Source organism: Capricornis sumatraensis, chromosome 8 (genome assembly GCF_032405125.1).
Source record: "Capricornis sumatraensis isolate serow.1 chromosome 8, serow.2, whole genome shotgun sequence".
In the NCBI taxonomy this organism is placed as follows: Eukaryota; Metazoa; Chordata; class Mammalia; order Artiodactyla; family Bovidae; genus Capricornis; species Capricornis sumatraensis.
Genome location: NC_091076.1, coordinates 37879277 through 38023455, shown reverse-complemented (window position 1 = coordinate 38023455; position 144179 = coordinate 37879277). Strand labels below are relative to the sequence as shown.

The 144179-nt window shown below is 39.9% G+C and overlaps 4 protein-coding genes and 1 pseudogene across 9 annotated transcripts; 3 read left to right on the top strand and 2 right to left on the bottom strand.

The window, feature by feature from the left end:
* Nucleotides 1-8647: 8647 nt before the first annotated feature.
* CCDC90B (coiled-coil domain containing 90B) lies at nt 8648-32064 on the top strand. 3 transcript variants are annotated; one of them, XM_068977053.1, is made up of 9 exons: nt 8648-9111; nt 21237-21356; nt 23349-23452; nt 25097-25198; nt 26227-26268; nt 26361-26432; nt 26540-26586; nt 28465-28579; nt 31410-32064. In XM_068977053.1, exons 1-8 carry the CDS (start codon nt 9030-9032, stop codon nt 28529-28531), a joined length of 636 nt encoding a protein of 211 aa, XP_068833154.1. In that variant the 5' UTR covers nt 8648-9029; the 3' UTR covers nt 28532-28579; nt 31410-32064. The 3 variants fall into 3 exon arrangements, with proteins under 3 accessions (XP_068833154.1, XP_068833153.1, XP_068833155.1); XM_068977052.1 differs by having other exon boundaries at nt 26533-26586; nt 31410-32058; XM_068977054.1 differs by lacking the exon at nt 21237-21356 and having other exon boundaries at nt 26533-26586; nt 31410-32060.
* Nucleotides 32065-37096: 5032 nt separating this feature from the next.
* Nucleotides 37097-94521, bottom strand: ANKRD42 (ankyrin repeat domain 42). The gene is made up of 12 exons (XM_068978134.1): nt 94464-94521; nt 89765-89928; nt 79605-79712; nt 75976-76095; nt 75012-75147; nt 68092-68292; nt 64958-65083; nt 60036-60141; nt 55313-55488; nt 49902-50028; nt 42024-42168; nt 37097-37389 (listed from the first exon to the last, which is right to left on the bottom strand). Exons 1-12 carry the CDS (start codon nt 94519-94521, stop codon nt 37300-37302), a joined length of 1557 nt encoding a protein of 518 aa, XP_068834235.1. The 3' UTR covers nt 37097-37299.
* Nucleotides 72860-73270, top strand: LOC138084719 (transmembrane protein 203-like). Its single transcript, XM_068979091.1, has one exon. It carries the CDS (start codon nt 72860-72862, stop codon nt 73268-73270), a length of 411 nt encoding a protein of 136 aa, XP_068835192.1.
* Nucleotides 94522-101526: 7005 nt separating the features above from the next.
* On the bottom strand, nt 101527-125593 carry PCF11 (PCF11 cleavage and polyadenylation factor subunit). Of its 4 annotated transcripts, none has more exons than XM_068979151.1 (16): nt 125119-125593; nt 121335-121460; nt 119376-119564; nt 118823-119017; nt 116898-118012; nt 116296-116476; nt 115707-116190; nt 113615-115179; nt 111673-111772; nt 107229-107348; nt 106629-106734; nt 105168-105351; nt 104506-104661; nt 104044-104136; nt 103458-103493; nt 101527-102591 (listed from the first exon to the last, which is right to left on the bottom strand). In XM_068979151.1, the coding sequence occupies exons 1-16, from the start codon at nt 125308-125310 to the stop codon at nt 102376-102378; spliced, it is 5058 nt and encodes a 1685-aa protein (XP_068835252.1). In that variant the 5' UTR covers nt 125311-125593; the 3' UTR covers nt 101527-102375. The 4 variants fall into 4 exon arrangements, with proteins under 4 accessions (XP_068835252.1, XP_068835253.1, XP_068835254.1 ...); XM_068979152.1 differs by having other exon boundaries at nt 106629-106731; XM_068979153.1 differs by having other exon boundaries at nt 116100-116190.
* Nucleotides 125594-135781: 10188 nt separating this feature from the next.
* Nucleotides 135782-136434, top strand: LOC138084165 (high mobility group protein B2 pseudogene; annotated as a pseudogene).
* The last annotated feature ends 7745 nt before the right edge of the window (nt 136435-144179 follow it).

The window sequence follows — 144179 nt, the reverse complement described above, 5'->3', positions numbered from 1 at the left end:
ACATGTTTCTCTTCTGTGCTGTGCTGCTAAATTTAGGGGTGACCATGACAACTATCTGGACAGCTTAAACTGGAAGAGGACTAGACAGAGGATGAGATGGTTGGATGGCTTCACCAACTCAATGGACATGAATCTGAGCAAACTGCTGAAGGTAGTGAAGGACAGGGAGGCCTGGCTTGCTGCAGTCCGTGGGGTCGAAGAGAGTCGGACGTGACTGAGCGACTGGACAACAGCAACAAGGACTAGACCTTTAACATGTGCCCACGTACTTAAGAGGGCTTCCTGTATGGCTCAAGGGGTAAAGAATTCACATGCAGTGCAGGAGCACAGGAGATGTGGGTTTGATCCCCAGGTAGGGAAGATCCCCCTGGAGGAGGAAATGGCAACCCACTCCATTATTCTTGCCTGGAAAATCCCATGGGCAGAGGAGCCTGGCGGGCTACAGTCCAAAGGGTGACAAAGAGTGGGACATGACTGAGCCACTAACACACACACACACACACACACACACACACACACACACACACCACTTGTACTTAAGAGGCAGCTGTCTTGTCAAATGCCATACTGACATCTCAGCAACCATTTGACCAAGATGACAACATAAATAGTGTTTCTGTCAAGGCCTATATAGAAAAAAACCTATATTCAGATTGCATTTTTGTATCTGTAAGCTGCATAATTCATCTGCCCATTCTGGACATCAGAATCTTATCTGCATGATTCAAAGTTTGGAACCTTTTTATGGCTGGAAAAAAGTTGAGAATAAACAAGACTAACCTATGAAATAAACTACATACAAATTATTATGCAAATTATTTAAGCATAAACATACAACACTGTGGGATGGGAAGGTAACTTCAGGAATCGTGGAACCCTTTGATACTTAGCCAGGTATGTCCAAAGAACATTTCTGCCCTCTTTCCATCTGGAAGGTCTTCATTTGTCATCCTGATTCTTCATTATAATCCTTTTCTGAGTCCACAGGACACATGTCCCACACATATCTCTAATGGCCACCTGCTAGTTTTGAAATTTTGAGAATTCTCAGCCTCTCTGTTTCTCTTTTTAAAGATGTTTTCAATTGTTTTAATTGAAGTATAGTTGATGTACAATATTATATAAGTTACAGGTATACAATATAGTATTCACAATTTTTAAAGGTCATGCTCCATTTATATTTATGATAAAATATTGACTATTATCCATGTGTTGTACAATATATCCTGGTAACTTTTTTTTTTTTTAAGAATTTCCGATGTGGACCATTTTTAAAGTCTACTGAATTTGTTACAATACTGTTTTTCTTTTATTCTTTTGTTTTTTGGCTGCAAGGCCTGTGGGATCCCAGCTCCCTGACCAGCGACTGAACCTGCACCCCCTTCCTGCGGAGGTAAAGCCTTAATCCCGGACAGCCAGGAACCCCCTCTGCGGCTTACTTTATAGATGCCTCCCTTTATGCCCTAGATCCAAGTTCAGGCCGTAAGTGCGGACAGAATCACAAAGTCACTATTTTTATGGTTCTAGAGGCCATGATTCCTAACACATCAGTGCAAATATCTGCGAACTGCTCCACCTTACAGAGGTTCACAGTTCTGCTTGCCTTTCTACAGCTCCTGACAGCTGAGCAGTATGACACGTGTCGCTCGGCCTTTCAAGCGAAGAGCTCCACCTCCGGATGCAGTGCCGTCTTCAGAGTCTCCAGCCACGCGGAGGTCCTCTACCCCAGGCTGCCTCCCGTGTCTCCTGCCCACAGCCGTCCGGAGAGGTGCCAGTTCTCCATTCCACATTCTCCCATACCCAACCTGGACATATTCTGTTACTCTGTAGAGGATGCCTTTATCCTCAGGAAAACATCCACCCTTTTCATATATATATACGCCATCCATCCCTTTCATTCATATATGCCTGCCGTGTGTGCTACGCTCAGTAACTTCAGTTGTGTCTGACTCTTTGGGACCTAAGGACTGCAGCCCGCCAGGCTCCTCTGTCCATGGGATTCTCCAGGCTGGAATACTAGAGTGGGTTACCATGCCCTCCTCTACGGGATCTTCCCGACCCAGGGATCGAACCCAAGTCTCCTGCGTCTCCTGCTTTGCCGGTGAATTCTTTACCACTGCGCTACTAGGGAAGCACACACACACACACACACACACATATATCCAACCCAGGGATCGAACCCAGGTCTCCCGCATTGCAGGCAGACGCTTTAACCTCTGAGCCACCAGGGAAGCCCATATTTACACACACACACACACACACACACACACACACACACACATATATACCACAATTTATTTATCCATTCATTCTTTGTCAAATGTGTCATCCAGACACATTTGGACTGTTCTTTTGGCTAATATGACTAGTAGTGCTATGAATATGTGTATACATGTATTTGTTTGAGTATCTGCTTTAATTCTTTGAATAGACATCTAGGAATGGGATTGCAGGGTCATACAGTAATTCTGTGTTTAACCTTTTGAGGGAAGACCCACTTCTTTTTGAAGTGGATGGGGAATTCTTTGTGAAAGGGGGTGGACATTTTCCCATAGAAGACCCAGAGGTGATTGGATATCCTCTCCAGAAGGCAGGACTGTGTCTTATTTCTGCATTCTCATGGCTGAGCACAGTGCCTAGCACCATAAATACGGCTTAATAAGGATTAGTTGAAGGAATCAATGAAAAATCAATGAGAGACACTATCAAATATGATGTAACATAGCAAGGGAAATAACGTTTTAGCAGTTCTTTTTCTCTTTTCTTTCCATTATTCTTTCTTTAATTCATTGTAATCAGCAAACTTGTAACGGGGTGACATTGCCAGGCCCCTAGTACAATCAGGAAAAAATTTCTCCCCAGATGTGTGGGGGACAAGGATTGGTGGTCACTTTCAAGCCATGAAAAAATGTGATATTAACATAACACAAAGCTTTTGTGACAATGGGCTTCTCTGACTCAAGGATTACACAAAAACTGTAAAATGCATTGCAGAAATAGGGCAGAGGATTGTCTTCTGTTCAGTCCAAATCCGCCCTCTAGTGTCAAGAGCTCCAAGTAAGCTAAGCTAAGGAAGGAAATGGAGTCCACTGGGGATCACCAGTCTCAGCGCCTCATCCCCCTGCCTGAAAAATTACACTGGGCTTCCTTTACAACATCTATTCAAAGAGAGAAGCACTGACCGATGTCAGTGGCCCAGGCTGCCTCCACTCTTAAATTCACAAGCGCTGCATTCATAGAGCTGGAGGACCTCTGGCCATCTCATGCACTTAACGTGCTGGGTCCCCAGACTTCTAGGCATCAGAGGAGAGGGTACTGGAGTCAAGTGTCCAGGGAGTTCAGAATGCCTAAAGAAACTGTGCTGTCGCTGGAGATGAAACGGGAACCCGCCAAAGAAACTGGCATATACTTTTTACCTTCAGCTGGAATTTATCAACTCGGGTTTAGATTGTCACTGCTTATCTCCCATTTGCCAAACGGTAGCTACCTATGTCTGGAATTAATTGAAAATAGGAAAATAAGTAATGATTTTGTACATGTGGTGGGTAAAGAGTGCAAGGTACATTTTAAAGTGTTTAACATAATAAATGTGGCCCTTCACAGTGAAAAAATCAGGACCCTCTTCCTTGATAACCTATTGGCCTCCTAGGTACGGATTAACTAGGTTGCTTTCAAGATGGAGCATTTTCATGGCCAGACACCCTCATCAGACATTGGGGGCAGCAGTGATTCTTTAGCCTGCTCTAGTGAATGGCTCATGGTGCTTTCTAGAAAGTGCTCAAACTTTTATCCCTTTGGGCTCAGAAGCTTTTGAAATCTCCTGACAGTCTACTATGTAAAATCCAAATTCCTTGGTCCTTTTTTCTTTTTTTTTCCTCAGTTTTATCTGTCCCAGTTCCTCTCAGTCTTCCAAATGACTCCAGTGCCCTGATCTATCAAGTCTTCTCACCAAACTGTGACTATATTTTGAAGGTTTATTCATTCATTAAACACTTATTTCTCAAAGGCTCGTTATGGGCCAGGCATTATGGTAGGTGTTGGTGAAAACGATGACAGATGTGTCTCTGCCATCACAGAGGCTACGTAGAAGTGCCGTGACATGGGAAGGTTGGAAAGTCGCTCAGTCGTGTCCAACTTTTTGCGACCCCATGGACTATACAGTCCATGGAATTCTCCAGACCAGAATACTGGAGTGGATAGCCTTTCCCTTCTCCAGGGGATCTTTCCAACCCAGGGATCAAACTCAGGTCTCCCGCATTGCAGGCGGATTCTTTACCAGCTGAGCCACAAGGGAAGCCCAAGAATACTGGAGTGGGTAGCCTATCCCTTCTCCAGTGGATCTTCCTGACCCAGGAATCAAACCAGGGTCTCCTGCATTGCAGGCGGATTCTTTACCAACTGAGCTATCAGGGAAGCCCGGCAGGGGGTGGTATTATAGGAGTCCATAACCAATACACGAGGTCTGCGTGTAGAGAGAGCAGAGAATCCCCCCCACACACACACAAATAGGTGGGATTTAAACTAAGATCTGAAGGATAGGAAGGAATGAACCAGGTAAAGAGGAGGAGAAAGGGGTCCAACTTGAGAGAACACCACGGACAGATGCTCCAAAGTGGGAAGAAGCGCAGAGATTAATTAAATGTCCTTGCTTATTCCCGCACTCTCTCCCAGACCTCATCCCGACAATCTCTACCTACTAATACCTTTAAAAGCAGGGGTCAAATCTTATCTCCTCTTGCTAACCACGACCAAAAATTATCATCCTCAACTGAACTAAAGTATTATTTTTTTCTGTACCATTTAAATGGCTCTACTTCCCTTAGTGGTTCAGGCGGTCAAGAATCTGCTGCAATGCAGGAGACAGAGGTGGGTTCAATCCCTGGGTCAGGAAGATCCCCTGGAGAAGAGTATGACAACCCACTCCAATATTCTTGCCTGGAGAATTCCATGGACAGAGGGAGCCTGTTGGGTTACATACAGTCCATGGGGTTGCAAAGAGTGGGACACGACTGAGGAACTAACACTTTCACTTTTTCACAATCCATGACTGCCTTGTGTGCAAGGGATTAGCATGCTTGTTCTGTTCTCCTGGTTATAAGTTCTGGAAGAGCAGAAATCTTTGCATATAGTAGGAACTCAAATAGTTGTTGAACTGAGTTATGTTTCTTTACATTCCTCACAACAGCTAGACTTAAACTAAGGTGGGCAGATATCTTTGTGAGCAAAATCAAAAGAATGAAAAAGGTTTTATTGTTCAGTGAAGGGCAGTGATCGTCAGGAACTATGAAGGGTCCGAGATCTTACCTATCTGCAAGATAATGTTAGCCTGCCACAGTTGCCCGGATGCTGGCAGAAGACCTGAGGCTAACAAACCACTTGAACACCTGCATATTTGCCTCAGTTCGCCTTCCCGAGTCTCATGGCGTGATGCAGATGGGCCCCGGTGTGTGCCTGTGTGTGCAATGGATTGCATTACAGAGATGAACCGTGAGCTAGAAAAACCCAAATCTTTTATAATAGGCAGTAAACTTGAAGCCTTTCACTCCAGAGGGAGACACTGTACTTCCCAAGACTGTTCATTATACCGTCTTGCAAAGTTCTCTCGTCCTTAAAAAGAGAGCCCATAATAAAAGGCAGCCAGGCCTCTGTGGGCAAGCCATGCAGAGTCTTGACAAACCCGTGGAGAGTGGCCTCCCAACGTTGAGCAAAGTCAACAGGCGTTAGTACTAAAAATAGCTGCAACTCGTTGAGTATTTATATGTACCATATTCTGTGCTAAGTATTTTATCTGCATTAGCTCCTTTATTCCTCTTAACACAAGAAAAAATATTAACATGTTTATGGAAAAATATTTTTTATCAAATAAGATTTTCAGCAGACAAATAATAGGAGCAGTGGAGAGTCTGGGAACACAGAGCTTTAGGCAGGTCTCACATGCATGCACAGTCACTTCAGTTGTGTCCAGCTCTTTGAGACCCCATGTAGCCTACCAGGCTCCTCTGTCCATGGGAATCTCCAGGCAAGAACAGAGGAGTGAGTTGCCATGCCCTCCTCCAGGGGATCTTCCCAACCCAGGGATCAAACCACGGCTCTTACATCTCCTGCGTTGGCAGGTGAGTTCTTTACCATTAGTGCCACCTGGGCTGCCCAGGTCTCAGTTCAGTACAGTCGCTCAGGCGTGTCCGACTCTTTGTGACCCCGTGGACTGCAGCATGCCAGGCCTCCCTGTCCATCACCAAATCCCAGAGTTTACTCAAACTCATGTCCATCGAGTCAGTGATGCCATCCAACCATCTCATCCTCTGTCGTCCCCTTCTCCTCCTGCCCTCACTCTTTCCCAGCCTCAGGGTCTTTTCAAATGAGTCAGTTATTAGCATCAGGTGGCCAAAATATCAGAGTTTCAGCTTCAGCTGAAATATTCCACTGAATATGCAGGACTGATTTCCTTTAAGGTAGACTGCTTGGATCTCCTTGCTGTCCAAGGGACTCAGGAAGTGGCTAAATCTATTAACCGAATACCACCTGGACTCATTCCATCTGCTATCCCCGCTCCTGCCTCTGTACTTCTTTGGCAAAATGAGGGTGTGTGGGCTCCCAAATTCACTTGCTGTAGTTCCAGCAAACTTCAGAAGATGATTAAGAATCCCTGAATTCAATCGCTAATTCCACAAAAAGGAATATGATTGGCCCAACATCAATACTGTGTATGTACATTGGGGAGAGAATTTTATAGTAATACAAATAATAATATGTATTAATATTAAAGAGGTACACTTTTTCATAACCATTATTGAATTTAAGGTAAATAAAAATTTTGTGTTCTCACTTACTGGTCTGTATCTTCCAATATACTGAGAGCTCCTAAAGAGCAGCTGGAGTTATTTTTATTAATAATACCTTTTGACTTTACTTATATCATTTAACAGACTTAAAATCATATTGGGACTATATTTATATATGTACATAAATTAGACATTTTCTTCTCACTAAGATTTTTTAATACTTAATGATTGCATAATATTCCAATTAGGAATATTTCTGCAGGTTACTGAATCATTTTGAACATTTTGATTATTTCTGTGCTGTGCTTAGTTGCTCAGTCGTGTCCAACTCTTTGCCACCTCATGGACTGTAGCCCACCAAGCTCCTCTGTCCATGGGGATTCTCCAGGCAAGAATACTGGAGTGGATTGCCATGCCCTCCTCCAGGGGATCTTTCCAACCCAGGGATTGAACCCAGGTCTCCAGCATTCCAGGTAGATTCTTTACCATCTGAGTCACCAGATTATTTCTAATTTGTCATTATTGTATACAGCACTGCAAGAGCTAAATTTTTTTAAAAAATCTTAGCCTCAAGGACTTCCCTGGTGGCCCAGTGGCTATGATGCTGTGCTCCCAATGGAGGGGCCCCAAGTTCAATCCCTGGTCTGGGAAGTAGATCCCACATGCCACAATTAAAATATCCCTTGTGCAGCCAAATAAAAAAAAAAAAAAATCTTAGCTACAAGGTAATTTTTTTTAGAGTAAATCCTTAGAAGTGAAACTAGCTATTCAATTTTTAGTTTATATATATTATTACATTGTTTTCCAAATACCTTGTACTAACATAAACTCCTGCCAGTAGCTTGAGTGACAGTATCTGATGGTTTATTTGGTAGAATTGATCATTATTTTTTAGAAAATCTTTAACAGGTAATAATGGTATGTCCTTCTGTTCTATTTTATTTTTTTAAACTGTGAGATTAAACTCTTTTTGAGGAGGGGTTGTTCTTTGTTTTTCAATTTTTAAATAATCACTTATATTTCCTCTCCATACACTGTTAAAGCCCTGTCGGGAATTGTGTTTTCTTTTTTCCGGCCTACTTTAAACTGTTTATTTTGCATTGGGGTATAGCCGGTTAACAATGTCGTCGTAGTTTCAGTTGTACAGCGAAGGGACTCCTGTTCTTTTAATGTGTCTCAGTGCTTAGAACGGTGCTTGTCATGCGGCTGACACAAAGCTCTGAAAACAAATCTGATGATTGAGTGGTAACTTTACATTCTTGTAAGAATAATTAAGCCGCTAAAACCTGACGATTGTTTGCCACTTTGTTGTTGTGTTAGTCGCTCAGTGTGTCCAACTCTTCGCGACCCCATGGGCTGTAGCCCACCAGGCTCCTCTGTCCGTGGGATTCTCCAGGCAAGAGTACTGGAGTGGGTTGCCATGCCCTCCTCCAGGGGATCTTCCCCACCCAGGGACTGAACCCAGGTCTCCCGCATTGCGGGCAGATTCTTCACCGTTTAGAATACATCCCCGCATCTGAACCCCACAACTACTGCGTGCTGCTGTTTTCAACATTTTACCATGTGGGGAAAACTCTGGAGTAACTGAGGTCTGAGCGAGATAAAATGGTGATATATAAATCAGGTCGTCCCAAGAAACGAGAGAATTCAATCTCCCTCAAGACAGCAACTAAACCACATATGGTCTTCCCGTACACTAGAGGGCGAAGCGGCAAGCTTTGCAGCAGCAACAAATTAGAAACGAGAGCCTCGGGGGGACTACACTTCCCAGAAGCGCTCTGCGCAACTCCCGGCATGCTCAGCGGTCAAGGCCTGCACGTCCCAGGTTGCCGCGGGGTTGGACGTTACTCTGTCGTTCCGTAGCCCAAAGGTGATGGCCGCTGGCTCTCTGGCGGGAGTCGGCCGTTTAGCTGTACACCTCATTGCCAGGGAACGGGCGTCGGGAGGTTCTCAAACAAGATTCCACTTCTTAGGGCGGTAACGGCGTGCACGGGTTGGGGTGGGGCGGTGAGAGAAGCGGAGCCGCTGTAAACCATGCTGGTGAGCTACGGGTCCGTCTGTGGAGAGGCCCAACTTCGCGAGACTGTGCGCGGTGCGAGCCTGTTCTGGGAAGCGCGGTGGAGGTGCTACGGGCCGAAAACTACATTTCCCGGCATCCTTTTGGCTCCAGAACTACGTTGCCCGAAAGGCTGAGCGGGATTCGCTCCGTCTTCTCACCCGGCTGCCTCAGGCTGGAAAACCCGTGTAATGTGGGGCCGCTGGGTTCGGCCGGTCCTGCGTTCTGAGGTTTTGAGCCCCTGTGGGCGTTTTTCGCCGGCCCTGCGGAGAGGTGAGGAAAGGCACCGTGCCTGATGCCTGTGTTCGCTGTGGGGAGGTGGTGCCGGCTTGGGCGAGAGGAAGGCGAGGGTGCCGCCGCCTCTCTCCAGCCCGCTCCGGGGCCTGGCAACCCTGCTGCCGAGCCTCGCCCCGAGGGGTTGAGGCGGGAGGCGCGAGGGCCGAGAACGGGAGCGCGAGCCTCCGAAGGCCTGTCTTCCCGCCTGGCTCTTTCGCTCGAGCCCCGCCAGGTGTCCCTCTGAACCCTTCTCTGTCAAGGGAGGCTGGTCGTCCCCGCCCCCTCGCAGGCGCGTAGTTTGTGCCCGGAGAGGGCCGTCACCTTTCGCGGTTTGTTCAAACTTAGACTGTGTTACTCGGGTGCCTACCTCGAGCCCAGGTCATTTGGTAATCTACAGCGCCCGTTTCACTTCAGGTCCGCTTTATTTTCGCTGTAGTTTTCGGTTCGGTTCAGTTCAGTCGCTCAGTCGTGTCCGACTCTCTGCGACCCCATGAATCGCGGCACGCCAGGCCTCCCCGTCCATCCCCAACTCCCGGAGTTCACTCAGACTCACGTCCATCGAGTCGGTGATGCCATCCAGCCATCTCATCCTCTGTCGTCCCCTTCTCCTCCTGCCCCCAATCCCTCCCAGCATCAGAGTCTTTTCCAATGAGTCAACTCTTTGCATGAGGTGGCCAAACTACTGGAGTTTCAGCTTTAGCATCATTCCTTCCAAGGAACAACCCAGGGCTGATCTCCTCTAGAATGGACTGGTTGGATCTCCTTGCAGTCCAAGGGACTCTCAGGAGTCTTTTCCAGCACCACAGTTCAAAAGCATGAATTCTTCGGCGTTCAGCTTTCTTCACAGTCCAACTCTCACATCCATACATGACCACTGGAAAAACCATATTTTTCGGTACTCGGGAGCAAACTCCGAGAGACGGTGAAGGACAGGGAAGCCTGGCATGCTGCAGCCCGTAGGGTCGCAACGAGTCAGACTCGACTGAGCGACTGAACAACAAACGCTTTATTTACGCTGTGGTTTTCAGTACTTGGCAATCGCCTTTCAAGAAAAAGGAACGTGATCACGGGAAGCTACAGTGGTTGACGGGCAGGTGCGCCTGTCACCAGTGTGTGCTGGACAACTGAATTTATTGAGAGTCGTTTCCAGAATCTTTTCCCCACAATTTTTAAACCCTTTGAGGTTGTCTGCAGAGTAGTTACTTCGTACTAACCTCAGCGTTCTCTATTCACCTTAAATCTTAAGTGCAGGGGGAACTGAGATGTCCAGCACCACAACTTTGAGCTGTTTTGCTCGTTTCATTTTAGTCACACAGCAAGACTGCAGTTATTGACCGCCTCCCCGCCCCCCCCCCCCCATCTCTAAGACTGCTGTTCAGTGCCCAGGGTCCTTGGCACGGTATTTGTACTTACTTAGGATGAGCTGGTTGGATGGCATCACTGACACAATGGGCATAAGTCTGAGCAAGCTGCAGAGATGGTGAAGGACAGGGAAGTCTGGCCTGCTGCAGTCCACTGGACTGCAAAAAGTCGGACAGGACTGAGCGACTGAACAAAGGTATTTAGTTTGTGTGTGTATTTAGTCGCTCAGTCATGTCCAACTCTTTTGAGACCCCATGGAGTTTAGCATACATACACATTATGATGGACAAAACGGATGTTTTTTGAACCCTGGGAAATCACCCCAGTCTCAATTTTTTATAAACTTTCAGAGCTAATATAATTTGGGTCCCTCATTACTAAACAAATATTTATTGAATGTTTACTGTGTTCAAGTAGTTTAAGCTTGCCTCAAGTCAGTATTCAAGGAATTCAAAAACCTTGACCTCTGACTCAGGGAAGGATCTTAGTTTTCATCTAGTTGAATTACCGTTTTAAAGATAAAATAAGGCACAGGAAGATGTTGTGGAAGTTTTGTGACCACTGGTGCTGGTTTCCTAGTTCATTACTATTTCTCTTACTTAGCAGAACATCAAAAACACTGAGCTTCTAAAAAGAGATTTCTTGATTGTCCCTAAGAAGTCAGTCGCATAGATCTTGTGTTGGTTTATTATTTAATATATTAATCCTGATCATCTTGATGGGACTAGAAAAGCATATGTCATCAGACCAGCATGTAAAAATATATATTAATAATCAGCTATGTCACTGAAGTGTTGCAACTCTAAAGTTAGTAACATTTTTTAATTTTTAAATTTAATTCAAGTATAGTTGATTTACAAGGTTGTGTTAGTTTCCAGTGTGGTGTTATATATATACACATCTATACTATATGTTCTTTTTCAGATTCTTTCCCATTATACTTTATTTCTGTTTTGAAAATTCTTATTGAAACCTAGTTGATTTGATTTTATACATAGCAATTTGTATCTGCTGATGCCAAACCCTTAATTCATCCCTTCTCACACTCATTCCCCGTAAGTTTCTATTCCATGTCTGTGAGCCTGTTTCTGTTTTGTAAGTAAGTTTGTCTGTATCATTTATTAGATGCTGCATGTGGGTGATAGCATATGATAGTTGTCTTTCTCTGGCTTACTTCATTTAGTATGATAGTCTCTAGGTCCATCCACGTTGCTGCAGATGGCATTATTTCACACTTTTTATGGCTGAGTAATATTCCGTTTTGTATATAATGTCTTTTTGTTTAAAAATTCTTTTTACATTTTTATTAGAATATAGTTGATTTACAGTGCTGTGTCAGTTTCTGCTGTATAGCATAGTGGATTAGTTACACATGTGCGTGTGTGCTGTCTCTTCAGTTGTGTCTGACTCTTTGTGATCCCGTGAACTGTAGCCCCACCAGGCTCCTGTGTCCATTGGATTCTCTAGGCAAGAATACTGGAGTGAGCTGCCATGCACTCTTCCAGGGGATCTTCCTAAGCCAGGGGTCAAACCTGAGTCTCTCGAGTTTCCTGCATTGGCAGGTGGGTTCTTTACCATTAGCACCACCTGGGAAGCCCCTATAGCTATACATATATCCAGTCTTTCTTAGATTCTGTAGGTCATTATGGAGTATTGAGTTCCTGTGCTATACAGTAGGTTCTTAATAGTATCTGTTTTATATATAGTAGTATGTATATGTCAGTCCCAATCTCCTGATTTATCCTTCCCCTCTCCCTCTCCCCCCTGGTAACCACAAGTTTGTTTTCTGCACCTATTTCTGTTTTATAAATAAGTTCATTTGCTCCATTTTCTCAAATTCCACATATAAGCGATATCATACAGTATTTGTCTGTGTGTGTCTTCACTTGGTATGACATTTTCTAGGTAATGCATGTTGTTGCAAATGGCATTTTGTCCCTTTTTTCTGACTGAGTAGTATTCTGTTCGTGTGTGTGTCTGCGCCTCATCTAGTTTATCCACTCCTCTGCTGATGGACATTTATGTTGCTTCCACATCCCGGCTATTGTAAACAGTGCTGCAGAGAATACTGGGGTGCACGTATCTTTTCGAATTCTGATTTTCTCTGGGTATATGCCCAGGAGTGGGATTGCTGGGTCATATGGTAACTCTGTTTTTAGCTTTTTAAGGAACCTGCATACTGTTCTCCACAGTGGCTATACCAGTTTACACTTCTACCAACTTATAGGAGGGTTCCCTATTCTCCACACCCTCTCCTCTCCCTTTATTATTGTAGTCTTTTAATGATGGCCATCCTGACTGGTGTGAGGTGATACCCTGTAGTTTCTATGTGCACTTCTCTAATAATTAGCAGTGTTGAATGTCCTTTCCTGTGCCTTTTGGTCATCTGTATGTCTTTGGGAAAATGTCTTTATGTCGTCCACACATTTTTTTATTATTATTATTTTTTTTTTTGCCATTGAGTTGTTTGAGATGTTTGTATTTTGGAAATTAATCCCTTGTTGGTTGCATCATTTGCAGATTTCTTCTTCCAGTCCATAGGTTGTCTTTTCAGTTTGTTTATGGTTTTCTTTGTTTATGGTTGTCTTTTCAGTTTGTTTAGGGTTTGTTTATGGTTCCCTATGGTTTCCTTTTCCAAAAGCTTATAATTTTGATTAGGTTCCACTTGTTTATTTTTGCTTTTATTTCTGTTGCCTTGGAAGACTGACCTAAGAAAACACTGATAAAATTTATGTCAGAAAATGTTTTGTCTGTGTTCTTTTCCGGGAGTTTAATGGTATCTTGTCTTACATTTAAGTCTTTAAGCCATTTTGAATATTTTCTTGTGTAGGGAGTGTTCTAATTTCATTGATTTACCAGGTTTCCCAACACCACTTGCTGAAAAGACTCTTTTTCCCGTTGTGTATTCTTGCATCAGTTGTCAAAGACAATTCATCATATGGCTGTGGGTTTATTTCCGGGCTCTGTGTCCTGCTCCATTGATCCATATGTCTGTTTCTGTGCCGGTGCCGCACCGTTGGAATTTCTGTAGCTTCATAGTATTGTTTGACATCTCAGAGGGTTATGCCTCCAGCTTTGTTTTCTTCAGGATTAATTTGGCAATTCTGAGGGGGGTGTGTGTGTGTGTAGTTCTATATAAATTTTAAAATTATTTATTCTAGTTCTGTGAAAAATGTCATGGGTAATTTGGTAGGGATCGTATCTGTATATTGCTTTGGATAGTATGGTCATTTTAACAATATTCTTTTAATCCAAGAGTATGGGGTTTCTTTCCATTTCTTTGAATCACCTTCCGTTTTATTAGTGTTTTATAATTCTCAGCATATAACTCTTTCACCTCCTTGGTCAAGTTTATTCCTAAGTTTTGTTTTGGTTTTGTTTTTTTGATGCGGCTTTTAAAAGGACTGTTTTCTGACTTTCCTTTTCTGATATTTCATTGTTAGCGTAAAGAAATGCACATTGATTGGTGTGTGTTGGACCATCTTTGTGTTCCTGAGTGAAACCAATTTGATCATGATATATGATCCTTTTATGTGTTGTTGGATCCAGTTTGCTAATATTTTGTTGAGAATTTCTGCATCTATATTCATCAGAGATACTGGCCTGTAATTTTCTTTTTTGGTAATGTCTTTGTCTGGTTTTGGTATCAGGGTGATAGTGACATCATAGGATGACCTTTGGAGTGTTCCCTCTTCTTCAGTCTTTTGGAAGAGTTTGAGAAGGATCAGTATAAGTTCTTCTTTGTATGTTTGGTAGAATTCTCCAGTGTAACCATCCCATCCTGAACTTTTGTTTGCAGGGAGTGTTTTTAATTATACATTCTAATTCACATTCAAGCAGTTGTTTTGTTCATATTATCTCTTGATTCAGTTTTGAGGGGCTCCGTGTTTCTAGAAACTTGTTCACTTCTAGGTTGTCCAATTTATTGGCATATAATTATTCAAAGTATTCTTTTACAGTTTTTTGTATTTCTGCAGTTTCAGTTGTTATTTCTCCTCTTTCATTTCTTTTTCTGTTTATCTGGATCCTCTCCCTTTTCTTCTTGGTGAGTCTGGCCAGATATGTTGATATTTATCCTTTCAAAAAACCAACTTTTGGGGGGTTTTGTCTGTGTTAGGTTATTCTTATCTTGTTTTGACCACACCACATGACTTGTGCGAGTTCTAACCAGTGGACCACCAGAGAATTCCTCATTTTCTTTGATCTTTATTATTTACTTCCTCCTACTGACTTTAGGTTTTGTTTGCTCTTCTTTTTCTAATTCTTTTAGGTGGTGGCTTAAGCTTTTTTGAAATTTCTCTTGTTTTCTTGTCTTTTTGTTTTTTTGAGGAAGGCCTGTTTTTCTGTGAACTTCTCTCTTAGAGCCGCTTTTGCTGTATCCATAGATTTTGCTTGGTTGTGTTTTCATTATCGTTTGTCTCAAGTATTTTTATATTTCCCTTTTGATTTCATTGTTGACCTATTTTTTTAGTAGCATATTGTTTATTCTCCATGTAACCTTTTCCTTTTCTCCGCCCCCTGCCACCCCACCCCGACCCTGGGGTTGATTGGTAATTTCTTACCATAATTGATCAAAAAAGATGTTTGAAATAATTTCTATCCTCTTATATTTATTGAGGCTTGCTTTGTATCCTAATATGTCCTAGAGAATATTCATGTGTGCTTGAAAATCATGTGTGTGGGGGGATGTAATATCCTAAAGATATCAATTGCTTCCAACTGTTTTGTTGTGTTCTTGAGGATCTCTGTTGCCTTGCTGATTTTCTGTCTGGAAGGTCTGCCCACTGATGTCAGTGCAGTGTTAAAGTCTTCTATTACTATACTCCTGCCAGTTTCTCGACTGTGACAGTATTTGTTTTATGTATTAGGTGCTCCTATATTGGGTGTGTATATGTTAGCTAGTGTAATATCCCTTTATTATATTGACCCTTTTATCATCATATAGTGTCCTTTATCTTTCATTACAGCCTTTGTTTTAAAGTCATTTCTGTCTGATAGGAGTTTTGCTGCTCCCGCCTTCTTGTCATTTCCATTTGTATGAAGTGTCTTTTTCCATCCCCACCCTTTCAATCTGTGTGTGTCTTTGCCCTAAAGTGGGTTTCTTGTAGACAGCATAATGTTGGTTCTTGTTTTATTATCCAGTCTGCCAACCTTAAGTCTTTTGATTGGAGCATTTAGTCCATTGACATTCAAGGTAATTATTGATAGATATGTATTTATTGCCATTTTAAACCTTGTTTTCTAGTTGATTTTGTATTTGTTTCTTTCTTGCTTTTTGTGTTTCCTTTTGTGGCTTGATGGTTTTCTTTTGTATTATGCTTGACTACCTTTCTTCTTGGTGTTTGCGTATCTGTTGTATGCTTTTGGTTTGTGGTTACCTGGTTTCCAAGTTTGTTAATCCATTACTGTACCTTCTTGCTTTAGATGGGTAGTCATATAAGCTCAAACATGGTCTAAAAGATCAACATTTTCATACTCCCTTTGCCCACATTTTGTGATTTTGATGTCCTATTTTTATGTCCTCATGTTTATCCTTTTCTGTTCATGGTAGTTATAGTTACTTTTGAAAGGTTGTTGCTGTGAAAGACTCCGGGATTCTTGGCCTATGGAGGAGAAGAATTAACCCTGGGGCCAGTGACGAGGCTTGATAGCTCAGAGCTTTTGTGTAATAAAGTTTTATTAAAGTATAAAAGAGATAGACAAAGCTTCTGACATAGACATCAGAAGAGGGCAGAAAGAGTGCCCTCCTGCTAGTCTTTAGCTGGATGTTCTAAGCTACCAGCAGACTGCTAATTAGAGAAAGGAAATGTCTCAACGCTCAGAGACTGGCCCCAGGCCCCTCACCCACAGCATGCATTCTGAGATAACGTTGGCACAAGGTGAGTTGTCCCAGGCCATAAAATGATTGGCATGAATCTTGAAGAAAGGCAGGTTTCCAAGCAAATACAGTCCCACTAACATAGCTCCAGAGAACACTTGCATGAGTAAAACATACTGGTTTGTCAAGTCGGTTCTGAGTCTTAGTTGAATAGCTTAAGATAAACATTTTTGTAAGAAAAATGCATTGGTTAGCTCAAGGTTTGAGAAAAGTTAAGTTCAGGTGTAACTAAGTGTTGTTATGGCAATACGGAATTAATTAAAAGAAACCTTTTTAAATTTGTGTAAAGAAAGGGAAAAAAATCTAACACTTTTTGTTTCCTCCTGCCGCTTGAAAGAGAGAGAAAAAATGTCTGACACTTGCAGCCTATTTCCTCTGTTTGAAGACCCCTGGCCTTCCTGCCTGTTACCCTCTCACTTTCTTAGATTTTTTTTCTTAATCTGTGTACTGGTTTATTTAAGTGATTAACTTTCCTAGTGTTGAGCTTCTCTTTTCTCTAGATTCCTGCTTCTCTATTTAGGAACTTTTTTTCTTTTTAGGCTAGGTCTAGTATTGCTATATTCCTTTAGTTTTTGCTTGTCTGAGGAATTCTTTCTCTCTCTTTCTATTCTAAATGGTAATGCTGCTAGGTAGAGTATCCTAGGTTGCACGGTTTTCCCTTATTTTGAATATATCTTGCCACCAGAGAAATAAGCCAGTAGCCTTAAGGGGGGTTCCCTTATACTTAATTCTTTTTCTTATGCTGCCCTTAAAATCCTTTTTTTAACTTTTGCCATTTTAATTATAAAGTATCTTGGTGTAGGTCTGTTTATCTTGGTTGGGATCCTCTGTGCTTCCTGTATTTGGATACCTGTTTTGTTCTTTAGGTTTGGGAGGTTTTCGACCATAATTTTTTCATTTTTTCAACTACATTTTCAATCCCCTTTTCTCTTTCTTCTCCTTCTGGGATCCTTATAATGCATAGATTGGCATACTTTATATTATCCCATAGGTCTTTAAGTTGCTTTCATCTTTCTTCATTTGACCTTTGTCTGCTGTTTTGATTGGGTGATTTCCAGTATTCCATCTTCCAGATCACTTCTTTGTTCTTCTGCATTATTTAGTTTATTCCTGTAGTTTGGTTTTCATCTCGGCAAATGAGTTTTCTAATGTAATTGGCTCCCGAGCTTACAAAGACACCAGCATCATCAATCTGCCAGTCACGCATCTGTGGGGACGTGCTCAGATTTCAGCCCTACCTCTGGGTGTAGGCAGCCTGCTGGCACTTGTGTGTTCCCCACGCTAGTCGAGTCAGAGCCACACCTGCTGTGGGCATGCTGAAACTGAGGCTGCCCCTCCCCTCACGCTTGGATTTACCGTGGGGCTTCTGTGGCAGACCAGGCTTCATCCTGTGCACACTGGCAGTTGCGACCCAGACCACATTGCAGCCCCGTTGGGCTGACAGGGCAGTCCTCTCCAGAATCTGTCCGCCCCCAGGCGCACCGGCACATGTGTGTCTCAGGCTGGGGCGCAGTGAGGTGGCCAGGACCAGCTCCATCTGCCTTCCGCAGGCCTCTGCAGCACCCTCTCTGTCCCAGCTGATGGCCTAGCCAGTGATGGGGGTTCCCAGAGGGAAGGAATTTTTTTTCTTGCACCAGTTCCATCCCAATTCCTTTTTCTCTTTCTCTCTCTTCCCCTTTAATCCTACCACATTACATGATGATCTTTCTTGAAACTTTGAGTGTGTGAGATATGCTAGTGTTCAGTGGGTGTTTTGTGAGAATTGTGTGTTCTGTGAGCTCGACCCTCTTCTATTTTGCTATCTTGATGTCTCCCCTAAGATAAATACTCTTCAGTTGGGCCGTCTAAGAAATGATTCTGTTTCTTTGCATCTGATTTACACGTAACTCACACGTCCGCACAAAACATTACAAGCCAGCTGCCTCTGCAGGTTTACTACTTAGGAAAGAAAGCAGACCACCGTCAGAGTGAGGGATGAAGAGCAGCAGCTGTGTATGGACTCCACAGTTTGCTTCGGTTTTACGTTATTTATTCCACTTTGATTCTTTGAAGAGCTAGAAAACACACGCAATACAAATGTTGAAGAGCATGTTCATTTTGTTACTGTTTTCATAGAACTTTGACCAATAGTGGCTGCTTTGACTTAGAAATCTGACTGCATTAGTCCTGCCTGTTAAGATTTTAAAGCATTATAGGCTTGGACTATACCTCAAAACTACTACACAAGTAGCTCTAAAACTTATTTAGGCATATTTATCTTTCAAAATCTTCATGGCTGAATCTGATACACAAATAAGGTTGAGAACCTCTGGCCTATAGGATAAACTTTAAATGCCGTTGCACTGTAAGCCATGATCCTCACAGTCTGGGTCAGTCTAGTTTTCTCGTCCATTCGCCCCGTTCCCTGTACCTACTCTCCTACCTTTGTAGCAGTATTATAGAACCTACCACTCTCCAGATGTTTTTTTTAATCTTCCTGGATGTTTCATATATTTATATACACACACACACACATATATATACACACATACACATACATTTATATGTATGTAAGGAGAAAAGTCACACCAATTCTAAGTAATTTCAATGCCTTCCCGAGTGAAGTTCAAGAATATTTATAATACAGCTATATCCACCACCAAACAAGGTAACAGTCTAAAGCATTCAATCAGAAATCACCAAGCATGAAAAAATCATAATGAAGAGAAAACACCCCATAATGAAGACGAAAAATCAGCCATTTGAAACCAAGCTAGAACTGACGCAAGAATCAGCAGATATGAACACGTTTTAAAATTCAGAAGATAAGGAAGAGGTAAGACGATCAAATGCAGAAGTGGTGAATCATGGACAGGCCACGCATGGACTAGAATCCTGGATTCTGACTTAAAGCTTGCCACCAGATGCAGCTTAATTGTCAGCTGCCATTCCCTGATACGGTTTTCATGAGTCTGCAGGCAGCTGACTTATTATGGTCTCTGTGCACTCAAGCCGCTGTGAATGGTAACCGGTATTTGCAGCCGCTCCACAGCACTGGCATCACCGCCTCACTTCTCCACCAGATCATCAGGTGTTAGTTTCTCACAGGGAACCTAGATCCCTCATGTGCACAGTTCACAGTAGGGTTTGCACTCCTACGAGGATGGAGTCTAACGCCACCCCGATAAGAGAGCAGAGCTCAGGTGGTAACGCGAGCAGGGGGAGAGGCTGTAAATACAGATGACGCTTCACTCGCTCACCTGCCTCTCCTGCCGCACGGCCTGGCACCCGGACCGTGGCCTAGGGGTTGGGGACCCCTGTTCCAGACGGCGCTCAAAGCCAGGAAGATTGCTGACCACTGTGCTAATGTGTGTCTCTGTGTGTGTGTGTGCACACGTGCAAACTGACCCACCTTTACATCTGCGTCCTTTTATATCTGGTCACCAGAACTCATGTGAGTGCTTGAATGAATTAGTCTAAAGGACTGGACATGACTCTTTCATTATTTGAACTTAGAGTTTAGATTAAAAAAGAAAAAATCTGTTTCCTGCCTTCCGGTCTACAAAGTCAATGAAGACATCTGTTGTGTCTGGTTTTGCTCATCATCCCCTGTCCCCAACACATGCCTAGCACTCAGATATTTTTTGACTGGCAAGATACATGGGAAGGAATCACATTTGCCACACACTGTACTAGCAGAATAAGTGATACTTGAGGTTGCAGCTTTGTCTTTTAAGTGCCTAGATGTCTTAAGTGACTTAGGATAAAAAGGACAGCATGAGGAAACAGGGCTTTTCCAGTCTGAACCCCAATTCTGCCAGAGACTCTGTGACCTTAGGCAAAACCTTAGGCTTTACTTTTCCTAGGCTTGATCTTCTTATCTAAAAAGAAGGATAATACCACCTTGCCTTGGTAGTATATAAAGTATCTAGCATAGTACCTTGTGTTTAACTGGTGTTTATGCTAATTAGCAGTTATTTTACTTAATACATAATAATAGCAATAAAGTTTTGTATGGTCAGAGTTCACTTTTTAATAAAATCATCAGCAGTAGGTAAAACAGGACCATTTTGTGTCTAGGTTAAAAATCGAGAGTTTATTGAAATAGGACATTTATTTCAAAGCTAAGAAAAACTTATTAGGTCTTTTATGTTGATACCATGAAATACGCCAGGATTTTAAATCCAGTTCACTGACTGATTCATCAGTAAAATGTCATGACCCAACTATTTGCCAAGCACTGTTTTAGGTACTGTGCTCAGCTGCTAAGTCGTGTCTGACTCTTTGCAGCCCCATGGACTTCGCCCAGCAGGCTCAGGCTTTGTGCATGGGATTTTCTAGGCAAGAATACTGGAGTGTGTTGCCATTTCCTTCTCCAGTTTTAGGTACTAGAGATACAGTAATGAAAAACAGTCGCCTCATGGAGCTGACATTCTGTTTCAGAGTGACAGACGGTAAATAAGATAATTTCCAATTAGAACTAAGAACTGTGTAGGAAATAAAATGTGGATATTTAAGAGTGGGAGGATAGAAAACTACTTTAGATGGGGACATATGTAAAACAATTATCACAGCTCTATGACAGACTTCTGCACTGAGGAGAGTTGGGCACTTTTGTGGCAGTAATATCCGAAGTCCTTAATGTATATTATACTATGATGTTAAACTGACTCTTAAAATTTCAGAATACTAAAAGAAAACATTTATTGATTGTTTTCTAGGTACAGAATAATGTTGGAGACTTTTCAGATAAAAGAACAGTGGACTCAGGAGTTATCTTGCTTTAAATTACAGGATTCCTGAGCAGAAGAGCTGGAACTATATTATAGGTTTACGGGGGGAAATGCTATAGAAGCTAGAGTGTGATGCTTCTGTCACTACAGGGAAATAATTCTCTTTTCAGACTTCTTCACCACCACAACCAAGGAAGGATATGATATGAGGCGAGTGGACATAACTCCTTTAGAACAAAGGAAATTAACTTTTGATACACATGCATTGGTTCTGGACTTGGAAGCTCATGGTGAGAAACGTGGATCCCTCTTGAAAAAAGAATGTTAACAACACTCATTTAGATTACCTAGTCAAGACAATATCACTGTTATCAACCATTACAAGTCATTATTTAAATATAAAACCTGTCCATAAGTATACTATTTTAGTCATGAAAATGGTATAACTTAAAGAATATTTACTGAAAAGAGAAATGCTCAAGATATGTTCAGATTAAACAGCATTATATAAGATTCTGTGTACAGAATAATTCCAATTATTTACAAAAAACAACCACTGTTTCTAGGCTGACATTAAGTTTATGTGGAAGTACAAGCACAACAGAAAAAAAACCAAATTTTTATTTTCTATTAAAAATTTAAAAAATCAAACAGTCACAAAAAATTACCACATAAAGTATGTGATACTATAGGAATAGAAGAGTTGACTTAAAGGAATAAAGTGACATTCAGAAACGAGTGTGTAAGCATATATGAATATATATATCATTGCAAGGTGTGTATATATATATCTTAGAAAGCAATAAAAAAGGCATTACAAATTAGGGAAAGGAAGGACTTCAATAAATGAGTTATGATAAATGACTGGCTATTGGAATGAATTTCTTTACAGAAAATAAATTCTAGATCGATTAAAAGCTAAATGTAAAAGAAAAAGCTAAAAAATATTATAGAAATATTTTTAGACTTTTATAGAGTAAGGAAGCAAGACATAAGACTGAAAGGCAATGAAAATAAAGACATGTGACCACAGAAATATTTAAATCTGTGTATCAAAGGTATCTATAAGGTTAAAAATGTTAGCAACACATGTGACAATGAGCCTTTTGCTTTAATATACAAAGAATTCATATGAATCAATAAGAAAAGTTAAGCAGTTTTATAGAAAAATGGACAGAGGCCATAAATAGCTCACAGAAAAATAAATGTATGAAAAGATGTGCTGTGGTGCTTAGTTGCTCAGCTGTGTTTGACTCTGCAGCCCTATGGACTGTGGCCCCCAGGCTCCTCTGTCCATGGGATTCTCCAGGCAAGAATACTGGAGTGGGTTGCCATGCCTTCCTCCAGGGGATCTTCCCCACCCAGGGATCGAACCCAGGTCTCCTTTGTTGCAGGCAAATTCTTTACTGTCTGAGTCTCCCAGGAAACCGAGAAGAATACTGGAGTGGGTAGCCTATCCCTTCTCCAGGGGATCTTCTCAACCCGGGGATCAAACCCAGGTCTCTTATATTACAGGTAGATTCTTTACCAGCTGAACTACCAGGGAAGCCCATGTGTAAAGATATTTAAATGCAATTTTTAAGTATGAAAATAACAATGCAATACCATTTTTATACCAATTATATACTAAAAAAAGAAAAAAAGACCAGTAATACCAATGTTGATGTAGATACGGGGAAATGGATCAGTGGAATTAAAATTGGAGAGTGCTTTTAGAGAGTAACTTGGTATAATCTGTTGGTTTTTAATTATAACCTTTTTGTCTTTTCAAAAGGCTTCAGTTGACCCTTGAACACCACAGAGGTTAGGGACGCCAACCACCTGAGCAGTTGAAAATCTGCCTGTAACTTTATAGTGGCACAATTCCTCATCCATGGGTTCAACCAACCATAGATTGTGTGGTATGTTAGTATTTACTGTTGAGAAAAATCTGCATCTAAGTGGACCTGAGTGAGTGAAGTCGCTCAGTCGTGTCCAACTCTTTGCAACCCCATGGACTGTAGCCCACCAGGCTCCTCCATCCATGGGATTCTCCAGGCAAGAATACTGAAGTGGGGTGCCATTTCCTTCTCTGGGAATCTTCCCAACCCAGAGATGGAACCCAGGTCTCCCGCACTGCAGGCAGACGCTTTAACTCTGAGCCACCAGGAAAGCCTTAAGTGGACCTAGTCAGTTCAAATCGATGTTGTTCAAGAGTCAACTTTATGCAAATTTAAATGATGGAAGTCTATTTTGAGATGGATGTGCACTTATTAAAAAAAATACCTATTTGCTGTTTATAGGATTTGACAAAGCACAAGCAGAAACCATTGTATCAGCATTAACCACTTTATCAAATGTCAGCCTCGATACTATCTATAAGGAGATGGTCACTCAAGCTCAGCAGGTAATATTTCCATTTTTATCACTTCTGATAGTCTCATTAAGATAATCTTTCATAACCCACCTTCTGTACACACCTGCATCTTCCTTATTGTTCTCTCTAAAGGGACCAGAATCCTTTAGTAAAGTCAGTATCCAGAGAAATTGAGGAGTTAGAATGGTCATCACAAAATTATGGTAACACACAGAATGAAATGTCAGATCTTTCATTGTGTAAGGTAATTATTTTATTTGAGTCATGAGATGGTGGTAGACGGTTAGTGAAACAAGTTTTTCCCCATCGAAGCCCACCACAGCAGAGGAGCTGACCACGTGACTGCAGTTGTGTGTTCTGGCTAATTTTCACAAACTTGGAGAGCTGGAAGGGACTTACATGACAGGGAAGTGTGAGTCACTCAGTCGTGTCCGACTCTTTGGGACCCCATGGACTGTACCCTCCAGGCTCCTCTGTCCATGGAATTCTCCAGGCAAGAATACTGGAGTGGGTAGCCATACCACTTCTCCAGGGGATCTTCCTGACCCAAAGATCGGACCCAGGTCTCCTGCATTGCAGGAGAAGCCCTGCATGGCTGGGAAGGACTTCATATATCACCTGGCTAAGATGCTTTCCCACTGTGTTGTTTTCCTGTATTTCTTTGCATTGATCCCTTAGGAAGTGATCTTTTTTATCTCTCCTTACTATTCTTTATTATATTAATACAGAATATTTACTCTGTAATGTTTATTAAAGATTAAAACAAAAATAATATAGTTAATGCCTTAGAAGTCCTTCATAATCATATTTTGGGGGAACAAGACTGACAGCCTCTTGAAGCCTCTTCCGTATGACTTCTGAGGTAATTCTCCTTAATATTTCTTTTTTTTTTTTAAGTATTTATTTATTAGCTGTGTCCAGTCTTAGTTGCAGTGTACAGGCTCAGTAGTTGTGGCACACAGGGTTAGCTGCCCTAAGGCATGGGACATCTTAGTTCCCTGACCAGGGATCGAACCCACGTCCCCCCACACTGCAGGGCAGATTCTCAACCACTGGACCACCAGGGAAGTGCCCCTCATTCATATTTCAAGCAGAACTGCATAAGAGATGACAGTTAAGGATGGTACTAGTCAGGGATGTCAACTGTACATAAAGAAAAATACTTCTATATAGGAATACTATTTAAAGCAAAACTTCTGCACATCCGAACATTCATTGGAGCCACACTGCCCTGCTTAGATAGATATTTGAGATATCTTCCCACATAGATATTTTTTAAATAAACAAGATTATTTGTTGAAGAACTCTTAGAGGTTAAGTAAGCAATTTATTGGGATTCTTTCATTGAAAAGACCTAGACATTAGTTTCTCTTCACTGGGGAATCCTTCTCCTCCTTGAATCTCCTGCTTTTCATTTTGCTGTCTCAGATATATAGGTTTCATATGCTTCAATTTTTTTTACTTAGCCAAGCAACAGTATACCTTGTAGAAAGATAATTTTGTGTGTGTGTTTGTGTATGGCAGAGTTTTATTAAAGTATAAAAAGAGAAAGCTTCTGGCACAGACATCAGAAGCAGGACAGAGAGCACCCCACTTTTAAGTTTCATGAAGTTCCATGTAAGGGGATGGTATTATATAGATCACTAGATAGATGACTTTAATTTTGCATTTCAGGAAATAACAGTACAACAGCTCATGGCTCATTTGGACTCCATCAGGAAAGATATGGTCATCCTAGAGAAAAGTGAATTTGCAAATCTGCGAGCAGAGAACCAGGTGATACAAGTCTCAATTTATTAATAATAAAATACTGATTTCACAAGTATTCTACTTGGTGAATATGACTCCAAAACAGTTTCATGTGGTTATTAAATAAGTTTCAGGTAAAAGTCTACTACGTGTTTAACCATACCTAATCTTCCTATGTATAAGTCAGTGTTTTGCATACTTAAAGAATTGTTTTTTTAAAAAAAGAGAGAGTTGTATTTTATATGGGTCACATAAAGGAGGAAATCTTTGAGGTACATATTTTACAAAATTTCTAGTGTGGTTTAGAATAATGATTTCAGAGCTGAGAGTAATGTGGCTTGGGGTGAGAGAGGGTTCTATAATTATTTTTGTCACTTAAAAGAAAAATGTTTCTGTAATTCGGTCAGAACTTTGTTGTCCACTAGCCTAAAATACTAGAATATCAGCCTACTTCTTTTTAAAGCAGACTACAGTAGGTCCCTCTTTATCTGCATTTTTGCTTTCCACAGTTGTAGTTATGTGTAGTCAACACAATCTGAAAACATTAAATAGAAAATTCCAGAAATAAACAATTCATGTTTTAAATTGCACACTCTTCCGAGTAGGAGAATATCTTTCACCATCCTGCTTGATCCCCACAGGACATGAATTATCTCTTTGTCCAGAGTATTCACACTGTGTATGCTACCCACCAGTTAATATAAGAAAAAAACATAGTATGCACATAGCTTTCAGTACTAGTCAAGGTTTCAGGCTTCCACTGGGGGTCTTGGGACATATTCCTGCATTGATTGGTGGGACTTCTATATTAAAACATAAAAACATTTTCTAATGTCAAAGAGTCGGACACAACTGAGTGACTGAACTGAATGTCATGTTCATATTATTTTCTAGTAAGATGAACTATTAGTTTTTTTTCTTTATTTATAATCAAATTTTATATTAGAAATCCATAGATTGTCCAATTTTTGCTTTTGCAGGGTTTGATTGTTTTTGATAAATCATATGGACTTTTGGTTTAACACCAATTGTGTGTGATCTTTCTTTATACCTAGAAAATGAAAATTGAATTAGAACAAGTTAAACAACAACTGATAGTAAGTGAAACTTTTTTCCCCACTTCAGAGTATGTAAATTTCAGATATTCATGACAAGATCACTTTTAAAATATTTTTATTTTCTTTTAAAGAATGAAACTAGTCGAATCAGAGCAGATAACAAACTGGATATCAACCTAGAAAGGAGCAGAGTAACAGATATGGTAATGTGCTTTTAAATGTACTTTTTTGGTCACTTATTCCTTTTAAATTCCTTTTAGTTTTTTTTTTTTCTCCAACCTCCTGATAAGTCATATCCTTTAGTTTACAGATCAAGAAAAGAAACTTATGGAAGCAACCACAGAATTTACCAGAAATGTAAGCTGCTGGGTAACAGTTCCTCTGTTTTCCTACAGCTGTCATGCTGCCCTCACGCGAGTCACTCTGTAGCTGCCCTCACGCATGTCACTGTGTAGCTACCCTCACGTGTATCACTATGTAGCTCCCATCACGTGTGTCACTCTGTAAGTCAGGACTTGAACAAGCTGGCCCTATACAGCCCGTCATTTCCTCATCGCTGCTACTAGAGGTAACCAGTATTTCGGGGGAAGCTGCCGCTAGGTGGGTGGTAGTACTGGAGCTGTGACTTGTGACTTGGAATCAATCTTTCCAGGGAGCACTTTTTTTTCAACTATTTTTACATGGAAGAGAACTCTTTTTCAAAAAGACAAGGAGTCATAGTATTTAAGTTAAGTACTAGATTCAAGTAGTTCTCTTACATTATTTTTTAAGTAAATATTTATTGAGTGCTTATTATATGTTAGATCCTACTTTACTTACTTTCTATTTATTTAGTTACTGTATCAACCTCTGGGTGAGGCAGGCACTCTTACTCCCATTTTACCAGTTCGGAAAGTGAGGCCTTGAGAGGTAAAGGTCACAGAGCTAGTAAGTGGTAGAGCCAGGACATGAACATGGATTTGAAACTCCATACTCATAAATACTGTTTATCTCTCAGTAATCCTAAACTGTAATACATTACTTAATCTCTATGGCTGAATAAAACCTAGCTTTCTGACTCAGCCTAGTCCTTTCCTTTTTTAAAAGTTATAAGCCACTTGGTCTACATTCTAACATGAGAGACATCATTCTTGATTATAATTCAGTAGAAGTACAGGTACCATTTGCCTTTCCAAGCAGCCTGTTCCCTTCTCTAACTTCTTGGCCAGGTAGAGGAGATGAAATCAAATTCTCTCACAGCTAATTTCTGAGCTCTAAGTATCTCTTTCCTACTCTTTATTAGCCCCTTTGCATGAAACATTCAGTGTTAACAAGCGTATCTGCCGTGGTCTTTAATATTGGTGTCAGTTTACCATAAATCTGGTTTGTTTTTCCTTTTGTAAAAGATACTTAAAGTTTTAACTATTATATCTTAAGGACTTCATACCCATAAAGTGATAGTTCTGTGACTGACATTTTTGCTTCTTAGTTTATCCTTGTATATTTAGGTCTCAAATACAGGCATACCTTAGAGACACTCCAAGTCTAGTTCCAGACATAGCAATAAAGCAAATATTGTAATAAAGTGAGTCATAGCAATTTTTCAGTTTCCCAGATCTTATAAAATTTACATTTATACTATATTTATTAAGTATACATTATCTCTCAATAAACAATATCCATACCTTAATTAAAAAATAAGAATCACTAAAAAGATGTTAACCGGTTATCTTCTGAGCCATTACCGAGTAGTAATCTTTTTGCAATAATAACATCAAAAGTCACTGATCACAAATCACAATAAATATAGTAATAATGAAAATGTTTGAAGTATTGTGAGAATTACCAAAATGTGACAGAGACATGAAGTGAGCAAATACTTATGGAAAAATAGTGCTGATAAACCTACCTGACTCAAAGTTGCCACAAACTTTCAATTTGTTTTTTTAAAAAATGCAGAATTTGCTAAATGCAGTAAAATGAGGTATGCCTGTAACTTCCTGTGAGGTTTTTAGTGGAATGTGCCCAGAATGTGATAATCCTAGTAGTCTCCAAATATCAAAGTAGAAGGAATAGTTTTTGTCAGTTTATAATGTTCATGTAGTTTTTATATCGCTGTGCTTTTTTTAAGCTATGTTTCCCCACTTAAAACTTGTTAACACAAAATTAGCCCCTAAATGAGGGTTTCTAAAGTCAACATTTCTGTCCATGATACATAGAGACAAAATCTAATTATCTCATTCTTAATTACTACAGGATACCAAAACCAGAGGTATTATTTCAGAGACTAGTAACAAAATTGACACTGAAATTGCTTCTTTAAAAACCCTGATGGAATCCAACAAGCTTGAGACAATTCGTTATCTTGCAGGTAAGACTGTGTTGTCAAAGAAAGGAATTACTATCACTTGATTTTCAGACCTATTCGCTCCTACCTCCCAAGGTAGCCCTGTGACACAAAAGGAGGAGCTGTAACAGATTTATTGTTTGGTCCCCTGCAGTGCTTGGAAAATATAAGTTTAATAGGCAGCTCTGCATCTTCTGAGTAGGAAAAAGTGTACAGAAATCAAAGACACACAAACAGCCATACAAAATGATACAAAGATTAAACTAGGTATTCCACAATGAAAAAAAATGAGTATTTTTTAGGTACAGATCACCAAAATAGATATGGGCTATTAAATACCACAGCAAACAAAGGGGTAGAAATTACCTCCATTCTTGAATCCAACTGAGGAAGCAAGGATACTGCCCAGAATTAGGGTGTCACATACTGAGTTCCTCAAGAACCTTGTGACCTGACCAATTTATAGAGCCCCAAGGAGTTAGGAAGAATGCCCTCGAATAGTATTTTTCTTTTTTATAAAAAAGTAATATATTTTCATCCTAAATTGGTTGTATAATTCAAAGGCAATATAGTAAAAATGAAAGCCTTCTCCTCCCCATATGTATTTACTATTAGTAGTATATATCTTTCCTAGGCTTTTCCTTGTGTATGTGAACAGTATAGATTTTAAAAATAATAATTAGATGATATTCTACAGGCTACAACTTTAAAAAAATTTAACCAAATGTCTTGAACATAAGAATTCTTGTTTCCATAAGAATACATAGATATCTTTTTACTAGAAATCATAGTATTGTATAATATGAAAATACCATAATTTACCTAAATAGCTATTTATAGACATTCTGCTCTGAAGTTTTCATTAAAAATAATATTGCACCAAATAGCCATGTACATGTGTGAATAAATATACATACACACATTACCTCCTTGTGCCTTCATGCTAGAATTTCTATATAATTAATTGCTTATGCACATCTAAAAACTGGGATCAAAAAATACACACTTTTAAGATTTTATGTTATTGTTGTCCAAAATAAAATCGCTGCTTTATAGCATCAGTGATTTTTCTGGGCAGGCACTCATTATATTGGAGCATCAGCAGGAGTAAAGATGAAGCCCCCAGCCCCCTACTGATGATGCTCACCTCCACACCCCCTTCTTCTCCTCAAATTGAATGACTTAGTTTCTGCCCTTTTCAAATATTGGGCTTCTGCTGAAGATCTATTTGAAGAAAAGGATTCTAAGGCTAAAATGAGTTTCAAAAACCATAGCAAAAGTCTCTGGAACCAGAGATCTGTTCAGTAGTAATGCTCAGGGGAAATTCCGGATCAGCCCAGTTTGGAGTGATCATTCCCACTTTGAAAACAGATCTCGAAGCACCCCATTAGGAAGAGCTTCTGTTCCACTCAGCTTCTTCTAGTGTATTTACTTACTCAGTGTCGCAGTTAGTCTGAGCATGGTGATGGTCTCCAGAAAGCTTTTCATTCAGTAGTGGACATACACGAGGCAGACTAACAGACTTAGTGGCAGTGGGAAAAGAAATCAGCAAGTCTGTTTAGAAAGTTAGAAGATTTCCTAAGTTATGTTCCTTTCCTTTTTTCACTGAGGATTTACAGCTACTTGTTCTGAAGGCACTGCTCTGCTTTTTAAGCAACAGCAACTACTTTAGAGTCAGGTACACACAGCCTTGAGTCCTGCTTCCACTGCTTGCTCACAGTACAGCTCTGAGCTTGTTGCCTCATCTATACGATGGGAATACTATCACCAACTTCACAGGGTTTTAATTATGGCTAAATAAGGTAATATATGGAATTCTTCAGCACACTACCTGGAACATGGTAAATAGCAGCAGGATCAAATGAGAGAATGTGTAATTGACCAGTGACGACAAGGCAAGAAATTCTTTAAGTGTTACTCTTTCTCCTCAAATGTCCAGCTTCCCACTGTGACTTAGACCTAATCCCATTCCTTAAAATTAGGGAACTCTTGTCATTAACCAAGTTTTAGTAGTGGGATCAAATGGGATAATATATAATTAATTTACACATTAAAAATAGAATAGCTTTACTAAGAATGGCTGTTTCTTATGTCTTTAAAATTGAAGTTTCCTTTTCATCTCAAGAGTCTCTAAAATCATGGCTTTTTAAACAAACTAAAAAACTAGGGAGTCCAAAAGCCTCACCCAGATTCACCACCTTGAAAACAGAAAGGTTTTCTATTTAGAGTGATGTAACACAGACAGCAGGTGGTATATGAACTATTTTAAAAGTCTGGTGTTTTTTCTGCCTTTTCTTCTACCTCACTGAATTGTTCTTGAAGAGTTTTCATTAAAAATTCATTTTTCTTAATAAATTTTTAATAATTATGAAATCACTTTTAATGTACTTTTAAGACAATTGAATTTGTCTTATGGATATATGGATGTCTGTTCTTCTAGCTTAATGACTTAATTTTTAATGTTGGCAAGGAAAGTTTTTCACTTAAAAATTATATCTAAAATTAATTTGTAATTATTTAAAGTAGTATTGTTAATAATGGTAATATTAATAATGACTTGAAACACTGTTTATAGATTCTAATGGACGTACCATCCATACTTTTAAATTACTGTCATCCTTATGTAAAATATAGGAAGCTTCAAAGAAGAATTGGTATTAATCATGCCCTAATGGATATCCTTTATCGTTAGCTTAATTTTCTAGGGGATGAAAAACCTAAGGTAGAAAATTGGCTGGATTTCCTGATTTTTTTTTTTTTGCTTTCAAATTAACTTGAAAATGACATTATTCTGTTTGTCTCTGTAGGGTAACCTCAAATGCATGACCTATAACACGGCTTCTTCTCTTCACAGCCTCAGTGTTTACTTGCCTGGCAATAGCATTGGGATTCTATCGACTCTGGAAGTAACAGTGGAGCTGCTGTAGCTATGCATGCTCCTACTCCTCCTGCTTTGAGTCTTGGAACACTGCCTGGATGGATTTACTCTGAACATTTAAAGTTACAGTAGGAACCAAATACATGATTATTTAAAGTACATATGGACTAAAAGGAAATACTTTAGAATGGAAAGGTATATTTTGTCTTTGTTTTTCATGTATGTCTTTATTATGTTGAAAGAGGCCATTCCAAACTTGATTGATGTGTGATACGGCTTTTGTCTTTATGCTTTTGATAGCTCATAGAAACTGAACTAGTTTTTTCGTATGTTTACTTGAACTGTACATCATACAGGATTTCTTTCATATCTATTGCAGATCTGAAATCTATTCCCAAGCCCACATGCTTGATACTGTATTCATATAAAATATATACAATAATAAAGTTGTTTGGATTTTAAAAGCACCTTATCATATAACTAGAGTTAGGTTTTTTTGGTAATGAACTGAAACAATAAATTTTAAAACAAATGTGCCCTAGTTCAAGTACGTGACACTCAGTATGAAATCCGTAGAGTTGTTAATTTCTAATTCACAAAAACCGGTTTATCCCTGCTTCTTGGGAACCTATCTTAAATTTACTACATAACCAAAGCTTTTTAAAATCCAGCACATGTGGCTTAGACAGTAAAGTGTCTGCCTACAATGCGGGAGACCCAGGTTCAATCCCTGGAGAAGGAAATGGCAACCCACTCCAGTACTCCTGCCTGGAAAAATCCCATGGATGGAGGAGCCCGGTAGGCTACAGTCCATGGGGTCGTAAAGAGTCGGACACAACTGAGTGACTTCACTTCACTTCTTCACATGTCTACTGGCATATAATCCCTACTCAAGAAAATAACGGGGAATTTTATATTTTTGTTTTGCTATTACTGGGTCTATTTTCTTTGATAATGGTGTCTATTAATAAGATATGTATTTCAAGGAAAGTACAAAATACCATTTCATCTCAGACCTTCAGTTTTAACCAGATAAGAAGCCAAGGCCAAGATGTACTAAATATTTCAAGGTTTCATAATGCCTTGGCAAACCTTTAAAGTTTGATGAGCCATTAGTTACTCAAAATGACCTCCATCATTTGTTTGTTTAGTTATAAATAGGGAATCCAAATTATAGAGCAGTCAAAAGACCAGCCCATATATATATGGTCTAGTGAGTGAGAATCAGACACTTTCCAACTAAATTTGTTTCAAAGATCTAACAACTGACTTGTTTGCAAAACAAAACTTTCTGTACACATTATCTTGTATTCTGATTTAAAATATCTCAGAATTCACTTGACTAAGAAAATTCTCAGCACATTATAAATAAATTTGTATATAAATAAGTAAAGATCATAGTGTAATAAATTCTACAGTACATTTACTCACTTAAATAATGCCTGCTATGGGCATGCTGGTCCCCACATGCAGAGCTTCCCATGGAACTGAGGATCTCAGTTGAAGATAAGACAGCAAACAGGTAAATTATTCATTTGCACAATTTAAAATACACTAAAATTTTAAGGGGGACTATGTCTTCCCTCCATGTGAAGGAAGCTCCGATAGCACAACACTGGAATCCCTCAGCTGCCCTGCCATAGGTGGTTCAGTGAGATTAAAGGAGAAGCAGGCCCCAGTAGCCCAGCCACTTCTCCCCACTCCTGTCTGGGACCAGCCTTTCTACACACAGCGCTCATTCCATTCTGCTCCTGTGGGATCAAGCCCTGGTGATTAGTTCAGAGCACAGGTACTCAGCAAGCCACCAGCATGCAAGCCACTGGAGCTGCAGCCCTGGAGCCCACGAGTGACCCAGAGGCCCTCAGGTGCACGCACGCGTGCGGTTCTAGTCGAAAAGTCCACCAGAGCAGGAGCCTGCTGGAGTGCATCCCAGCACCGCAGCGGGACGGCCAGCCGTCAGCACGGCCTGCAGCCCCACCTGCACGTGTGCACAAGCAGTCGTGGCCTGGACCCTGCTCCAGACCCACTGGGCTCTCCCTGCGCAGGCAGACTGAGTCCTCTCCTCAGGACTCGGCTGAAGCCCAGGTTTCCGCACCCAGATGCCACGCACGCCAGCAGGTATGCGTCTTGGGCTGGAAGTGTGGGGACGTGGCCAAGACCTTCTGTGTTGGTCCCTCTGTGCCCTTCAGTGCTGTGGGCCAACTCCACCCCGCCCTCCAGCTCCTGAGGTCCCCTACCTGTCCCTGTCCCGGCCAGCCTGCCGGCCCCGCAGGAGGCTCCTGCCTAGGGAGCGCTCTTCCACAGCCCGCTCCCAGGCGTGCAGGTCCCGTCCCAATTCCTCTTCTCCCTTTCCCTTCATCCTCCCAGTTACGTGGGGATTGGAGCTTTGGTTCTGTGAGATCTGCAAGCATTTGTAGGTATTCTGTGAGAACTGTTCCACGTGTTGATGCATTTTTTGATGTATTTGTGGGAGGAAGTGAGCTCCATGATCCTGTCCTTCAAGCCATTCTGAACTGGGGTCCCAATATTTTCTCAATATAAAGGAAAAAATGAGGCAGTGGAAATGGCTATGCACAAACACTGAGATTAGTGACTGTCATTCTGTAAAACAGCCACACTGACTATACAACATGAATATGCTAAATAATATATACCAACTCACCTGTTCGTCATAGCAGTCCTCTTAGGCAGGTGGTTATCCTCATTTTACAGCTAAAGAAACAAGCTAAGTGAAATTAAGGTCACACCGGTGAAGCTGCCAAGGTCACACAGTGGGTAAGTCACACAGACTTTAACTCCAGATTTTATACCCTTAATCAGAAGAAGAATCTCCAAGTTAAGTTCTTTGATAACTCACTCTAGTTTTGATTTGCATTTCTCTAGTACTTAGCAGCTCTATCCAGGCTCTTCTTTTCATGTGTCCAGGTTCATTCCTGGCGGTGTCCAGTGACTCAATGCTGTACCGCATTGCAGAAGAAGAAAGGGGCAAGATGTGGGCAAACCCTTTCCCTTCAGGGACATGACCACAAGGTTATACATGGTATTTCTGCTCACGCTCTTATCAGCCACAACCTGGCATCTGCTGCAAAGGAAACTGAGAAGTCAGCCCTTAGCCTGAGGAGCCACAAGCCCGGGTAAATCCTAATACTTTGGAAAAAGAAGAGAAATTGGGAGACAGCCAGGGAACCTCTGCCACAAGGGTGCGTGCTTCTGTTAAAACGCTCTCCGGTATTTCCTGCCTCACTGGTACAGACGGAGATATGGCCCTGAGAAAAGTGGAACAAGTAATACAACAAAGTGTGAGAAAACTGAGCAAACAGAAGAAACCGTTCCAGGGTGGGATTACCTTACAGTTACAGGCTTGAAGGAACAAGTAAGGCTGTGTGAAGTCCCCGAAGGGGAGGGAAATGCTGGACTTGGGAATTCCGGTTGTGGTAAAGAAGAATGCAGACGCTGAAATTTCCCTCCTAAGGTTAGAATCCTAGCTCCATGTTGCTGTGTGACTCTGGGCGAATTCCTTAACCTCCATGTATCAAGTACTATACCTCCATCATATAAGCTGTGGTGGGCATTAAGCAGTAATACATGTGAAGAACTTACACAGATCACATACAAAGTGCCCAATAAACGCTGACAACCATTTTTACTACAGAGTGAAAGCCTATTGCACAATAATGACTATAAGGGTTATAGAAAGGATAGGTAAGCCACTTTTTAACACTTGCTTATAGCCCTTGACAAGCCTAAACAAGTCTTAGCAACCAAACACACTCATGTCCAGGCATTCAAGTCCTGGTGATACTGGGCCAAAATGGCCTTCAGCACCATGTAAAGTATCTGCCAGGGCCTAGAGGCTGGACAGTCTGGGGTGTGGTGAGAAGGCTGCTGCCAGTGAAGCAAGGGCTTTGGGCTTGATTATCATTAGATATGATTATCATCCTGTCCAATCAACCTTGTCTATTCCTTTCTTATAAAGCTTGCAAGACAGAACAACGGCTGAATTCTAAAGCAGATTATTTAGATGTGTATTTTTAGCAAACACATATTACCTATTTTTTCTTTTTACAAGAGCTGATTTTCATTTTATGTAAATTTCCCTGGAGATATTTGGTTGTTATTATAAAGCTGTCCTTTTCTAAAACTTATTAGTCTTGTAACTTCCCTGGTGGTCCAGTGACTAAGACTGAGCTCCCAATGCAGGAGGCCCAGGTTCAACCCCTGGTCAGGGAACTAGATCCCACATGCTGCAACTAAGACCCGCCCAGCACAGTCCAATAAGCAAACATTTAGAAAACAAATAAATAACACTTACTAGTCTTTTTCTCCCAAGTTCAGATGTTCTTTAACAGTCAAGCCATTTGACATACATATGACAAGCAAGCACATGAAAGACGGTCAACATCACTAATTATTAGAGAAATTAAAGCTACTATGAAGTACCACCACTCACTGGTCAGAATAACAATCATTAAGAAAATCTACAGGACTTCCCTGGTGGTCCAGTGATTAAGAATCTGCCTGTCAATGCAGGAGACATGGGTTCAATCCCGGGCCTGGGAAGATCCTGCAAGTCGCAGGGCAGCTAAGCCCGTGAGCCCTAGAGCCCATGGTCCACAACAGGAAGCCTGTGCACCATGACGCCGGGCAGCCCCTGCTCACTGCAACTAGACAAAGCCCACACACATCGAAGAAGGCCCAGAGCAGCCAAAAGTAAATACATGTGTTTAAAATTTACAAATAAATGCTGGAGGAAAAGGGAACTGTCCTACACTCTTGGTGGGAATGTAAATTGGTGCAGCCACTATGGAAAACAGTATGGAGGTTCCTCAAAAAACTAGAGTTGCCATATGATCTAGCAACCCCACTCCTGGGCATACAGGCAGACAAAACTATAATTCAGAAAGGTGCATACCCCTCTCTGTTCCCAGCAATGCCATTCACAGCCACCAAGATGTGGAAACAAGTGTCTGTCAGCAAATGAACGGCTTCACTACTCAGCTATAAAAAAGAATGGAATAGTGCCATTTGCAGCAACATGGATGAACCTAGAAGTTATCATACTAAATGAAGCATGCTAGAGACATGTCACTTATATGTGGAATGTACATATATGACACAAATGATCTTAACTGACGCAGATACAGACTCAGCAACATAGAATAAACCTGTGTTGCCAAGGGAAGGACGGGTGGGAGAGGGATGGATTGGGAGTTTGGGACTGGCAGATGCAAACTATTATCTATATAGACAGAAGGGGCAGACAATAATGTACTACTGTGTACCACCGGAAACTCTATTCAATATCCTGTAATAAACCACATGGGAAAGAATATGAAAAAGAATGGGTGTATATTTATGTAGCTGGACCACTTTGTTGTACAGAAGAAATAAACATTGTGTATCAACTATACCTCAATAAAATAAATTAATTTTTAAAAGTCATTTGAAAAGTTGGGGGGAAAAAAGCTATGCCTACACTGGTAAAATAGTACTCTCTAGAAAGTAGAAGAAATATAATTTAATATGAAGCCATAACAGAACTTTTAATAATCTTTAATATCTATAAGTAAACCTTTTTATTATTAACTGCATTATATTTTAAAGTTTATGTAAATACTTGGAAAATTAATAATTCACAAATACAAAGTTTTGGGTTGCCTACATAAATATATAAAAAGTATATTGGGAGGGGAAATACAACTGAGTCCATGTAATTTTAATCCCTTTGATACTACGTAATATATTTCTGCCTTCAGAATTGGAATAACTGCACATCAGAGTAATTCTGAGATGAATTTATATAGATTTACATTTATATCTATTTAAAAATAGAAAAAAATCAAGCAAGTTTATTTAAAGCTATCTCTTAGTACCTTTTCACAAAAACTCCTCCAGAAGACACCTTCTTCTTCACTCGTCTCTTCTCTTTGCTTAACTCACAGGAAATGTCATCTTCCTACAAAGGAAAAGATGGCCAAATTAGATATTAGGGTTTCTATGCTAGACACATTTTCATCTTTCTACATTATCTGTTTAAAAAAAAAAAAAACCATGCTAATAATTTTCAACTCCAGTTTACATCTCTTTTAGAATTTTGTGTAAATAACTTCTTACATCTGAAGCATCAGAGCATCATAATGTGCTGACTTATCAACCTGGGAGGCATCAGCCAGCCCTGCCTTCCCCTCACACACCCTGAGTACCGAACACCTTGTCATTCCTGCTTCTCTCTTAGATCAACACTACACAGCATGTTACTAAAGGAAATAACACAAAGTTAATATGCCACCCTTGGACTCTTAGCAAGCCCCATTCTGCTAGCAGTCACACTCCAGGGTCCCGCACGTCCCTCTCTGTTCACACATCCTAACCGCTCTTGTCTTGTGTCGTGCTTTACCCTGTTGTGTACTACTTCTGAATATTTCTCATCCATCCTGGTATTGTCAGTATCTAGCACAGAAGACTCACTTAATAAAGGCTCTGGGCAGGAGGAAGAGAAGACTAGAAACACTGGCTACTCATATATGTCAGTCATCTTTGAATAATTCTTCTAGTCAAAAATGCTCTGTTCAGTTGAGCAGGACAGATGTGAATGCAGCAGGAGTTTCAGGAACATCACAAGGCGCATGTCTTATGAGGAGAGCCCACTACTAGAGGCAGCAGTCCCCAAGGTGTTCCCACCCACACCTTTGCTAATGAGGTCAGTCAGCTTAACTCATACGAGTGTGTGAACACAGAAGCAAACTGCTGTTAGGAAAACAAAATCACACATCTGTTCCTTTTCCTCAGCTGCAAACTTGAGCGAGGAATAGATGGAGAATCTGCTAGCTTATAGTGGCCACGCACTGGTGTGCATAGAGTAATACGACCCTTTCTCTTGAAAAAGCTTGCCAACCAACCAGTCTGGAGACCAAAAACAACAAACCTTCCAGTGGGGTTTGGCAGATGGTGCCCCTGTACTTCATACTTTACACATACAACAGGTGAAGCAGGCTGTATCACCAACATTTTAGAGAGACACAGACAGAAGTCCGAGACATTAAACAACTTTCCCCAAGGTCACAACACTAAGTCCAAATTTTGTCTGACACCTAAGATCATGTTACAACCATTCTTCAATTCTGTCTTCCAGCAAAAAATGTGCTCACTGAGTTCCTACAACTGCACTATGTACTGTATATACCATGCTGTAGGTGTACAAATAGGCATGAGAGCTGGTTCCCACTCAGGAGTCTGGTGGAGTAGCAGATGAAAAATAGATGCTCAGCTGACCCCCAGGTTACAGGAGGACCTCAAGATCATTGGGATGAATGCAAAGATGTACATCAAAGAAAAATACTGAGGTAGGGCAGGAGTTTAACCTCACCCAACTAAGAATCAGAGAAAGAAAACAAAAAATGTAGGGAAAGACAGGAAGCTACCTGTCAGAGAGAGCCAATTTTCTAGTGCTTAATAGCGTTACCAGACTTTTGCTAACAGTAACATTTATTTTCCTTCATTTTTCATATATGCTAACTCCTAAAGGAGGTTTTTAACAATCTCAAATACTCTAGAAAGTGATTAAATACCAAAGCCTCAACTAACATCAAATAGGTAACTTGTTCTATCAAACCAAGCCTTACCATAAGCTAGTTCAAAAGAAAATAGGTGCTTGGCACCCAACAGGCCTCCAGTAAGTGTTCACTGAAAGTTCCAGATTCCAAATGTTTTTGCATTTGGGGAACATTCTTCACCAAGTTTAGTCAAAACTTGGGAGAAAAGAACTGCAATACTGAGAGATTAAACACATAAATCAGGATGCTTAGGCACCAAAAGCAATTCTAAGTGTACATTAGCCAACAACCCCTCTATGAAAATGCATGTATTCTAAATATTAACCAGTTTCCATTTGAAAGAATATACAGGTTTGTTGAAGAGCCCAACACCACTGCACATGAAACTGGTGACACAGGCATATGGGATTCTTGTTTTTACAAAGTTCCATGCAACCTAAGAAGTTCTGGGAAGCACACGCAACTAAAACGAAGTAAATCCCACTTTCTTGATTGTGAGGAAAGTCTTAATAGAGTGTCAAAAAGAGTATAACCAATACAAAGACAAATCACAAACTTCTAGACCTTCCTTACAGTAATAGCTCAGCATGGATAAACTCACTTAAGCTCTCAGATTGTTCCAAGGACCATTAATGGGCTCACAGGCTAGGATGTCAGGACAGAGAAAAGCCCAGCAGAGAACATATCAAAGTCCAACCACATTCGACAGCCTTGTAGGTAGAAAACAAGAGAAAGTTAAACCTGAAAGTAATCACAGAACGTTACCAGTTCCACATTGGCCATTCTAGATTAGCAAGCATGGCCCAAAGCTTTACACCAACGACCTCCCAAATGACACTGGTTTTAGACGGAAGCATGAGGAGTTCAGTGCTGCCTCAATCTGTGGACAGACATCTCTACCGAAGCTATTAAGAGTTCCCATCTAGTTTAAGTTTTTTAAGTAAACATTTTAAGTACAATACACATATTAAAAGTGTTAATTGCTCAGTCATGTCCAACCCCATGGACTGTAGCCTGCCAGGTTCCTTTGTCCAAAGAATTTTCCAGGCAACACTGGAGTGGGTTGCCATGCCCTTCTCCAGGGGATCTTCCCGACCCAGGGATCGAATCCAGGTCTCCTGCTTTGCAGGCAGATTCTTTACCAGCTGAGCCATCAGGGAAGCCACATATCAAAGAGCACCCCAAAGAGTGTGCAGTGTGATGAACTTTACAAATGAAAACAAAACAAACAAAGGCCTGGGAGTGGGAAAGTGTTGGGCAAGTTCAGGAAAAGGTAGGCTACATGTAAGAGAATAGAAAACAACAAGCTTGTGAGGTGGGTTAATATAAGCTGACATAGTATATGAGAAAGCACTACAGAAAGTTATTATCAAAACCAGTTATAAAGAAATGATTTAAGTGCATTACATCAAACTAGCCTAAGAAATTATTTTCTGGCTAAAAATTATTCTATTGCAGATTCTTTTATAGATTATTTTACAAAATCTTAAGATGGCGACCCAATCATGGGTCTCTTTATCAGCAGGTAGCAGGGGAAAGATTTAGTGAGAGCTTCTTGAAGCCTCTATAAAAGTAAGTACAGAATCCAAAGTTCATTTTATTTATACTTTATGTGTTTAGACTCCAAAATAAACTAATTCCTTCTCCTCTCAGATGCATAGGGCTCTACACATTTATCCACTATGTTTACACAACTCAAATGTAGAAAATGGAAAGAAAGAAAGGATAAAAATAGGAAAGGATATGAGGAAGGGAGAATGTAATACTATGAATACTGGAGACAGAAGATACCTCAGGATTTTCACACAGTATTTCATCTAACATCAATACCCCATGGGGTAGGTGTTATCCCCATTTTACAGATGAGGAAATTGAGACCCAGAAACTTTTGCAGAACAGAAAATAAGCAGTTTCCATGAGAGGTCAGTGACATTTGCTCATTTACAAAAACTGGTGGAACCTACAGGACCACAGAACCCAATGGGCCCAGAGCACAGGACCACAAGTCGGCACTCCTGAGAGCTACACATTGTTGGTAGAGAGCAAGGTCTTAGGGAGGAGGTGCTCTAGAGCGTGATGTCAAACTCACCCTGGGAACACATGTTTCTGGGCAAGAAAAGAGTAATCATAAACAGCTAAAGCCCCAAAAATGTCCTATGCAGACCATCAATTTGTATTGACTCAAAAGGTGTACAGCAAAAGATACAGGCATCTAGTAAAGAACAGTGTACGTCCCTGCTCTGAGGAGACCGGAGCTGGTAGATTTCCCACCACAAGGTGGACAGGTGGCGGATCTGGAGTGTGATAGTTTATAAAAGGTGTGTGTCCAGAAGACAACACCGCAGGACTTCCCCAGCCAGCCTCTCCATACTAAAGTGTCCCCAGGGGCTAAACATGAGATCAGACAATCATGGCAAAAGAAGAGAATCGGTTGATTATGATGATTAATTATATCCCCTGGAAAATTAAGCACAGATGAGATACCAAAACCCAGAGAAAATGTTTGTATTTGCATATAGAAATACACACACGTGCTTGCAGGTGAACAGAATGTTGTCTAATACGAGACCAAACCACAGCAGCTTCTTCTGGAGAATGCAACTCAGAATGGGAAGGAGCATCTGCCCTGCTTTTAACATTTAACAAGGACATATATTATTTTAGTATTTTTAAAGTGGTTATTACAGTCCTCATGGGTGAGTTAATTTTGTTCTAGAGCTATACCACCTCAAATATGATTTATAATAAAAACTTCCTGGCTTCTTTTTATTTTGTACAAATTAATAATCTCTTAATTAATCTCTTGTATATGTATACACACACACATATATATTCCTTTCATTCTTAGAACACTCTAGAAATTATAAATTATCTCCAATTTATACCTAAGGCACAGAAAGGTTAAATGACTTGTCCAAACCAAAAAATGGTTGTAGCTGGAATTCAAACCCAAATAGCGCCATCCAAAGCTTGTACTCTTAGCTACTCTTATATACTGTCTCTTGAGAAACATAAACGTGTTGAGAAGGATACCAACCACAGCCACAAAGTTGGGGACCTGAGTTTTTTCCAGCATCTCCTTGAGTTGATCCACCTCCACTCGATACTCATCCAGCTGACATTCTAACTTCTCTCTGCGTAATCGTTCATACTCGAGCTGGCCCTGCAGCTCTTTGATAGTCCTGTCAAAAAATTTTGTTTTCAATCAACCAATATCAACTAGTAATTATTTCTGGTAATAGTGAAAAGTATCCATACATTACATTTAAGGCAAATAAATCATGTATTCAACAAATATGTATTAAAAGTCTACTGTGAGCTCACACTGATCTAGATCCTGGAAATAAAGTAGTGAACAAAGTAGGCCGTTTCTGCCCTCATGGGGCTTTCTTAGGCAGGACAGAAAGACAGTAAAGAAAATAAATAAGAAAATATATGTACTTAAATGTAAGTATGTTGGAAGGTAATAAATGCTAGGGAGGGGAAAAATAGAGCAAGATAGTCATAGACGATGTTGTAGAGGAAGGGGTTAATATTTCATACACAGTGACCAGGGAACGCCTTACTGAGAAGGGGGCTTGTGAGCAGAACTCCAAAGGAAATAAGAGATAATTAAGTGGACATCCCGGGAAAGAGCATCCCAGACAGAACAGCAAGTGCAAAGGTCCTGAGGCAGAGAAATGCCTGGGGAACTAGAAGAAAACTGGAAGCGAGTATGACTGGAGTAGAGTCCGAGAGGTAAAAGAAGCCAGAACAAGCAGGGTTGTACAGGTCACAGGGAGGACCAGGCTTCACTCAGTGAAACAGGAAGCCATTGGAGGGTCTCAACAGAGAGAGAGCAGGACTATAATAACTTAGATTTCTTTCGCTTTGTTCAGCTTTCTTTCTAATGATGTAGAATTCACTTTGTGTGATTACACAAATATCAAGTAAACAATTCAATGAGTTTCTTTTCTTTTCTTGTTTCATGGCCAGGCCATGCAGCATGTGCCCCCTGCAGTGGAAGGACAGGCTCTTTAACCACTGGACCACCAGGGAATTCCATTCAATGAGTTTCCAATAATGTGTACACCTTTGCATCCACCATGACTACCAAGATACAAAACAATTCTGTCTGTCATCTCAGAAAGTTCCTCACATTCTCCCCAGGCAATCTTCGCTTTGAACAAACACCCAAACTTCTGAACACCTATCATGTTAGATTAGCTTTGTCTCTGCTCATCAACTGGAGAAGGCAATGGCAACCCACTCCAGTACTCTTGCCTGGCAACTCCCATGGACGGAGGAGCCTGGTAGGCTGCAGTCCATGGGGTTGCTAGGAGTCGTACACGACTGAGCAACTTCACTTTTACTTTTCACTTTCATGCACTGGAGAAGGAAATGGCACCCCACTCCAGTGTTCTTGCCTGGAGAATCCCAGGGACAGGGGAGCCTGGTGGGCTGCCATCCCTGGGGTTGCACCGAGTCAGACACGACTGAGGCAACTTAGCAGCAGCAGCAGCTGCTCATAAATGAAGTTGTACATTATATACGTTTGTGGGCCTGGCTTCTTTCAGTGAACAATAGGTGAGATTTATCTGCTTAGGTTTTAACATGATTAACAGACCACAGGGTATGAGAGTGGGAGAGGAAGGAGCAGGGACGAGGAGTTGGGAGACATATCAGGACGATGTGAAAATAAACAAAAATAAACCCAGACTAGTGATGCTAGGATTTGAACCAGAGTTATTTTCTGCCTTATTGGGATGATGAGGGGACCAGAACTCCCAAGGCAGGCTGAGTTGGATGTCAGGTCTCAAAGAGGGCAATCTAAGAATAAACAATAGTAGCTCTAGTATGGAAGTGAGTGGGGTTGAGGCTGGGGATAGGAAAGAACAACATAACTATGGAAACCTAGAATTCAGAAAACAGGAAAAAGAAACTCAGCCCCATGACTGATTCCAAGTTTCATCTAACTAATTAAAAAATCAAAAGGACATTCCTTGACCAATTCTTAGCCAGGTTTTCTTTACATTTACATCTAGTATCAGGAGTTTGTATCCAAAGAATAAATGTCTTAGGATGTACTAATGGGGAACAAACAAGTGGATGGATCATGGAAAAACCAAGCGAATTCCAGAAAAACATCTACTTCTGCTTCATTGACTACACTAATACCTTTGACTGTGTGGATCACAACAAGCTGTGGAAAATTCTTAAAGAGATGGGAGTGTCAGACCACCTTATCTGTCTCCTGAGAAACCTGTATGTGGGTCAAGAAGCAACAGTTAGAATCAGACATGGAACAACTGACTGGTTCAAAACTGGGAAAGGAGGACATCAAAGCTGTATATCGTCACCCTATTCCCTGGTGGCTCAGATGGTAAAGCATCTGCCTGCAATGCAGGAGACCTGGGTTCAATCCCTGGGTTGGGAAGATCCCCTGGAGAAGGAAATGGCAACCCACTCTAGTATTCTTGCCTAGAAAATTCCATGGATGGAGGAGCCTGGTGGGCTACAGTCCATGGGGTCACAAAGAGTCAGACACAACTGAGTGACTTCACTTACTTCACTTATTTAATTTATATGCAGAATATAACATCTGGGCTGGATGAAGCACAAGCTGGAATCAAGATCACTAGGAGAAATATCAACAACCTCAGATATGCAGATGATACCACTCTAATGACAGAAAGTGAAGAGGAACTAAAGAGTCTCTTGATAAGAGTAAAAGGGGAGTGTGAAAAAGCTGGTTTAAAACTTAACATTATGGAACAAATAGACAAATTCTTAGAAAAGTATAACCTTCCAAAACTGAATCAGGAAGAAATAGAAAATCTGAACAGATCAATCACAAGCACAGAAATCAAAACTGTAATCAAAAATCTTCCAACAAACAAACCCCAGGACCAGATGGCTTCACAGGTGAATGCTACCAAAAATTTAGAGAAGAGCTAACACCTATCCTACTCAAACTCTTCCAGGAAATTGCAGAGGGAAGCAACTCTCAAACTCGTTCTATGAGGCCACCGTCACCCTAATACCAAAACCAGACAAAGACGCCACAAAAAAAGAAAATTACAGGCCAATATCACTGATGAACATAGATGCAAAAATCCTCAACAAAGTTCTAGCAAACAGAAACCAACAACATATTAAAAAGATCATACATCATGATCAAGTGGGCTTTATCCCAAGGATGAACAGATTCTTCAATATTCCCAAGTCAATCAATGTGATAAACATTAACAAACTGAAAGATTAAAAACCATATGATTATCTCAAAAGATGCAGAGAAAGCCTTTGACAAAACTCAACACCCATTTATGATAAAAACTCTCCAGAAAGCAGACACAGAAGGAATACACCTCAACATGAAAAAAGCTATATATGACAAACCCCAACAAACATTAATTCTCAATGGAGAAAAACTGAAAACATTTCCTCTAAAATCAGGAACAAGACATGGTTGCCCACTACTATTCAACGTAGTTTTGGAAGTCCTAGCCACAGCAATCAGAGAAGAAAAAGAAATAAAAGGAATCCAGACTGGAAAAGAAGAAGTAAAACTTGCACTGTTTGCAGATGACATGATCCTCTACAAAGAAAACCCTAAAGATGCCACCAGAAAATTACTAGAACTAATCAAAACACAGTAAAGTTGCAGGATATAAAAGTAATACACAGAAATCCCTTGCAATCCTATATACTAACAATGAAAAAATAGAGAAATTAAGGAAACAATCCCATTCACCACTGCAACAAAAAGAATAAAATACTCAGGAATAAATTTTCCTAAAGAAACAAAAGACCAATATATAGAAAACTATAAAACATTGATGAAAGAAATCAAAGATGACACAAACAGATGGAGAAATATACCATGTTTGTGGATTGGAAGAGTCAATATAGTGAAAATAAGTATACTACCCAGAACAATCTATAGATTCAATGCAATCCCTATCAAGCTACCAACAGTATTTTTCACAGAACTAGAACATATAATTTCACACTTTGTATGGAAACACAAAATACCTCGAATAACCAAAGCAATCTTGAGAAAGAAGAATGGAACTAGAGGAATCAACAACCTTCCTGACTTCAGATGACACTACAAAGCTACAGTCATCAAGACAGGATGGTACTGGCACAAGACAGAAACAGAGATCAATGGAACAAAACAGAAAGCCCAGTAGTAAACCCAAGCACCTGTGGACACCTTATCTTTGACAAAGGAGGCAAAAATATACAATGGGGAAAAGACAATCTCTTTAACAAACAGTGCTGGGAAAACTGGTCAACCACATATAAAAGAATGAAATTAGAACACTTTCTAACACCATACACAAACATAAACTCAAAATGGATTAAAGATCCAAATGTAAGACCAGAAACTATGAAACTCTTAAGAGGAAAACATAGGCAGAACATTTGATGACATAAATCACAGCAAGATCCTCTATGACCCACCTCCAAGTAATGGAGATAAAAACAAAAATAAACAAGTGGGACCTAATTAAACTTAAAAGCTTCTGAGCAATGAGGGAAACTATAAGCAAGGTGAAAACACAGCCCTCAGAATGGAAGAAAATAATAGCAAATGAAGCAACTGACAAAGAATTAATCTCCAAAATATACAAGCAGCTCATGCAGCTCAATACCAGAAAAACAAACAACCCAATCAAAAAGTGGCAAAAAAGACCTAAACAAACATTTCTCCAAAGAAGACATACAGATGGCTAACAAACACATGAAAAGATGGTCAACATCACTCATTACTAGAGAAATGCAAAGCAAAACTACAATGAGATATCATCTCAAGCCAGTCAAAATGGCTGTTATCAAAAAGTCTACCAACAATAAATGCTGGAGATGGTGTGGAGAAAAGGGAACTCTCTTATACTATCGGTGGGAATGCAAACTAGTACAGCCACTATGGAGAACAGTGTGGAGATTCCTTAAAAAACTGGGAATAGAACTGCCATACAACCCAGCAATCCCACTGCTAGGCATTCACACTGAGCAAACCAGAATTGAAAGAGACACATGTACCCCAATGTTCATTGCAGCACTGTTTACAACAGCTAGGACATGGATGTCCATCAGCAGAAGAATGAATAAAGAAGTTGTGGTATATATACACAATGGAATATTACTCCGCTATAAAAAGGAACACATTTAAGTCAGTTCCAATGAAGTGGATAAAACTGGAACCTATTATAGAGTGAAGTCAGAAAGAGAAACACCAATACTATATATTAACACATATGTGGAATTCAGAAAGATGGTAACAACAATCCTATATGCAAGGCAGCAAAAGAGACACAGATGCAAACAGACTTTTGGACTCTGTCGGAGAAGGCAAGGGTGCAGTGATTGGAGAGAATAGCCCTGAAACATGTATATTACCATATGTGAAACAGATGACCACTGCAAGTTTGATGCATGAAGCAGGGCACTCAAAGCTGGTGCTCTGGGACAAACCATAGGGATGGGGTGGGAGAAAGGTGGGAGGGGGGTTCAGGATGGGGGGACCCATGGCTGATTCATGTCAATGTATGAGAAAAACCATCACAATGTTATAAAGTAATTATTCTCCAATTATTCTCACACAGTCGTGTCCAACTCTGTGCAACCCTATGGACTGTAGCCTGCCAGACTCCTCTGTCCATGGGATTCTTCAGGCAAGAACACTGGAATGGGTTGCCATGCCCTCCCCCAGGGGATCTTCCTGACCCAGGGATCGAACCTGTGTCTTTTACATCTCGTGCATTGACAGCAGGTTCTTTACCCTAGCGCCACATGGAAAGTCCCAATGTATGGGGAAAACCATCACAATATTGTAATTATTCTCCAATTAAACTAATTTAGAAAATCAACTTTAAAAAAAAGGAAGACCATGGCATCTGGTCCCATCACTTTATGGCAAATAGAAGGGGAGAAAAGTAGAAGCAGTGACAGATTTTATTTTGGGGGGCTTGAAAATCACTGTGGACAATGACTGCAGCCATGAAATTAAAAGGCGCTTGCTCCTTAGAAGGAAAGTTATGACAAACCTAGGCAGTGTATTAAAAAGCAGAGATCACTTTGCCAACAAAGGTCCATATAATCAAAGCTATGGTTTGTCCAGTAGTCATGTACGAATGTGAGAGCTGGACCATAAAGAAAACTGAGCACCAAAGAATTGATGCTTTCAAATTGTGGTGCTGGAGAAGACTCTCAAGAGTCCCCTGGACTGCAAGAAGATCAAACTAATCAATCCTAAAGGAAACCAACCCTGAATATTCATTGGTAGGACTGATGCTGAAGCTTCAATACTTTGGCCACCTGATGCAAAGAGTCAACTCATTGAAAAAGACCCTGAAGCTGGGAAAGGCTGAAGGCAAAAGGATAAGGAGGCAACAGAGGATGAGATGGTTAGATAGTATCACCAACTCAATGGACATGAATCTGAGCAAACTCTTGGAGTTAATGGCGGACAGAGGAGCCTGGCATGCTACAGTCTATGGGGTCACAAAGAGTCAGACACGACTTAGTGACTGAACAACAATAACAAGAAGGCTATTAAAATTGTAATGACCTTGGCTAATAGATTTGAAGTCAGTAGATTCAGGCCAGATCTTGGCTCCACCCCTCACCCTTAGTCCTCTGTGACTTCATGCAAGTCTCTTCACCTGTAAGTTACATCTTGGTTTCCTAATCCACATAGTGAGAGAATAGCTCATGGAAGTATGAAGGTTGCATAAAACAATATATATGAGAGGCTTACCTAGTGTCTAGCATACAGCAGAGCTCAGAAGTATCAACAGTACAAGCACTATAGTAATCTGTCTCAGAAGTAAAGGGAACAAAATGTAAAGCTCATTATCTAGGAAATAATTGCTCCACTGTAAAGTACTTTTCCAGACTACAAGGGATCTAAGAAATTTTAGCTAGGCTCTTAGGCAGAGGCCAATACTAAAAACATTCTACATCTCAAAGACTTTACAGAGGCAGTGGATAGCTACTTGTATGATGTGATTTATGAAATACAAAGACACTCTGATTAAAATAAAAATTTTTTTGGTCTACCACAACTTTCAAATATCCATGGAAAGATAGCTTATCAAAAACTTAGATGTTACTTTGAATAAATTACCAGATCTCTTACTGAGACTAGATGCAGAAGAGGATGAATGAAAGGGAAATAGGAGGTTCTAACGAGGAGGGAGAGAATCCAATGAAAGGAAAGGGCAGGGAAAGCAAAGAACCCATGTGCTCCGCTCTTTAAAGACCCACGTTTGCTAAAAGCAGAAGTCTCCCTCCTGCCTGCCTGCGTTCTCTGTGCACTGTGGAAAGGAGACAGACTAGCAGAGCAGAGTGGGAGGAATAAGCACTTGACACCCTCGGTCTCAGCAGCTGTTCATCAACTAGAGAGGGGCCAGATGTGCTGAGAGCCGCCCTTGGGTGCAGAAGTGAAAGGTGAGGGGGCCCTCACTGCCTCCAGGCTTGCGAGCATTCTGGGGGACACCACCATCCATGAACACAGGACTGGGTCACACACTTGTGAGCAGAAGTCCAATATGACAGGGATGGCTAGAGACTGTGTTGGCTGAAAATCTCGAAATAGCTGTCTCAAAAACAACAACTTCTCCTTATAATGTTTTAGTTTTGCAAGATAGCAAGTTCTGGAGAACAGTTGTGTGAAAATGTCAATGTACATAACATGACTGAATTCTACCTTAAAAACAGTTAAGGCGACACATTTTATGTTACGCATATTTTACTACAATTTTTTAAAAATCTTAACACCTTCTCCATCTGAGAGTTTAAGAGGAAAACAGATTGGAAACTCAAACCCTTTGGTGGGATGAAAAAACAAGTTGTTCAGCAACAAACCCTCACATGGCATTTAGAAAGGTAAGTGAAAACAAATCACTAGTTTTGAAGACATTACTTTGCAGACTCGAGCTGTTCTTTCTTCTGCTTTATATCTTCTTCTGTTATTCCTCCCAAGTGTTTATAGTTGCTCTCAGCAATTTCAAGGAGGTGTCTCAATTCTACGATTTTCTTATAAGCTCTCACTGCAAGACAGAGTTGAATAGCAACCTAGTTTAGACAGGTAACAGCCCATGTGCTCACAGGAGGCTGGCCCTGAAGCATATTCTTCCTCTAGAACCGTGTCTGCAAGGTCAGGGGAAGGGGAGGGAAGGAGGGAGGTGTCTACATAGAAGGATAAACACCAGTAGCAGAGTATTAGGGTGAACAAACAGTGAAATACCTAACTGGCCAATACTGATGCTGGAGGATGTATCACTGTTACTGCTATTATTACGAACAGGGAGGGAGGGAGGCTGGCCAGCAGTGTTTTAGGAGTACCGACCACACATAATCTAATTATGTCAGAAAATTAGAAAAACTGAAATATGCTTGATTTCCTTAAGATAAAGCAGAACTAATACAATTCCCAAATTTTGTCATTAGTCACTTGTAGTACCTTCAAAAGATGATACTGAGAAGGAAGTTTGCGGATAGCTGCTTTGAGCTATTCTCCAACTATGAAAAGTAAGATTTTTCTGTCCTTTGTGGTACTAGCTCTCAACCTGGGTTGATTTTCTCCTTCAAGGAGTATGCGACAATATCTGGAGACCTTTTAACTTGATGGAGGATGAAGGGAAACAGGCTACTGGCACGTAGAGGCTCAGGATGCTACTAAAGATCTTAAAATATACACGAGAACCCCCTCAACAAATAAGGATCTGGCCCAAAATGTCAATAGTACAGAAGCTGAGAAACTCTGCCATACAACTAGGTTAACAAATCACTTCCTCTGATTTATCTCTCAGTTGGTTAGAGCTGCAGGTTCCAAACTGCACACATCAGAATCAACTTAGGCACTTTTTAAAATGCATATGTTTGAACCCGTATCAGTCCTACAAATTCAGGTCTTCATACCCCATAGGAGCTCCTCTGACAATCCAGATGTGCAGACAGGTTTGGGATCCACCGTAACCACCACCAAGCAAATAAGGAGACTTTTTTTTTTTTATGTTACATAAGATTGAAAGAATTGTGACTGTTTATCTAATCTTTAATATTTGAAGGCTATGTTTTGAAAAAGCTGTTCTGTGGGATTCTAAGAGCTACGACTACTCAGGATTAGCTCCAGGAAGAGAGATCTTAACAAAGGTGAAACTTGAAATAAAAGTGGTAAGAATTATCGTGCATTTGTGGAGTGCCTATGATGGTCAGGACACTACGCTAAGTGCCTTGTACATTTTAATCCTCACAAGAACCCTGTCAGAAGGTAGAAATGGGCCACCTGGGCAGCAGTGAGTGTCTTCACTGAAAGTAACTGGATGCTGGATGACTGGATGATGTGACAGGAGTGTTGAGCCAGGAGCCAAACCTCAAATGGTTCCAGGGTTCTATGATGCCATGACCCTAAACCTGACTCACTGAAGAATGCTCTGAACTGAAACTCAGTTCCAAGAATTCTGAAATGACAAGAAATCCAACCAGTCCCCTGCAGGTGGTCTTGCAAAACCTAGTGTTCCAAGAAGAGACTTGTTCTAGTTTCATTCATGGTCTTCCCAAAACATCTTTTAAAAATTTTGTGATTCACTGATATCTTCAATGATACTTCACAAATATCTCCTGCTCAAATAATTTCAGAAGACACTGAAATTCTACAAATCACCAGTTCATTTTTGGAAATTCTAGTAAGTCCTTGCTAATTCTCAGTACAATCAACAAAAAGAAATCTAAGCACAAACAAAATAAAAAATAGATAAACTGGATTTCATCAAAATGAAAAGCATGAGCACTGCAAAGGACATCATCAAGAAAAAAGACAACCCACGGAACAGGAGAAAATACCCGCAAATCACGTGTGTGACACGGGACTTAAATCTGGAAATTCTCTTCAGTTCAGTTCAGTGGCTCAGTCTTGTCCGACTCTTTGCGACCCCATAAATCACAGCACGCCAGGCCTCCCTGTCCATCACCAACTCCCGGAGTTCACTCAGACTCACGTCCATCGAGTCGGTGATGCCATCCAGCCATCTCATCTTCTGTCGTCCCCTTTTCCTCCTGCCCCCAATCCCTCCCAGCATCAGAGTCTTTTCCAATGAGTCAACTCTTCACATGAGGTGGCCAAAGTACTGGAGCTTCAGCTTCAGCATCATTCCTTCCAATGAACACCCAGGACTGATCTCCTTTAGAATGGACTGGTTGGATCTCCTTGCAGTTCAAGGGACTCTCAAGAGTCTTCTCCAACACCACAGTTCAAAAGCATCAATTCATCAGTGCTCAGCTTTCTTCACAGTCCAACTCTCACATCCATACATGACCACTGAAAAAATCATAGCCTTGACTAGACGGACCTTAGTCAGCAAAGTCATGTCTCTGCTTTTCAATATGCTATATAGATTGGTCATAACTTTCCTTCCAAGGAGTAAGCATCTTTTAATTTCATGGCTGCAGTCACCATCTGCAGTGATTCTGGAGCCCAGAAAAATAAAGTCTGACACTGTTTCCACTGTTTCCCCATCTATTTCCCATGAAGTGATGGGACCAGATGCCATGATCTTCGTTTTCTGAATGTTGAGCTTTAAGCCAAATTCTTCACTCTCCTCTTTCACTTTCATCAAGAGGCTTTTTAGTTCCTCTTCACTTTCTGCCATAAGGGTGGTGTCATCTGCATATCTGAGGTGATTGATATTTCTCCTGGCAATCTTGATTCCAGCCTGTGCTTTCTTCCAGTCCAGCGTTTCTCATGATGTACTCTGCATAGAAGTTAAATAAGCAGGGTGACAATATACAGCCCTGACATACTCCTTTTCCTATTTGGAACCAGTCTGTTGTTCCATGTCCAGTTCTAACTGTTGCTTCCTGAACTGCATATAGGTTTCTCCAGAGGCAGGTCAGGTGGTCTGGTATTCCCATCTCTTTCAGAATTTTCCACAGTTTATTGTGATCCACACAGTCAAAGGCTTTGGCATAGCCAATAAAGCAGAAATAGATGTTTTTCTGGAACTCTCTTGCTTTTTCCAAGATCCAGCGGATGTTGGCAATTTGATCTCTGGTTCCTCTGCCTTTTCTAAAACCAGCTTGAACATCAGGAAGTTCATGGTTCATGTATTGCTGAAGCCTGCCTTGGAGAATTTTGATGCTAATTTTACTAGCGTGTGAGATGAGTGCAACTGTGCAGTAGTTTGAGCATTCTTTGGCATTGCCTTTCTTTGGGATTGGAATGAAAACTGACCTTTTCCAGTCCTGTGGCCACTGCTGAGTTTTCCAAATTTGCTGGCATATTGAGTGCAGCACTTTCACAGCATCATCTTTCAGGATTTGAAACAGCTCCACTGGAATCCCATCACCTTCACTAGTTTTGTTCATAGTGATGCTTTCTAAGGCCCACTTGACTTCACATTCCAGGACGTCTGGCTCTAGGTTAGTGATCACACCATTACTCTAATCAACTATTAATATAATCAATTAGACAGACCACAAGGACTGGTAAGATGTGGAGAAACTAGAACCCTCACATATGGTTGGTGGGAATGAAAAATGGTGTGGCCACTTTGGAAAACATTTTGAAATTCTTCAAAATGCCAGACATACTTTTACCAGCTGAGGCAGCAATTCCAGCTCCTAGGTGTATCCAAGGAAATGAAAATACACGTCCACACAAAAACATGTATATGAATGTTCACAGCAGGATTATTCTTAATAACCAAAATATGGAAACAACTCAAATGACCAACAACTGATAAATGGATATATAAAGTATATTTAGCAGTAAAAAAAAAAAAAAAATGTTAAGTAATGATCCACGTTACAAAGTACATGAAGCTTGAAAACGTGCTAAGTGACAGAAAAGTCACTAGTCAGAAAAGACCACAGATGGTGTATCATCCCACTCATATGAAATGCCCAGAACAGACAAACCTACACAGACAGAGAGTAGGTTAGCAGATGCCTAATTTGAGGGATGGTCTGGGGGTAAGGAAAAGAAGGTAGCGGTAATGGGTGTCAGGTTTCTTTTGAGGGTGATAGAAATACTACAAATTTTATTGTAATGATGGCTGCACAAATCTGAATACACTAAAATCTTAATTGTACACTTAAATAGGTAGATTAAATGGTATGTGAATTACATCTCAATAAAGCTATTTAAAATAAAGCTGTCAGGAAACTCTGAAGAGATCATTGACTCTGAGCCTTGCTGTGAGGTGATCCAGGTGGGCTGCTTGTTGGGAGCCCCTGGCATCAGCATCTTCACGCTGCATTCACCAGGAAAGAGGTTTCTACCATCCCCTGGAGAATGAGGTTCTATCTAACAGTGTTCCGGGAGTTCTTTAAAAAGAATTTCTTTTATTTAGACATGAATTAGAAACTTTTCTCAGAGAATACAGGTTTGGTACAACTAGCTCTTCCTGTCAGAATAACCGAAAATACTTCCCAGAGATCAGGAAGAAGGGAACTGGGCTTCCCTGGTGGCTCAGTGGTGAAGAAGCAGCCTATCGATGCAAGAGACACAGGTTCAATCCCTGATCCAGGAGGACCCACATGTTTAGGGACAACTAAGCCCATGCAGCACAACTACTGAGCCTGGGCTCTAGAGCTTGGGAGCCACAGTTACTGAACCCACTGCTGCTACTACTGAAGCCCAGACGCTCTAGAGCCTGGGCTCCACAAGAGAAGCCACCACAATGAGAAGCCCCTGCACTTAGAAAAGCCCAAACAGCAACAAAGACTCGGTACAGCCAAATGAACGAATAAATCATTATTTTTTTTAAAAAAAGAAGAGGAAGGGAACTGACATTTACTAAGCTTCTACCATGAGCTAGGCACATCCCATTCGTTAGTGCACTCTGTGACGGTGACGTTATAATATTCTTATTTTTACAGATAAGGAAACCAAGGTTCAGAGTAACACAGCTAGAAAGAGGTGAAGCCCTGATGGCTGAATCCACGCCCAAGCACTGCTCACTTTACTACACCTGCCTCTGCTTTGGTTAGCCTCCACTCAAACAGATCTTTCTTATCTTTCTCCTCATTACGCAAGAGTGCCACTGAAACAGTTCTTCTCATCCACTCATATGAGCCATGGTTCTCTGACAGACACCATGAGAAGTGAAATTAGGGTTATGTGGCATGAAAATATCACTTTCCTCATGGAGGGACTGAGATCACGTTCAACAACCCCTAGTACAAAAATCTGTACTACTTCTCCCCAAAATACCAAAGTATTTTACTTTGTAGATGGTAACTGTCTTTAGAATAATTTCACAAATTTGTGGTAAAAACTGGCTACAGTATTTTTTTGTAAAGGGAAAATCATGAAAGAGTTGGCACACTTACCTCTGGCATCTGTTCTATCCGACTCACTGAGACCTAAATCATCTTTGGCATCAGTGCTTCCCTCAACACCGTGTCTTATAAAAAACCTAATATCATTTTCATTAATTTCATTCTCATCATCTGTATCATATTTCTGTAGTCCTTCTAATAGCTTTACTGCTGCTAAATGGGCAAACCTGTAGAAAAGAATTAGTAATTAACAGGATCCATTATCTTTTCCAAATTTAAATCACAGTTTGTACTTAATTTAAGGAATTACACTCTACATCATCTCACCAGCTCAACGCACCACTAAAGAAGCAAAATTATATCTGAAGGTCAGTGACAATGCGACACATATCCAGCTATGCAGGAAACTCAAATGGTTAGTGGAAACGAAGGACAAGCAGTCATATTAAAGGCTGATTCCACATTTGGGGGAGAGGCCAATTTATATGGCATGTGGAATCTTAGTTCCCCAACCAGGGATTGAACCCAGGCCCTCAGGAGTGAGAGTGCAGAGTCCTAACCACTGGGCTGCTAGAGAATTCCCAGATTCCGTAATTTTTAGTGGCAAAAATCCAACTGAAAGAGGTGATCTACTATCAAAAGAACATTTGGTGTGGGCCCAGACAGAGCTGCCCAACTGAGCAGAAAGCCCAGAACCACCTTACTTGATCTACCTGTGTTCACTACCTTTTCCTGATGGCCTACTTTAGACTGTAGAATTAGTTCTGGTTCCAGTTTTAGGGAAAACTACAGCTCTAGCCCCCTTAATCTTCATCCTTCCTCAACCCTCAAACACTCAGCATGGCTTTGAAATTTAATGGAAAAATAATGACTTTTCTGTCCACATTTCCTATTTTCTTTGATCTTCTCTACACCTCTATGAAGCTAGTAATATACTCTTGGTTTCCAAGTTGTTGCTGTGACTGTATGTAATCTGCATATTTTTTCCCAAGGTTCTGCTAATTAAAATGTTTAATTGCTTTCTCTTAGGAGATGAAGAATTACTCACTAAACACAAAAACCTAAAATCCCTATTTTTTTCCCCACACACATAACCACATGCACACATATATCCTCACCTTTCACCAGGTACTGCAAATCATTAATGATACAGTAATAAACACAGGAAGTTGTAAGGTTACAAAAATTCGTTATATCTATTATTAGACTGTAACTTAACAGCTAGCACTTACTGAGTACTTGCTTTACAACACATTCAAGGGTACTTCTATAACACCACACTCACACTTAGCATTTTAGTAGATGAATGACAAAAAAATGTGGGCCAGACATTACAATCACTCTTGATACTGATATAGACAAACAGATCCGTGGATAAAATATAGGGTACAGAAATAAGCCCATGTATACATGGACACCTAACTTGGACAAAGACACAAAGGCAATTCAGGAGAAAAGACAGCTTTTTCAACAAATGGTGCTAGAACAAATAGATACCCAAATGCAAAAAAAAAAAAAAGAACTTAGATGCATACCTCATACCATATACAAAAATTAACTCAATATGGATCACAGACATCAACGTAAAACCTAAAACTGCACAATGTCTAAAAGAAAACAAAAGAAGAAATTTCTGTGACTTGGTGTTAAATCAAAGATTTCTTAGATATGATACCAAAAGTGTAACCCAAAAAAGAGCAAACTGATAAAAAAAAAAAAGAATTTTTTTTTTTATTCTTGGGACTTCCCTGGTGGTGAGTGGCTAAGACTCCACACTCCCAGTGCAGGGGCCCAGGTTCCATCCCTGGTCAGAGAACTAGATCCCACATGTTGCAACCAAGAGTCCACATGCCATAACTAAAGATTCTGCATGCCTGCAACTAAAAGATCCCATATGCTGCAACTATTTTTTTAAAGAATCCTACACGCTACAACAAAGGCTGAAGATCCTGCAAGCCACAACTAAGACCCAGCACAGTCAAATAAATTAATAAATATTTTAAAATTATTTTTGCTCTTCATTATTAAGAGGATGATAAAACAAACCACAACTGAGAGAAAATCTTCACAAAACAAAAATCTGAGAAAGAATTAGTATCCAGAATATAGAAAGAGCTCTTAAAACTCAACAATAAAAAAAAAACACTACCCAAGTTTTAATACTGGACAAAAGATCTGAACAGTAACTTTGCCAAAGGAAAACAAACAAATGTCAAATATGAATATGAAAAGATGCGTCAAATCATTTTTCATTAGGAAAAAACAAAAGCCACAATGAGATAGTAGTACACACCTACTGTAATTATAAAAATCAAAACATCTAGCAATATTAAATGCTGGCAAGACAAGGGCTAACAGAAACTCTCATCCATTGCTTGTGAAATGCAAATTGGTGTGGTCACTTTGGAAGGCACTGTGACAGTTCCTTAAAAAGATAAACACTCCCTTAGCATCTGACTTCCCTGGTGGCTCAGACGGTAAAGCATCTTGCTGACAACGCGGGAGACCTGGGTTCGATCCCTGGGTCGGGAAGATACTCTGGAGAAGGCAATGGCAACCCACTCTAGTACTATTGCCTGGAAAATCCCATGGACGGAGGAGCCTGGTAGGCGACAGTCCATGGGGCTGCAAAGAGTCGGACATGACTAAGTGACTTCACTTTCACTTTAGCATCTGACTCAGCAGTCCTACTCCTAAGTATTACCCAAGTGAACTGAATACTTGCGTTCACACAAAAAATCTGTATGTAAATATATATAGCAGCTGTATTCATTATCACAAAAAGTAGATACAAATAAGACGTCCTTCAACAGGTTAGGGGATAATCAAACTCTGGAATACTATGGAATTCCACAGCCAATGGAATACTACACTGCAACAAGAAAGAGATGAACCACTACACATGAATGAACTTCAAAATAATTATGCTCAGTGAAAAAAGCCACACACATAAGAGTATGAGTATATATTGTATGTTTCCATTTATATAAAATTCTAGCAAATGCAAACTCATCACTAGTGAAAGAAAGCAAATTCATGTTTGCTTGGGGAAGCAGCAGTGGAAAGCAGTGGAAAAGAGAGAGATTACAAAGGTGTACAAGATTTTGTGGGGGGTGAAGGATAAGTTCACTATCTTGGTTGTGATTATGATTTCACAGGTATATACATGTATCAGAATTCATCAGTTTGTGCTGTACAAATATGTGTGCTTTACTGATAAATATATTTTTAAAAATAAAGACAAAAGTTAGCCTGAGTTGATGATGCTGCTGCTGCTGCTGCTAAGTTGCTTTAGTTATGTCCGACCCTGTGCAACCCCATAGACGGCAGCCCACCAGGCTCCCCCATCCCTGGGATTCTCCAGGCAAGAACACTGGAGTGGGTTGCCATTTCCTTCTCCAATGCATGAAAGTGAAAAGTCAAAGTGAAGTTGCTCAGTCGTGTCTGGCTCTTAGCGACCCCATGGACTGCAGCCTACCAGACTCCTCTGTCCATGGGATTTTCCAGGCAAGAGTACTGGAGTGGGGTGCCATTGCCTTCTCCAGATAATGATGCTAGTATGTAGTAAAACAAAACCACATTCCAAGGCTTCAAAAAGATCCTACAGTGACAAAAATTTTATGGAACACGGCCTCACTAACAAAAACTGCATGGCAACTTAATGAATAATTAGGCCCTTGCAAACTGTCAAGCCTCATGTGCAGCTTTAGCCCACACTCCTGTTTTAGACTCAAGTTGTTCCGAGCCACATACATTCCTCAAAGACACAAGGCGTTATCTTTCAACTCTTTCTCCTTCAAGTGTCAGCATAAATATTGCTTTCACTAAGGAAAAAATTTTCCCAGACTTCTATATAAATTCTGACACCCTGCAGTTTCCTTCATAACTCTTACCACCATCTGTATTAACATTTTTCCCCCACAACTTTCAAACAGAAATACTCGGGCACTCTTTCTTCTATGTCTTTCACTGCACTTCATATAGGACTCCTTTGGTGGCTCAGACGGTGAAGAATCTGCCCACAATGCAGGAGACCCAGGTTCGATCCCTGGAAGATCCTGTATATAACATGTACTGATAATGTAACTATAATCAATAAAAGTCACATTTGCACATTTATCTCTCCACAAGACCATAAGGTTGTTGACAGCAAGGACTAAGTTTTTTCATCTTAGTAATTCTAATGCTAACCACAGCACTTGGAACATGGTTAAGCGGAATAAAAAACAATCAAATGAACAAACGAATGAACTAAGTATCCTTGAGGACCTCTGAAATGAGCTCAAAGTGAGGAATAATGGGTGTTACATTTAATTCAAATACAAATATTAAACTCTGTTTCAAAATCCATGCACCTCCTTTTGATTATTCCTTTCCATCACACAGCATTTCTCAACAGGTACCAGCATTTGAGTGGGACAATTCTTCATTGTATACCACTGTTCTGAGCACTGTAGAATGTCTGGCATTCTTGGACTGACCTCATGAAACATCAGTGATGGTCTCCGTCATTGTGACAACACGCCTCTGCACACATTTCCAAATTCACCACCCCACAAAGAAAGGGGACGATACTATCTCCCAACTGAAAATTACTGCTTTAGAGAGAAGAGCTGATACGTTGTCAAACATCACTTTAGTCTGAAAATTATCATGCCATCAGCATTTGACTGAGTCCTATAATTTCAGAAATCTTCAGAGATAGAATTCTGAGTATAGCAGAATAAATGCAAAATTTTAAAAACAAAGACAGAAGCAAAATAGATAGAGATACCTCTTAGCCACATCACTGGGTTTCTCCCTCGCTTTGTTGGTAATGTTATTGTCTGCTCCCATTTTAATCAGCCATTGCAAACACTCTATATGGCCTTGCCCAGCAGCTGTAAAAAACAAAACAAAATGCACACACACACAGAAAAGTTATTGCTATCAGTAAACAATTTCCTAAAATTTTGGACAGTACCACTAGAGAATACTTTTGTAAATACTAATCCTTACAATATCAACAAAAGTAGGTAGGCCAGATGTTATCTTCTCTATTTCACTTATTCATTCATTAGACACATATTTAATCAAATGTTTGCTCTGCTCAGCCCTTATGTAGGAACTTTACATACAGATACAAAAAAGCTGAAGCTCACAGAGGATATTTATTTAACATCACACAGCCAGTAAGTAATGGATTTGAAACTATAATCTATACTTTGTGCTAACCCTTATCCAGTGCTCATTGACTGTACTCACAGCTCCTGACCAATCCTGTATCAGGCCAAATGTGAGTATAATCTGTGTGAATGTGAAAGACTGAAAAATCTTTCGTCATCTTGTATAGATAGTTTATGCCTCTGACCTTCACAACTCAGAATTTACAGGCTCCTCGATGATTACCTAAACTGTTCGTTAGCCTTCCTTAAAACACATGTACTCAATATTAATTTTCACCTCCACAACTCAGCTTATATGTTTTCACACCTGGTACCCATCACCCAATTATATGCTCATCTAACTTCTCCCTTCCTCCCCAATCCATCTCAAGAGTCAGGGAAACTGTGGGGCGGTGGGGGGTGGCAAGTTCAATAATCTAAAAAGATTTGAGTTTAGATTCACTAAACAACAGACTGGAGGACAGGACAGAAATTAGAAAGTGGCTGGCATACAGAACTAATAAACGTCTACAGAGTTGATGAATAAATGATGAAGAAAATGAATGAAATCTCAGCTCTGCTCTTACTAGTTGTGCAACCTCAGTCAAGAAACCTGATGGCGGTGGTATAAACTGGAAATTTGGAATTAACAGATAGATTTATACTATATAAAACAAATAAATAACAAGGACCTACTGTATGGCATATCTTGTAATAATCTACAAAGGAAAAAATCTGAAAAAGAATATATACATATATGTAAATATAACTTAATTATTTTGTTATATATCTGAAACATTGTAAATCAACTAAACTTCAATTTTTTTAATGAACATTAAAAAAAAATCTGATCCCGCTGGACCTCAATTTCCTTGCTGTCATATTTATAAGAATAATACACTACTACTTCATAAAACTACAATAAGGATTAAATATGATGACAGTTTTACACCTTGTTTAGTGTTTCCTAACATATTACATCTATATTCCCATGACACTTTTTCTGTAATTTAACCCGAAGAAACTTCTGCTCCTTAACATCTACTCCTAAATTCCTATTGAATGTATTTTGACAGCTAAATACTTTTTGCCACTGATTACATCCTGATTTATACAAATCTCTAGGTGTTCACTGTATAAGCAGGTATATAAGCAGGTAGCTCCTTATCAATACAGTCTAAATCTCATACTATCTTCACGGTGCAGGCATGTGGTTGGTGCTGAATACATACGTGTGTGCTCAGTTGCTCAGCTGTGTCTGACTCTTTGTGACCCTATATGGGACTCCATAAATGTTTATCTTTTAAGTGAATGAATGGATGAAGATGACCACTTTGGAGAACTCTTCCTTGTTGTCTTAACTTTCCAACTGTTTTAACCCTTTAGGTCAATGATGTGTAATTCTGCATATATATTTGAATAATGTGCTGTGTGTTCATTCACTTAGTCATGTCTGACTCTTTGTGATCCCATGGACTATAGCCCACCAGGCTCCTCTGTCCATGGGATTCTCCAGGCAAGAATACTAGAGTGGGTTGCCATTTCCTTCTGCAGGGGATCTTCCCAACCCAGGGATCGAGCTAGCGTCTCCAGCATCTCCTGCAATGGCAGGTGGATTCTTTTACTACTGAGGCACCTGGGAAGCCCTGCTGAATATATACATGCCTCTGTAAAATGAGTCAAAGAAGAGGAATTTTTGGTATGACTCTGATGCTTTAAAAGTCAGTCTACCTCCAATATTGGCAACGGTGAGGAAAGGACACAAAGCCAGACCCAGGGACATGGCAATGCCCCCACTACATCACTGCAGCCAGCTTACAGAGGCCTGCAAGGCTCTCGTCCTCCCCGTCTCCGCTTGACTCATCACCAAAACTCAGTGCTGGCTCTTCAAGAGACTGGGATTTCTCTCAGCAAATCTAAAACCAGCTAACACAGAATACTGCAGGGGACTTCCCTGATGGTCCAGTGGCTAAGGCTCCACACTCCCAATGCAGAGGGCCTAGGGTTCAATCCCTGATGAGGGAACCACCACAACCAAGGATTTCTCATGCTATAACTAAAGATCCCACGCATGGCAACTAAGACCTGGCACAGCCAAAAAAATAAATAAATATATATTTAAAAAAGAGAACACTATGGGATTTCCCAGACCTCAAGATGCCCATCTTTGCTACAATGCTACAGCAATGACACCCCACATAAACATTAGCAATAGAAACCGGTTTTATATATATAGGATATGATATGGAACGTTGCTCCAGGGTACCACATTTTAAAAAATACTCTATGAACATTTTGAATCTCCTCCCCATTCACAAAAGTCATGGTAAAGTGTTTTACACCTAAACATTCAGCAGAGATAGGTGGAATGAAATTCTCCAAGCCTAGGGTAGAACATTTACCGAAGTGAGGACCTTTCTATGTGAGTAGAAACCCCTTTTCATGTTCCTCTTCCTTCTGCTCCACTGACCCTCTCTCTCTGATAAAACACAGTGCTTAAATTCTATACTTGAGACACAATATGACTTACATGAACTTTAATGATTAAGCTAACGACAGAGCCAAGAGAAACACAATCTGCAACTGAGACTCCCAGAAGCAATGTACAAAATAAAGTCCAATTTAAACAAAAGACTATATTAATAAGCCTACTTTTTACACTAAGATCTTTAAAAGAATTATATGCCATTGATTATGAAGAAACTTATGACATATCACAAATGAAATAGAATGGAAATTCACATGCAGTAGGTTAAAGATTTGGTTTTTTATTTTATAAATAAAAGTAAGATTGTCAAGAATAAATCCTACAGTATATATTCCCACCACTGAGTTGACAATTCTGGCAAGAATACACAGAAGAACTGTACAAAAAAGATCTTTACCACTCAGATAATCACGATGGTATGATCACTCACCTAGAGCCAGACATCCTGGAATGTGAAGTCAAGTGGGCCTTAGAAAGCATCACTATGAACAAAACTAGTGGAGGTGATGGCATTCCAGTGGAGCTATTTCAAATCCTGAAAGATGATGCTGTCAAAGTGCTGCACTCAATACGCCAGCAAATTTGGAAAACTCAGCAGTGGCCACAGGACTGGAAAAGGTCAGTTTTCATTCCAATCCCAAAGAAAAGCAGTGCCAAAGAATGCTCAAACTACTGCACAATTGCACTCATCTCACATGCTAGTAAAGTAATGCTCAAAATTCTCCAACCCAGGCTTCAGCAATACGTGAACCGTGAACTTCCTGATGTTCAAGCTGGTTTTAGAAAAGGAACCAGAGATCAAACTGCCAACATCCGCTGGATCATCAAAAAAGCAAGAGAGTTCCAGAAAACGTCTATTTCTGCTTTATTGACTATGCCAAAGCCTTTGACTATGTGGATCACAATAAACTGTGGAAAATTCTGAAAGAGATGGGAATACCAGACCACCTGACCTGCCTCTGGAGAAACCTATATGCAGGTCAGGAAGCAACAGTTAGAACTGGACATGGAACAACAAACTGGTTCCAAATAGAAAAGGAGTACATCAAGGCTGTATATTGTCACCCTGCTTATTTAACTTATATGCAGAGTACATCATGAGAAACGCTGGGCTGGAAGAAGCACAAGCTGGAATCAAGACTGCTTGGAGAAATATCAATAACCTTAGATATGCAGATGACACCACTCTTATGGTAGAAAGTGAAGAAGAACTACAAAGCCTCTTGATGACAGTGAAAGAGGAGAGTGAAAAAGTTGGCTTAAAGCTCAACATTCAGAAAACGAAGATCATGGCATCTGGTCCCATCACTTCATGGGAAAATAGATGGGGAAACAGTGGAAACAGTGTCAGACTTTATTTTTCTGGGCTCCAGAATCACTGCAGATGGTGACTGCAGCCATGAAATTAAAAGACACTTACTCCTTGGAAGAAAAGTTATGACCAATCTAGACAGAATATTCAAAAGCAGAGATATTACTTTGCCAACAAAGGTCCATCTAGTCAAGGCTATGGTTTTTCCAGTGGTCATGTATGGATGTGAGAGTTGGACTGTGAAGAAAGCTGAGCACCGAAGAATTGATGCTTTTGAACTGTGGTGTTGGAGAAGACTCTTGAGAGTCCCTTGGACTGCAAGGAGATCAGCCCTGGGTGTTCTTTGGAAGGAATGATGCTGAAGCTGAAGCTCCAGTACTTTGGCCACCTCATGTGAAGAGTTGACTCACTGGAAAAGACTCTGATGCTGGGAGGGATTGGGGGCAGGAGGAGAAGGGGATGACAGAGGATGAGATGGCTGGATGGCATCACTGACTCAATGGATGTGAGTCTGAGTGAACTCCGGGAGTTGGTGATGGACAGGGAGGCCTGGTGTGCTGCGATTCATGGGGTCGCAAAGAGTCGGACACGACTGAGCGACTGAACTGAACTGATACCATATAAGGCAGACTGATACCTCTCAGCATATCAGGAAAAATTTTACATTTTCATGTGCTTCTAATGAATAATTATTGTAACCGGTAAGTAACTCAACAGAAATTGTCAAAACTGAAGCAGCAATCATAACTTACCTTTATGCATAAGAGTTGATCCATTATTATCACGTTCATTAATATTAATTACTCCATCTTCTATTAATTTCTTAAGCATTTCCAAATCACCCTTAAAGGCAGCCATATGACCTGGAAATGCTAAAGCTATAAGTAAAAAAATTTAGTATTTCAGTAAACACAGGAATTCATTGTTTTTCCCTGCCTTGATCAGTCACACATTTCAGGTTTCAATATTATGAGAATGTTATATTAGAATTAGTTCAGTTGATACAATGAAAAGTAATAAGATTATTATTAATTATGTGCCTTTCCATGCCTTGGGATATCAAAGGACTATACTGTACCAGAACTATTCCTGTCATCTTCCGTGTTTCTCTCAGGCCACCACAAAAGACAAGGAGATGGTCATTTTCAACCCTTTGCATAAAGATATACTTGGTCTTAAGTTCTACATTTGCACAGACCACTCCCTTTGTTTACAAGGAAGTGATGAAAACAAAAGAAACTGGAAGCAGATAGAGTATCTATGTGTGTGTATACACCTACAGGTGTGAATGCACCTGCCCTGGTGCCTAGCACATAGCAAGTACTGAATAAAATGTTTTTAATGATAACCATTACACACACTGGACCCTTCCTGAATGTCAAGCTTGGTAGTAAGCACTTATAAGGACTGCCTCATTTTGCCCTCTTAACAACCCTGCAATAGCTATTCTCAATTTTATATATGGAAAGAAAACAACCTAGAATACTCAGAGTATTTTTAAAAGCACAAAGTTGAAAATACAGTAGCTGATTACCAGTCTTACTATAAAGCTATAGTAATCAAAACTTATCTATCAGACAGAATGCACAAACAAAATATGGGCCATCCATACAACGGAATACTACTAAACAATAAAAAGTAATGAACTACTGAAATACATAATACAAATGAATCTTCAAAGAGTTCCATTAGAAAACCCAAACTAATCTATAGTGACAGAAAACAAATCAGTGGTTGTGTAGGCCAGGGTGAAAGAAGGGATGAGAGGGTATGAAAATATATTTGAGGTAATGAAAGTGCTTTGTATCTTGATTGTGATGGTGGTTTCATGATATATAGTAAAACTCAAACTGCATACTTTAAATATAGTTTATTGTACATAAATCATATTTTAATAAAGTTGCTTTTTTTAAAAAAAAGGACATCATTTGTGAAAAAACAAGTCACACTGTGAAAGAAAATATATCAGATAAAATTAATAAAAGATAGGTATCAGAACTATAAAAAAGAACTCAAGTAATTTAGAAAAGGACAAATAACAATTCTACAGGCAATTCATAGAAAAGTAAACTAGAATAGCCAGTAACTTTATGAAACAATGTTCAAGCTTATTAGTAATCAAAAAAATGCAAATTAAAACACAAGTTAAACCTCTTCATACCCAACTAAGTGGCAAAAATTTTTAAGTCTGACAATACTGAATATTGTTTGCCTAAATTCTCACCAAACATTGCTGATCAGAGTGTAAATTACTACAACCACTTTGATGAAGAATGCAGCATTTATACCTATTTATACTGAAGATGGGCATATTCCACCAAAGAAAACCTAAAATAGAATTTCCCAAGTGTTTACCAAGGCAGAGTTCTCAACTCTCAGTCTTCAGAGTAGACAGGCAGTACACCTCAGAAGTTTCATCCACTGGTACCAGTGTGCCACACAAGTATCATTTTCAGTATAGGCTATGTGTGAAAAAGCTAGTGAGGCACTTCTCTAAAGAATATCTTGTACATGTACACAAGGACACTTTTAAGAGTATTTATCACCACATGGATTTTAACACTGAAAACTGTAAACAGTCTAAATATCAAACTGGAGAATGAAATAATAATGTTTTTATTAAATGCCATACTAGACAAAAGCTTAAAAGAATAAACTAGAATACATCTATCTGTCTAATAACCCTCAAAAAATCATAACATTTGGCAAAGAAGTCAGAGAATACATACTGTTTTATGCCATTTTTATAAAGTTTCAAAAGAAGTTTCAGGGACTTCCCTGGTGGTGAAGAATCCACCTGCCAATTCCGGGGACACGGGTTCATCCCTGGTCCAGGAAGATCTCACATGCTATGGAGCAAGCCCGTGCATCACAACTACTAAGGCTATGCTCTAGAGCCTCTGAACCGCAACTACTGAGCCTGCATGCTGCAGCTACGCAAGCCCGTGCACCTAGAGCCCAGCACCCTGCAACAAAAGAAGCCCTTGCACTGTGGTGAAGAGTGGCCCCAGCTCGTTACAATTAGAAACAGCCTGCGCACAGCAACAAAGATCCAGAGCAGCCAAAAATAAATCAATCTTAAAAAAAAAGTTTCAAAGACTACAATTTATCCACTAAAACCTCCTTCCTTTCATAGCAACAAGAGTTGTAGCAGAGCTGAGGGTTCTCAGCTGGTTACTGAATTCTCCAGGCTTCCCCCACAGCTGAGTGTGGCCATGTGACTGACTAACCTCTTGCCAACAGGATGTTAAAAAAAGTGATGACTGCAAATTAGACTTTGAAAATCCTAGCTTATACTTTGTTCTCTCCCCACCTCCTGCTGGATTAGCAACACCTAGAGAGAGCTGGTTAGGATGACAACAGGTCTCTGATTGACTACACAGAACAAGATTCACTCTCCAACTGAAGCTATCCCATAAAAGAAATAAACTTCTATTAACATTTAAGCTGTTGAATTTTAGAATTTCTCATTAGTTACAAGAGTTTAGTTCCCTACTCTAAAAATTCACAAAATGATACTGCATATGTTTGTGAGTACATATATACTAAATATAAAACCACAGAATGGAATTATAAATCTAAAATAATGGTTACCTCTGAGGATGGAGAAAAAGGGAATGAATGGTATTGAGAAAAACAGGAAACTTCAAGTATATCTAACCTAATATTTTATTCTTAAATCTAGTGGTACAAAGGATGTTCATTATGTTACATTAACCTCTATATATATCTGCTTAAAATATTTCATACAAAGAAGAGAATCTGGATGAACTGTGTGAACAATGATATGCAACATATTTTAATATAACATTTGCCTTATAACTCCTTTCCTTTTCTTCTCTATTCTGCTTTTTAAATGCTAAAACACTTCAGATTTATTACTTACTTTCCTGATCTGTTGGATCATTTCCTTCATACTCAGCCCCCTGGATAAACTGTAAAATGTTCTGCTTGAAGAACCTCTGGGCCAGGTCCAATACATTTTCTCCATTATCATTGAAGGCTTTCAAACCTTGGGAGGCACTGCTCATTCTACTGAGTAGAAATTTGAAACAGTGAAGGTGGCCTTCCATGGCTGCTAAGTGAACTAGAGGTGAGAGGAAAAATAACAATTTAATTTTAGATTGACAATAAAATAACTTGAAAAAAGAAATAACACATTAATTTTAGTTCTCCTAGGGAAATGACTATCTTTACTCTAAATAACGGGGCTTCCCAGGAGGCACAGTGATAAAGAATCCACCTACCACCTTCCCTGGGTTGGGAAGATCCCCCAAAGAAGGGCATGGCAACCCACTCCAGTATTCTTGCCTCAAAAATTTCATAGACAGAGGAGCCTGGTGGGCTACAGTCCATGGGGTTGCAAAGAGTCAGACACCTAAGCATGCACACACACACACTCTTACATAACAGAGATGTACTCTGGATGCAAGGATAACAGACCGTTTTTTCAGCATACATATCCTTAGCTAGCCTCCAAGTCAGGCCACAGCAGTAGGCTAAACGGTTGAATAGTTACACTAGTTATACTAGAAAAGCTAAATGAGGGTCACCAAAGCGCAGATCTCAAAAAATTCTCATGGAAAGTGAAATCGAAATTGTGCAGCTTATATGAAAAAAAACACTTTGTATATAATATCAGCCGTGTCCAACTCTGCGACCCCATGGACTGCAGCACACCAGGCCTCCCTGTCCATCACCAGCTCCCGTAGTTTACTCAAACTCATGTCCATTTGAGTCAGTGATGCCATCCAACCATCTCATCCTCTGTCATCCCCTTCTCCTGCTACCAGGGAAGCCCTCTATGTAATATAGGTGATAGGTGAGTTATCTCAATATTTTGGGGAAAAGTGGAAGAAATAAACCAAAATAGTCATTATGCAAACAGGGGTGATGTTATTTTTATCACTATGCATTTTGTCACTTTTCTATAAACATTATTTTTATTATAAACAAGAAAACTGGATGAAAACTGTAGTCTATTCTCCCCCATTCCTTCTCTTAAATTCTTGAAAATAATAGGAAAGACATTTCTTAAAGCCATAATGACAAGAAAAACAGACAAGAATACCATGAACAGACAAGAAATGCTAAGGGGGCAGGGGGTGCTTCCCTGCTGGCCCAGTGGTTAAGAACCTGCCTTGCAATGCAGGGGACATCAGTTTTGATCCCTGGTCTAGGAAGATCCCACATGCCTCCAGGCAACTAAGCCCACCCACCCTACAGCCCCTGCTCTACCACAGTAAGAAGCCAACGCACTGCAATGAAGAATCAGCGCCACGAAAATAAACTAAAACTAAATAAACTTTGAAAAATGTTTTTAGGTTAGGGAATCCCTGAAAGAAAATATAATGAATTAGACTGGAGAGCCATACCCCCAAAATCTGCAAAAAATAAGGAGTGGTTCTGGAGTACTACAAGCTTAGAGGCAATAATTACAAAGAACAGGAGAGGCTTTACACCTCTTGAGAAGTGACCATTGGGAAACAGTCCAATTCATGTGTAAATCTTGGCTCTGGACAAATAGGGCAGTGCCCAAGTGACCAGCAAAACTCAGGAGAATCCATTAAGTAACAATATCCGAAAGACACTTCGCTGGCACGTGCCACTACAAAATTTCTCAGCTGAACCTCCCATTAGAAAACTCCCCCTGAAAGTTCAGATTCCTCTAACTACTTACTCACTATATACACTGAAATGTACTATGGGAATTTCTAACTTTACAGGTCAAAAACTGAACTCCTTACCCTTTTTTACATACATACACAACTCTCCCCATCTCAGTTACTAGAAATGCTCTCCTTTCTGTGAAGGTCAGGCCAAAACCCTGAGTCCTCTTTCTGGCACTCCCCACATCTAATCAATCAGCAAATCTTATTGGCTCTATTTTTAAAAGATACACAAACACCAATCATTTCTCACGATCTTTGCTGCCTCCACTATCTTTGCTGCCTCTACTCTGGCTAAGAAATTGTAGCCTAAATTACAGCATCAAGCTCCTAAATGCTCATGCCAATGAGCATCCTCATTACAATCTAGTATTATGAACAAAATAGCCAAAAATGATGTTCTTAAACAGATCACCTGTATGTAAAAATCCTTCAATGGCTCCTGTCACCTCTCAACCTCATCATCTGTTACTAACCTCCTCACTTCTGTTTGAACTACATTGACTTGGTGTTACTACTTACTGTTACACAAATACACCCAGGCATGACGCTACCTCAAGAGCTTTACACTTGCTGAAGTTCTTCCTAAAATGTTTCTCCTCCAGGATATCAAGACCTGTTCTCTCAACTCCAAGTCTTCACTCAACTGTCAACTCTTCATGAAGGCTTCTCTCACCACCCTATTTTAACTTCATCCCCACACACTCTACTTCCCTTTGCAATTTAACCTAAACACATATCTTTATTTAATATATGTTTTGTTCATTCAGTTCAGTTCAGTCACTCAGTCGTGTCTGACTCTTTGGGACCCCATGAACCACAGCATGCCAGGCCTCCCTGTCCATCACCAACTCCCGGAGTCCAACCAAACCCATGTCCATTGAGTCGGTGATGCCATCCAACTATCTTATCCTCTGTCGTCCCCTTCTCCTCCTGCCCTCAATCTTTCCCAGCATCAGGGTCTTTTCAAATGAGTCAGCTCTTTGCATCAAGTGGCCAAAGTACTGGAGTTTCAGCTTTAGCATCATTCCTTCCAATGAACACCCAGGACTGATCTCCTTTAGGATGGACTGGTTGGATCTCCTTGCAGTCCAAGGGACTCTCAAGAGTCTTTTCCAACACCACAGTTCAAAAGCATCAATTCTTTGGCGCTCAGCCTTCCAACTCTCACATCCATACATGACTACTGGAAAAACCATAGCCTTGACTAGACGGACCTTTGTTGGCAAAGTTATGTCTCTGCTTTTGAATATGCTATCTAGGTTGGTCATAACTTTCCTTCCAAGGAGTAAGTGTCTTTTCATTTCATGGCTGCAATCACCATCTGCAGTGATTTTGGAGCCCCAAAAAATAAAGTCTGACCCTGTTTCCACTGTTTCCCCATCTATTTGCCATGAAGTGATGGGACTGGATGCCATGATCTTCGTTTTCTGAATGCTGAGCTTTAAGCCAACTTTTTCACTCTCCCGTTTCACTGTCATCAAGAGGCTTTTTAGTTCTTCTTCACTTTCTGCCATAAGGGTAGTGTCATCAGCATACCTGAGGTTATTGATATTTCTCCCAGCAATCTTGATTCCAGCTTGTGCTTCTTCCAGCCCAGCATTTCTCATGATGTACTCTGCATAGAAGTTAAATAAGCAGGGTGACAGCCTTGACGTACTCCTTTTCCTATTTGGAACCAGTCTGTTGTTCCATGTCCAGTTCTAACTGTTGCTTCCTGACCTGAATACAGGTTTCTCAAGGGGCAGGTCAGGTGGTCTGGTATTCCCATCTCTTTCAGAATTTTCCACAGTTTATTGTGATCCACACAGTCAAAGGCTTTGGCAAAGTCAATAAACCAGAAATAGATGTTTTTCTGAACTCTCTTGCTTTTTCCATGATCCAGCAGACGTTGGCAATTTCATCTCTGGTTCCTCTGCCTTTTCTAAAACCACCTTGAACATCTGAAAGTTCACGGTTCACGTATTGCTGAAGCCTGGCTTGGAGAATTTTAAGCATCACTTTACTAGCATGTGAGATGAGTGCAATTGTGCAGTAGTTTGAGCATTCTTCGGAGAAGGTAATGGCAACCCACTTCAGTACTCTTGCCTGGAAAATCCCATGGACGGAGGAGCCTGGTAGGCTGCACTCCATGGGGTTGCTAAGAGTCGGACACGACTGAGTGACTTCACTTTCACTTTTCACTTTCATGCATTGGAGAAGGCAATGGCAACCCACTCCAGTGCTCTTGCCTGGAGAATCCTAGGGATGGCAGAGCCTGGTGGGCTGCCGTCTATGGCTCGCACAGAGTCGGACACGACAGAAGCGACTTAGTTTAGCAGTTGAACATTCTTTGGCATTGCCTTTCTTTATTCATTTTTATTATTATTATTAGGGTCTATCTCCCCCCTTACCACCACACAAAGGCAGAGACTTTTGTCTGTTTTATTTGCAGTGATATCCCTAGCACCTAGGGACTGACACACAGATGCTTTAAAAATAAATTTTGAATTAATAATTTTTAAGACAGAGATCTGAATATAAGCAGTATAGTCCTGAGGCCACATTCTTAACCTCTATGTTATACTATTAAAAATATACTATAAATGGCTATAAAATAACTATAGATCTTTTAGAATGTATAGTTTTAAAGAAATAAAAGTTGAATGTTTTTTCAATGAGCAGACAACAACAGACAAACAAAGTGATCAGGCAAATTCAATAAAGTACTAAATAAAAATGAAACCGGCCTTAGGGCCGCGCCCGGCGGGGCATGGCGTCCGAGCGTGGCGGGCGTCGGCGGGTGGTCTGTGAGGGGTCCCGGGTCGGGGCCGGGGGGGTCGGCCGCGCGACGGGGCCGAGGGCCGGGGCAGGTGGGGCCGCTTGCTGCCTCTCGTTGGCCGCGGCGGCGGCAGCGGCAGGCGCCAGCGAGGCTAGGAGGGCGCGGCCGCGTAGCTCGGCAGCTGGGACGCTCGGCCGGGCCCCGGCCCGCGCCCAACCGGCGCGATGCTCTTCTCGCTCCGGGAGCTGGTGCAGTGGCTGGGCTTCGCCACCTTCGAGATCTTCGTGCACCTGCTGGCCCTGTTGGTGTTCTCTGTGCTGCTAGCCCTGCGTGTGGACGGCCTGGCTCCTGGCCTCTCCTGGTGGAACGTCTTTGTGCCCTTCTTCGCTGCTGACGGGCTCAGCACCTACTTCACCACCATCGTCTCCGTGCGACTCTTCCAGGATGGAGAGAAGCGGCTGGCCGTGCTCCGCCTTTTCTGGGTCCTCACAGTACTCAGCCTCAAGTTCGTCTTCGAGATGCTGTTGTGCCAGAAGTTGGTGGAGCAAATGCGAGAGCTTTGGTTCGGCCTGATCACGTCTCCGGCCTTCATTCTCCTGCAGCTGCTCATGATCCGCGCCTGCCGGGTCAACTAGCCTGGCAGAAGATAGGCTGGAGTGCTGGGGCCCACACGGAGTCCCCGTGTCTGCCGCACCAGAGAAATCTTGAGTCTGAGGGCCAGCTTGTGCCCTGCTGCGTGCCTGGTTTTCGATCAGTCGTGTCTGAAATTGTTCCCTCAGCTGGGCTAAAAAGAGAAGCCTTGATTCTTAAAGTGTATTTTCTCTTACTTCATGCTTTGAATAGCTAATCTTGAACTGAGATCCCGAGAAGGATCCTGAGAAGGCCAGACAATCCTGAACTCCTGACAGAAACAGCATATAAGTAAAATATCCTCATGGGCTGTTGAGTATTTTCATGGATCCTGGCAAAGTACGCCGTGTGCAAAGGCTGCAGAGCTGGACTCGGGATATGCCCTGGCGAGCAGTGCTGACCTGAGCGCTTGCTGTCCCCATCTCCCCAGACAAGACTTTCTTAGATGCTTGAGCTCTAAGAAGTGTAAACCGGCTTGTGTCTTCTCCCCAGTGGCACTGCGGAGGATAGCTTTTTCTTCATTCCAACCCAGGCAGACAGGAGGATGTTAAATAAGCGTGACCCGGACCCTATCCAGAGATCTGTCGCCTGAGAAAAGAACTTGCTTTCAAGGCACTGCTTGGCTTCCTATCCCAGCTTTTCCACCACCTTGTGGCCGGCAGTGTTAGTGCACCTGAGACGTTTAGGCCACTCTGAGGGACCAGAGAGGAACAGGTGTTCTGATGCGAATGGGCATTGAGACCTACACATGGGAAGTTTGCAGTTGGTCTCAGCCCACGCTTGTCACCCTGAGGGCTTTGGTTTGATGCCAGTTAGGTGCCAAATGAAAACATTTGCTGAGATGAAAATAAAGTAAGAGAGTGTTTTGCTGAAACAAACAAACAAAAAAAAATGAAACCGCCCCTTACCTTGCATTACAGAAAGGTCGGTGATAGGTGGGCTGGGGATTTAAATGTAAAATGAAATAATAAAACTCCTAGAAGATAACATAAGAGTGTCCTTGGGAATTCCCTGATGATCCAGTGGTTAGGACTCTATGTTTTCACTGCAGAGTCCAGATTTAATCCTTCATCAGGGAACTAAGATACCTCAAGCCACACGGTGTGGCCAAGGGAGGAAAACTTATACACACACACGCACACGTACACACAGAAAAGAGTGTCTTCAAGACCACATAGTAGGAAAAGACTTTTTAATAAGATTCAGAAAACACTAACCATAAAGGAAGAGCTTATTAAACATTAAAATTAAAACTTCTATTCATCAAAAGATATCTTATAAGAATGAAAAGGCAAGACATAGAAAAGATAGTTAAATGGGAAAGATAGTTGCAACACCTGTGACAAAGAGCTTGTATCTATCATATATAAAGACCCCTACAATTCAATTAGGAAAAGGATGGACAGTTTAATAAAATTTTTTTAAAAAATGCAGAAGTTTCACACTGGTATTTCACAGAAGAAAATAACTAAATAGCCATTAAACATATGAAAAGATGTTCTACATCCCTAGTCATCAGGGAAAATACAAATTAAAACCACAAAGAGATATTACTATATACTCAAAAGAATGACTAAAACCAAATAAATAAATACATTTTTTTTAATGTTCACGTCAAATATATTTTACTACTTCAGTTTTGTTAGGAACTATTAGAATGATGACAGTTTAAACGTCTTAAACATGATTCAAACATTTGACAAGTTTATATTAATGAAAAGTCACAATGTCTGCTTTTGCAAATACCTGGAAGGTTTCCGTTGTAGTCCACGTCTTCTACACTACATCCCCATTTCACGAGAAGCTGCAAGCAGCCAAGCCGCCCATGAAAAGCTGCATAATGCACAGGTTTCCACTCTCTCTTATCAGTCACACTGGGATCCTACGGATAACATTCACAAGGATTCAGTTTCTTTCCATTTTGCAGCAGAAACACTAAGTCTAGCAGCTTAATTCTACAAATGAGAACCAGAAGCTGTTATTAAAACTGTAAGGCAAACACTAAATATAACAAATATTTATTGCAACCACTGATTTGAACATATGAGCTAAAATAAAATACTAATGATATTTTTTAAAAGATTATAGAGATTTTTTAAAAAGATTATAACTTGCCACATAGAAACTGTTTCTAAAAAGGTACTTAACTAGTCATTTTACAGGTCACAAGTTCCTGACCAACAAAATGAAAGATGGATTCAAATGATCAAATCATTTCTTGGGAACATAATCCAAGAGTTAATGAAAAATATTTAATTCTTATAAGTAGTTATTTTTTATAACCACTGGGTAATTTTAAAAATAAATATTACAATAAATGAAGTTTTTGGAGATATAAATCACTTTTTAAATTAGTTCATGAACTAAGAGTTACAAAAGAAACGGGTAAACACATACCAATTCAGAAAGGTTACAATTGCTGGTTAAGATGTGTTTGGAAGCCTTAGAATCTTCCCTGGTAAACTTTGAACTCATATGAAGGACCTATGGCCTCTGAAATATTTTGTACCACTAGGCTGTTTTTTTCGTTGCTGAAGATTTAATTAAATTATTCCTCCCATGTTTAAAGATGGGAAAGTTAAAGAGAGAGATCAAATTATGTCCAGAGTCTTATGAAGGATATAAAAAGTCAGAAAGAGATAACCAGACTACCAAATGTTAGTCCATCTATATGATTATACATTCTCACATATTAACAGAAACACCTCACCACGCCACTTCGGAGCATTATTTGTAAAGTGAAAGAATGTCCGTGTGTTGCAGCAAGGTGTAAAGGAGTGCATCCACGATCATCTTGAGCTGCCAGGTTGGCTCCATTGATTATAAGAGCCTGAAGGCAGAGAAATAAGAAGGAATGTATGTGAACACAGACGCTAAATCGTGCAGATGCAGATTTAAAGGCAAGCAATTTATTAATCTATAGCTAAGCTATTACATAACTTTTTTTCATGTGTGCTACACACAAAGTCTAAGGAATTCTTAGAAAGTCCTAAGAAAAAGCTTGAAATCCTTTTTAACATTACCTAAGAGACAGTGTTCTTGCCTGGAGAATCCCAGGGACGGCGGAGCCTGGTGGGCTGCCGTGTATGGGGTCGCACAGAGTCGGACACGAGTGAAGCAACTTAGCAGCAGCAGCAGGAAACACTCATAACCGATTTCACATTTTGATTTGAATATGTACATATAACTCATAAAACAAACTTTTCATGAGCACAGATTAAGAACCACTAACTTAAATAATTTAATGCTAAGCTAATAAAACTGAAATTTAAACTTTCTCTATTCCAAAAGCAGAATCTTTTATTAACTTTTAATAGATTTTTAATCTATTATTTAGATTTAATCTATTATTTTAATTAACTTTTAACAGGTTTTTAGTATAATAAAAGGACTTCACTATTAAAGTGACCAGTTCTAAGCTCCAAATCAAACTTCTAACTGCATCTGAGGAGATTCCATATGAATTTACACTTGGCCCAGCTTCTATATATGGGTTATAGAATATACACAACATGTCCCTCTATATAATATACAGAGTAATTAGTTTAAAAATTATTAGCTAATATTTTTCAATTTTATCTCCCTCAGACCTTTTTCTTTTCTAACCAGTATCTCGGCTAAAGTTTACTTAGTCATAATTCCTACCAAGAGTTTCAGGAAGAATAGTTTCCGTGATTTTGGCTGACTCTCGTTAACAAACTAGTCAATAATCATCACAAAACACATACCAAGGGCTTACTACATCACTACAAAGAATACGAAGATGTACTAACTTAGGGAATTAGGATATATGTAGAGACAAAGATCAACTATAAAAGCAGTCCTTGGTAAGTAACAAATCCACAGCACAGTACCCAAAAGCATCACAAAAGCTCTAAGAATGAACAGATCACTTTGAGGAAGAAAAGGACAAACAAGGCAGAGAGAATGGCTTAAACTAGGGCTTAGAGGAAGGCAAGCATCAAGTAAACCTTCATTTGACCCTGATACTCCCTTAAGTCACTACTGTATTTGTACCTTCCTTTCATTGCCTACTTTTCAAATTAAATACCTCAATGCCTGAATGTAAAGTCCACCTACAAACTGCATGCTATCTCTGTCATTCCAGCAATATAGCCAACCTCCCACTACAGAGTTCTCAAACTCAGCGGCATTTCCTTAAGTGTTGTTCCTCTTAGTTTTATTCTGTAACTGATACACTACCTGACTTCTTCAGCTTCTTCCTTCACTTTCAGTCAATGCATCCTGGCTCTCTGTCTCTCTCTCTCCTCTGAATTCTTTACTCATTTCACTACTTGCTTCTATCCCTACTAGAAACATGTTTCAAAACTCAATTCTCAATTCTCCAGACACTCTTCTCTAGCTTTATTTCTCCTGAAATCTTGCTCTCCAGCGCCCTTTTCAACTGCCTGGACCATCTGTACCTGAATGACCAACAGGCACCTTAAACTCAACATGGGCCAAATTGAACTCAACATCCTTCCTCCCAAATCTCCCCTGCCTTTCAGATAGTGCCATATCTATAGTGCCATAATTATCCATCATTCTGACTCAAAACCTTACAGTCTCACTATACTTTGTCAGTGCTTGCTTTGTAAGATGTTTTAAATCATTTTATTTGTTTCTCGTTGCAACCAACTAATCTTATTCTCTATGGTTAGTGATTATACCCAAAGTCTCTGATTTTCTTACTTCCAAACTCTATTCATTTCTAGATAATCCTGGATGCATCTTGCTAAAATAACTTCCTAAAATACTGTTTTCATTACCACATTTCCCTGTTAATATCCATGTGCATGTGTGTATATGTCCATATATATGCACACATATATACACGCATATAAAAGTCTCTTTCCTATACAAATGAATCTTTATTCTATTACTAAGACATTTTACAAATCTGGCTTATCTAAACTTAGTTCAGAACAGTTCAAATAACAAACCATCTACACTCAGTCAAACTCATACAACAGTATATTCCTTGAACACACCACACTTTTCCAATTCAAAGATTTCACACAGAATTATAGCATAGATATTGATAGGACAAAGTCTGAATTCAAACTTTGGCTTTTTCACTAACATAGGCAACATACTTAACTCTGAATCTGTTTCCTAATCTACATGAAAGGAAACTCAAAACACCATTGTATTAAATTAAGTGATGCATGGGAAACTGTGATTGACAAAAAGTGTTCGATGAATTTAATCACTATTTTTCTTTTCACATTCCCTACCTATAATGCTTCTTCACAACTTATCTTCTTAAAATCAACCCAATCTTTTAGGATTAGTTTCATTTGGAAGTTTCATTCCCTCCATTTATGATTCCTCTATCTCAAGTTCTACAGTTCTTCTCATCTATACTTTCATGAGAATCTTACTCGAAGGCTATGATGTGCACTGTTTTGTAACTCACTGAGTAAAGGTCCTGTCACTGCAAATAGAATCTCAGGCTTCTTACAGTTAGGGACTGTTTGCTTATAAGATTTTGTATTCCTCCAAATTTCAATCCATTTCACTACATTTATTCAATCTACTTACTCCAATAAACTAGATCCTGACACATATTAATGTGTAACTCTAGCTGAGGAAATACATTAAATGAGGAATTTTAGGCATGATAATCTGGACATGACTGTAACAGCCCTTAAAACAACCCAAACAGATAGCCAACTACTTTAGAGATAAAATAATTTTGGATCTTACACAATCTGTTTGAGTGATTTGTTTTGTTGTTGTTTAATTGCTCAGTCCTGTCAGACTCTTTTACCCCATGAACTATAGTCTGCCAGGCTTCTCTGTCCATGGAATTTCCCAGGTAAGAACACTGGAGTGGGCTGCTATTTCCTTCTCCAGAAGATTGTCTTAACCCAGGGATTGAACCTGCATATCCTACATTAACCGGTAGATTCTTTACCACTGAGCCACTAGGGAAGTAATTTCTAAAGCAATAAAATGTATTGACTTTTTAAAAAAGTAACCAAGGGCTTCCCTGGTGGCTCAGTGGTAAAGAATCTGCCTGCCAGTGCAGGAGACATGGGTTCGATCTCTGATCCAGGAAGATCCCACGTGTCGTGGAGCAACTAAGCCCATGAGCCACAACTACTAAGCCTGTGCTCTAGAGCCTGGGAGCCCCAACTGCCGAAGCCTGGTCACCCTAGAGCCTGTGCCCCCCAACAAGAGAGGCCACGTCAATGAGAAGTCTGCACGCCGCAACCAGAGTAGCCCCCACTCACCACGAGAGAAAAGCACATACAGCAATGAAGACCCACAACAGCCATAAATAAATAAACAAAATTATAAGAAAAACAGAAAAAGTGACCAAGTTATTATTACCTGCATGCAAGCATCCTGTCCCCTGATAGCAGATATGTGAGCTGCTGTCCAGCCTCTCGCAGTTACTTGGGAGACATCAGCTCCATGCCAGAGGAGCCAATGAAGACACTACATTAAGAAAACAACCATGTTAACCATGTTAACCATTTTAGCAGGCATTTAACATTTTTATATCATTCAAGTTAGTCTAGCATCATAAAATACTACAGCCTGAGAAGCATCGCAAGTGAGTGAGGGTGCAGGTAGAAGGAAAACAAAAGCACAATCACAATGATATGGTAGTCCACATTTGGCCTCATGGTGGGTAAACAATACGGAGTGGTAGGAGATGGGGAAAATTGGAGACCACCTTCCTTGTCCATAAGGGGAAATGCTACTCTATCCCAGTCAGTTTTTGCACTGAATGAAACGCTGGTCCAAATCTTATGTTTGACCAATACTTTACAAGCCAAACAAAACATATCTGTGGTTAAATTCATTCAACAGCTGCCAATTTTCAACCTCTGCCATAGGTTTCGAAATGGGTCCAGAAAATTCTATATCAGAGCAAACACTGTTATTCTGAGAAGGCAGTGACAAAAAACCATCCAAAAGAAACAGAAATGCAAGAAGGCAAAGTGATTGTCTACGAAGGGTTTACAAACAGCTGAAAAAAGAAGAGAAAGTGACAGGAAAGGGAGAAAGGGAAAGATATACCCAACTGAATGCAGAGTTGCAGAGAATAGTAAGGAGAGATAAGAAGGCCTTCTTAAATGAACAATGCAAAGAGAGGAAAACAACAGAATGGAGAAGATTAGAGATCTCTTCAAGAAAACTGGAGCTCTCAAGGAAGCATTTCATGCAAAGATAGGCATGATAAAGGACAGAAATGATAAGGACCTAACAGAAGTAGAAGATATTAAGAAGAGGTGGCAAGAATACACAGAACTACAAAACACGCCTTAAACCCAAAAACCACAATAGTGTAGTCACTCACTTAGACCCAGATATCCTGGAGTTCGAAGTCAAGTGGGTCTTAGGAAGCAATATTACAAACAGAGCCAGTGGAGGTGATGGAATCTCAGCTGAGCTATTTCAAATGCTAAAGATGATGCTGGTGAAGTGCTGCATTCAATATATCAGCACATTTGGAAAACTGAGCAGTGGCCCTAGGACTGGAAAAGGTTAGTTATCATTCCAATCCCAAAGAAGGGCAATGCCAAAGAATGTTCAAACTACTGTACAAAAATTGAGCTCCTTTCATGTGCTGCTGCTACTGCTAAGTCACTTCAGTCATGTCCGACTCTGTGCTACCCCACAGACAGCAGCCCACCAGGCTCCCCCATCCCTGGGATTCTCCAGGCAAGAACACTGAAGTGGGTTGCCATTTCCTTCTCCAATGCATGAAAGTGAAAAGTGAAAGGGAAGTCGCTCAGTCGTATCTTGACTCTTAGTGACCCCATGGTCTGCAGCCTACCAGGCTCCTCCATCCATAGGATTTTCCAGGCAAGAGTACTGGAGTGGGGTGCCATTGCCTTCTCTGTTTCATGTGCTAGTAGCTTAAAATCCTTCACAGTAGGCTTCAGCAGTAGGGAACCGAAAACTCCAGATGTACAAGCTGGATTTAGAAAAGGCAGAGGAACCAGAGATCAAATTGCCAACATCCACTGGATCATCAAAAAAGCAAGTTCCACAAAAACATCTACTTCTACTTTATTAACTATGCCCAAGCCTTTGACTGTGTGGATCACAACAAACTGGAAAATTCTGAAAGATATGGGAATACCAGACCACCTGACCTGCCTCTTGAGAAATGTGTAAGCAGGTCAGGAAGCAAAAGTTAGAAATGGACATGGAACAACAGACTGGTTCCAAATCAGGAAAGGAGTACATCAAGGCTGTATATTGTCACCCTGCTTCTTTAACTTCTATGCAGAGTACATCATGAGAAATGCTGGGCTGGAGGACGCACAAGCTGGAATCAAGATTGCCGGGAGAAATATCAATAACCTCAGATATGCAGATGACACCTTACGGCAGAAGAACTAAAGAGCCTCTTGATGAAAGTGAAAGCGGAGAGTAAAAGAGTTGGCTTAAAGCTCAACATTCAGAAAACGAAGATCATGGCATCTGGTCCCATCACTTCATGGCAAATAGATGGGGAAACAGTGGCTGACTTTATTTTCTTGGGCTCCAAAATCACTGTGGACGAGGACTGCAGCCACGAAATTAAAAGATGCTTGCTCCTTGGAAGAAAAGTTATGACCAACCTAGGCAGCTTATTAAAAAGCAGAGACATTACTTTGCCAACAAAGGGCTGTCTAGTCAAAGCTATGGTTTTTCCAGTAGTCATGTATGGATGTGAGAGTTGGACTGTGAAGCTGAGTGCCAAAGAACTGATGCTTTCAAACTGTGGTGTTGGAGAAGACTCTTGAGAGTCCCTTGGACTGCAAGGAGATCTAACCAGTCCATCCTAAAGGAAATCAGTCCTGAATATTCATTGGAAGGACTGATGCTGAAGCTGAAACTCCAATACTTTGGCCACCTGATGTCAAGAGCTGACTCATTTGAAAAGACCCTGATGCTGGGAAAGACTGAAGGCAGGAGAAGGGGACAACAGAGGATGAGATGGTTAGACAGCATCACCAATTCAATGGACATGAATGTGAGCAAACTCTAGGAGATAATGAAGGACAGGGAAGCCTGGCTTGCTGCAGTTGATGAGATCACAAAGAGTAAGACATGAGTTAGTGACTGAATAACGAAAGAAAATAAGTAGCATATTAAACAAAGGGAGGGAGCCAAATAAGTCTTAAGATCTTTTAAAATTAACTTAAGTCTCAACAAATAGAGTACTAGAGGTCTGTGCCACACATGGTGTCACTGTCTTTATATTTTCAACTTTGTCGTCTACCTTCAAGAAGTTTCTTTCTTGTGTCATTCAGACACACTGTCACATCAGTCATCATATCATTTTTTGGAAAGGGTAGTAACTTAGGTATCATCTGTCTATCATGGAGATTAATGGCTGATAAAATATGAGGGAGGTGCTCAACCTCACTAATAATCACAGTAAGTCATCCGTTTTTACTCAACAAATATTTATGGAGTGTATGCTAACACTGCATAGGTAGTGCAGAATAAAACCACTGTAAACATTCAGGTACAAGGTCTCTATCCTGGGTAAATATGTACAAGTGAGATTGCTAGGACACAGATAAGTATTTGTTTCACTTTACAAGAAACTGCCAAACTGTTCTCCAAAGTGGCTGTATCAGTTTACACTTCTACCAGTAGTGTATGAGACTTCTCGTTGCTCCATATCCTTGTCCATATTTGGTATTATCATTTTTCTGGGTTATGTTTTTCTTTTTGTTTTGCCATTCTAATAGGTGCGCTGCTGCTGTTGCTGCTGTTGCTGCTGCTAGGTCGCTTCAGTCGTGTCCGACTCTGTGCGATCCCAGAGACGGCAATGGCATCTAACTGTGGTTTTAATTAGCATTTTCCTACTGGCTAATGATGTCGAACACTTTTTTCATGTGCTCATTACCAGTCATATATACTCTTTGAGAAAGTGTCTACTGAAACCATTTGCCCATTTTTAATTGGGTTTTTTATTTTACTACTTAATTGTGAGAATCATACATTTGGCTATAAGTTCTTAGTCATATTTATGATTTGCAAATATTTCCTATGTTTTCATCTAGAAGTTTTATTAAGGTTAAGTGTCACATTTGTTTATGATCTGTTTTCAGTACATTTTCATATATAGTACCAAGTATGAATTAAGGTTCACTTTCTTACATACGACTGTCCACTTGTGCCAACACCATTTAATAAAAATACTGTTTTCCACTGGACTATATTTGCATCTCTATCAATAATCAACTGACCAATCAGCAGGACTTCAGAAATGACTAAGGGAGGAGCTTAGTAAATCCTCCCCAAGAAACAAATGACAAAGCTAGACAAAACTGTCAAAAACAACCATTTGGCAGCCAAGTGGTTAGGACTCTGCACTTCCACTGCAGTGGACATGAGTTGGATCCCTGGTTGGGGAACTAAGATTCTGCATGGCAAGCAGCCATGGCCAAAAAAAACATTTAAAGACTCTGCAAGGCATATAACGAAATGAGAAGCATGTATCAAGAAATATCTGCTGATTCTAAAAACAGGAGGAGCCTGTGGAATATTAGCCTGGGACTACAAGCATCCTTAGCCCCAGCTTCATGACACAGGAGTTCTACCCAGGTGGACAGCTCCACTGCCCTGCTAAGGAGACTGAGAGGCCCCTGCCCAGATACATTTTAAAAACAAATCTACTCCTCAGTGGCAACAATCTAGGAAAGCCAACATCAGAACCAGTCATGACACTGGTTGGGGAAAACACAAAACTAAAATCCTCCTAGAAAATTAACAGAAAATTTCAAGAAATGAGACAACCTAAGTTGCTAAGATTTTGAATGTTGATGAAAGTGAGAGGAGAGTGAAAAAGCTGGCTTAAAATTCAACATTCAAAGGCCTTGCTAAGATTCCACTTATCCTTTCTGGCCTAAAAAGTTGGGTATATGTACAACATCGTTCATAGCCAGGAAAGATTGAAGAAGTCCCAAGCTGGCTGGACATTCCTGGCTAAGGCCTGAAAACACATGGGAAAAAAAAGGCAAGCTGACTTGTAAACTGCTTGGACTTTGAAGACACTCCACAAGCCATACACAGAATCATTAGCAAGGTGGTCGCCTTAGTGGCTCAAGGTATTTAAGTGCAGCCTCTGATTAATCACTGGCTGACCACTAAGCTATGCTGTCCCAGGGGTGACCCCTATGAAGCCAGACTTAAAGATAAAAATAAGAGGGAAATTCCTGGTGATCCACTGGTTAGGACTCAGCTCTTTCACTGCAGGGAGCACAAATTCAATCTCCAGCTGGAAAACTACTTATTAAGATCTCTCAAGCCACGCATCCAAACTAAATAAATAAATATTTTAAAATAAAAGAATTAAAAAAAAAAAAAAAAGAACAGTGGACACACACTGTGAGGGAAACAGATTCCACAAAATTAGTCCAAGCAAACCAACATAAAAACACAGAACAAGCACCCCAGGGAAGAGGGATACAGGAAGTAGAATGTGAACCCAGAGGTGTTGCGATATACAACCTTGAACATCCACCAGAACGTGCAATGAGGAAAAGGCAATCTCTTCAACAAGTGATGTTGACAGTTTGACAGCCTCATTAAATCAATGAAGTAAGAACACGCTCTCACACCATATACAAAAATAAACTCAAAATGGCTTAATGACTTAAAAAAATTAGATATAACACCATAAAACTGCCACAAGAGAACACAGAGAAAACATTCCATGACATCAATGGTACCAGTGTTTTATCTTAGGTCAGTCTCCCAAGGGAAAAGAAATAAAAGCAAAAACAAACAAATGGGATCTAATTAAAAAACAAGAATGTGTAGTATATACACAGGAAAATGAAGTAAATAGAAACTTTCTCTGAGAGGATACAGATGCTCAACTTAGTCTTCAAAGCTGTAATAAATAGCTTCAGAGAATGAAAAGAAATTTTTTAAAGAATTTATGTTTAATAAATTAAAGTATGATGACAACAATGATTCATCAAATAGAAAAAAAAAAGAACTTTTTTAAAAAAAGAAAATTCTGAAGGGGCAAAATATATCTGAACTAAAAGTTTACTTTATGGCAGAAAGTGAAAAGGAAGTAAAGAGCGTCTTGATAAAAGTGAAAGAGGAGGGTGAAAAAGTTGGCTTAAAACTCAACATTCAAAAAACTTAAGATCATGGCATCCAGTCCCATCACTTCATGGCAAATAGATGGTGAAACAGTGGAAACAGTGATAGGCTTTATTTTCTTGGGCTCCAAAATCACTGCAGATGGTGATTGCAGCCATGAAATTAAAAGATGCCTGCTCTTTGGAAGAAAAGCTATGACCAACCTAGACAGCACATCAAAAAGCAAAGACATTACTTTACCTACAAAGGTCCATCTAGTCAAGGCCATGGTTTTCCAGTAGTCATGTATGGATGTGAAAGTTGGACCTTTTAAAGAAAGGTGAGTGCTGAAGAATTGGTGCTTTTGAAGTGTGGTGTTGGAGAAGACTCTTGAGACACTCCTGGACTGCAAGGAGATCCAACCAGTCCATCCTAAAGGAAATCAGTCCTGAATACTCATTGGAAGGACTGATGTTGAAGCTGAAACTCCAATACTTTGGCCACCTGATGTCAAGAGCTGACTCATTTGAAAAGACCCAAATGCTGGGAAAGACTGAAGACAGGAGGAGAAGGGGATGACAGAGGATGAGATGGTTGGATGGCAACTTGATGGACATGAGTTTGAGCAAGCTCTGAGAGTTGGTGATGGACAGGGAAGCCTGGTGGGCTACAGTACATGGAGTCACAAAGAGTCGGACACAACTGAGCGGCTGAACTGAACTACAGGGGCTCTAAAGCTGATTTCATCTGATAGAAGAAAAAAAATGAAGTCTAATAAAGCACAGTTTTCACCAGTTATTAATTTAGTTGTCATTTTACACTACCAACATAAGTCCCACAAGTCTTAAGAAATCTCAAAAAGGTTAACAGAATGTAAAGGTATTAGTGCAACACTGAAGTAGAGAAGGAGGAGATGATCCTTAAATGGCAACAAAGAAATGCACCAAAACTTTTTTATTTAATTTTGTTAAAATTCAACAAACATTTCTTGAACAGTTGCTATACACTGTGCTAGATGCTAAAAATATAAATTTAATTCAACAAACTCAGCAATACAACAAACATTTATTGGGAATCCACAATGTGACTCCAATATGCCAGACACTATACTAGATACTGAGGAAAAAAAGATAAATAAAACTCAAATGAAAAAATGGTACCTTCAAAGAGTTCAAAATCTAACAGAGAATACAATTCCATATGATAAATAGAATTTTTCAAATGTGTATAAAATTGAGGGAAAAGTTGCTAGTTGGATGATACTGAAGGGGAAAACACAGAAGGCTCTGCCAAGTAGGTGCTACTTGAGCTGGATTTCAACTGGGAAGAGGTGAGACCAGGCAAATGAAATGGCTCATACACAGTCTACAGTAATATGAAACAGTAGACTAGTTTGGGAAATGACAGTCACTTGCACTGGAGCATAAAGCAAGTCTGACAGGTGTAGAGGTTGAAGAGGTAGTCTACTATATTAAACAGCTCAAACTTTATACTACAGAGTAGAGAGTCACTACAGGGACTTAAGGAAGGTTTTCTGGAGAAGGAAATGGCAACTCACTTCAGTATTCTTGTCTGGAGAATTCCATGGACAAAAGAGCCTGGTGGGCTACAGTCCATGGAGTCACAAAGAGTCGGACACGACTGAGTGATTAACATTTTCACACTTCCACTTTCTTTAAGAAAGGTTTACTGCTTCTGTTTTAGAGCAGTAATCTTGTGTGTCAGTTATAACTAGAGGTAGATGAGCCACGAAAGAAGGAAATCAAGTAGCTCTAAAGCAGTGGCTATGAAGGTGGAGAGGACAATTCTGAGAGTCAAAGATGGAAGAGAACCAACAAACCTCTTTATCAGTTCTCACTACATCAATATGCACCATGAAGCACTTCATCTAGACAAATGCTTATACTGAGTTTTGCTTCTGTAAAACCCTGAGACAACTCAATAATGATTCAAAGAACATTAGCCTGGAAAGCTAAGAAAAGGAGTGAAAAGAATAATGGTTTAGTTTTAAACCAACTGAATTTGAGATGCCAGTCAGGTATGCATGAGCTGCTGATAAGCACTGTATGCAGAAACCAGAATTCAAATTCTGGAGAGAAAACATTTCTGTGAATTATTATACAGAAGAGATCAAGACAAGGAAGTCTAAAAATGGCCTAGGGAGAAAGTGTAACATAGAAGAGAGAAGTCCATTGGCAGGGCATAAAGAAAACCACTAATTTGGCAGACTAAAATCAGTATTTCCTCTTCTCTTCAAAATCATTTCTAACAAAAAGGCAAGAAAATCCCATCGTTGATGAAGCTAAGAGACATCTGAAACCACAAAATAGATGGGAAAGCTGACAAAGTGTGGATCAATCAGGGATGTGGGAGGAAACAGCAGAGAAAATCCCCACTCAGGGCTGCAGGCACAAACAGACCCATCAGGCACATTCTTCCCAAGTGAGAGGGAGCCACTAAAAGGCAAAGGAGAAATCTCCACAATTCAAGTGGGGCACACAAACTGGTGGAGAGAGAGTCTTTGGACCAGATTTGGTTCCAAGAAACAGAAAAGCCCAAACAAACAGGAAATCACACAGAGACTCCATATTCATAGAAAGCAGACTGTGTGGCAGGAGATGCATAGGCAACAGGGAAATGTAATAGCTAAAATAAGCTCCCCACACATAATAGTGAGAATCATGAGAAAAATTCCAATTGGCTTTGTACATAGCCCAAGAATAAAAAGTTGTGCATACAAATAAACTTATCTACGAAATAGAATTTGCCTGCAATGCGGGAGACCTGGGTTCCATCCCTGGGCTGAGGAGATTCCCTGCAGGAGTGCATGGCAACCCACTCCAGAATTCTTGCCTGGTAAATCCCATGGACAGAGGAGCCTGGCGGGCTACAGTCCGTGGGGTTGCAAAGAGTTGAACACGACTGAGCGACTAGGCACACAGCACATGAAACAGAAATAGACTCACAGCCACAGAGAACAGACTTAGCCTTGCCAAGAGGGGGCGGGGCGGAGGGAAGGATTGGGAGTTAGGGACTAACAGACGCAAACTATCACATTTAGCATGGATAAACAACAGGGTCCTGCTGTGTAGCACAGGGAACTATATTCAATATCCTGTGATAAACCATAATGGGAAAGAAATGAAAAAGAATGTATATATACAAGCATAACTGAATCACTGCTGCACAGCAGAAATGAATACATTGCAAATCACCTGTACTTCGATAAGATATATCAATAAAGAAAGGAATTTATGCATTAAAATATTCACTAAGCACTGCTTGTACTATTGAAAAACTAAAGCCAATGAAATATCCATCAATCAAAAAATGAATACATTCTGATATTTACCTAAGAATAGACTACTACAACATGGCTGAAAGAAATTAACTAGAGTACATATAGGGAGAAGGACATGGCAACCCACTCCAGTATTCTTGCCTGGAGAATCCCAGGGACGGGGGAGCCTGGTGGGCTGCCGTCTATGGGGTTGCACAGTCGGACAAGACTGAAGCGTCTCAGCAGCAGCAGCAGAGTACATATATGTAACCACCTCGTTAAGTCAAAAATACATTGTTAAACAAAAAAAAGCAAGCTGCAGAATGATCCAAATAATATGACATTCATATAAAACTTGTCATTTAAAACCATGATCTAATCATATGTAATAACAGCATAAAACATAGATGGTAATAATAAACACCCACTTCAGAGCAACAGTTACCTCTGGAGTTGGAAGAAGAGGAATGACACCTGGGAGGGGCACTCAGGGGCTTAAAATGCGTCTATGAAATTCCATCTCTGTCCAAAATCTGAAGCAACTACAGCAAGAATATCAGGATCTGATAGAGCTATGCATGCATTGTCATCCTCTGCAAGCCACCTTCTATGCTGCTTTTGGAATCCAGCCACCACACTGAGAGGAATCACAAATTAGTTCACATGTGGCGGCCCCACAGAGAGGCCTGTGTGGAGAGGAATCAAGATGGCCAGGGCCCACAGCCAGCCTCTACTACCAGATGTCTGTGTGATCAAGCCTTTGGAAGATTCCAGCCCTAGCTTTTAAATCCTCTCGCTAGAGCCCCCAACATCATAGGGCAGAGAAAAGGTGTCCCTGATATCCAAATTCCTGATTCACTCCTAAGAATAAATAGTTATTTTATGCCACGAAGTTTTAGGATACAATTTATTTCAAAGCTAACCAGAACACCCAAATGTTACAGTGAATTGAAAAGAAAAATATTTGTGTATATATGTATAACTGAATCACTCTGCTAAGCAGCAGAAATTAACACTGTAAATCAACCATGTTTCAATAAAATTTTAAAAAAGAGAAACATTTGCGGTGCCCAGGATAAGGCCTCAGTCCTGTTTGCTAAATTTACAAAGCTGCCAACAGCTCCAAACTTACACAGTTTAATAATTTATAGTTTCTTACCTCCAAACTGCCAGAATGTGCTGCCCAATGTAAAGGGGTAAATTTATGGAGAGTATCAACTTCGTTAATGCTGGCGCCACGGCGTACGATTTCTGAAAGCTGCGTTACATCTCCAGCACGCACTGCATCGTGTATGCTGCCAAAATGCACTTTCTTCCTGGCACCTACTGAAAAACCAAATTGCTTAAAACATACTGCAAAACTAAAAAAAGCCTAGGCATTGACATATAAAATCTATCACGTGTAAAGCAGTTAACTAGTAGGAAACTGCTCTATAACACAGGGAACCCAGCTCAGCGTTTTGTGCCGACCTGGAGCCGGGAGGGAGGTTTAAGAGGTAGCGGTATATACATAAATAGAAGTATGACTCATTCCCACTGTTGTATAGCAGAAACCAGCACAACACTGTAAAGCAATTATCCTACAATTAAAAAATAAATTTAAGATAAAAAAAGACTAAAGCAACAATTGAACCAAAAGTACAAAGTCACTTTGGCTTTCCAAATAATTTTACTACAAAGATACTCATGAATAACATCTTAATCAGACTTCATTTTCAGCTCTAATATGTAAAGAGCACAGAAGTCATCACCTACATTCATACAGGAAAAAAGCTGAACAAACTGAAAATCAACTTTTCTTAGACTCATCAGAATTCTGGTCTCAGGGCAAACAGCCACCCTGAATTTGGAGAGACAGGTCAAGAGAAATGTGGTCAAGTTCAGCTTACCTGGAGCAGAAGCCACTGGAACCACAAACTTCCAGAAGCACTCAAGTGGTAATTTTGACAAACTGTTGGGGGCCGGGTATGTACTAGCCTAAGAGTGAGAAACTCCTCAAGGCCACAGTCTTACGAGGCCTCCTCCTCTTCATACATTTTACCTTCAAAACTCCACCAGGCTATCACCATGAAAAACCAAAAAAAAAAAAAAAAAAAAATCGCTTCATGTCTTTGGTAGAGGGAAGAGAGAAGTGACCATTTAGAAATCTGCCCAACTATTCTCTGTAACAAAGGCCTACTCTCCAGTGGAAAAGACTTAACCAGAACCTTATCTCACATAGGCAGATACATCTTATCAATGTTTTTCATATTTCTCATATATCCTACACTAAGAAAGGGATGGTAAGTCACAACTTTTACTTCATACATGAAGTGTCATATTTTATAATTTCATGTTCCAAACATCAAGACTGCATTGTCAGCCTTACTGTCCCGTGAAATATCTTAACGTGCATTGTGAACCAGAAGCACCGAAAGTATCTAAGCATGAACAGACAGTAGTTGGAGAAGGAAGTAAATAGTTCAAATCAGTTGACAGCTGAAATCATTTGTTACACCAACTGTTAGCAAAATGCTATGCATTTTACTCAAAAATCCTTTCAGAGCCTCTACCATATGCCAGGCACTATGATAATACAATGAACAGACATGGATTTTAGACTTTTTTTTTCCACAGATGCTTTTAAAACTATTGGGATAAATTCGACACAACAAAAAACCTGACAGTAACATTGTAAGAGTACAGGTAAAATAAAGGAGGAAAAGGAGGAAACACTGGAGCAAGTCTCTGAAGAACAACTCAGATATATGTATCCGGGCAAGGGAATAAGGAAGCACCCCACAAAAAACCAAACTACTTGATGTTTAATGATGTTAATCCCCCTAAGTCAGACCTTCATTATTCTCCTTCATTTATTTCTTTTAAACTTTGGCATAAAGGTTTGTGTTTGGTTCTCCAGATGAGCAGTGGGGCCTTAGTTCCCTGCTGCTGCTGCTAAGTTGCTTCAGTCGTGTCCAACTCTGTGCGACCCCATAGACGGCAGCCTACCAGGCTCCCCATCCCTGGGATTCTCCGGGCAAGAACACTGGAGTGGGTTGCCATTTCCTTCTCCAATGCATGAAAGTGAAAAATGAAAGTGAAGTCGCTCAGTTGAGTCTGGCTCTTAGCAGCCCTATGGACTGCAGCCCACCAGCCTAATCAGGGACTAAATTCATGCCCCCTGCAGTGAAAGTGCAGCACCTTCACCACTGGATCACCAGCAAAATCTCCATTATTCTCCTTTAAACAAGTTCTGCAAGATCTACAAATGACATTCTATCCATTTTAATCCATTTTATACAGGAACACTCTAATCCATCGTATGCAAGGACACTATCCTGATCACTGCATGCCTCCACACTCCAAACTGCTTCTGGTTAGCCAGCGCTCATCTAGAGGCTCTCAGTATGACGGTCTATGCCCTCCCATAACTTGCTGCGTGCTAAGTCGCTTCAGTTGTGTCTGACTTTGTGGCTCTATGGTTGCAGCCCTCCAGGCTCCTCTGTCCATGGGATTATCCAGGCAAGAATACTGGAGCAGGTTTTCATGCCCTCCTGCAGGGGAACTTCCTGTATCTCAGGGATCCATCCCGCATCTCATTATGTCTCCTGCATTGTCAGGTAGGTTCTTTACCACTAGCACCACCTGGGAAGCCCTCCCATAACTTGCCTCCATCTAATTTCACAACCTTTTTTCTCACCACATGCCATTGCAGTTTATTCATTCATCCACTCATCCACCCACTCAACATTAACCTGGCATCTATCATAAGTATAAAAAGATTAAAAAGACATGGTCTCTATCCTCAAGGAACTCACAGATATACAAATACAAATTACAAAACAATGTAGTTAAGAGCAACGACAGAAATATTCCTAAGAACTAATGGAAGCAGAAGACTTCTAACTCAGCTAGGATAGGAGGGAAGGAGAGTAGAAAAGGGTTCCTAGAAAAGGTAACACCTGTGATGAATCTTCAAGGGTTAGCAGGACTTTGCCAGGTGAAATGCATGCAGGGAAAGGCATTCTGGACAGTTCAAGAAACTATAAAAATACCCACCCTACTGTGGAAGCATAAGGTTGAAAGGAAAAGAGGCTAGAATTAGACAAGAGGCAGGCTGTGCTGGAACTTGTTAGAGCTGAACAGACAGCAGGGAGTCATTAAAGGATTTTAAGTAGAGGACTAAGAATGATCAGATGTGTAACGCTGGCTGCAGTGAGGGGAATTAATGGACTGGGGAGCAAAACGGCAAGAGAAGAGACTCACGGAGACCATATAGGAAGCTATCTACAGGAGTCTCCACCAGAGAGGTTGAGACCCTCAACTAAGAGAACGGCAGTAGGAACAGAAAAGGAAACAGATTCAACATATATTATGCAAACAGGATGAAATGAACTTAGAGGGATTTGGTGTGTGAAATAAGGGAAGAATAACAGGACAACTCCAAGGTGTATGACTAAGTTACACAAGGGGTACAGTGCCACTGAAACAACCAACACCAAAGGACAGAGAGGACATAATGATACAAAATCATATTTTGAATGTGTTGATCTTGAGGTGCCCAAGGAAGAGTTCCACAAGGGGAGCTGTACATGTAAGTCTGCAGCTCCAAGGAGAGGTCTGGAGCTGAGCTCTCACAGTTAGCTGTGTCTCAGTAGTAGGCAGCTTTCTCTGATCCCCAACTTTACCCGACACTGAAGGCAGGGGCCCTCTATTCTTCCTTATAACTCATTACGCTAGTAATTACTTGCTCAGTATTTATCTTCCCCACTAGGAGGAAGGAATGTGTTTGTCTTCTTTGCTCACATATCCTTAAGAAAAAGCACACAGTAGACAATAAATATTTACTGGATGACTGAATAACAGATTCGGAGATCCTCAGTAGGGTTGAAGTCATAGTACATAACAAGGCAAAAAGCATCAGTGACAGCACTATCCAAGAGGAAAAAAAAAGCAACATTTATGGAGAGGCTAGAAGAAAACCCAGGATGGACGGATGGATGGGTGGACAGCTAGCTAGCTAGACAGACAGGGAGAGTTGGGAAAGTCGAAAGAAGAAAATTAGGTGAGTCTAATATCTCCAGGGCTTCTATGGTGGCTCAGAGATAAAGAACCCGCCTGGCCAAGGCAGGAGACTCGAGTTCAATAATCTGCTTCGGGAAGATCCCCTGGAGAAGGAAATGACTACCAACTCCAGAGTCCTGGGAAATCCCATGGGCAGAGGAGCCTGGCAGGCTACAGTCCATGGGGTAGCAAAGAGTTGGACACGACTTAGTGACTAAATAACAACAAACAAATACTATTTACAGAGTCAAATGCCGCAGAGACGCCAAGAACTTAACAGGGTCCATAAATGTTAACAAGAATTGCTATCACCTAGGAAAGGCAATGGCACCCCACTCCAGTACTCTTGCCTGGAAAATCCCATGGATGAAGGAGCCTTTTAGGCTGCAGTCCATGGGGTCGCTAAGAGTCAGACACAACTGAGCGACTTCACTTTCACTTTCATGCATTGGAGAAGGAAATGGCAACCCACTCCAGTGTTCTTGCCTGGAGAATCCCAGGGACGGGGGAGCCTGGTGGGCTGCCGTCTACGGGGTCGCACAGAGTCGGACACGACTGAAGCGACTTAGCAGCAACAGGAACGAAGTCTCAGGAATGGGCGCAGATGGGAGCCAGAAAACAAAAAAAGGTAAGTAAAGCTGAAACGAGGAAAGATGGGGGCCAGATGACCAGATGAGCTTTGGGACCCACTGTAAATAGGTCAATTAAGGGGAAAGAGATGAGTGACAGGTGAGAAAGGGAAATGCCAAGAAGGGGCTGGAGTGAGAAAAGTGGAGTGTGGCAGAGACAAGGGCCAGCGAAGCGGTCCGACTCACACGGGGTCGCAGTCTCCGTGGAGGAGGTGGACGGGCCCGAATCGGACACCCCGGGCATGGTGCGGCGACTCGGACTCCGGGGCGGGGTCGAGTCCAGGCCCCCGCTGCTGCGGCGGTCTTCGCTCGCTGTCACCCACGAGCCACTGCAGCAGCGGCTGTCTCCCTCGTCGTCGCTAGGCCCGGGGCCGCCGTCCTCCGTCGTCCTCCCCCAGGAGGCCCGGCAGCGGGAACCTTCGCCCTCACTTTCGCTCTCCCAGAAGCGGCGGCGGCTGGCGTCTTCGCTGACGCTCACCGCGGAGGAGTCGCTGGCCAAGTAGCCGCGGTCTTCACTCACCGCCTCCCAGGAACTGCTGAGGCTGCGGCCGCCATCCACACACGCGCCCTCCCAAGAGCCACTGAGGCGGGGGCGGCGGCGGCGGCGGTCGTCACTGCCCCTCTCGCCCGAGTCGCTGGCTCGGGGGCCCCGAACCGCCCGGACTTCGTCCCAAGTCCCGCCGAGGCGGAGGCCACGGTCGTCTCTGACGGATCCCGAGTCACTAGTCGGGTGGCTTCCGACTTCACTGAAGCTCGCGTCGCTGCTGAGGCCTCCCCTCAGTCTCTCCCAAGAGTTGCCGGGACGGTGGCCGCAGGCTCCCCTGACTCTCTCCTCAGAGACGCTGCAGCCGTGGTCCAGGTCTTCGCTGACCCTTCTCGAGTCATCGCGGGAGAAGCCGACGTCTTCACTTCCTCTTCCCGTCGGTACCCGGCAGCGGCGGTCGCTCTCCTCGCGGATTCTTCGTCTGTCTTCGCTAAGACGAGAGCCTTGGCCCTCGCTCACTCTTTCCCTGGACGGATCACCGCGACGACCGTGCCGGCCATTTATCCTCCCCACGCGCTGGCTGGTGCGGCGGCCGCCGTCTTCGGTTGCTACTCCGCGCGACTCGCTGTGGCGGCGGCCGCCGTCGGCGAGCACCCGCTCCACCGAGTCGCTTTCCAGCGTCCCGACCACCAGCTACCTGGTTGGAGCTGGGGGCGGGGGGAGCCGGCGCCCTGGAAACGGGTAAACTTCCGGCGTGGTGCGGTCATTTCCGGTTCCTCGCTGCTGTGCGTCACTTCCGGCTTCCTTGCCCTTTTTTTTTTTTAAGTACTCTTTATTTTTTTCGAGGCGTCCCCTCTAGACATGGTGGTGTGGAACGGGTTTCGGTGAAATGGCGCTCGGCCTCACGTCCAGCCTGTCTCGGCCCCGTCTCTATAACGGCCTGGCATCGGTTGCGCCCGCCAGGGCTCGGCGACGCAGGTGGAGAGGCTCCGGGACTGCAGTCGGCGTCCGTGGCCCGAGTATGTGCCGCGAACCGGGCGGGGCCTTGCATCCTCTGGAAACCTAGTGTCCTTTTTCGGTGCCGGTTGGAGCGTTGGAGAAAATATATTCTTACCCTGTCATAAGTACGGACAAAAGACCTAATGGAGAAATTAAACGGCTGCAGCGCTGTCCCATTATTCAGTGTGCCCACCGCCAGCCTCATTGATAATCGCTTGGTACTATTTCTCACACTAATTTTGTAAGGTAGGTGTTATCCCCGTTTTACAGATGAGGAGATTCGAGGTATAAGTAATTTGTTAAGGCCATACAGCAGGTAAGTTGCAAAGCCAGTGTGAAAAGAGAGGTCGTTAGTCAAAAGACTGCACCAGATCTCCTGACTCCCAAGATTTCGTTTCACTCTAAAATGGTTTCTTTGAACATTTTGGCCCAGGTCTTTCTCTGCAGTCCAGTTGCTTGACGTGTGTTCTTCCATTCGTGTTTATAGCAAACACAGGTCAGGTGTTGTGCTAGCATCTGAAAATACAGAAATTTTTTTTTAGCCCCTCCCCCCCCCCACGCCGCCCCATCCTTAGCTGCCTTGCCATAGGTTTTGTTTTGTGAACACAATTGGGAAATTGCCCTAACCCTGCCTTTCCTCTCTTGAAATAGAGTAAATGCCTTTCTTTACCTTTCATCGCCTCTTGTAATAATAATAACCTCCATTCGTTGAGTTCGTATGATGTGTTGTTTAATATAGCCTACCAGGTTGGTATTACTGTTCCTTTCTACAGAGAAGTTTAACGCCACAGTTAATTTTTGAGGGTACACAGGCTCGGACGGTAAAGAATCCGCCTGCAGTGCGGGAGACCTGGGTTTGATCCCTTGGTTGGGAAGATTCCCTGGAGGAGGGCATGGCAATCCACTCCAGTGTGCTTGCCTGGAGAATCTCATGGACAGAGGAGCCTAGCGGGCTACAGTCCATGCGGTCGCAAAGAGTCGGACCCAACTGAGGGACTAAGCACAGCACAGCACACACAGCACACACAGCTAGTTAAGTAGTGAGTCCCCACATGAGGTATCCAACCTGTCTTGATTTTGCTGTGCATACTCCTCAAAGTCTCTGAATTCCCACAGTCTTTATTTCAGTCTTTATTAGACCAAGTATCACCTTGTATTAGTTACCTTTTAACAGTTGGTGCTCACTCCTACCCGCTAGGGACTCTGACCTGGAAGGTAGGAACTATATGGTTAGTTCCTCATGGTATTGCTAACATCTAGAATACCTAGTTCAAGGGAAGTGCTTTCTAACTGTTGTTTGGGTGAATGAGTGAGTTGATGTTTGGTTGATTGTCCGGTAAATGAACTAGCAGATTGAAAATAAAATTTTTCAGGGACTTCCCTAACAGTCCAGTGGTTAAGATTCTGTGCTTCCCCTGCAGAGGGTACCGGTTTGAACCCTGGTTGGGGGACTAAGATCCTACTTGCTCAGCGAAGCCAAAAAGAAAGAAAAAAGTTTTTTCAGTTGGTAGGGAATTTGAGATTAGTCAGCCTAGTCCTCTCATTTTTGTAAATAGAGTAACTGAGGCCTTTTGTCTTATCAGACATCTATTGAGTTATTAATATGGGCCAGTTCTTATGCTAAATGATTTGTAAATAGTCTTAAACTTAATCTGTATTATTATTTCTATTTTTACAGGTGAAGAAACCAAGATTTGGCCAAGATCACATAGCTAGGTGATAGGGAGTTAGAACTCACTATGACTGACTCCAAATTAATACAATGTTTGCGGCCACATATGGATAAACACACTGAGGGAATAAGGCAGCACACTCTTAAAGGATATACATTTGGTGGAAAGAATCAGGAAAGAAAACAAACAGAGAAGTAGAAAAAGTAAAATCTCCCAAAATAAACTTAAAAGGAATTAAAGATAAAAGCAGAAATTAATGAAATAAAATTGATCATAATAGTAGCTGGTGTTTGAAAAGAACAAATAGCAAATCTGAGGAAGAAAAGGAAAGAAAACGGGAACAAGGAGAACATATTACAGATAGGAGGGACTTTGTGTGTGCTCAGTCACTCAGTGTTGTCCAACTCTTTAGGACCCAGTGGACTATAGCCTGCCAGGCCCCTCTGCCCATGGAATTTTCCAGGCAAGAATACTGGAGTAGGGAGCCATTCCCTTCTCCAAGGGATCTTCCTGACCCAGATGTTGAGTAGCCATTGCAGTACTGTGTAAATTAGAAACTTGAATATACATCAGGGAAAGAATGGCTGGATAGATTGTTATATTCATATAATGAAATATTACGTGAGGAGAAATGCAGCTCTCCATGCATTAATCAAAATGAAAATAGTTGTAAGACAGTAAATGAAAAAGGAGGCAAAACAATATGTATGTGATCTCATCTAATTTCTAAAAATTACTTTGTAGAATTTTCCAAAGTTTGGTAAAGATCTAAATTGTTAACTCAGTGGCTACTTTATAGAATAAGATATGAGAAGAAACTATTTTTGTCTGGTATCAATTTTTTATTTTTTAGATATTCCTAAATAAGGAAGCACAGGAAAACATGCACTCTTATATAAAGCAAACTTTTAAGAAGTATATGAGCCAAGAATGATTAAGATGCTGTTTTTAGCAAGGAGTCATCGATAATATTCAGGAGAGCAATTTTAATGAAATAGGCCAGCTGTATAAAACTACAGGATTTCAAGGTAAGTGAGGGACTAACTGAAGGAAGTTTCTCAAGTGAAACACATTTCAGAACACTGAAGTGGGTATCGGCATTCCAGAGAATCAGAACCCTTTGTAAGTAGGAAATTTGTGGTTAAAAGTAAAATTGGCTATCTCATTTTTTGCAAAGTGGGGTGATAAAGCAGGTGGTTCCTCTAATCCTCTGTAAACTAACTCTTTCCATACAGTTCTACGGGAGGGAGTAGGGCCAACCCCAGGACAAGAATTAAGTGGGTTTTAGAAACCATCTCTGCTTTCTGCCTTTACACCCTGTAGGCTTCCCTTTGGTGCTCCCCTCTAAACTCTCACTGGGCTGCCCCATGGGTGCTTTTTTGGTCTTATTCTGTAACTTCTCCTTCCCCACCTGCCCAGCAGTGCCCATTATTTCAGAGAGCGGACCCCATATAGGAGTGAGGAAAATTCCTACTCCTACAATAGGTCAGGCTGTTCTTGACAGTAACCTGATTTTCCATCTCCACCTCCAGACTGCCTCTTTAGTCAGCTAGACCTTTCCATTTGCAGACAATGCCTAGATGCCTTATTCTGTCTTTCTGAATATTCTGAATAAAGCCATCCAGGAAAATATAATGAAAATCTAAAATTGTTTTAGGTTGAACTATGAGAACCTTCGTTTTGTTTTTAATTAAGGTATATTCGACATTCAGTGTTAGATGTACAACAGTGATGCACAGTTTTTGTGGTAAGGGCTGTGTTTCATTTACAGTTATCATCAGTGTTGGTTGGCCATATTCCTTGTGCTGTATACCGTTTGCTTGCAGTTTACTGTATACATAGGTGTTGTACCTCTGAATCCCTTACTCTTAACCTTGCTGTTTCTCCTTCCCACTTCCCCACTGGTAACTACTAGTTCTATATTTGTAAATTGTTTTTGTTGTTTACTATAGTTTTAGATTCGATACACTTGATATCATTCAGTATTTTGTTACATTTTTAATATATAATGAGGTCCTTATTTTTCTCCCCAAAGCTTATTGTTAGCTGAATAACAAATTACTTTGTAGTATTTTACAGAAAATGAAAGTTGGAAGTTAAAAGTAAGTAAATTATGTTAAAATCAGAGGATATTGTAAAGATGGTATAAACAGTGAAATATTCCTTTTATTTATTCTCACAAACTTCCAACTCTTATTTCAAAAGACAGTACTCCAGGAACTTCCCTGGCAGTCCAGTGGTTAAGACTCCATACTTCCATTGCAGGGGCACAAGTTCCATCTCTGATCAGGAAACTAACATCCTGCATGCTGTGAGTCAGGACCAAAAAAAAAAAAAAAGACAATATTCCATCTTCCCTGGGGCCTCCTTTAGCTTTCCTTGCTATACTCTCTTGTGTAGAGTAATGGTTCTAGTTCGTAATGGTATGTGTTAACTCTTTTCCATTTTCTTAACAGGCAAAAAAGTAGGTGCTGCTGATTTCTAATCAGTTGTCAGATCTGTTTACTAGAATTAACTATACAGCTTTTTAATGGGGATGTAATTGACATAGAACATTGGTTTTGGTGTAACTGGAGCTTTTTACGTGAGAGGTCTCTGAGAATCTACTAAATAAGACTGGAGGTAAGCAGTCTCTTCTTAGCATTCACCATGATTCTAATGCACAGCCAAATTGAAGGGTCATCCTTCTAAGTCACTACCTGACATCTACATCAAAAACTAGGAACTGAATTTTCAACTTCACCTGCAGATACCTTTGAACATCTAAAAGAAATACTGTCCCTCCTCCATTCTAAGTCTTCTTGTGCTATTCTGCCACATCTCTTTCCAGCTGAGTCTGGTCTCCATCATTTCTGTCTTCAGTCTGTCTCTCCAGTGAGTTCCATTAGTAAACTAAGTGCTAACATCTGTTTATGTAACTACAATTAAATGTCTCCAGCTAAATTTCATAGAATAGCAACTCTTTTTGTCACCTCTCACCCATACTCAACTGTTGTTCAGTTTTCCGTATTTGACCTCTTTGACTACCTATCTGAAAAAAGAATTTCCCAGTTGCTTGTTTTTACTTCTTCAGTTGTGGTTATTTCTCACTTCCCACCCATGAGTCTTTAAATGTTTGTTCCCTGAATATTCTTGGTACATATGTAGGTTTAAATGTCCCCTTCCTCGATTGTGACATACTTACAAGCATTTGATAAAAGCTATGGATAGTCTTCCCCCAAAAAGGCACATGAAGTCTTGGCCTACATTTTTAGATTCAGACTGCAGCATTTCTTCCATGACATTGTTCATACAACATATGAATGTTTTCTCTCTCACAAATCATAAAATGTTTGTCTCAAATCTAGTGGACACCAGTTTTCTCACTGGACCTCCTCACTGCATTTACTACAAATCTCTTTCAATTTTTATTCACTTTATTCTTTAAAAACGAAGACCAACCTTGGATGCAGATGGGATATCGCCTCTGTTTAAAATTTCTAGTGGCTCCTGTGGTCATCAGTGTAATACAAACATATGAAGTGTTTTCAAGCCTTCACATTTGCTGCTCATTCTTCACAGATACCCTTGCCTCCTACCAATATGGACTCTAGTTTGCCCTCAGATTCTACCACCTCAACATACAAAGTCTTCCTTAACGAACCTTCAGATAGTTTGGTGTGCCTGTTATCTTAGGGTATTTTTGTAAATTGCAGAAATAGTATGAAATAAAGTGAAACAAAGCTAGGTTCACATTTTTGTTCTACAACTTCATAAATGAAGGATTTAATTTCATCTCAAAAGTGAGAATACCATCTACCATTTAGATTTATAAGCATCAGAGTATATGTAATATGCCTACCATATAATAAGTGCTAAACACTGACTTTTGTTGTTTTCTAATAGCCTGTCTCCTCCAGTAGATGGCAGAAAAGACTAATCTTGCATCTCAGAGTGCCCAGCTCATAGCAAGTGCCTTCTTCATGTTTTAAAGAACAGAGTGATGAAAGACAAAGGAAAAGGAAATCACTTTCTGAAGGCACTCAAGAAATAAAGAGATACAAACTGGAGTTTCTTCATCATTCTATTTATTACATGTATGAATATTAACATCTCATGGCATCCATCTAATTCAGTCAAAACCAACAAAGGAAAAAAGGTTAACCATGTTTCAAATTAACATTCTTACAGATTCCCCTGTAACTTAAAATAGAAATATGTTCATCTGCATTAAACTGACAAATCTGAAAAATGTCATTTAAAAAAAAATCACCTTTAGTATTTAAATATATTTGTTAATCTTTTGATGGCATCACTGTCCAAGAATAAAAGTTGCTCCATTAGGTACTTTTCAAAAATGGACATCTGGATGGTTCTCTCTAGCTGGAGATACATAGATATGCAAATATGTCCTATTTCATTTAAAATTTTTTTTTCAAATCTGCCTTTTCAATTTGAGAAAAGTCCCACAGTGCTCTCGCCACAACCCCCTTTTGAAGGATAAAAGTAATTCAGACTTTGCTTTAATCATGGGAAGCTGCTGGAAAAAAATCTTATGTTGAGGTTGCTGTTTAATTCCATTTTCACCCAATAAAAAGTACAGAAACACTGTCTTTATTTGATGGTGTGCATAAATATTACACTCCATTGATAGCAAAAATATTTTTTATTTATAATTTACAGTTTCACAAGTGAAAATCGTACATTTTTACACATACAATTTCATTTTGTTAAATTTGCACACATCTACAGAACTTTCACACGACAAGCACCTGAAACTGTGCAGGCAGTAGGAAATGCAAATACTAAAATGTATTTATTAACCAAATGATAGCTGAAGGCCCTGCCTCAGCTAGACAATTTATATAGACATGTCTATATATACATAAAAATGTCTTCACCTTCTAGATTTCAACAGCAGCTTTTTTTTTTTAAAAAGAAAAACATACCTTTCTCATTTTATTTAAACTGACTCGACTGTATCATTTTCTGTTTTAATTTCAGTGGCTGTTGCTATGCTTTCCTCTGTGCAAGCTGGTGGAGTATCAATTCGTTCTTCCTTAACTTTGGGACTTTCAGAGGGTTCCTGCAATTCGTTTTTGACAATGTTCAACATAATGTTCAAGGGATTTTCAACTGGTGTCTTGCTGGGAGATGGTGTACAATCAAATGAAGATGTCTACAAAATGAAAAACCCTTTTAAGTACTGACAAATAACACATTAAATGACATTTAGTTTTATAAGACCCTTTTATGGGCAAAGAAACACACATACCAAATGCAATTTAAAAACCCTGCTGTCCTGCAAAATATGCCATAAAGGCAGCCAATTACTGAGCACTTGATTTTTATCTACTCAAGTAATGAGATAAGGTAAGAAAAGCAGTCATTAAGGCCAGAAGAAGTTGATTAAATGACTAGACATGTTTCTGTATTTTAACCCCACTATAACCCCCTACGTATATCCTGCGATTTGTGTGTGACTCCTAGTTTCAAATACTCTATCAAAACATCCTGTAAAGTCTAATCTTTTGATGATATAAGTGTATCTTCCAAACTGCCCCTTGAACCTGTGAAACAAATATTCACTGAGAGTTAATATGTTTCACTGTTTAATTTAAAAAAAAAAAAAAGATCACTACATATAGGAAAATTTGAACTTCTAAGGTACATACACTGGTGTCTTTTCGTAATTCATATATGATAATTTAAAAATTATTCCTATATGTGGCTGAGTAGGGTATGTAAAAGAAGTAAATGTGACCCATTACTTGTACAATATTATTAACCATCATGAACCTTCTCATTTTTAGTCTTCCTCACATTTCTCTCAGCCTAATGCTGCAGTAAGATCAAGATTCAAACGAAAAGAATGCAAGGAAAATGACACAAAATCTCAACAGACCATATCAATCTATCACCAATATTTAGTGAACAACCTAAATGCTCCATCAAATCTAACAGCTCAACATATCAAGATTAAAATAACAATGCTGATACAAAAAATTTATAAATGAGAACAAAGAGTAACCAAAAAGAACTTACATTTTGATAATCTTCATAACATGATGGATGATAAATCTGAAGCAAAAACAAAAAAGTTTAAGTATTCACATGCATGCATACTCATTTCTAATGGACTATTCTGACAAAATTTTCTTTTTAAATTTAAACCAGAAGGAAAACTATCATTGGAAAGGCAAAATCACTTGGTCAGAAAAACAGATAAAAACAAAATTTTCATTCTGATTTTTCTTAAAGCTTCCTTTGTATATTTAGTTAACATGATATAGTAAACTAGTTAATATATGAGTTTTGATGATGAAATATAAATTCAGATCAAAATAGTGTGATTAAGCAGAAGACTAGCTAGACTCAGAAGACCTAGTGCTGGATTTATCATTAACTAGTTAGGCAACCTCTTTTATAAAATGAGTACAAGACCAGATGATTGGTAAAATGCCTTCCATCTCAAATACTGTGACTCCCTAAAGTCAAATACTTAAGAAATACTGCTTTTATTAAAAACCATAAAATAAAAACAGTTTTCTGAGAACTATCCCTACAAAATTAAAAATTTTTAAATCTTAACACTTTCTTATAAAGTACATCATAAAGAGCTGAAAATTACCTTTCCATCTACTCTAATAGCATTTTTTAAATGCCATTCCTCCTCCTCTTCATCCCAGTACTGTTCAAATTGCTCTTGACAGATTTCACAACTCTAAAAATAGAATCATATAAAAATGAAGTTTATGTAACAACACATTTAATCCCATTAAGTAAAAATAAGCAAACATTTTGTTACATGGAGAAAACGAGTTTTCTGAAAATTTAAACAACGTTCAAATATATAATACAAAATAAGACCTAAGAATTTTGCATTCTTCCATGTAAAATTAGTTAATATTTCACTGCTCTCATTTTTGTATAAAATGCAAAACCAAACTCAAAAACACTGAAGAGTAAAGCTTATAAGAAATCTTAAAATCATTAAAGAGGGATGTAAATAAAAGTTATATGTTTATGGTTACTTACTTAAAGGAAGTGAAAGGCATGACCAAAGATAGAAAATTTAATGTTTCCCTTTTACCTCGACTGCTCCTGCTGGTCCAGCCGGTACACTCTGGAACTCCTTTTCTTTAGCAGCCTCCTGAGTTTTGAGTACAACTTCTTCATGTACCTTTTCAAAAAACTGGCTCTTTGCACGTTCTTCCAGATCAGCTATTTCCTCAAATTCTATCCAGTCCTTAAAAAGAGTTAATTTAAAAAGAGTATATTCATTTGTTTCTAAATTCTTACTGAACACCTTCAATATAATGCCATTTCAATATAAAAAGTTCATTCTTCTACAATATACTTTAATATTATTTAAAATTTTGTCATCTCTATGAACCCCGTAACTAATAGACAACATAAAGCAACTAATGAACAATTAAGATCTTAATATCAACATTCCACTACCTCTACAGTTACAACTACTTATGCAAGTAAGATAAATTTCATTTACAATTTACCAAAAAAAAAAAAAAATCAGTCATGGAAGCTTGGAATTTTAGAGCTGGAACAAACCTGTGTTCTACTCTAATACAAGCAAATACATACTCTTCAAAAAAAAATTTTTTTTAATTAAAAAGGCATTTTATATTCTAGGGGTCAAATTTTATTCAAAAAATTCACTAGTACTCATCAATTAATTTACTTTTAGAAATATAACTTAAAGGCTAAAAGTTCAGAGGCACATGAATTACTTACTGTTAAACTGTAGTACCAACGCCTATGAGTGACTTTTCTGCTTACATCTTTTTCAGTTCTATTTTGTCGATAATGCCAGTCCAAGTGATCTGCGTATACATCTGTCTGTGATGTTGTAAACCTCATTCCACAGGAATAACACTGAATACCAGTGTACAGTCGATTTATAACACTATCATAGCGTCTATTTTGAAAAATACAGACATAATTTTTAGTTTTGATAACATGGTTTAATGGCCTTTAAAAAAAAAGGCAGTTATAAGTACTTCAATTTTCCACATTTTAATAATGGTGAAGCCATTATTATGTGACAAAATAATGTTTCAGCCTAGAGCTGGTTGAGACTTACTATCTAAAGATCAATAATATTCTCTAGTATTGTATCACTGACTGTCTTTACCTTACCTTTGGTTAAATTTTGGAACATGGAGTCTACCCTCTTATCAACAGACCTGGCTCAGTTACTTATTTCCCTCTAGCAAATAACAGAATGATCACTGGCCCACTAATAAGGCAATACTTGGCCTATTCTTCGATTAATGTCAGTATCATGGTGGATATGGCAGAACAATTCAGGTTCACCTTTCCAGAACTTCACAGTTTTGAATAACTGTCCCACCCTGGTCTAAAGAATAGGGAAAGAGAAACTGCAGTCAGCAATAATCAGTTTTTTTTTTTAAATTCTAGGCTCCCTATTTGGAAAGAAATAGGAATGCAGAACAAGTAAGTGAACAAACAGGCCATTAAAAACTCTAAAAAAGTTTTTAAAGTAATAGAATAAAGCAAAGCATAGTACACTAGTATTCTGTATACCAGAAAACAAAATATTTAGAGGCATAATATTACTACTGAATAAAAATTTAATGAGAAATGGTTTTATAACTATATAGAGGAGAGCTGGTAGGACAGCAGAAGACCCAACCAAGTCTTCACTTTCAGGAAGTCAAATTGTCTAAATGGGATAAATCAAGATATGTACTAAATCAGAAGTTCTATTTTTTTTTATGAAGTTGCTCAACATAATGGATCTAATAAAGCAACTGTAAATGATTTTATGTAAGTAATATAGGCAATAAAAAAATGAAGATATATGCACCAAATGTTAACACTCATGTTATCAGCGTTAACACCAAATGTTATCAGTAAAGTGGGAATTGTAGGTAACTTTATTTTCTGATTTTATTTCTGTAAAATGAAGTTTTAATTTTTTAAATCCCAGCCTATAAAAATCTCATTTTCTTAACTTCAAAAGCATGAAGAATAGCAGTAAAGAAAAAAAGTTATGATTAGGAGAAAATAAAGGTAAAGACATGAGTGACTTACTAATACCTAATACTCAATCTCCTTATACTTGCTATAAAACAGTAAGAGGGGTAAGATGAATGGCACTAATGATAATAACCACTGTTAGAAAGTCACCGTCCCTTTTACCTTAGAAAATCAGAGAACTAGATTACATACTGTTTTAATTCTTCAATTGTAAAATTGGTAAGATCTGGAACATCTTGATCTTCATTTTGATCTTCCTCCTCCTCAGCAGGGGGCTGAGCAGCAACTTCATTTACTTCTTCAATTGAAAAGAACAAATTTCTAAATACCAGTTTCCATGTATTCTTTATAGCGGAACACTAGAGTGTTAAAAGCATATGGAGAACCCCATCTTGTCTACTCAGGGCTTCTGATCTTAGGTTAACCGGCCAAGGAACCTAATACATTTATTTTGATAAGTGATATTATGTTTGATCTGTTAAAAGTTAATCGTTATGAAACTCATTAAGTCTAATTATTTTTATAGCCTAAAATAATATAGAACTAGAAAAAGTCTGCACATGGTATTTGCAGGAATATTTGTTAACTGATACAATGTCCACTATAAAGCTAACAGTTCCATGTTAAAATATTTTTAAGTTTCATTATAAACCAGTTATATTTAATTTTCAAAAAACAAAGTATACCTAAGAATTCAATTATTGTAAGAACTCTTTATCATAGAACATATCATTTTATATCATGTCTTTATAACTTAAGCTTTGTGTAGATGAATTACAGATCCATACTTACGTGTTGTAGCTGAATCAGGCTGGGACAACTTGAGAATTCCTGTTTTTAGCAGTTTTGAAAATAATTCATTTACGTCCACCTGACTGAGATGATTATCAGGATAAGCCTTAGGCAGGGCTCCTTTAAAAAAAATAACACTCTTAAAAGTAGAAGAGGCAAACTGTACTAAACATTTTAAAAACTTTTTTTTAAGATATTCTATCAATATTAACTTTGAAAAAAATCTTAAGATCAGTGTAATTACCAAAACTCCTAAAAATGTACTTTGCAATTTACGTCAGCAAATCATCACCTCCTAAAAATCTATTTACGACAAGTACTGAAACCACAAATATTTAAAGGGACATTCCCTGGTGGCTCAGACAGAACCTGCCTACAGTGCAGGAGACCAGGTTCAATTCCTAAGTCAGGAAGATCCCCTGGAGGATGGCATGGCAACCCCACTCCAGTATTCTTGCCTGGAGAATCCCATGGACAGAGGAGCCTGGCAGACTACAGTCCATGGGGCTGCAAAGTCAGGCACAAATGACCGACTAACACTTTCACTTTCGTGTATTATCTTAAAAAACCAGTATTACCTACTGTTGCCCAATTAATCCATGCCAAAGAAAGGCAGAGGACAGAAAGCTTAATGCTTCCTTCTATGCAATGTAGCACCACACCTCTAGATCCAACTTTTCACCCTTTCAATTCTCTATTCTTCACGTAACTATATTGGGAAAGGTAGTCTTATACAGATGAAGTAGGCTACCATCTCTTAGCACAGATTTCCAAGAGGAAAAAAAAATAACCAGAGCCTACACAGAAGTACTCCTGCCCAGCTCCCCAACTCCCCCGCCTCCCCATAACTACCCAGGGGAACTAATGCAAGGAGATGAGCCATAAGGCTCAGAATATACCTACCTCTGTGACCTGTACTTAATCACTGCCCTGGGAAAGCAGCTCTAACTACTGCTGAACAGGCAAATTACTGAAGCCCCAATAATTTGAATAAATGAAACAAGAATAACAATATTCTCCGTAAGCTCACTGGCAAGGAATCAATCCAATTCCATATTTGGCTAAGCACTAATTTAAAAATTATAATTCTTTAACTCAATTATAAAAGACAAGTATTTTAATGTTTGTGTACCATTACTATCCATCTTATTTACCACACCTTTACACAACAGTTCTGAACCACTAAAAAGTCCTCTTAATGGGAGAAATTCAATTTGCATCCACAATACAATAAATGTGAGCAAACTCAGGGAGACAGTGAAGGACGAAGCCTGGCACGATGCAGTCCACGGGTCACAAAGAGTCGGACATGACTTAGCAACTGAACAACCACCACCACAATACAATACATAATCTCTGCCCTTAACCACTGCATACTCTTTACCAGGTGGTGCTACTGGTAAAGAGCCTGACTGCCAATGCAGGAGATCTAAGAGATGTGGGTTCAATCCCTGGGTCAGGAAGATCCCCTGGAGAAGGAAATGGCAACCCACTCCAGTATTCTTGCCTGGGAAATCCCATGGACAGAAGAGCTTGGCAGGCTATAATCCATAGGGTGCACACAGAATTGGACACGACTGAAGCAACTTACCATGCACACACTCTTTACATGTAGCACAGTGCCTTGTGTACAGTAGGCTAATTAATGTCTGTTGAAATGTCTGACTACATGAATAAGTTAATTACAACAGTCATTTCACACTAGTTTAACATTTACATTTCATTAGAATTAGTTATTTATATGTCTAGGAATCCTAACTAGCTGATCACATGTCTGCCAGCAGCCAAGTCTAGTGATCAAGAACATGAACTGTAGGAAAAAGAGCCAGGAATCAGACTCCTGGGATTCTAACTAGAAATTCCACTTTCTGGTTGTGTTACATGCTAAGTTGCTTATCTGTGCCTCAGTTTACTTTCCCAGGGACGGCAGAGCCTGGTGGGCTGCCGTCTATGGGGTCGCACAGAGTCAGACATGACTGAAGCGACTTAGCAGTGACAGCAGCAGCAGTTTACTTTACTTATAAAAGGGCAATGATAATTGTTCCTACGTAAGGTTGTTATAAGGATTAAATGAATTAATATTTATAAAGGCACTGAGGTATTTGGCAGTATATATAATATTCGCTTAAAGAAAAACAGTCCAAGTGAAATAAGTCAGTGAAAAACAAATACCGTAAGGTATCACTTACATGTGGAGTCTAAAAAAATACAACAAACTAGCAAATATAACAAAAAAAGAAGAGAACACAAGAGAACAAATTAGTGGTGACCAGTTGGGAGAGGGAAGAAGGAAAGGGCAATATAAATATAGAGGGTAAAGAGTTAGGAAGTACAAACTATCAGGTATAAAATAAACTCAACAATATATCGTACAATGCAGGGAATATAGTAAATATTTTACAATAACTATAAATGGAGCAAAACTTTTTAAAATTGAGAATCACTATATTGTATACCTATAATTTTTTTAAAAAACACAGAAAACAAAAAGCTTTGACAGTCTCAGATTTACTTTTCTGTTCATTTAGAAACAGGAATAAGAGGTAATTCTCAGAACAGACCTGGAATTTCAAACTTGGGTACCCAATGATGGTGTCTAGTTTATCAACCAACAGATGTAACTGAACAACTATTTAAATAAAAAAAAAGTCTACAGATCCTGCTACACTAAAAAGCTCTTAGAAGGATAAACCTTATTAAAGTTATCCTAGCACAATGCCTAGCATACAGCAAATGATCAATATCTGTTTGAATGACTAAATGAACAAGAGTATGTTTACTACAAGGGAAAAAATATTTTAAATTTTGAGAAAAAGACCTTGAGAGAAGCCAAACACTGAATACTTTTTATATCTCTTTAAGTTAAAAGACGAAGGAAGGCATATCTAACATATTCAATAACCTCCAACCCAGGATATAAGATGTGATTTCCTCTGTGACATTGCTATGCCCTGTATACATAAGCATCCTAAGGTTGTTAAAGCAAAAGAACACTGACAGGTTTTGTATATTATCTCATACAAAAAAGAGCAAAACTTAAGAGTTGTTGCACAGTATCTCATGCTACCAACTCCAATACAACAAACCCTCCACTCAACAAGAAAAACTGAGTTCTCAAGGAAAATACACTAATATAGCACTTTACAAGTCACAAAGTACTTTTGCATCTGCTATCTCATTTGATTCTCTGAAAAAAAATAAAGAGTCCCGGGCAAATCCTGACATTTATCATATCCTATCTACAGAGGAAAAATCTGAATGAAGCCCAGAGAGGCTATTTGCTTATATACACTCTGCCTACATGTACAGCAGCAGAGTAGAGGTTCTATCCCTGCTCTTTTGACTTTAGAATCCTAATACTTTCCTTCCCTTTTCATTATGTGAAAATAAGAAAATACTAATCCTGTCAGTCTAGCAATTGAAAGCAAAATGTTCAAATTAATTTAGTTTCTTGCGATGATACAGCTGAATAATTAATCCATAAACTAGAGTTTGGCTAGGACTTTACTTGTTACTTCGGAACCTTTCGAAAACTCTAAATTTGTACCCTTTAATAGAGGCACACTAGACCATGTTTCTGAAAATGGCTGTTTTAATGATTCAGAAATAAAGCAAGTACCACTATAATTTGGTTAAGTTAGCTCTCAGTATATTGACTTCACAGCAATTCTTACTTACATATTTCCATTTTTCACCTATTAAAACTATAACTTCTTTTTTTTTTTTTTTTGCCTGCATCACGTGGTTTGCAGGAGCTTAGTTCCCTTACGAGGAATTGAACCCTAGGCCTTCAACAGTGCAAGTGCACAGTCCTAACCACCGGACCACCAGGGAATTCCCTAAAACTTATTTTTAAAGCCTCAGTATCTACTATTGTTATTGTATTCATAACACTGTTATGTTTCACCCCATAGATGCTTATCATGGACATCAGCTAGGAAATCACGGAAGTGTTTTTCTACTTCTCTTTCAGCATGTTGTGTACAATTATTACTTGGGCATCCATAAAGACATATAAATGAATCAACTTATAACATGATGTCCCCAGTATTCACTTAATGTTTACTGGATCATCACATACACACAAAACAAAAATTCAAAGTATCAAATAACTAAGACTTCTGCGATTTGTCACTGATTTCATTTTATCTCAACACAAATGTCACATTCCTATCCCAACCTCTAGCTGCCACCTAACAAAACTCTTTTTGTGGTCTATCAATCCTGGCTAACCATCTATAGTTGTAAAGGGGATTAATGTGAAAACACATCAACAATGCAAACAAGCAAAGAAAGGAAGCAAAACATTCCTGTCAGATTAAATTTCTCTAAATTGCATATGCCCTCTCAAAATTGTCATCTTCTAAAACTGGCAAGGTAGCTATTCAATCAAACAATAATTATTTGTCTTTTGAGAAACACAAAGCTCAGAAAGTTAACATACCTGAAGGATTTTGAACAAATGCTCCAGGATTTTGTGGATGAACTGGCAAAAATTGCTGTCCTTGGCCAAATGCTACTGGCTGAGAAACACCTGTCAGAACCTTTAAGAAAAATCTTGGTTTTAAGATAGTTTTTTCTCTATTTTAACTAAAATCTTAACATTCAAATTACCAATACATTAAAATAGTCACAGATATCATAATGGTTTTTATGATAATGAAGATGTAAAAGTATGACCTGACTAGTTCTTTCACTTCTAAGGCTTTCTATAGAAAAGAATAATACCTTCCCTTTAGATTTTTCATAGAATTATAAGAAACTGAGAATGGATGTGAAAGTTCTTTGAAGTTTAAGATACCCTGCAAACTTAAGGTAGCCAACAACTAGTGAACTGTGTGACCTTACACAAATCACTTTACCTTGCCAGCACATTCTCTTATTTTACAAACAGAAAAGCTGACATGCAGATATGTGACCTATACAGAATCATAACAGCCAGTAAACATCAGAGCTGAGGCCAGAACTCCTGACCTGACTTCTTTACACATTTCAGGAGCCTGCTTTAATTAGCAGCCTGAACTGCTTTATGATCATTCTGTTAGCCATCAAACTTTGAGTTCCAAAGTAGTCTGTAAACATTTTAGGGGACTGTTAAAAAATAAAACAGCCAGGAAACAAGTACTGTATATGCATACAAATATTGTACTCAAGAGTGAGGTAGGACATCTGCATACTGCTACCATATAAACAAGTGTTCATTTATAAGCCTTGTTCAGGATTCCTCTGAACCTTTAGTGGTACGTATTTTTTCTTATGTATGAAACCCCCATCAATTCTGTATAATGTAGGAGCAAGACTAAGTCAAGTCCCATTCTCGAGTATCTTATTGATTACAGTATCATTTAAGAACACGTAACAGAGTAAATCTAAGGAGGCCAATTGTTTTCTCAAGCCACTGGATATGGACAGAAGGCCGCTTTCTTAACAATGATGCTTACAACATGCTTTAAAAGCTTTCTTGTTTTAGACTTTCTTCCATGCAGTGTTACTAATATAAATAAATTCATCCTAGTAAGAAAGTGTCAGTACCTGGAAAAAAGTAAATCTAGCCCTGGAGAATGTGAACAGGCAAACAATAATAGTCATTAATATCAACCGAATTAATCACAAATTACAAGCATACAGCTTTAACATTATTTCAATATGCATTTTAAAATATATGCAGAAGTTAACATCAAACAACTCTATTTGACTGGAATGACAGAAAGGTAGTGAAAAGTAAAAAGAGAGGAAGAAAAAGAACTACAGACTGTAAAAATATTTGATTTTCTTGTTTATTTAACTCAGGCTAAGGAAGTTCTCAAAGAACAGTCTTTAAAATCAGCTTTATGGTTACTTAAAAGCTTATCAAGGTTTAACAGTTGTATAATGTAGCACAGGTCTATGAAACACACACAACTGTATCATTCTTTAATAACCTTTGAAGCCAAAAAATAAAAATCAACCCATAAAATGAAAAGCCATAGCAGGGAGGCTATGCATATGCAAGGGCAAGGGGTATATGGGAAATTCCTATACTCCATACCTCAATTTTGCTGTGAGCATAAAATGACTCTTAAAAAAACAAGTCTATTTAAAAAAAAAAACAAACAAGATTTTGTGGGGTAAGGGGAGGGAGATTCGGAAGGTTCTCTAGATCCTGAAAGAACTAAGATCAATTTTGGATTTAAATCACAAATTTCGGTTCCTAAAGACTGTCATCCCATTTTCTCAGCAGTGGGGGTTTTAAAGTACACTAAATACTTCCTCCGAAAACAAAAATTTACTAAAAAAAATTAAATCTTTAAAAGCCCTTTCCAACCCATAAACTATATCCTAAAAACCTTTCTCAAACACTAGACACATTAAAAATGGTTCACATAACTTTAGAATAACAGACTTACCTGTTGAGATGCCTGAATATTTCCTACTGTTATTGGAGCAGGTAAATTGCCAAAGTTGCCAAATTGAGAACTCTGAAGATTCTTCTCATCAAAATAGTGTCCAGAAGCTCTGTTAAGGGGATTGGAAAAACTCTGGTTTCCAGGGCCATGTGGTCCATTGAAATTTGGTCCTTGAGGTGAGTCAAACATTTGTTCGTGTCTTTGGAACTGTAGTCCTTGGGATGGGGCATTAAAAGCATTGCCAGGTGGATCATTATATGGGCCAGTCTGATTGAAAGATACTGACTCAAGCCTCTGTGAAGGATGATTGTCAAATCGTGTGCCTTGAAGACCAAGAGGAATATCAAACCTTGATGCTTGCTGGTGTTGTGGGCCTTCAAATCTCTGAGGCACACCATCGAATCTTGGTTGAACCTGCTGTCCAGGAGGTCCATCAAACCTCTGTGGGCCTGGCTGACCAGTTCTTTCAAATCTAGGACCTGGCTGACCGTGCAGTCCATCAAATCTTGGCAGGAGTGATGACTGACCTGGCTGCCCTTCAAACCTTAAAGCATGACAACCTTCAAACCTCGGACCACCTTGACCCAGAGGTCCTTCGATTCTCAGGCCACCTCCTGGGACCGAAGGACCCTCAAACCTCATTCCACCTCCTTGTTGGACTAACGGTCCATCAAACCTGATCCCAACCCCTGGCTGACCATGTGGACCCTCAAACCTAAGGTTCCCACCGAGTTGATTATGTTGTCCTTCAAACCTCATACCAGCTACTGACTGACCATGGGGGCCCTCAAACCTCATTCCAACTCCCTGCTGTAACAATGGGCCCTCAAATCTGATCCCACCTGATGGCTGACCATGAGGACCATCAAACCTCATTGCAGCTCCTGAGGGACCATGACCTCCCTCAAATCTAAGTCCACCTACTGGCTGACCTCGAGGATTCTCAAATCGAAGTCCACCCACAGGCTGACCATGAGGTCCCTCAAACCTCAGACCACCCACAGGTTGACCCCGATGTCCTTCAAATCTGAGACCGCCCACAGGCTGGCCCCCTGGCCCTTCAAATCGCAAACCACCTGCAGATCCCTCAAACCTCAGACCAGGGGAACCTTCAAATCGGAAGCCACCTCCTCCTGCTTGACCAATCGGACCCTCAAATCGCAGCGGTGTCCCAACTGGTCCTGGAGGACCTTCAAATCTCAAAGGACACCCACCTCCTAACTGGCCTTGTGGTCCTTCAAATCTCAAAGGGCCACCTCCCCCCATCTGTCCTGGTGACCCATCAAACCGAAGAGAACCCGGTGTAGGAGGTCCATCAATTCTAGGGCTTAATTTATTAGGTCCTTCAAAAATCATCTTGGCTGGGCCATCTCTCGCTACTGATGGCCTGCTAGGTCCATCGTATAACGGTCTATCTTCAGCTAAAGCCGTAAGTCGCTGATTTGTATCAAGGCCGGCGAATCTTGACGCAGGGCTATCTACAAATGGTTTGTCTGAATCTTCATATCTAGGTCGTTTAAGTGGAAAACGATCATTGAATGGTGATCTCTGCTCTTCTCGTACACCTTTTAAAAGGAAAAAAAAAATTATTTCCCTGAATCTGATAATTTATATCAAATTATCTTAAAATATTCTTCCTATATTCTTGTAAATATTTATTCAAAAACACCCATAACTATCTCACTATCAGAGGGGAGGGAAAAGACAGCAACAAGCAGCAGGTAAGAGAACGCCCTCTAGAACCAAACACACTGGGGTAAAAAAAAATCCCCACTCAGACAATTTACTAATTATTTGACTTTGAGAGCAAGTTATTTAACCTCTCTGGTCTTGTTTCCTATCTGTAAAATGGGTATAATATATACTTCATTGGGTCACTGTGAGGAATGCATCAGATTACTAGTTTAAGTACCTAACACACAGTTGACCCTTTTAGTATTAGCTCCCTCCCCTTTGAGGGAAAAAACTGAAACAAAACAAACAACAAAGCAGTAGTCTGAACAGTCACAAAAATCCATCCCCACTTAGCTTGTTCATTTTCCCTTCACTGCTGTGTGATTCAATAAGTATAATCTGATTTAACTTTTTCTACCTTTAGAAGAGACTTGCTCGTCATGTCTTCTCCGGCCCTCATGGGGTGAAAGATTCTCAGCATAAGTACGACTCCCAGATATAGGAGAAAGACGTCTTGCTCTTTCACTAAATTGTTCTTTTCTGTCAAACTGTGCTCCACTATTCCTACTTGCATGTTTACTTTTGGATGGCTCACATTCTATTCCAGACAACAAGGCATCAGTCAAAGGGTAGTCAAAAATATCAGGATCTAAGAGATCAAGTCTTGGAAATGAATGCTGAACCTGTGTCCTTTTCAGTTTTGCTTTATGTTCATAGTAGGTTAATTCAGCATCAGATAAGAGAGGTTTCTTTTTTAATCCACCTTTATTTTCTTCTGTAGGACTATCCCGTACACTGCATCTATGTTTACCTTCTTGATACTGAAATAGCTGTCGTATTTGATGCACAACAACAAGGAACTCATCCTGTGTAATTTCACCAGATGCTAAACGTTCACTCGTCTGCATAGGGATGATAAAAGGAAATCAAATATTTTAAATATAAAAGGACTTACAGAAGTTACAGACAAAAGGAGAATCATGACTACATGGGAGCGTGGTAGCTACCTTTTGAAGTAATTCTCTTTTGCTTGCAACAGTTAACTCTTTAGGAATCTGAAGATTGGCATCTACACTTAATCGATGCTGCGGCTTTGGGGCTCGAGGTGACAAAATTCCTTTAGTGCTTGACCAGCTCTCCCTATGCCTTAGATGAGGAGCTTTACTATGTTCATCACCCTGTTGTAAACTGAAACCATAAAAGGAATATGTTACTTTATAAAAAATACTTAAATACTCAGGACCATATTCAAAGATCCTTAATAGGATCTGGTTAAAACGAACACACATCATAAAAGTTAATTAAATGATTAAGAGCACAAGATCTGAAGCCAGGAAAATCAGATATAAATTCTGATTCTTGTGTATCCTGGATGTGCCACCTTAGGTAGATTAGTTAACCTTCCTAAACTTCAGTTTCCTTTATCTGTAAGGTAGCAATAATAATGGTACTTAACTTGACAAGGTTTTAAGAATTAAAAGGGGGGGAGTACTAATTATACCAGTAAACATTATCAGTATACCCAGTAAACATTATCCAGTTTTTAAAGTAACACCATGTTTTTAAAGGTACACATTATTCTACTTGATTAAAAACATTAACATCCTACCTTTTATTTTCTTCCCAACCGGATTTCCATCTTTTGGTAGACTTGGAACTTGGCCAATTTTCTACATTCTCCTTTGGCTCAGTGCCTGACTTGGTAGAATGTTGACCTGCAGTCTCTTGTGGTCGTTCCTCTTCAGTCTTTTTTATGCGCCTTGGATCTCGAACATCCTGTTTAGTACTTCTCTTTGCACTTCTTTCTTCCCTGGAAGGTGTAAACTCTTCCATGTGTGACTGTTTAACTCCTGACTGGCGAATCTTCCCAGCTTTGGGGGTTGAGGTTGGAGACATACTCCTTTGCCTTCGTTTGGGTGACCGCCTGTCCCTTCTCTTGGGAGAATGTATAATTGGTGACCGAGACTTGGGTGATCGCGATCTTGATCGCTTTCTAGTACTCGATCTCCCTGGTTTTGTCCCCTGCTTTTCCGATTCTTCCGTTATTGTATCCTGTTTTTGTACAATGCCATTTATGATCTTATTTCTACTTCCCACCAGTCTGTGTTCAGATGATTTCACGTGCTCATCTTTCTCCTTTTTTTCTACAGTTTTTCTCTTGTCCTTTGTATCATCATCTTTGCTATCAGTCTTATCCTGAAGATGTTTTTTTAATCTTGGATCTCTCTTGCTCATATCAGACACCCTTGTACTTTCAGAGTCTTGATTTTTCAAGTCTTTTGTGTGGGATAATTTATTTTTCAAAGGTGACGGTGATTTAGATTTAGATTTGGATTTAGAATCCAATTGGTCAAGTTCTTTCTTGGTTATTTTTTCACCTGATTTACTTTTTTCTTGCTTGGATGAATTCAGTTTTTCAGAGGGTACAGTTTTACTTGTCTTAATATCAGATTGGGTCAGTGTGTTCATTAGGAATTCTTTCCTGTGACTTTGATCTTTTCCATGAGAAGAGTGTTGACTCATCCTATTAAGACGGGGATCCCGGTTAGTTCCTTTTGTATCTGGAATTTGTAAGGACGGACCTGGACGACTTTTCTCAGGCTGCACAGGAACCTGATGAGGAGCTTTAACTGCCATTGGGGGAATCTGTGAAACATGTAATTTGGATGGTGCAGATCCAGGACCTAAGTTGGATGTCTCCTGCTGAACACTAAGAGAAACTGCCTGAAATACAAAATATATGTTCATGTTACAGCTGTGAAAACATTCCAACATTATTTTCAGTGCATCCTTTTGGTATTTTAAGTGGAGATAAAAATAAAAGGAGAAAGATCATATTTATTTATGTAGCCTTGTTATTTCTTCCTGGTTCTCTACTTTGGGGTTTTATAACTTTTAGGTAGAATGGGGAAAAAAAATCTTCTAATGGCTTTTTTTTTTAGTAGCCTTCTAAGGAACCTGCTAAAGATTTCTGCTCATGAAACCTTAAGTTCACAATAAACACTAGGCAAAAACATTTGCCACAACATACCATCTGGGGACTGATATTAAGAAGTTAACAAAACTAAGATGCTATCTCATAAGACAGCAATCTTTTTTGTCTTTGTTTTTGAAAGAGAATAGTGCAGTGTATATTCAAGTGAGTTCTATAATAAAGTGAAAGTCGCTCAGGCATGTCCAACTCTTTGCAGCCCCATGGACTGTAGCCTGGCAGGCTCCTCTGTTCATGGAATTCTCCAGGCCAGAATACTGGAGTAGGTCGCCTTTCCCTTCTCCAGGGGATCTTCCCCACCCAGGGATGGAACCCAGGTCTCCTACATTGCAAGCAGATTCCTTATCAGGTGAGCTAACAGAGATTCCTGAGTTTTACGATAAGGATACAAAAATTTGGCCTAAAAAATATACCTTAATTTGCAAAAAAAAGGCAAAACAAATACACTGTTAACAAACATGTTAATACAAATACTAAATAATTCCACCTCCATAAGAAGGCAAATTTAAAAATACTGAAAATACCAAATCTCCTTTACTTACCAGTTGTGCCTTAGCTTGCTCAAGTTCAAGCTCCAGCTTTTTCTGCTGAAGTTCTAACAGCTGCTTTTGTTTTGCCAGTAATTGCTGCCTTATTAGCTGCTCTTGAGTAAGATTCTTTTGTATATCCGGAACAATAGGAGGAGTGGAGATGCTAGGGGAACTGACCACTGTGCCAGGTGTTGAAGATTCTTCAGGCTACAAGAAAAAATAATTTGTTTAAAAAAAAAAATCACAGCTCAAAAGGAAGTAGCTAAGGGGGAACTAAAAGTTATGAGTTTCTCTTTTAATAAACACTATCCATAATTTTAAACGGCTAATCATGTTTAAAAGCACAGAAAATTTTCAGAAATTTAAAAACCAAAATAAATACTTTATGGACTAAATAAGGACCATACTTATCTTAAAGGTACTGTGAACCTGGGGGGGGGGGACTTTCTAATTAAACTGATTCAGCACTGCATATTCTTGATACTTTTTCTGGCAAGAAATTTTAGAGAAGTCAAAACCTGACAGTTGAAAATATTAGTTATATATCATTTATGTTAAAACTTACCGATTTATTTAAAAACTTAGGATTCACATGGATGCTAGATGTATTCACATTGGGGGGCAGAGGTTTAATAGGCCAAGCAGGATCTAACGAATTGACTCTGACATCCAGGGCATAAAGTTTCTTCAAAGGAAATATTTCATCCCATGTGGAACGTAATTTAAATAAACTTTTTCTAGTATTTTCATCCACCTAGAACAACAGAACAATTCTATGGCTTGTTAAGTTACTATAGGATATTTTATATATCAAGTATAATGCTACATCAATCTCAGTTCTACTTCACATATAGCACACATACTTATCATTCTTATATATAACAGTAATAATTTAATAAAATTGTATTTGCACATATTTTTTAAAAAACTGTCGAAAAAAAAAGACCTCACATAGTATTCCTAATGTAACTTTTACTCCAGACAAAAATATAAAACAACTAGAAAGTAGTTTATCTAATGACTTAAATTTTAAGTTATTTACATTTAGTACAAAGTTAAAAGTAAAACAAAACTATTTAACTGATTTTATGCATTGCAATATGGTTAGTACCTATGAACAAGCTATTTGTAGTGTGGTAGACACCTGAATAATTTAAATTCACAAAATTTTACCCACTGGTAAGCTTTAGTTTTATATAACATATCTGCTCATGCTTTAGTTTCATGTAACTTAACTGCTTATGCTTGTGATGAGCACAATAATACTTTTTTAATTACCATCTAGAGAAATCTAGCACTTGGGAAAACTGAATTAGATTTTTAACTATATTTGAATCTTCAGATATTTACTACAGCCATTTTCATCATCTTCAGTGTTAAGGTCTAGTTAAGAGTCAGTGAAAGTATTCTACCAAATACCCGAATGAATTTGAACATCCTGAAACTGAAACCAAGAAAACTGGTTTAGCATCCCTATTTCTATAATGCAAAGTTCGTTTCTCCTTAAAGTCCCAGGCAAGAAGGATTTAGTAAAGGTCTACAGTACTATTAACAAGTTCTATTAATACAATTTGAAATATGGCTTTCCAAATTTCCTCTGCATATACTTACTTAGCATTTATTTTCTCTAGGAACTTAAAGGGAAAAGAGTTACTCAAGTAGCAACTACACATTTTCTAACAAACAAGTAAAATCTAATAACCAGTAGTTCCTTCTAAATAATCCCAATTCTCCAAGCCTGACAACTATAAGATTACTCAAGATACCTAAAATTTAAGAACCATCCATTTTTTGGTTAGAAACAGTATTTAAACCCAAGTATCTTATAAATGTCCTTTTGCTCAGTGTGAAAGATGAAGCCTGACAGGAAAAAGAATTACTTCAGCAAATCCTTTGTCTTCCTCAACATAACTAGATTAACCAAACTATCAGATACAATGTTACAGAAGGAATTTACAATTTCTAGGTAAAAGAAACTAACAATCCTTTCTTCTAAACTCTAAGAAAGGTCCAGAATTGGTGCATGGGGGGTAGGGGGTGGGGTTACTTCCAAAATAACCTAAAGCATTTCACTGATCCACTATTCACATATCTCATAAAATATACTTGAACAAAGTAACAAGAGTAACACTTCCAGAAGAGAAAAAAAAAAAAATCAAGTTTCAGGAATCACAGGTTGACACACACTAGCATTAGGCTTTTTAAGAAATAGTTAACATCCTAACACCAGAAACCTAAACAATGACATTGGAAGTACTCTTGACAGCTTCAGATCTTTTTGCCTACATTCTAGTGATGAAACAGATCTTCTATCAAATAAACACATAAAAAATTCTACAAGCAAACTCATCTGTTTTTGAATGGATGTTAAAAAACCTAGCACCCACTTTAGGTATAAAACACTAACTTTAGCCCAAAAAGAATAAACATTTCACCACCCAAGAAAACCCAACACAAAGGCAAGAATTTATTTAATCAGGAACATTTTTTTAAAAAATTCAAATGTTTCTAAATGTGTATATACCTTTTCAAACACACAAATAAATGTTGCAACTAGATTTTTAGTAAAGGCAGTGAGATACTCTCTTCCAACATTTTTCACGATAGAATCCATAAGGTACATAACAGGAAGCTTCTCTGAGGAGGGAGCCTGAGTAATAAAAAGAAACTGAGAAGTTTAGTATAATGTCTTGCCACCAAAGAATTACGTTTAAAAATGAGTTTTTAAGCTACAATACAGACCTCTATTTTGTTGGTATTAAATACTTTTGAATCAATATTAACCTTTATGAAATTTAAGTGTTCAAGTTCTCACCTCTTACAATGGTCTTTAGTTGAGCATACAAATTTCAGAATTAACCGGAAAGAAAAAAGTCTCTAGTACCCTCATTTAACAATCAATGGAATTTCAAGTTTGTATAGTAAAAAAAAATATGTGTTTAAAAGTGACCAAAAAAGGGGGTGGACATTTTCTGCAATCCAAGTGTAAGCTTTGTGACCCACATTAACTTTGATGTACCCAGACTCAGTGAAACAGTTTTCAGACCTCTGGCCCTAGGCTTTTATATGTTAAAGTCTATGAACCCTTGTTACCTGTAAAATCATTAGGATTATTTTTCTATAATCCAATGAACAAAAGAAACTAAGTACACTTCACATATGAAGTTACTGACAAAAAAAAAACTTTTAAACTTGCACATTAACATGCATAAAAGTGCAAGTTGTTACTGATACAAGAAAAACTGGATGGAGCAGCCGCTGAGTCATGTAAGTCAGGTTGAACTTGACTCTGGAAACCAGGATTTGTCCTGAAGATTTTCTTCACCGCACGGACTCTCCGTCGAAATAGTTTTCCTCTGACCAGCACAAACCAAGGTTCTAAATTTGTGTAGGGCCTGTATGATGACGCCGATACAGCTGGCCCTTTTCAAAGCAAACAAACGTTGCCCCCGCTCAACTGTAAAGCCTACCCATCACTGGCTTTTAGAAGGCACAGCAAGTTTCCAGAAAGCATCAGCAGGTTCACAGACTTGTTGAGGAGCATTAAAACACACCACATAAACCAAGTGTTAACTCCCACTCCACAGGAGCACCCACGATTTAAAACAAAATTGACCCCATTTTACCCTTCCCATGTGTATAGGAATCTTAACCCTGAACAACTTACCCAAAGCTACCTGTAGCTAGGGTAAGCTCACAGTTCTGCAGTACACAATACCACCATTATTTCACAAAACCAATTGCCCATACAAGTGTGTGGAAGTGCTCCTGCTTCTGATAACTAAAGTTGACTAAGGAAACCTTTGAATAACTTTGTATGAAAGTTTTTTACAGTACTAATAAAAGGGTTTCACAAGGACATTGCATGTGGGTAAACTATTACCAACATGTCAATTGCTGTACTGCTGTGTCTTTATCTTACCATGTCATGTTTTATACCATTTTAGTCATTGTTGTACTTATGAAGAAACAGGCTCTTTAAAACCAGAATCTGTTCAGTAGGCTAACTTTTTATTGTACAAGTAAATGAATCCTTATATGTAATATTTTTTCACTACTACTGCCTCATGGGAGGAGTCAAAGTGTGAATCCTTAAGTTTAGTAATACTGAGACACTAGAGGATAAGGACACAAACATTCACCTCCAGAAACACAAAACCAAGCCAGTTTGCTACCAAATGACAGAAAATCCCTCCCCTCACCCTTGCCCCCTTCCCTCATTAAGATATTTCCCCAAAGTGACTGTTACATCTTTCCCTCCATCTGGCTTTACAAAAGTAACCAGGAAATGTGTGCCAAAAAAAAATTCAGCTGTCTTTCATCAGCAAATAGTCCCATCTATTTTCACCACTGTGTAGCCATACACAAATACAAATTTTAATGTGGGCACTATATTCAGCATTTAGCTTTCACTTCTCGAAGGTCTTCTGGATCCTTTTAAAAACCAGCAAGGAAACGGTTGAGTGACAACCTGAGCTGCTAAATATTAGGCTCTGTGGAATATTAGTAACCCCAAAAATACGAGGTAGGATTTTAAAAACCAATGATATTTTCTTTAAAAACGCAAGTGCACTTTTGTTTTTTTAGAAAAGGCATTTAATGTTAAGCCTTCAAAAAGGCAAAAACTTAAGTTTTCACGTCCAACATGTTTGTGGTATCAATTAAAAGGATGTTGAATATGAGGAATGCTTCCTTTTAAAATCTCATACTTTCAAAAAAGAACAAAAGCTGTTTCACACAGACATTCACAGGAAAAGGTGAATAAGGACTCGTATTTGAGCTGTCAGACTGAGCATGACAAACTTGTTGGGGCTTAAAAAAAACACCCTTACTTTTTGTCCTCTTTAAAGTATGAAAGGACCGCCTGAAACCGTGTATCTTGTGAACACATTTACCCAAAAGAGTGGACAGAACCTATAAGAATGAACCCAAGTCACTTAAAGACTTTTGTTTAAAACACACAACCACGTAGATAAAAATAAGTCTTGGAAACAAATTCTACACCTTACAAAGGTAAATAAAAAAGACAAATACATATTTCATATGTTTTATTCACAAATTTTATAATACCAGTCACACATTTCAAAACCATTTATTAAAGTCAGACCACTCAGTTTTACACTAGACAGAAACCGCCTCTAAACAATATATTGGTGGTTGTTGTTAAAGTGGCCTTTAAAAAGGGGTTCACTCTGCTAAAAGGAGGCTGATCCTGATCATTTCAATCACTAACTAGAAAAAAAACTAAACCGTAAGTACAAGCTTCAAAAATAACTTAAAACGTGTTACTGGGAAGCTTTCAAAACTCATTACGATAACTAAGTTTAACAGTAAAAAATGACACATCGCTCCCACATGAATCCACAGAAGAGGAGAACTATAGGGAAATATAGGGTGGCAGAGGACCACTACTGTCAAGGGGTGAAGCAAAGAACGTCTTCACTCTGAGGGAAGGAAGGGAGGGGGAAAAAAGGAGAAAAGGAAGAGGAGGGACTGAACTTTTCAAAAAAAAAGAAAGAACTACAAGTACTTGTTACCCAGTGGGCCAGTTCTCCACCTACAGGTTGGATAAGATCTCCTCCCCACCCTCTTCAACCGCACCCTCGACCCCAATTTTCCCGGATTTGGGGACAAATGAGACCTTCCGACAGGAGAATGTACACAAGTTCTATCTAGCCGCCCCCACCCCAAAATGGGGATGACGGGTGTGAGCAGCTGCCTGGCTGGCAGAGAATGGATTCTCCTCTCTTCCCTTTCGCATCATGTGCTTTCCAGGCGCCATGTTGGGCTCCTAACAGGCGGCTGCTCCACTCGGGGCCAAGGCCCTATTCCCACCCCCCAACAGCTCGCTCCCAGGTCCCCCTTCACCTCCTTCCAACCCACAGAGCACAATTACCCAAAAGGGCTCGGGGAGGGGGGGGCCGGGAACGGGGAAAGAATCACTCCCCACCTTCCCGGGGCGGGGGGGTACTTCAAAAGGCTTTAACTCTTACTTCCCCACACCACGAACTGCCTTCCAGTCTCCCCCTCCCCAACGGAGCGCGTGTGTCGGGATACACGAGGCAGTGGCCTAAATAGGGAGCTGGGGAGCGGAAGTGGGACTCCACCCTTGATCCTCCCCACTCCCTCCCCCCGAGCGAGGCCCATGCTCGAAGCCTGGGCCAAAGACCGAGAGCCTGAGTTGGAGGTGGGGAGGGTTGGAGAGGAGGAACACCGTCCCCCTTCGGATGGAAGCGAGACCTGGGATGAGGCTGACACTAAAATCAGGGAGTATTAGAAGAATAGGAGGCTGCGGGGTGTATAAAAACCTTGGCGGTTTGGGCCTCGATGAGAGAGACGATCTCCTTGGCGAAGGGCAGGTTCTCCTCGGCTAGAATGGTCAGCATATTGATGTGCGGTTTGCTATTGAAGGTCAGGTCTTCGAGTGACGACTGATAATCCCGACAGGCGTCCTCCCGGGCCCCCGCAGTACCGGCCTCGGCCGGCGTCTGCTCTGACATTGCGCCGCGGCCCCCCTCCGAGGTCCGCCGCAGCTGAAGCTGAAGCCGCTCTGGATACCCCGCCTCCCTTCCGACTCCTCTCTTCCTCTCCCCGGGTCTCTCGCGGCTCCGGCTTCACCACATGCTGACCGCGGAGGGGGGTTGGGGGACGACACAGGGGGAACCTCGGGTATGAAACGCCGCCGTCTCACGGGTGATCTCCGTCCACTTCCAGCCGCCACAGAATCTTCTTTCTCCACAGACACAAAATGGCGGCGGCAGTGACGGCTCCAGCTCCGAAAATGTCTGTGTTCCCAACCGCTGCGTCGTGCGAAATGAGCTAGGGGAGGGGAAATGTGCGGTAAAGGGGCGGGGCCGTTGATAACACAAGGCGCGATTGGCTCGCCCTGTAACGTCACAAGCCCCGCCCCCGGCCCTTCCGCCGAACGTCCTGGCACCACCTTCTTCTCAGGAGCCTACCCGGGCTTTCGCAACATCTCTTTCTCAGAAGTGGGGTGGAAAAGACGGCCTCTCTCATTGGCCGATTCGTAGGGACTGTTCGGTCATTTGTTGCCATAACAACCCATTCAGGGAGGCCAGTGGGCCCGGGAGAGGCTGTTCCCGAGGCCCAACCCAGCCGATTTAAGGCTAACGCTCAGCGGCTGGCTCTTCGACCCTCCCTCCGCATCGCCCCGGCCGCTGAGGCGCTCAGTCAATCATCAGCCTTTCCGGCAGCCAGGCGGCCGCGGCGGAAAGCCAGGGCTGAACCGGGAGGAGGCGTTTGGCGCGCCCCGCCTACCCCGGCGCGTCCTGCGACTTAGGTGCTCCCGAGAGCCTGGGCGGGCCCCGCTGTGGCGGCCGACCGTCCCCTCCCGGAGCCGAGGGCCAGAGGGAAGCGCCGGCTTCACCCGGAAGCTCGGGAAGAGCTCCTAGAGTAGGCTCCGACGCGCCGCTTTCTACTGCCACAGACAAAAAACACCTCGGTTGGCTGTCTAGAGTTGAAGCCCTTTATTTAGAAGGTGTGTGTGTGAGAGAGAGAGGAAAAGAGGAAGGCTTTTCTGTGAGGCATGTGGAGGAGATATTTGGGAAGCCCGTCCTGAGTTCTAGGAAAGGTTTCTCACCACAGCCTCACCCAGCCCCGAGCCAATAGCTCCTTCGAAACACCCCTAGGGTTCGCAGTTTGGGTCACCTAAGAAATACTGCATAAATACTTGCAAGGATCTTTTCCCAGGCTTCTAAAATCCTATTTGGAGGCTGGAAATGACGCAAAACACAGAGCATTCAAGTGCGGAGGAGCTGGCACAGAACACAATAAACTAAATGGTGGGTTTTGTTTTGTTTTCGTTGAGTCGAGATAGTAATCTAAATATAGGCTGGAAAAAAAATAGGTATTAATTACATAAAATGTGCATTGCCCTCAGGCTACTAGGCTCTGCAGAGGTACTTTGTTGTTCCCCAGAAGAAACTGCTCTTAAATAAATGAAGTAATTCCTTTATTTGTCCTATGTAAAGTTAACATTTTCGTTTCTGTTTCGTTTTGGGGTTTTTCAGCAGCTTGATTGAGGTTTATTGATACATAATAGCACATATTTAAAGTGTACAAGGTTGTTTTGATATGTTTTTCAATTCTTCCTAACGTGATACCGCAAATGAATGAAAGCCTAGGGAGGAGAACTTATCTTTTGTTACTTGAAGCTACTAAATATTGTTGAATAAGTATTTATGGATCTCAGTACCATTGTTAGTGATGATTCTTAGTTATAATAGAGTTAAAATTGAGAAACTGTCAAAGTGCCTCTTTTCTCAAGGCACATGTTCGCAGTAAAACAGCCCTTCTAATAGTTTTCCTTGTAATTTTAAAGCTGAACTTAGTTACTAAACTTTTAGTTACAGAGAATACCTTGTCTTTCCTTATTTTTTATGTCATCTTAACAAGCAAGTGAATTTTTAAAAATAAGTTTTCATAGCTCTGATTTGGCTTCTATTGTGTCCCTCCGAAGCTACACAGAGTAAACAGTATATGCTTAGCATATAAATCAGCAAATCTATGTACCCACAAAAGACGGGGAAAACTCAAGAGCGTTGTACAATCGTATTTGAATTACCTCCTTTACAAGAATACACTTTTACTTTATATACTCCACGAACTAGATCATCAGTATTTTTAAATATACAAATGAATGCATGAAACTTCTCCCATGACAGTTTCAATGCCAGTTTTTTTTAATGCGCTCTGCACCTACATTAAGCCCATCTCTATGCTAGGTTCATTGACCATGATAGGCACTGGGCCTGGCCCTCATCATACTTACAGCCCGATTATAATCTCATGGAATAAAATGGAAAAAGTACTACACCTGACCAGGAAACAGTGGGTCTCCCAGAGCTATTATAAAAAAATCAAACCAACTGGTTGTTGTTTCTTTTCTTTCTTTTTTTTTGAGGAAAATAATTATACTCCTCCCTTGGTTCACGGTGTTTACAAGAGGACTTAACTTTTCCCCAAAAAAACCTCTGTCTTAGGAAATCAGGTATCTTTTTGATGTAAATGATGTCATCAGACTAAAATGTATATACTAAACATGGAAAGTCAAAAGGAAATAAGGGAATAAGAATTAAAAAACAACCCCTTTATAAACATAATTAACTAGCACTTCCAGCAGGTGAAATATTATCTTTAACATGTGAATCCAGTTTGTATAAATAATGTGCAGGAATAATATTTACAGTATATATATATATATATATATATATATATATATATAAGTATGTGTGTGTTAGTTGCTCAGTCATGTCCAAATGTTTGCAACCCCATGGACTGTAGTCTACCAGGCTCTGTCCATAGGATTCTACAGGCAAGAATTTTGGAGTAGGTAGCCATTCCCTTCTCCAGGGAATCTTCCCAACCCAGAGATTGAACCCAGGTCTCCTACATTGCAGGCAGATTCCTTTACTGTCTGAGCCACCGGGAAAGCCCCATGTGTACGTATATATGTAACATATTTGCATATTTATATATATAAATATAAATATATATATATATGTTTGCTTCCCCAGTGGCTCAGTAGTAAAGAATCTACCTGAAATGCAGGAGATACAGGAGATGCGGGTTTGATCCTTGGATCAGAAGATCCGCTGGAAAAGGGCATGGCAACTTACTCCAGTATTCTCGCCTGGAGAATCCCATGGACAGGGGAACCTGGGCAGGCTATAGTCCATAGGGTCGCAAAGAGTCAGACGTGACAGAAGCAACTTATCACATGACTGCTCAAAACATGAAGAAAATTTGTATCCACTTAAATATTCGTGACTTAGCAGTAGCAGTGCAAACATTCTTTGTTATTTAGACATTTTACAATCACAAAAGTAATGCATGCTTATTCTTGAGAATTCAAGTACAAATATATAAATAAAAAATGAGGGACTTCTTTGGTAGTCTAATGGCTGAGACTCCACACTCCCAAGGCAGGAGGCTGGGGTATGATCAGAAAACTAGATTCCCACATGCCACAGGTAAGACCCTGAATGCTACAACTAAAGATCCTGAATGACACAACTAAGATGGAAGATCCTGAGCGTTGCGACTAAGACCTGGCGTGGCCAAATAATTAAATAAATATTAAAAATAAAAGAAAGTTCCACTTTCTGCCCTTGACCACAAGATAATTACTGTTCAGTATATAATGTATTTCCATGCCTTTTTCAATGAACATATGCATAAATATGATATGTGCAGCATATTATATTTGATCTTGACAAAAATGGGTCCATTACTTTTCAAACTCAAAGTATAATGGACATCCTTTCATGAGCAGACCTAAAGCTACGTAACTCAAAGTATTTGTTTTTAAAGTTTATGGCTTAGAAATATAGCTCTCAAGAATAAAGCAATTCTGGTATTTCTAAACAAAGTTCTAAAACTGGCATATAGTAAGTATTCAAAGAATACTTGTTGACAGACCCAAACTTTCTGATTTCAGTTTTGCCTTGCTTGTCCACTGTTGTATTCCACTAGCTGAAATAGGCAAATACAAGGTCAGCTGAGAACCTAGGCTGAGGCTGGATTTGATGTTATGGAGTTGAAATAATCAGGGGGAAGAGGCTGACAATTCAGATGATGTGATCACCATGTTCCAAAAATCAGTTCATAGTTTGGGGTCTTAGAAATTTTGCCAACAGCCCTACTTTTAGCAATCTTTTTCACTTGTTTACAGAAAAATATGATGATATAATTTCTCAATTTAAGTTTTACTCCCATATATTTATTTTTAACCATTCAGCATTTCTTTCCAATTATGCTTGAAAAAAGCAAAAGAATATGCAGCAAATATATACTAACAGAAAACCTCCAAAATGTTATTTCATAACAGATTATAGGTAACTAGATTTTTTTGCTAAAAAGTTGTTGATTTTTTCATTAGTCTTCTCAACATGGCCCCTGCTTTCATGGAGATAGTTACATTATATATGTGCTCAAATGCTCAGTTGGGCCCCTCTGGTTGGAACCATATAGACTGTAGCCCATCAGGCTCTTCTGTCTATGGGATTCTCCAGGCAAGAGTACTGAGTGGAGTGCCATTTCTCCCTCCAGAGGATCTTCCCCACCCAGGGATCGAATACTCATCACTTATGTCACCTGCATTGGCAGGCAGATTCTTTACCACTAGCGCCACCTGGGAAGCCACATTGTATATATGTAGTCTATATTTTATATATAGAAAGAGAGGAAACAGAGAAAGAGAGTCATAGTCTGCTGAGTGAGATAAGCAATTAAACCAGCGTGACAAGAGTCTTACCATACAGTGTGACAAGATAGCAACATAAGGTCAGGTAAGCCCTCCCTGATTTGTTAACAGTTGACAGTTTTCAAAGGCATGGCATTTGAAAAAAGGACATTCCTAGCAAAAGGACAGGTAGATTCAGGTTTTGTGGGTCCCAAAGCATATACAATTTGGAGAACTTCTCAGAGAAAAAGAGTGCAAATAAAGTTTTATGGCCTATGTTAAGTGAGGTTTTGCTGGTTTCACTGTATGTCCAACCTATTTGAAGTAACCTATTCAAACAAGGAAATAAATCTCTGAGATCTGCAACTATTTTAAAATAGATCAAAAATATATGTGTAGGAGAATTTATGAGGTAAGAGCAATTGCAATGGCCTTTTATGAGCTTTGAAGTATAAGAAATGGGAGTCCACTGAAGGATTTTTACTGGGGAGTGGCCAGATTTTTTTGTATCAAAAGATAATTCTGTGAGTGCCAGGTCTGCTTAAAAAAAAATTATATTTCTTTTAAATGTATTTATTTGTATTTTCAAATGTATTTATAAATAATCAAAATTATTTCTTTCAAAACTCTTAGGGTTGCCTTTTTTGTGTATTTAAGGAAAAAAAGTGATGCTGCTTAAACAAAGGTAACTACAGTATAAGTTTCATGGGGTGGAAAGCAGATATACATAATGTAATGTTGACGTATAGTTTTGGCTTTAAAGTTTACTCTGAGAATTATGTGAATTAGGATTGTCCAGTGGTTAAGAATCTGCCTGCCCATTCAGGAGACACGGATTCAATCCTGATCTCAGAAGACCCCACATGCCAAGGAGCAACTAAGCCCATGGGCCACAAGTACTGAACTTGCAATTTAGAGTCCTCGAGCTGCCGTTTCAGTATCCCACACACCTAGAGCCCTTGCTTCCCAGCAGGAGAAGCTGTGCAATGAGAAGCGCACACACTGCAACTAGAGAGTAGCCCCTGCTCTGCCTGTAACTAGAGAGAGCCTTCGCACAGCAATGAAGACCCAGCACAGCCCAAAATAAATAAATATAGATTTTAAAAAGGAATTATGTGCCGTAGTTTTAACTGCATCACATTCTAAAATTCATTTCCCAGATTACCTGGGGCGGAAAGTCTTGTGAGTCAAAATAAAAAGCCCTGTTCATCTTAGCACTTAAATCATTTTCTGGTGGTGATTTCTGCTCTGAGAAGCCAGTTCATCTAATTTCAGGACTGTTCTGTGCCAGGAAATAACTTGGGTTAAGGCAAGAACAGAGCCTGTTATCACGTAAGTGAATTAAACTGAAGGAGTGTGTATAGGTACTGCATAGAGAAACCATAACTCAGAATAGTGGTTCAAAGCATGGAGGCTGATAAAATAGTTTCACTCCTTTCCCTGTAGCAGTTTCTTAACCCAATGACTCCAGAAAAAATTATCTAACATCTTTGAACTTCTGATTTCTCATATGTAAAAGGGAATTATTGACAAGTCTTACCTTATAAGGTAATTACAAGGATGGAATGAGATGATAGATATTACTGTGGACTTTGTCCTCGTACATTGACCTAGCAATCTCACTTCTAATTCCACACAAAACCAATTTACTCACATTTGGGAAATAAAGTGTGTAGAAGGCTATTCGAGCTTCCCAGGTGGATCAGTGGGTAAAGAATCCGCTTGCAGTGCAAGAGATAAAGGAGACTCAGATTCGATACCTATGTGGGGAAGATCCCCTGAAAGAGGGCATGGCAACCCCTTCTAGTATTCTTGCCTGGAGAATCCCGTGGACAGAAGAGCCTGGTGGCCACAAAGAGTCAGACACGACTGAAGCAACTGAGTACCCATGCAGCAGGAGGTTATTCATTACGACTGAAGCAACTGAGTACCCATGCAGCAGGAGGTTATTCATTCCAGCATGGCTTGAAGTAGCAACATACTGAAAACGATTGAAATGTCCATTGTCGTGGGACAGACTGAAATACGGTGAAGTGAAAGTGGCTGTGCTGCTGCCTGCTGCTAAGTCGCTTCAGTCGTGTCCGACTCTGTGCGACCCCATGGAATATACAGTCCATGGAATTTTCCAGGCCAGAATACTGGCGTGGGTAGACTTTCCCTTCTCCAGGGGATCTTCCCAACCCAGGGATCAAATCCAGGTCTTCCACATTGCAGGCAGATTCTTTACCAGCTGAGCCACAAAGAAAGCCTGTACATCTGTGCAATAGAAGAGCAGTTCTCGAACTTTTTAAACTCAAGACCATATTACACTCTTGAAAATTTTTGAGGACCCCCAAATATCTTTATATGGATTACATATAGTAACATTTATCATTTTAGAAATTAGAAGTTAGACATAAAAAATATTTATTCATTTAATATAACAATAATAAACCCTTTACATGTTAATATAAAAATATATTTTAAAAAAATTTAAATTCTTTTGGGCCATACCACAAGCACAGCTTATGGGATTTCAGTTTCCCAACCAGGGATGGAACCTGGGTCTCCCCGCAGTAAAAGCATGGAGTTTCAACCACTAGACCACCAGGAAACTCCCTAAACACATTTTTTTTCTTTTTTTTAAAATTTATTATTATTGAAGTATATTTGATTTATAATGATATGTTAGTTTCATGTGTACAGCAAAGTGATTCAGCTATATATGTATGAATATATATTCTTTCTCAGATTATGTTCCATTATAGATTAATATAATATTTTTCTTTTTATTTTATATTGGAGTATAGTTGATAAACAATGTTGTGATAGTCTCGGGTTTACAACAAAGTGATTCAATTATATATATACATACATACACTTCTTTTCACATTCTTTTCCCACTTAGGTTGTCACATTATATTGAGCAGAGTACCCTGTGCTATACAGTAGGTCCTTGCTGGTTAGCCATTATAAATATAACAGTGTGTACATGTCAGTCCCTAAAACTATCCCTTCCTCCCACTCTTTCCCTCATGGTAACCACAAGTTCATTCTCTAAGTCTGTGAGTTTGCTAAAAACATGTTTTTTTTTTTTTAAAGTTAGATTTTCCAAACACACTCAAAAAGTCGGTAAGAAAGGTAGCATGGTTTATATTTTTAGCAAATCTCTTTAATGTCTGGCTTAATACAAGACAGCTGGATTTTTAGGTTTGCTTCTGCATTCATTCTGTTGCAATAACACAGGACATGTAGACACTGGAAAACGCCACTGGACTCTAGTGAAAGAGACTGAAAAAGCAAAATAACATCTTAATATTATGAAAATAATTCTGAACTCAAGACCCCTCAGTTTGAGAACCAATAGATTGGAATACTATGTGACTTTTTTAAAAGAATGAGAAATCTTTTTATGTGTTGCTACAGAATATTCTCTAACATACATTGTAAAGTGAAAAAAATAAAAGCAAGATAGAGAATCCTGTAATGATATGTTAATACTACATTGGTTTTTAAAAGTCAGGGAAACACAATATACACACGTAATGATGTACATGTTTGTATGTGCAAATAATATCACTGGAAGAATATACCAGAGAAACGGATAACAGTAATTGCCCTTGGACAGGGCAACATGGGAAACAGGGTAAGAAGAAATCTTTTCACTTCATTCTCTTTTTTGTTTTTGTAACTTTCCACCTTATGAAAGTATTAACTAATGAAAAAAATTAAATTTCTTTTTAAAGAAAACGATGATATGTGTACATACTTTCCACAAGTCCTGGAAGATGCTTAATGAATTACATATAGTGTCTTTATAAAACCATTATTCTAAAAGTATTTTTTCTTCTTTTTTTTTTTTTTTTTTTTTGATGGGAGGGCTACATCATGTGGGATATTAATTCCTCCACCAGGGACTGAACCCACACCCTCTACAGTGCAAGCATGGAGTCTTAACTGCCGGGCCACCATGGAAGCCTCTAAAAACTCTGTTTTTTTAACAATAGGAAAAACATAAAACAATTAAAAATCTTTTATTCAAATGCACACAGTCTTATTAAGCTGCTTCAGAATTAAATACATGAAATCTAAGCATCCTGATAACTGCAGTTACTTTACATCTGTTAACAGAATCAGTTACTTTGCATATGTTATTAGAATGATCCTAACAATCATGGACATAGACACACAAAAATCTGAAAATAATGTCAATTCAACCACACAGCAAATAAATGAGCTACCTGATCATTCAAATGAAGAAACCTAAGACAAATTAGAAAATTTCACAAAGCCAAATCATCATAAACTAAAAAAATTGTTTAACACTAATTATTGGCTTGAAAAAGTTTTTGCTGCATATCAGTCAACACTAAACTTTTAGAGGCTTTTAGCTGCAAATATTTATTTCCTCTCTCACTGATCTGTCAGTTGGATGTGGCTCTGCCAGGCTTGACAGGAATCAGTTAGGCTTGATTTGGCTGCTGGTTGGATTCAAGCCTATGCCACATATTTCCTCATTCTCCTTGGACCAGTGGCTACCTGGGACATGTTCTTCTCACGGAGGGTCACTGGAGTCCAGGAGAGTAAACTGAAACATAAGATGCCTCTTGAGATCTTGGCCTGCAACTGGCACACTTGTCATTTTGGCCCACATCTCATTGACCAAACCAAGTTACAAGGCCAAGTACATCATAGATTGGGGTGAAGGGAGATGTCCTCTGCCTCCTCTAGTAGGAGACGCTGAAAAATTATATGATAAGTATGTGGATGTAGAATTGTAATACAGGAAGTTCATGAAGCATGAGGAGCAGTGATTCAATCTATCATTTTCAAAGAGTTCAGTGTGCTCCTTAATGGCTTAAGAATAATGACTCTGGGTAGATGCAGTCCAAGATACGACACAAAATCTCTGGTCCATAAACAATCTCATCCTGCTGAACTGGTAGCCCGAGTTTCCTTGGGTTGGTAAACATAGATACAATGAAGTAAATTAAACCCGTATTGGAATAATCTGTATAGTTGCTGTTTTTCAGTTACTAAGTCATGTCCGACTCTTTGCAGCTCCATGGACTATAGCACACCAGGCTCCTTTGTCTTCCGCTATCTCCCAGAGTTTGCTCAAATTAATGTCCACTGAGTCAGTGATGCTCACCGGCAATACTGTCTGTACATAGCTGGTATTTATTTGAGAGAGAAGGGAGCAAGATAGTGCAGTAGTATGAGTTTGCAGCCAATACAAGCCACCACCTTCCTCTGGCCCCAGGTTGCCTTCCTCAGCTTTCAGCCTTACTGGGTATAGCAGCTCAAAGGTGCCTTTGCCAACACACACTGAATCGTGAAAGACAAGAAGACCCAGCAGCAGGATTTTTGCTGAGTGTGTGGCAAGGCATGAAACCTAAGGCTGGACTAGATAAAAAAGACAAGATCTTGTGGTACATAGGTCAAAACATACTACTTGAAAAGAATCTTCTAATTTGCATACAATCCATCTTTCCCTCAAGACGTTTGAAACCAGAAATGAAACAAAACTAATTAAAGATGCAAACTATCCTGGACCGCCTCAACTATTGTTTGGACCAAAGTGATCAAGTCCTTGTCCTTCATGCCTAACAGAAGAAAGGGCATGTCTTCTAGGGGAGAGGCGGTAATATGTACTCCAGTATCTATAGTCTTTTATAACACTGTCTGGATGACATCAATTAAAAATTTAAAGACTTGAAAAGAAACAGGGCAATGTGATCTAAAATCAAGAGGAAAAAAATCAGGAACCGGTTCACGCCGGAGCCAGGGCAGCAGCGTAGCGGTCAGAAGCGGCCGCTGCGCGGAACTCTGAGGAAAATCTTTCACCAGGTGGACAGGCAGCCTCCGCCGCAGCAGCAGCATCGTGGGGAAGGGCGACCCCAGCAAGCCGCGGGGCAAGATGTCTTCGTACGCCTTCTTCGTGCAGACCTGCCGCGAGGAGCACAAGAAGAAGCACCCCGACTCCTCAGTCAATTTCCCAGAGTTTTCCAAGAAATGTTCCGAGAGATGGAAGACCATGTCGGCCAAGGAAAAGTCCAAGTTCGAAGACATGGCAAAAAGTGACAAAGCTCGCTACGACAGGGAGATGAAAAATTATGTCCCTCCTAAAGGTGACAAGAAGGGAAAGAAAAAAGATCCCAACGCTCCGGAAAGGCCTCCATCTGCCTTCTTCCTGTTTTGCTCCGAACATCGCCCAAAGATCAAAAGTGAACACCCTGGCTTATCCATTGGAGATACTGCAAAAAAATTGGGTGAAATGTGGTCTGAGCAGTCAGCCAAAGATAAACAGCCGTATGAACAGAAAGCAGCTAAGCTAAAGGAGAAATACGAAAAGGATATTGCTGCATACCCTGCCAAGGGCAAGAGTGAAGCGGGGAAAAAAGGGCCCTGGCAGGCCGACAGGCTCCAAGAAGAAAAATGAACCAGAAGATGAGCAGGAAGAAGATGAAGATGAGGAGGAGGATGAGGAAGACGAGGAATAAATGGCTATCTTGTAATGATGTGTGTGGAGTGTGCCTGTGTGCTCAGGCAATTGTTTTGCTAAGAATGTGAATTCAAGTGCAGCTCAATATTAGCTTCAGTATAAAAACTGTACAGATTTTTGTATAGCTGATAAGATTCTTTGTAGAGAAAATACTTTTTTATAAATGCAAGTTGTGGCTTTTGAGGGGCTACTACATACAGTTAGAGTTTCAAGCTTCTGATGTTAAATGTTTCTAAATATTTAATGGTTTCTTTAATTTCTTGACTTGTGTATGGTAGCACAGCAAACTCATAGAAATTAGCATCAATAGCAACTTTTGGGTTTTCTAGAATGAGAATGTTACATTTTTTTTAATTTTTGTAATATATATATTAAAAAAAAAAGTCAATAGAAAATCGAAGCAGATCTAGATGACCCAGATGTTGACTTAAGATGGAAGAACTTTAATATAACTACTGTAAATACATTAAAATTATTTGATGAACAGAATGAATGAAAGATAAATATTTTAAACAAAGAAATGAATCTCTAAAAAGAAAGAACGAAATGGAACTACAGACATAAAAGAAAACGTGAATATTTAAATATAGCTCAGTAAATTATAGCCATTATTTCTCAATCACCTTGATTCAATATGTGAAACATTTTGGTATAGCTGATAGAGACTTGAGAAACACCTTGATCTTGTTAGCAACATAATAACACTCTAGCTCTAAAGTATATCATTTTCTCAGAGGATTTGTTTCATTTTCTTTCTGTTGAAAAATGTTTAACCCTTTGCAAAAAGTCTGTGAATGCACTCTATTTTGGACTTCTGATCTCCTATATACTGTCACCATCTAGAACATTTCAGAGAAAGTTCTATTACAAACACAAGTAACTGTGTTAATTTTTAAAATTGTTTTGACATTTAAAGAGTAATACAGAAAAATCAACTGTCCTATGACCTGGGAGGAGCCAGGGTTTTCATATGCTTCTGTTTACTCCTTTCCTTTTAAATCAAAGAAAAATTCTGATTGTAAGACATTTTACGCGGTCTTTCACCATCCTTGATATATCTTCACTCTCCCTGCTACAATTCCAAGGCCTTAACAACTTCAACTTTCTCTAAGAATATCTGCCTCTGAACCAGAATTGTAACACAATGCCTCAGATAATTCATTCTACACCTTTTATGATATGCTTAAATAATTCTCATTGTTTTAAAATGAGTGGTTTTATTTAAATAAATTGAATATTTTATCAATTTAGATAATTCATTTTTAAAAACTATTGTTTGCAGTTTTAGAGAATTTAGCATTTTACAGAATCTGAGACATAACCATATGGTTTTCAAACAAAAATTTGTGGTTGATTCTTTGCTTATAAAATAATCTTACTATTCATAAATATTGTTGCAATATTTAAGAGAACTGAGAGCTTGGAAAGGTTTTGCTTATAAGGTCATGCATTTAAAGTGTTTAAAATGGAATGTATTAAATTTAAAAATGCAGTTTAAAGGTTTAAAGAAATGCAATTAACTAAGTATAATTGTTTGATGAAGATTTGCTTACTCAAGTGAAGTTGACTGCATATTCATTAGGCAATTTTTGACATTTTCTTGATATATAAGTAAAATAATTGAAATTATTATAAGTTCAAAGGCAATTTTTGAAAATGAAGTTTTTTCAGTTGTCATCTTAATATATTGAATATTAGTTTTTTAAAACTCCAGTACTGATGAAGTCTTTTCTATGTGCAAAGCTCTGGGTTAAAAATTTATGTTAACAAAGTCCTTTTTAGGTAATAAAAATGGAAAGTATCTCTGATAATCTGAAATGAATATATCATTTTCTTGTTTAAATACAATAATCAGCCTGTCAGAGACCTTGGAATATACCTTTGACAGCCTCACATTCTTCATTTAGCAAAGAACTTAGAAGCTGACCAGCCTAGTGTAGGTTCCCACTGTCTGTTCTTGCAGGTGGAGCTATCTTGCCTAACATCTACTGCAGAAACTTAAACCCTTCCCTGGCTGCCCACTGAGCTGGCATCAAGTCCCTGATCCTGAGGTCCCACCGCCTCTGGCCTTTGCCTCCCACTGAGCTTCAGGAAGCCAGTTGACCCTGGCTCTCTAATCCGCCCCCATGTAAATAGAGCTCCACGCCTTTTCTTTCCTCAGGGCTTTAGCAATGTCATTGCCTCAGCTTGAATTGCTTCCCAGAGCATTTCCTCCCTACAACACACAAGTGGCTACTGTCACTTAACTAAGGAGGTCCAGGCCAGGTTAAGGACTCCTGATTTTATGTCTCAGAAAAGGTTGTTTATAGTGTTTGTGGCTTCTCAGGGGACACTAGTCGTGAAGAATCCACCTGACAATGCGGGAGATGCAAGTTCGATTCCTGGGTCAGAAAGAGTCCCTGGAGGAGGAAATGGCACCCTACTCCAGTCTTTTTGCCTGGAGAATTCAACTGATAGAGGAGCCTGTCAGGCTACAATCTGTAGGAACACACACAGGTTTAGCCATTATGCACAAAGACCTGAATAAAACTCTGTAGACTATTAATATACTGAAACAGAGCTGTTGGTGCCCCAGAGATATTCCCTTGGCCTTCAGTTTTTTACACTAAAGGATCTCTTTCTACTTCAGGCACTTGTGACCTGGCCTTAGACTTCCTAGGGGGTGGAGAGAGTCTGGATCATGCCTGGGTGGGGCATCAACACCCAGTGCTAACCATCCGATGACGGATGGGAATTTGTGAATCAGTTCAGTTCAGTCGCTCGGGTCTGTCCAACTCTTTGCAACCCCAGGGACTGCAGCACGCCAGGCTTCCCTGTCCATCACCAATTTCCAGAGTTTGCTCAAAGTGGGTGATGCCATCCAACCACATCATCCTCTGTCGTTCCCTTCTCCTCCCGCCTTCAATCTTTCCCAGCATCAGGGTCTTTTCCAATGAGTCAGCTCTTCACATCAGGTGGCCAGATATTGGAGTTTCAGCTTCAGCATCAGTCCTTCCAATCAACACTAAGGACTGATTTCCTGGAGGATGGACGGGTTGGATCTCCTTGCAGTCCAAGGGACTCTCAAGAGTCTTCTCCAACACCACAGTTCAAAAGCATCAGTTCTTTGTTATTCAGCTTTCTTTATGGATCAACTGTCATAGCCATACATGACTACTGGAAAAACCATAGCTTTGACTAGACAGACCTTTGTCAGCAAAGTAATGTCTCTGCTTTTTAATATGCAGTGTAGGTTGGTCATAACTTTTCTTCCAAGGAGTAAGCGTCTCTTAATTTCATGGCTGCAGTCACCATCTGCAGTGATTTTGGAGCCCAAGAAAATAAAGTCTCTCACTGTTTCCATTGCTTTCCCATCTATTTGCCATGAAGTGATGGGACCAGATGCCATGATCTTAGTTTTTTGAATGTTGAGTGTTAAGCCAGCTTTTTCATTCTCCTCTTCACTTTCATCAAGAGGCTCTTTAGTTCCTCTTTGCTTTCTGCCATAAGGGTGGTGTCATCTGCATATCTGAGATTATTGATATTTGTCCTGGCAACCTTGATTCCAGCTTGTGCTTCATCCAGACTGGCATTTCACATGATGTACTCTGCATAGAAGTTAAATAAGCAGGGTGACAATATACAGCCTTGACATCCTCCTTTCCAATTTGCAACCAGTCCATCGTTCCATGTCTGGTTCTAACTGTTGCTTCTTGACCTGCATACAGATTTCCCAGGAGGCAGGTAAGGTGGTGTGGTATTCCCATCTCTTGAAGAATTTTCCACATTTTGTTGTGATCCACACAGTCAAAAGCTTTGGTGTAGTCAATAAAGCAGAAGTAGATGTTTTTCTAGAACTCTCTTGGTTTTTCTATGATCCAACAGATGTTGGAAATTTGATCTCTGGTTCCTCTGCCTTTTCCAGCTTGAACATCTGGAAGTTCATGGTTCACATACTGTTGAAGCCTGGCTTGGAGAATTTTGAGCATTACTTTGCTAGCGTGTGAGATGACTGCAATTGTACAGTAGTTTGAACATTCTTGGCATTGCCTTTTTTGGGGATTGGAATGAAAACTGACCTTTTCCAGTCCTGTGGCCACTGCTGAGTTTTCCAAATTTGCTGGCATATTGAGTGTAGCACTTTCACAGCATCATCTTTTGGGGTTTGAAATAGCTCAACTGGAATTCCATCACCTCCACTAGCTTTGTTCATAGTGATACTTCCTAAGGCCCACTTGACTTTGCATTCCAGGAAGTCTGGCTCTAGGTGAGTGATCACACCATCATGGTTATCTGGATCATGAAGATTTTTTTTTGTTCAGTTCTGTGTATTCTTGCCACCTCTTCTTAATATTGTCTGCTTCTGTTAGGTCCATACTATTTCTGTTCTTTTTTGTGCCCATTTTGCATGAAATAGTCCCTTGGTATCTCTAATTTTTCTGAAGAGATCTATAGTCTTTGCCATTCTATTGTTTTCCTCTATTTCTTTGCATTGATCACTGAGGAAGGCTTTCTTATCTCTCCTTGCTATTCTTTGGAACTCTGCATTCAAATGGGTATATCTTTCCTTTTCTCTTGCCTTTAGCTTCTCTTCTTTTCTCAGCTATTTGTAAGACCTCCTCTGACAACCATTTTGCCTTTTTGCATTTCTTTTTCTTGGGGATGATCTTGATCCCTGCATCCTGTAAAATGTCACAAACCTCTGTCTATAGTTCTTCAGGCACTCTATCAGATCTAATCCATTGAATCTATTTGCCACTTCCACTGTATAATTGTAAGGGATTTGATTTAGGTCATATGTGAATGGTCTAGTGGTTTTCTCTACTTTCTTCAATTTAAGTCTGAATTTTGCAGTAAGGAGTTCATGATCTGAGCCACAGTCAACTCCTGGTCTTGTTTTTGCTGACTGTATAGAGCTTCTCCATCTTTGGCTGCAAAGAATTTGTGGATAACTACCTCAACTTTCTTGGGTGAGACACCTCTGAGACAAATTCTGTATAGTTCCCCAGGGCAGGTGTGAGCCCAGTTACCCACAGTAGTGATCTGTTAACTAATCTTGCACCTATCCTTCCCTCTGGTCCCTCACAAGTGATTCTGGGTTCATTATCCAAATAAACTGCTTTCACTCAAATCCTTGTCCCAAAAACTGTTTTAGGAGGAACTTAGCCTAAAATATTATCATATATTTGCTTACTTGGATTCAGTCAATAATTATTAGAGTAGAATTATTGCTGGTGCAAGGATTAAGTATTTCAAGCTGTGATCAATAGTCTCCAAAAAAGTTGGCGTAAGGAATGTCTATTTAACTAGCTCCATTTATTATAACGTTTAGCAATTTTAAATTAATATATCCTGGGACTTCCCTGGTGATACAGTGATTAAGAATCCACTTTCCAATGCAGGGAATGAGAGTTGGATTGCTGGCCAGGGAACTAAGATCTCATATGCTGCAGAGCAACTAAGCCTGCCTGCCCCAACTAGATTAGCCTGCTACTGCAACAAAGAACCAGTGCAGCCAAAATAAAATACATAAATAAAATAATTAATTAATGTATCCTATATTATTTCACATTGGAATTGAGACACTTTCAGGAATGAGGAACTGTCAGACAAATTATTTACTAGGAATTTTTTGTAACTTGTTAAGGGAACAGAGCCTTTGGAGTCAAGTAAACCCAGGTTAGAATCCCATATCTACTTCTTAATTTACTTGTTAATCTTACTTGTTAATTATGTGAACTTAACAAGTTATTAGTGTCTCTCAGCATTGTTTTCTTTACGTCTAAAATAAGCAAATAATAATGCCAATTTCATAAGTTATTTAAGGATTAAATGAGAGGATTATTTTTAAAAAAATAACTTAGGATGGTGCCTGACAAGTAAAAAAAGCCCAATAAATTGTAATTATTATTATTACTGGAAAGAAATGACAGTAACTTAGCCAAATGTAATACCCTATGGTACTAAGCACAGTACTTGGGACCTAGAAAATGCTCAAATATTTATTGAACTACTTAATCCACAAAGTTGTTGTAGAGATCAAATGACAAGATGTGTATAAAATTGTCATATTATAGACATATCATAGACACATGGTACTGTCCCCCTTAACTGGTCAAAAGCTTTACCTTTTCTCAGACAAAAGTTGGCTAGATAGCGTCATTCTCAAAATTGATATTTTGAGGCATGTTTTAGATTTCACTGTGTAATAAATGGCCCTTTCTGTGCTTATTCTGCCTTCAGCTATAGAGCTGTCAGAAACAACTTCTTCACTATGGTATCCTACTGCCAACTGTCCTGAATCAAACTCCATTAGACCCATGGGTTTGTGCCACAGGCAGTCATATCGAGGTCAGAAGTATAAAGATTGGATCTGGGTTTTTGAGACAATCCAAATTTAAAATATCCAAATATTGTAAACTGATTTTTTTGGAAACTTCCCTGGTGGTCTAGTGGGTAAGACTCCACCTTTCTACTGCAGGGGGAATGTGTTTGATCCCTGATTGGGAAACTAAAATCCCACATGCCACATGGCACAGTCAATAAGTAAATAAATTCAAACTGATTCTTGTGAACTGTTTTATTTATTTTTATATAAATGTGTTATTATCAATTTATTCATTTCTTCCTTTGATTTTTATTAAATACTTAGTGTGAGAAGGCGGAGAAGGCAATGGCACCCCAATCCAGTACTCTTGCCTGGAAAATCCCATGGAGGGAGGAGCCTGGTAGGCTGCAGTCCATGGGGTCGCTAAGAGTTGGACACAACTGAGCGACTTCCCTTTCACTTTTCACTTTCATGCATTGGAGAAGGAAATGGCAACCCACTCCAGTGTTCTTGCCTGGAGAATCCCAGGGACGGGAGAGCCTGGTGGGCTGCTGTCTATGGGGTTGCACAGAGTTGAACACGACTGAAGCGACTTAGCAGCAGCAGCAGCAGCAGCAGCAGCAGCAGCAGTTGGGAAGGATTTTCCAGATGGTGCTAGTGGTAAAGAACTAGCCTGCAAGTGCAGGAGCCGCAGGAGATGTGGGTTTGATCCTTGGGTCAGGAAGATCCCCTGGAGGAGGGCATGACAATCCACTCCAGTATTCTTGCCTGGAGAATCCCATGGGCAGTGGAGGCTGGTGGGTTAAAGTCCATGGGGTCGCAAAGAGTTGGACACGACTGCAGCTACTTAGCATGCACGCACACAGTGTGAGATAAAGAAGTGACAGTACTGAACAAAATAAACATGATCCTTGCCCTTGTGAAGCTTACGATCTTATAATTATATAAGTCGCTGCTGCTGCTACTGCTAAGTCGCTTCAGTCGTGTCCGACTCTGTGCGACCCCATAGATGGCAGCCCACCAGGCTCCCCCATCCCTGGGATTCTCCAGGCAAGAGTGCTGGAGTGGGTTGCCATTGCCTTCTCCAATATGTGGTTAATTTCTATGCTTTGCAAGATTTAAAGTCTGTGTACGTATTTTTTCATTAAAAAAAAAATACTGTCACATTGTCTGTGAAAATGTGCAAAGGATTATCCCCTTTCCCATAGTCCTACCAGAAAAAAGAGGAAGAAAGAGAATTCTACTTTAAAACCAAACACTTCACTTATCAAATAAAATCATAACAACTTGAGAGGAAGATGTTCTTGTCTCCATTTTAAGAACTGAGACTCAGAGAGGCTAAATGTCTTGCCAAAGTCTACCACTAACAAATGCC

What these genes read in the sequence shown, in the direction of transcription:
- CCDC90B (XM_068977052.1), top strand. Translation starts at nt 9,030, where the DNA reads ATGTGGGGCCGCTGGGTTCGGCCGGTCCTGCGTTCTGAGGTTTTGAGC. An exon ending in AAGTTAAACAACAACTGATA is followed by an intron (nt 26,269 to 26,360) that starts GTAAGTGAAACT and finishes TTTCTTTTAAAG; the next exon opens with AATGAAACTAGTCGAATCAG. An exon ending in GACAATTCGTTATCTTGCAG is followed by an intron (nt 28,580 to 31,409) that starts GTAAGACTGTGT and finishes TTCTCTTCACAG; the next exon opens with CCTCAGTGTTTACTTGCCTG.
- LOC138084719 (XM_068979091.1), top strand. Translation starts at nt 72,860, where the DNA reads ATGCTCTTCTCGCTCCGGGAGCTGGTGCAGTGGCTGGGCTTCGCCACC.
- ANKRD42 (XM_068978134.1), bottom strand. Translation starts at nt 94,521, where the DNA reads ATGCCCGGGGTGTCCGATTCGGGCCCGTCCACCTCCTCCACGGAGACT. An exon ending in CCCAGTGATGTGGCTAAGAG is followed by an intron (nt 55,489 to 60,035) that starts GTATCTCTATCT and finishes TCTTTTCTACAG; the next exon opens with GTTTGCCCATTTAGCAGCAG. An exon ending in TCCCCAACTTTGTGGCTGTG is followed by an intron (nt 37,390 to 42,023) that starts GTTGGTATCCTT and finishes TTTCCTTTGTAG; the next exon opens with GAAGATGACATTTCCTGTGA.
- PCF11 (XM_068979151.1), bottom strand. Translation starts at nt 125,310, where the DNA reads ATGTCAGAGCAGACGCCGGCCGAGGCCGGTACTGCGGGGGCCCGGGAG. An exon ending in CGAGCAAGTCTCTTCTAAAG is followed by an intron (nt 115,180 to 115,706) that starts GTAGAAAAAGTT and finishes TCCTTTTAAAAG; the next exon opens with GTGTACGAGAAGAGCAGAGA. An exon ending in ACAATTGAAGAATTAAAACA is followed by an intron (nt 105,352 to 106,628) that starts GTATGTAATCTA and finishes TTTTCAAAATAG; the next exon opens with ACGCTATGATAGTGTTATAA.